This window comes from Pseudorasbora parva, chromosome 19, assembly GCF_024679245.1.
Source record: "Pseudorasbora parva isolate DD20220531a chromosome 19, ASM2467924v1, whole genome shotgun sequence".
NCBI classification, from domain to species: Eukaryota; Metazoa; Chordata; class Actinopteri; order Cypriniformes; family Gobionidae; genus Pseudorasbora; species Pseudorasbora parva.
In genome coordinates this window covers 13331682-13444631 of record NC_090190.1, presented here as the reverse complement: position 1 = coordinate 13444631, position 112950 = coordinate 13331682, and the positions used below count along the sequence as shown (strand labels likewise).

The 112950-nt window shown below is 38.4% G+C and overlaps 2 protein-coding genes and 1 long non-coding RNA gene across 5 annotated transcripts; 1 reads left to right on the top strand and 2 right to left on the bottom strand.

The window, feature by feature from the left end:
• Positions 1-26977: 26977 nt before the first annotated feature.
• On the bottom strand, positions 26978-88214 carry trit1 (tRNA isopentenyltransferase 1). 3 transcript variants are annotated; one of them, XM_067426134.1, is made up of 11 exons: positions 88003-88213; positions 62410-62549; positions 56476-56575; positions 55380-55534; positions 53287-53429; positions 53093-53204; positions 45316-45428; positions 40779-40856; positions 28645-28754; positions 28204-28321; positions 26978-28116 (listed from the first exon to the last, which is right to left on the bottom strand). In XM_067426134.1, the coding sequence occupies exons 1-11, from the start codon at positions 88147-88149 to the stop codon at positions 27989-27991; spliced, it is 1344 nt and encodes a 447-aa protein (XP_067282235.1). In that variant the 5' UTR covers positions 88150-88213; the 3' UTR covers positions 26978-27988. The 3 variants fall into 3 exon arrangements, with proteins under 3 accessions (XP_067282235.1, XP_067282236.1, XP_067282237.1); XM_067426135.1 differs by having other exon boundaries at positions 55380-55531; XM_067426136.1 differs by lacking the exons at positions 53093-53204; positions 53287-53429 and having other exon boundaries at positions 88003-88214.
• Positions 88215-90226: 2012 nt separating this feature from the next.
• On the bottom strand, positions 90227-94921 carry myclb (MYCL proto-oncogene, bHLH transcription factor b). Its single transcript, XM_067426026.1, has 3 exons — positions 94573-94921; positions 93577-94169; positions 90227-92401 (listed from the first exon to the last, which is right to left on the bottom strand). Exons 2-3 carry the CDS (start codon positions 94142-94144, stop codon positions 91761-91763), a joined length of 1209 nt encoding a protein of 402 aa, XP_067282127.1. The 5' UTR covers positions 94145-94169; positions 94573-94921; the 3' UTR covers positions 90227-91760.
• A 15241-nt stretch (positions 94922-110162) lies between these two features.
• On the top strand, positions 110163-112105 carry LOC137048400 (uncharacterized). The gene is made up of 3 exons (XR_010899397.1): positions 110163-110222; positions 110710-110802; positions 111337-112105. It is a non-coding gene; the product is annotated as an uncharacterized lncRNA (long non-coding RNA).
• Positions 112106-112950: the final 845 nt, after the last annotated feature.

Genomic DNA, 112950 nt, shown 5'->3' with positions numbered 1-112950 from the left:
TCAATTTTGATTTCATGAAGGCTTTAAAATAAGATCGAACCACCCCCTCTAAAAATAACTGGTTCACTATAGCCGTGATTGAAGAACCCACCACATTTCAGACCTGAATTAACAGGCGTGGTGGAATAACATCTAGGAAGTAGTAAGCTAATTTCAAGTGCTGAATAATTTTTAGCAGATAAGTGGTGTAACAGGCTCAAACATTCATCGAAACAGGAGAGGCTAAGGGATAGCAATTTAAGCTACAGTAGCTGTCTCTTTGTTTGGAACAAGCGGGCCAGCCTTTGCTCCCCACGTGAATCGATGAGCCTTGGCCACACATGACCCTGTCACCGTTTCACCACTGTTTCTTCCTTGGTCCACTTTTGATAGATACTGACCACTGCAGAACGGAAACACCCCATGAGAGCTGCAGTTTTGGAGATGCTCTGAAGATATGAACTTTTATGAAACTTATGAAGTTAGCGTATACTGAAGTTTCAAAACACATTAAGAATATATTTTCACTCAGAAAATATGAGATTCAAAAAACTAATGAGCCCCTTGGGCGAATGAGCCCTTTGTTTGTCCCGAGCAGTTAAACTGCCCACTGTTGTTCAGTAAAAAACTCCCGGTCCTTTACATTCTTTGGTTTCCAGCATCTTTTGCATATTTTAACCCTTTCACAAAAAAGTGACATGCACCATGTTTCTTTCTTGAGCATCAGTGAATGCTTTCTTCGTTTGTAATAGAACTGAGTCCCTCAGTTGTCCTCAGTGTGTAAAGACAGATGTTAGAATCATACAACCACAGCTAGAAAGGCTTTAAATACACAAAAGATGCTGGAAAACCAAAGAATGTGCATGATCTGCAGGACTTTTATGATAAACAGTGGGCAGTTTAACTTCTCACGCCAAACAAGTGACTAATGAACATCCATCACAAATCATTCAAACTGTCGTTGATCATCTAGGTGACAACACAGGGCCTGTCCAAATACCCACACTTGTGAGCCACTTGAAAAACTTGTGTATTCAACATGGTGAAAGTGCACAAGATTGTCCCAAGCCTTAACCCTCTGGTACTGTTTGTGTACCGGTCAAAAATCGTTTTGTTTTTTTTCTTCTTTTTTTTCTTTATTTCAATTAAATGATTGTATTACATTTTAGTTCTATAATATTTTTTTATTTAATTTTTTTTTTTTTTAGGGAACTTCTTGGTCCTAAATTGCATTTATGCTGTAGTTATGCAATCCATTCATTCACTTTTTAATCAGGCACCTGAAAATGAGTTCTCTTAATTTAAACTGTCATAAATCTTAAAAAGATAAAAAGGTGACCCTGAAAAAGTTATTGAATTTTACATTTGTTATGAAAAATGCACAGAAAGAAGTCATTTTTCACCGTGCACAATATAAGTGAGAATTTCTTTTAGGATCATTCTACCTTTTCACACACCAAGTGCCAAAACTTTGACAAAATGTCCTTCTTTTCCAGTTAAGAAAACCAAAATAAAGAAATAAGTAAGTAAACATATAGCAAAGTGTAAAAAAAATGATTCGGTCAAAGAAGACCAAACAGCACCAGTGTGTTAAAAATGCCAAAGCTCAGTGCACTTAATGCATACGGAACACACACTATCGGCTAAGGGTATCCCATCATGCATCATGTTCAGAAACTGCCACAATATCCCAAGATCTTGAGGCAAACATCTACTGTAAGTTAAATTAAGTATACATTACATATGAATTGGTAGTAAAACAAAGTGTTACACATTTTATTGGTGCAGCAACAATGAGTGCGTATTTTGTACAACATTTTCAACTGCTTTTTAATCACTAAATTAGAAGCACCACAATTACGAAATTGTGTAGCCTGATAAAGTTTATGAAGAGTTTATTTTAAAATGAAAAGTATTGAAAATTAAATTAAAGCTCTGTAAACACATTTTACACACTGTGTCAAGTGTGTTCCATCAGGTAATCAAAAGTTCTACGCACACTTGGGCCAGAGACAGTGAATATGTCATGTAAGCAGACAAGTGGTCAAATGTAAAGTTATAGAATACAACTGCAACATATCCTGGTTTTCAAATATGTAAAATCACTGTTTTCCCCTTGAACTACAATGTTGACGTTATGGTTTATGATATGATTAATGTAAGAGTAACCAGGTTCTTCAATCCTTTGTTTAGGGTGGCATGCTAAAACTCTGCAATACACAATGGATGTTCACAAACTGTATATCTTAGCTTCACATCTAACCACCAGGGGTCAGCTGAGTATTACATTTGAGACTTCATGTCTATTTTCACAGCTCATCAGTATCAGGGGACCCTAATTTTTTTATAGCTTCATATCAGCTCTTATTAAAACATTAACACCCACATATATCATATGTACACATAAATGTTACCACATCTTTACAGAGCACCAGTGAGTTTGATGAGGGGTCTGGTGGATATTAGTGCAGAGAGCTTTAATAATCTGGGGCAGAAGAACACACAGGAGATGAGAGATGGAGAGTGTGTGGTTATTATTGGAACACAGTGAAGAGCTGAGACATAAATTGAACACACGATTCATATACGCAATCCTTTGTGTGGATATAATATAGAGAAAAGGATACAATCCCATGTTCTTAATGCACCATCTTCAAGTAACGTATTCATATTTATGTTGCGGCGACACTGTCAACTAATTATGACACACGTCTAATGATTCAACATTTAAGGTCTGGAATGTACCTTTACTGTAATTACAATTTAACTAACTAAAGCTCACTAGTCATTTGCACTGCATTATTCATAGGTTGATTAAATGTTTATTTCAGCCCTCTGTACATTCAAGACTCCATCCATCTGAAAATAAATATTTCATTAGTGACTGATTACCCTGTCATAAACTGAGCTGACATGTCTAGACACGTCCAGTGCTGACCCAGTACAGATACAGGCAGTCCATCATCCCGGATCCATCCATTGAGACTGTGAGAATGCTATATCACCCTTCCTGCCAAAGACTCATGTTGGACTAGGATCTGCCTTTGGCAATATTTTTCAGAGTTTTCCAGGTAATTTGAGGATGATTTAGTCCGTTGGCAGGTGCACAAACCGGCTCAACGTGCACCCAGCTGTACCACCCCGACATCAACAGGAAAACAGAAGAAAGAGAGGGAAGTAAAGTGTGGATTTTCTATCCGTAGGGCATGAACTGTGACAGTTACGGGGTGTGTTTTATAACAGGCCCTTAAGGGTTAATGAAAGAGTGCATGTAATTTACCTACGTAGATTAGCTTTAGCCCACTTTATCAGTATCCTCCCATAACCCGGAGTGCATTATATTAACAATGCAGTTGTTGTGCATATTCAAAGGAAATCTTGGCACAAGGCTGAGATGAACTGTAGTGATATTCCCCAACTGTCATCACCTCCACCTGCCCCGTTCACACCCACACCAACTGTAAAAAGAGCGGTTACACAATGAATCATACTCAAAACATTACATGGACGCTTACTTGTGTCTAAGGAAACAATACTTGTCAGTAGTACAATACAATTTGCATTTAAAAAATATGTAGTTATTTATATAGTATTTATATAGTAGTAGTTAGTTACTACTGATATGTCTTGTTTCCTTAGATACAATCGTTCATGTTAATGTTCTGAGTATGATTCGATACACACACACACACGCACATTATATATATATATATATATATATATATATATATATATATATATATATATATATATAAATAATGTGTGTGTGTATATATATATGTATTGTGTGTTTATGTATACATATATATGTACACACACACACACAATACATATACATATTATTGTGTTGTGTGTGTGTGTATGTATACATATATACGTACACACGTGTATTTGTGTGTGTATATATGTATGTGTGTATTATGTGTGTGTGTATATATATATATATATATATACACACACACACACACACACACATACATACACCGTATACATATATACATACATACACACATACATACATACACACATACATACAATGTGTAACAAAGACCATACTTTCTTACATATTTACAAGAACATATTTCAAGGCATGGTAAAGTCATTAACTTCTTTGTAACTTATATTACAAGTGCACAAACACACGTATGCAAGCTAGAGTTTCTTTGCATTACATAACATAAAACATAAGGTGAGACGGTGCGCTTATGTAAGTCATCTATATGGCATAAGAGGGTTGTGTAGGCTACAGTGGTTTTCAGCACCGAAACAGTTAACCACTCTGCAACCGTCTGAATGCCCCTCCCACCAGGGCTTATTTGCATACGAGGCATTTGGCGGGAAAGCCTCCTCTCTCTCTGCTGTCTTTGTGCCAAAGCCCCTCCCTGGCGGGATCTGATGGCGGGAAAGCGAGCGCGCTAAACTGCAGCTAGAGTGCAGCAGACCGACTCTGGCCACTCCCATCTCTGTCTCCCGCGGCAACCGTGGCCAATGGCCCCCAACGTACCCAGGCAACCAGTGAAAACATTCAGCCTTGATCTAGAAACACACTGGCACAAACATACACGGCTTGAGGAAAGAGATAGTGTTGAACAAACACACCCATATAAAGACTCGTACAGTAGACTGCAGTGGCACACATATCAGAAACACACACACACCCAGAGCGCTGTAGGGGTTAAAGGGAAATGTTTAACGCCCACATTGTTCTCTCCCTGGTTTTGGCGCGAAATACCCTGAAAAATAAACGGTTATTTTAAATGACAGGAGGAGAAAAAGACAGGGCACAATAGAGACTGCAGAGCTGTTATTTAAGACGATGAGAGACACACACACACACACACACACACACACACACACACTTTTACTGCATATTGACCCATATATTGACAAAACTAAACATAGACATGAGAGGAAAACTGTTCAGGTAAACAAAGACAGAACTAACACTGTGATGTCTTTAATCTCAAGGCTGTGTAAAACTGTTTGTCCCTCAACTATTTCCTCAATTCACTGTGCATCTATCTGGGCAGCTGGGGCTTTTTGGCGGGCTTTTTGCCGGCTTGAGCCTCTGTGTGCGCGCATAGTGTCTTTCATAAACAAGTCGTTCCAGTTATGCAGTACTGTTTGAGCTGTGTAACATATTAAAAATGTGGATGTGTTGTAACTTAACAAAGTGCTTTTATAAAAGGGTACTTTCAGAAATATGATCTGGTCAAGCTCAGATTATCCCATTTATACAAATGGCATGAAAATTAACAGGCTGGAACAGGATGGAAACAGAGTTAAATTTAACTATTATTCAGTGTGGCTTTTATCATTCTGTCAACTTGAAGCTTATTTTGATATTAACATACCCACACTTTATCCACTTTTTCAGCTGCCTTTGTCTCGTATTTGTATGAGGGATAGCTCACCCAAATTTTTAAAATCTGTTATTTCCTTATCTTCAAGTTGTTCCAAACCAGTATGAATTTCCCTCTACTTCTGAACACACAGGAATATATTTCGAAGAATGTTTGTGCACAAACAGTTGATGGGCCTCACGGACTACTTTTTTTTCCATACTATGGAAGTCAATGGTGCCCCACAACTTAAAGGAGTCCTTGATTATGATAGCCTAGAAATCTAGACGCACCCTAGCGGCAGCAAATCTAATCTGCCTTGAGTAGCGTCTAGCAACTCTCAATACCCGTCTGAGCTGTAAAAACCAAACTCTGGTCAGGCCAATCACATCATGTATAGAGTCGGTGGGTGGGGCTTAACCAAGCGGCAACCTCCCGCGATCCCTCTTGAAGCCAATACGGAAGTAATGTAAACTGTAATTCCTGGCCACTAGAGGCAGGCTCCAGAAGGGAGCAGAATCTCATTGAGCCCCATGTTAAAATTCTCAACTTTACAGCAGAAAAAAACATGTTTACAGCCTGGTACAAATTGTGGTTTTGGCCTATAAGGCTAATTTTGATCTTCATGACAACTGTGATGGGGGTAAAAAATTTTATAACTCATTCGTTTACATTATATAAAGCCTTTAAGTTCTGTATAAATTAAGGGCGTGGTAACAAGTGGATAGCCATTTATCTGCCGTCTATAGTCATTGCGTCACCTCAGCTCCGCCCACATCCCGCATTTTTGCCCATTTTCTGTTATCCAGGAGTGACACGGCATGACTCGCTCACAAGATGGCAACGCCCAGCTCGCCCCTACTTTAAGCTTCAGAACGGCTTATCGGAATCCAATGGGTGATGTCACGGACACTACGTCCATATTTTTTTTACAGTATATGGGCTTAAAATAATGACGGCAGAGTTGCGCTTGCGTGCTACTAGTAAACAGAGTCTTTCGAATCAGCTTTGACCGCGACTCTGGAAGACTTGGAGTAAAGCTTTTCTCTGAGAAAACAACAAAGAACAGCACCGAAGTCCTTCTTAAAAAGGGAAGATGTGTTCATGTTCAGTTTTGCCGACTGGACACGCCAAGAGTTTAATCGTCAACCAGCTCTGCTTCACCTTCGTTGCTCTGGTTGGTTGTAGCGCTATCAAATTGAGTGCAGAAGGAGTTTGAAAGACAACCGTTTATCCCGCCCCTCGGATTGAGCCCTGTCAATGGTGAGTTTCCAGACCAAACATCTGGATGTAGGTCTGGCTTGTCAGGCTATGATTATGATTATAATGTTGCTATTTGAGCATACACTCTGCAAATTATGATGCTCAAAGTTCAATGCAAAGAGAGATATTTTATTTTACAGAAATCGCTTTTTAAAGGGGACCTATTACGCAAAATCTCTTTTATAAGGTGTAGGTGTTTGAACCATAGACTGTAAAATAAAAACATTTAAAAACCCTGTTTTGTTAAAGCTGCACTGTCATTTTTTCGTCTTTGCTATTCAAAAAGGCGTAGTTTGATGATGCCAAGTTTGAGCGCAGAATCTTGGGACGTGCGGTCTTCACCTCAAAGCCAGTGGAAAAGAATCTGGACAGGACTCATGTTTATGGATGCGATTATTAACGTCACTGTAGTATGAAGCAGAGCAGGACCGATTGCTTGAGCAGCACGCGGCTCGCGAGCATCGGGACTTTTATTATGAAGGTACACAGTCGCCAGCACTATTTCCGCTTTTGCGGTCATGAGTATGAGGTAACACAGCTCTGTTTATCATATTAGATTAATTTAAGTGTGTTTAAAATGATGTTATAACGTTACTCTGTGCGTTCGATCAAGTCGGCTGCTGTGACACTTGTTGCACACTCCTAAGAGTAAAACGTTTCTGCCAAATAAACCCGGAAACCGAGGGTAACCCAGATATGACGAAATTGACAGGTGACTCCCTCAGACGTCCCCACTCCTTGGTTAAAATAGCAATTTACAAATAGTTGGAAACATTTTAGTGTTTTTTGGATATTTTACTGCAAAAATACTACATAGTGCAACTTTAACAGACAATTTCAAAAAAGGCGACAAGAAAAATCCTCTGTAGGCTAGACCGTCCCATTTAACAACACTTGTTTCGACCTTTGAAGTCTGAGTCCTTCGAATGAAGCAACCTTTGAACTGGGATACAGCTTACATTTAATTATTTAAAGTAAAAGTTGCTAATATTTTTTATACTCAAAACTACATAGTAGCCAAAAATATACCTTCAAATCTTACCTTATTTTTTTATTATTATTTATAATCCATTAGTGTGCAAAACAATCAGTCTAGCAAAAAGACAAACATTTCAAAAAATATTACTGTACTATTAATACCCAAGTCATCCAGTTTCATTTGACAGGAAATACAGTCAATAACTGAGGTGCAAGATGGCATCAGCACCTATTTTTATATCGAGTACGTGACTGTTGCACTCTATACTTGCGCTGCATTTACGCCGTTTTATCAATTCCTAGAGGATGATGTAGCAGGGGAGAGCGGGGCACAACCTAACGCTTTTTGACTTTCTCAGTTTGTGTAAATCCACTTGGGGTTCAGAGTATTTATTTTTTCCCACATTAACTGCACACGTCTAGTACAAATATGTGGTTTTGTTTCATTAATAAAGTGTGTACTTTTTTCTTGATTTTCCCCAAAAGAAGGGAAGTGAAATGTGACAAAATGCCCCATAGGGGTACATTCTAAAATGTGAGGGGCACATTGTAACATGACCAAATGAGAGCTTAATATATATTATATATGAATATATTAAGTTCTGATATAATAAAAAAAAATCCAAGACGAACTAAAATATTTTGCCAATAAAATACAATTATTAACTTTTTAAAATAAAATAATGGCTTTATTTTTATTACACATTTTTTGTAATACAGCTATACAGCATAGTTAAAAACATCATAATTAATCATTTCTGAACATTGACTCTGTCATTATTCACCCTTTTTCGTGGTTTCTTAAAATAATTCATAAAAGTATAGAATCTAATAGCATAATAGGGGCTCATTGTAACACTGGGTGTGTTTACATGCACGTTCTTAAACCGATTATGTCCAATAAGCCGACAACGTGGTCATGTAAACGCGGTAACCTGTTTTCTTTTATCGGAGTAAGGTCATAAACCGGTCGGAACAGGTAGTTTTTTGCGTCTTACCTCGATTTCGGGCTGCATTTAAACACATTAACCTGCTTTCTGTCGGTATATTGAAGTGTGTATGTGTGACAGGTGACAAAAACGCAAACTTAGAGCAGATTTAAACGCATCCAGACAGAGCGAGCTAGCGTTTTGCATAAAATAAGGACATATATCACAAACGCAGACTCGTTTAAGACCCAGAAAATTGTAAAGATGTGTTCTCATCTCAAGCAGCAGAAGTAGAAGAGGTTCAGTCAAAATGCTTCATAACTGCATAAGGGATAATATGAGCCGTAAATCTCCCGCTGACACGGTGCACGCTTTATTTAACATCACAACTGACGTAACATTTGAAAAACTCAGAGTCAGATATACGGACATTATTATTTTTGACGGCACTACAAGGAAATAACCCGGTTTATAAATAGTCATGTAAACACGGTTTACTTGCGTTGTCCGTTTACTGGTTTGCATGTAAACGGGGAAAACTGGTTATTTCAATAAGCTGATTTTTTGGGGTTATCAGCTTACTGGTGTGCATGTAAACGCACCCAATGTTACATTGCACCCCATCTCTCTAACTAGGATTTAAACCACGGCTCGTGTCCTCAGCTGTTAGATCAGCATTAAAGAAAGATCTCAACTGTTAAATAACAGATATAAAATTTCAATAATATCAGATTTGTACCGTTTTAAATAAACAAAAAACAGAGATGAAAAATAAACTTAAGTAGGCTACTTTTGCTATGGTTAAATAAATGTTCAGTAATATCTTCCAAAGATGTTTCAATCTAAACTTTTCTCTAAATAATGCTGATATGGCAACTAGTAAATACACAAAGTTTCGTCATCCTGGCATTTGTGGAAAGTGTTAAACCATGCGTGTTGCAACTAACCCCGTGCTCCCCTGCTTGGCTTTTGTTAACAGGATAGCACAAAAAGACAAACAGAACCACATCGACGGCGATATTGCAGGGGGAAAAAACACCTGGAATATTTATTAAAAGGATAGCTCACAAAAATGTTAATTCTATTATTTACTCTCATTATTACAAACGTACTGTATGACTTCAGTAAAACTTTAGTATGTAAATAAGAAGTGTGAACAATAAAAGTAGATGGTCGCCATCAAAGAAGATTGTCAGGACAAAAAGAGTATAAAAGTCACTCAATAAAACTAACGGTCTCACGGTGACATGACATACTAGTTTGGAACAAGGTGAGGGTGAGCGAGTTAATGTTGAATTTCAGAATTGTAGGCTGCACAGCACCCGTGGGACATGGCAACATCCGTTCAAACTAAAGCACTACAATTAAACCATTGAGTACAGTGAGAAGTGATGAAAGAAACCCAATTTGACTTTCATCCAGTATATTAAGACTGGGATATGCAAATGCACTATAAATAAATAGCAAATAGTAGGAATGACTTAACAGAGGGAGTATGAAGTGAATGTGACGCTGCATTGAGGGCGGCTGCCATTCCTTTAGCTCTCTTTTCCACACTTTCTAGCCGCAGGGCCAGCAGTCACAACCAGAGCAGCATGTCTTACTTCATCCAGCACACACACATAAACATTTTCTAACATTTTAATCCTCTAAAGAACCTTTTTCCTAGCCTAGAAATCTAGACGCACCCTAGTGGCAGCAAATCTGCCGCGAGTATCTTCTAGCAACTCTCAATACACGTCTGAGCTGTAAAAACCAAACTCTGGTCAGGCCAATCACATCGTGTATAGAGATGGTAGGCGGGGCTTAACATAATGACGGCTGAGTTGCGTTTACGTGGTTCTAGTAAACACAGAAACTGGCGAACGACGGTCTTAACCGCGCCTCTGGAAGACTTGCAATTAAGCTTTTCTCTGAGAAAAGAACGGCACTGAAGTCATTCTTAAGAAGGGAGGATGTGTTGGAGTTTAGCCGACCGGATACGGCGAATGTTTAATCTATTAACAAGCTCCTCTTCACCTTCGTTGCTCTGGTTGGTTGTAGCGCTATCCTATCACGTGCAGAGGGAGTTTGAAAGACAACCATTTATCCCGCCCCTCGGATTGAGCCCTGTCTATGGTGAGTTTCCAGACCAAACATCCGGATGTGGGTCTGGCTTGTCAGGCTACCTTTTTCCACTATAAAGAAAATTTTGCACAATGTAAATGTTCCATGGATGTTAAAGCTTCTTAATAGACACCAATACATGATCTATATTCATATATATATATATATCAATAAATGATCTATAATGGTTTTTAAGAAGGATACCATGCATGACTACACATCATGTATTGCACCTATAAAAAAATCTGCATGCTTAAATTAAAAGCCTGGATAGGGCAGCACGGTGTAACCTTAAACACGAGGAATGACAATATTGATGCTCGCCTCAGCAACATTATAAACAAAAAGACAACAGCCCACTACAAAGCACAGGGCATATGCAGGATATATGCTAAGTGTTTAAGATCAAATTATTTTTAATGCACGCAGAAAGGCTGAGTAATACACTGGGGTATTGGGGGAAAACCAGCTCTCTGTGAGTCATGGTGGGAGTGTCTTCCAGCTGAGCGCCTCTCATCCTGTCTCTGGGAAAGGGTTCAGTGGGCCACTGAGAAAACAGGAAGTTCTGGAAGAGAGGAGTTGAGCTGCTCAAGGAAGGGAAAAAAATGCAGGAAAAACCCACTGCCCTCGGATTACATAACACGGCAGGAAATCTGCAGAGCTGCAACAGTCTTTGCTAAAGTCACATGAAACCCAGCATCTGGATGCACGTACATGCGACATTAATATGCAAATTAGCTTGCCACAAAACTGTTTGGGATCATTCTGTTCCCCACTGAGACTTTTTTTTAAGTGTGCAAACACAATTCAATTAAGATCACTCAGAAACGCATACTTTTGGTAAACTTGCTGAACTTTTTGCCCTCAGTTCTCTCCTAATAGCGGCATTCACACAAGGACAGACACGCACACAAAAAGCAGACAGGAGAACCTCAGATGTCTCCCTGCAGGCCTCTCACATCAGATCAGCGGCATGCGTCCTCTCTGACCTAGCTGAGAATGAAGTATTCAACTTCACATTGCCAACACACATCTGCCTTTATCCAATCAGAGAGCGTAATGCTCTGACACCTCCAGAAAACACTTACACATATTCACATATGACGTACTTAAGCCAGTCTCGGCATACCTCAAAGCTACTAAAAGCCATTACACCATCAAGTTATCAAAATTGCAACAACATGCACCAAAGGTTTTAAAAAGAGCTGCATAAATCTCTCTGGAATGCTTGATTCTTATTAGGATTAGGTTGTATATTATCCGCTACAATTATTCCCTGCTTTTCCTATAAATAATTACATAATTATTAAATCATAATATCAAATAATAATAAATAAAATAAAGTGATAGAATGAAGATATTCTTTGAAGTAGCTTGTGTATAACACAAATTATTTAAATACATTTTTATAATTTTAGATATACACTACCATTTAAACATCTGGGGTCCCAACATTTATATGTGTGTGTGTGTGTGTGTGTGTGTATATGTATATGTATGTATATATATATATATATATATGTATATGTATGTGTATATATATATATATATATATATATATATATATATATATATATATATATATATATATATATATATATATATACACACATACACACACAGACACATATATACAGTGCCTTGTGAAAGTATTCGGCCCCCTTGAACAAATCAAACAAATCAAAAACTGACAAATTGGGCGTGCAAAATTATTTGGCCCCCTTAAGTTAATACTTTGTAGCGCCACCTTTTGCTGCGATTACAGCTGTAAGTCGCGTGGGGTATGTCTCAATCAGTTTTGCACATCGAGAGACTGAATTTTTGCCCATTCCTCCTTGCAGAACAGCTCAAGCTCAGTGAGGTTGGATGGAGAGCGTTTGTGAACAGCAGTTTTCAGTTCTTTCCACAGATTCTCGATTGGATTCAGGTCTGGACTTTGACTTGGCCATTCTAACACCTGGATATGTTTATTTTTGAACCATTCCATTGTAGATTTTGCTTTATGTTTAGGATCATTGTCTTGTTGGAAGACAAATCTCCGTCCCAGTCTCAGGTCTTTTGCAGACTCCATTAGGTTTTCTTCCAGAATGGTCCTGTATTTGGCTCCATCCACCTTCCCGTCAATTTTAACCGTCTTCCCTGTCCCCGCTGAAGAAAAGCAGGCCCAAACCCTGATGCTGCCACCACCATGTTTGACAGTGGGGATGGTGTGTTTAGGGTGATGAGCTGTGTTGCTTTTACGCCAAACATAACATTTTGCATTGTTGCCAAAAAGTTCAGTTTTGGTTTTATCTGACCAGAGCACCTTCTTCCACATGTTTGGTGTGTCTCTCAGGTGGCTTGTGGGAAACTTTAAACGACACTTTTTATGGATATCTTTAAGAAATGGCTTTCTTCTTGTCACTCTTCCATAAAGGCCAGATTTGTGCAGTATACGACTGATTGTTGTCCTATGGACAGAGTCTCCCACCTCAGCTGTAGATCTCTGCAGTTCATCCAGAGTGATCATGGGCCTCTTGGCTGCATCTCTGATCAGTCTTCTCCTTGTATGAGCTGAAAGTTTAGAGGGACGGCCAGGTCTTGGTAGATTTGCAGTGGTCTGATACTCCTTCCATTTCAATATTATCGCTTGCACAGTGCTCCTTGGGATGTTTAAAGCTTGGGAAATCTTTTTGTATCCAAATCCGGCTTTAAACTTCTCTACAACAGTATCTCAGACCTGCCTGGTGTGTTCCTTGTTCTTCATGATGCTCTCTGCGCTTTAAACGGACCTCTGAGACTATCACAGTGCAGGTGCATTTATACGGAAACTTGATTACACACAAATGGATTCTATTTATCATCATTAGTCATTTAGGTCAACATTGGATCATTCAGAGATCCTCACTGAACTTCTGGAGAGTTTGCTGCACTGAAAAAAAAGGGGGCCGAATCAATTTGCACGCCCAATTTTTCAGCTTTTGATTTGTTAAAAAAGTTTGAAATATCCAATAAATTTCGTTCCACTTCATGATTGTGTCCCACTTGTTGTTGATTCTTCAAAAAAATTACAGTTTTATATCTTTATGTTTAAAGCCTGAAATGTAGTAAAAGGTTGCAAAGTTCAAGGGGGCCGAATACTTTCGAAAAGGCACTATATATATATATATATTATATATATATGCGTGTATGTATATTATATATGTGTGTGTGTGTGTATATACACATGTATACATATACTTTATATAATTTAAATACTTTCATTTAGCAAGCATGCATTAAACTAAAGCAAAGACATTTATAAATGTTACATAATTTCTATTACAAATAAATGCTACTCTTTTGAATTTACTATTCATCAAATAATCCTGAAAAAAATATCACTATTTCCTGAAAAAACATTAAGCTTTTTAATTATGTTTTCAGTATTACAATATTAGCATATTATAATTATTTCTGAAGGATCATGTGATACTGAAGACTGGCGTAATAACAGGAATAAATTATATTTTTTAAATGCATTCAAAATAGGTGTTTATTTTAAATTGTAATATTTCACAAGATTACAAATATATTTTTTGATCAAATAAATGCAGCCTTGGTGAGCAAAACATGAATCTGAGTGAGGGTCAAACGATGTTAATGCTTACTCTGACAGAATCATCCTTAGACAGTTAAACATCCCTCATGCATAATTAACAGTACAACACAACAGGGAATGTGAAGCATGCTGACGTAAGGCAGTTATGTGAGATGTAACTTGCTCATGGGCTGATAGAAAAATTCTGTGATGGGGGAGTTTTTTTCTATTATTGTGAGAAAGAAAGATGGCAAGTGTGTGAGTGGGAGCTTGGGAAAAACAGAAGTGGAGACGTAGAGTCTTGTAAAGAAAAGAGAGCCAAGATGTTATTGAAACATCCAAGGCCGCTCAGTCTAGCATGGACTAGCTATTGACACCCACCACTGCTGAACGGACTCGTCTTCCAAATCTCTAGAGGCACGAAGGAAACAAGGTTTGGCCTCAGTAAAAGAAAACGCAAGAGAGCGAGATGGGTGGGGGGGAGAGATTATAAAGGACATATCCAAGTGCTGCATTTTCAAATGTGTGAGAGTTGAGAATATCTAATGCCTAGCCAGCTGGCAGCAGGTAGGGACGAGAACATATGCATGTGGTGTATCCTGTCAAACAAAACCAGAGTGAGTCAGCAGCTCGTTTAACAGGTGGCTGCTTCACGTAAGCCTGAGAGGGCTTCTGACAGCAAACACAAGTCCAGAGATATCCTGCATTAGACCAGCAGCCTTCCTCAACAACATGAACTGACCAACGGACACAAACAGTGGCCAGGAATAAGTACAAATAAAAAAGTTACATAAAACAACTTTTATTCTACTCCTGCCAATGACTCTGAATGAAAAATTTTCCACCAAAAATTATAGACAGAAAATAGTATTTTCGGTTTTGGGCCGAAAGAGAAAAACGGCTGAAAATGTATTCCGCCCCGCCTCAGTGTTCAGCACTCTGGTTTCCTTTTTGCACAGCATTTTTTGTAACTTTGCGAATGGCTCCACTTCCGAAGATGCACAACTTCGAAGCGACTGTGGCCGAGTGGGTGAGTCTGTACCGCCACCCAGTTTGCTGGGTCCACTCAGTGTGTGCTCTCTGCTCAGTCGCTCAAGGCCCAAGCGAACGCTTCACTCACCTACCACTCACTCTCACCCAACTGAACACTGAACTTGAGTCCTAACCTCAACAGAAACCTTTGGGATGAATTAGAGAGGAGACTGCGAGCCAGGACTTCTCGTGCAACATCATTGCCTGACCTCACAAATGCACCTCTAGAAGAATGCTCAAAAGTTCCCATAAACACACTCCTAAACCTTGCGGAAAGCCTTCCCAGAAGAGTTTAAGCTGTTATAGCTGCAAGGGTGGGACAACTCCATATGAAACCCTATACACAATGGGATGTCATTAAATTAATGTGATACAATGACATCCTTACTACTGTGTGTGTGTGTTTGGGAGGGGGGGTGCTTTACTGACCTCAAACTTTTGAAAAGCAGTGTATATTCTCAATGGTAATCTGAGTTTTAACCTGTTGTTGGTCACTTTACATGACAATCAGACAGCCTTATCTTGACCAAGTGGTAATTTCTGCCAAAATGTGCTCCAATATGGATCAAACAATGTCAAAAGTCTAGTTGCATGCAAATTTTCCGTTCATACTTCCACTACATCATCATCTCAGGAGATAATCTTGAACGTTTAGAGGGTGTGTTTATTCCTGGGAAGCCAGTTAACCGTTGCTTTATGGTTGGAATCAGCTTCATGCAAATCTGTATCCTCAAGGACCAAAGAAACGCCTAGGGCAGTTTCACCGGGTTCAATGAACCAGACATTGAGACCATAAAAACAAGACTAACGGTTTGTTGAGGAAGCGCTGACAAAGGGAAAAACCACCCCAGACAAACCACTAGGTGTTTAGATGGGAACATTGTGCTCTTACATGATGGCCAATATTGTTCCCAGCAGTATTGCTGGTAAAGGCAATTATTGCGAACTGATGGCCTCTTATCGAATAGACCACGTAAGGCCACACCAGTGACCAATCCAGTGTTATTGAGACATTACCAGGCAAGGTCCTTCCCTCACCACAGGAATGAGCTGCAAGCTACATAAATATGAATCCCCCAGCTTATTCGCATGACATTCACGCTGAGAGATGTGTGGAATTCAAGTTCCGCGTTTCAGTCTAGATAACAATACCCCGAGGCTTTCTGATAAAGATAGTATGGCTTGGAATAACAGGATCCATAGAGCGTTTAGGGAATTAAAGGCAAGAGCGCAAACATATACAGACGTAAATGTATTGTTAAATAGCAGGACACCTATGGACAAGGTCAAATGGGGCACAAAGTAGCAGACAGGCCGGCAGCCAACTCAAACAAGGAAACGAATCGTCCAACCACCCTACCAACATCTGAACACCCACATATGCACACAGAACAACTGAACAATGGTTTCAATACAATTCAGTTAAGTTACACTACTTACTCTAGCTACTTAGATGGGTTTCCCTCAGTCCGCAACTCAATTCTGTCCAGATTTCATCCAAATCTCATTCGTCTACAAAGCAACAACAAGAGACATTCAAACCAGACTAAACAGCTCAGATGTGTCAGGAACCAAGCTGAGAAAAATGTGAAGAAATGCCACAAATTACAACCTTGGGCGCATGAATGTGGAAAGATAGCAGGCTGACCTTCGTTAAATTGTGGCATTAGTCCTGTGTGTTTGGGTTAGGGCTAAAACAGAGATCTCCTGGATCCCTTATGAAGATAACATGATTTCTTGTGGCGGGAAATAATGCATTTTCCAGTTGACAGCACAGTTACAGTGTTAAAAACAAGTGCTAGTGCTAAAGCCATGGACGTCTCCACATTCTGAATGTCAACACAGTCCTGTGATACGGCACTCAGGGAGTTTATGGTGAAAATGCACATTTTAATTACAAATTGCAATGTTTGTGTCAAAACCTTGCATCAACGTTACAGCTACCTTTACTCTAAATTCTGGTAAATATTATTCACACTATTTTTAAAGGTGCCCTAGAATGAAAAATGTTATTAACCTTGCCATAGTGAAATAATAAGAGTTCAGTACATGGACATCACATACTGTGAGTCTCAAACACCATTGCCTCCTACGTCTTCTGCAAACCTTATGCATGAAAAACACCACTGAAAAATAAGAGATTCTCAACATAACGCCACCTGTGACGCAATCGCTGGGATCATTAATATGTACACCCCCAATATTTGCATTTGTCCGAACATGTTCATTGTCAGGCGGAGCTGATGGAGCCAAATCATCGGGACTGCAGGTAAACAAGCGTCACGTGAGGATAGCGAAAACGGCAGCTCTCATGGACACAAATGTCATGTTCCAGGCTGTGCAGGGGACGTGAGGACTTTTCAAACCCTTCAAACCACAGACAAAAAATGTGAAGTGTCTTGGTTGATGTTTATTATAATCGGATACCGCAACAATTTAATTCAAGATCGTTCGTTTGTTCGGCCCATTTCAAGCAAGTTTCGCTCAGCGTCTTAAACTAAAGAAAGGGGCAATTACAACTGTATTCCTGCAAGCAGTAAGTAATGATTTATCCACTTATTGAAAGTTTCTTAGAGAAAGCATTGTCTAGATAATGCAAGATGCTAGTACAGTAACAATAGGAAACTCCAAGTACCATGTATAACCAAAACACCGGATAGTATAAAGGTTTTGGTTTTGTTGGGGGGAAAGAAGAGCGTTCATGCTTGCGGTTGCCAGATTTCAGTCATTTCAATCCCCCAATCAGAGCTTTTCTGTGAAAAGAACACGTATACTATCCAGTGTTTTACCTAAAAAATGCAATCCATGCAATCTGGCAACCATATGCATGCAAGCTCTCTCACGTGCAGATGAAAAACCAATAAACAAGTAAGCTGCATTTTATCAATCTCCATTTGAGGTGTTCTGCTTAAAGTGTCATTCAGTCGTTCTGTGTTCCGTCAGGATGGTAAGGACTCACGAGACGCTTTACTGAACTGCTGTAAGCTGCTGAAATAAGCCAATCAGAGCAGAGCTCAACATTAATATTCATGACGCTTCCAAATAAGGCAAAAACAGAGCATTACATCCTAGGGACAATTTCTAGCATTGTAAATGGACCTGTTAAACTGTATCTGGACAATTTTTGCCCTTAAATAAGCCCCATAAACTCTATGTAGATATCAGAGAACAATTTAACATATTGTTTCAAATCATTCTAGGGCAAATATTTAATTACTACGATCTCTTTCTACCTTGATCCCTTTCTACCTTGGAATGCATCCTCCTAAAGGCAGCATTTATAAGCTTTTGGACGCAGCCCTAGTGAGGGCACTTATTGAAAACAAAGGCGTAGTTTGATGACACCAATTTTGAGCAGCATCTTGGAAAATTGGGTCTTCACCTCACAGCCGAAATCATGTTCATGGAGGCTATTTATAAAACGTTACTGTAGTGTGAAGCAGAACAGGAGCGAGTGTTGTGGAGCTGAGCAAGGCCTTTTGAGCGATTGTTACACAAAGCACACCTCACGAGCAGCGGGACTTTTATTATGGCGGGACGGGCCACAGTTGCCGGGCGCTGGCTCTATTTCCACTTTTTCGGTCCATGAGTATGAGGTAATGCAGCTCTGTTTATCAGATACAAGTGTGTTTAAAAATTATGTAATGACGTTACTCTGTGCGTTCGCTCAGCGGCTGCTGTAAAACTTGTTCACACTGCTAAGAGTAAAGCGTTTCTGCCTAATAAAAACGGAGTGTAACGAAGATATGATGCAATTGACAGGCAACTCCCTAAGACGTCCCAGCTAATTGGTTAAAATAGCAATTTTTTCTCACAATTTACAAATAGTTGGAAACATTTGGGATATTGCAAGTATTCAACTGAACAAAATATATAACACAGGCCTAGTGGTTTTTGCATATTTTACTGCAAAAATAGTACATAGTGCACCTTTAAGGATTATTCAATTATTCAAATAAAATATGTTAAGGATTATTCAAATAAATTTGATTGAATTTCACTATTAATTAAAATATGTCAATCTTAACAAAAAAACAAAAACAATGACTGATCCACTCTTTAGGGTTCATTATGATTGTTTAGTGTTCTTTTATTAATAGAATGTTGCATTTTCAGTTACGTCTAGCTCTGTGGGTAACTAGAATCAACAAACTGAGATAATTTTTCACGTGCTCACGTCTGTCCGTAGTAGTTGTGTTGGCTGCGTGTTAAGTTACTATCAGTGTCTGCGTCTGACAGGCTGTGCAGTGTATATTAGCTGCATTTGTCACGATATCTCCAGATGGCCTGGTGTTTTGTCTAAGTGGATTAGGATTATCTTGTAGACTCACAAGACAAGTTTAAGCGCGTTCATACTGCCTCTGACCAGGCAGACCTAATCCAAACTCCTCAGAAAAAGAGGGAGCTACACTGTGGACTAAACCACAATTCATGCAAATGCTGCTCTTCCTTCTACATTGGCAGTAGCCTTCTAATGCCTAAAAAGTGCTTTGTTTTTATGCGTACATTAGGGAATGTGTACAGTGCATGTCATAAACTTCATCATCAGCATTGTGTGCATTGTATGTGCAGAATTGATTTTATAGAGGCCCGGGTATACTTCAGTTGACTACAAAACAGTGTTAAAGTTTTTTTATTTTTGTCTTAAAAAAAGTTAATGCAAAATATTAATTTTATATTGGTTTCATGTAAATTTTGGTTTAATTATGAGTAACTTTGCTATGTCCTTTCAGGTCTATTAAACAAAATGTTTTTAATCGATTAGGTATTAGGTAATATGAATAACCCTGCTGTAGACTGGGTAAACCCAGCCTGATCTGCCGGCGATTTGATTTCACTGCATCTCAGTCTAGAAACCTGTACATTATCCTGCTTCTGTTACACTTTTGCAGGAACCAATCACAGACTGACTTATCTACCTGGCGCACTATTGGCGTGTCTAACACGATGGCGGATAGAGAAGTGATGGATCTTTGCCCGTTGATCACGCCTCTGGTGGTCTGATTGGTTGAAGGACTATCCAAATGCATACAGTCATTTGAATTATGCTCGTTGATCACACCTCTTGTGCAGTAGAAAATACAGAACAGACTCCCCAGACCAATGTTCATTCTTAAAATATTGAGCTTGGTCTAGTGATTGCCAGACAAACCCTGCTGCACAAGCCATTTAAAACATACTTTACTGACTGAGAATGGAACGCATCTGCCACGTGCGCTACCCTAGGGGACCTTTCTTTTCAAGAGCTCAAATCATTTGCACATGCAGCCAGATTTTTGTGTTCGTGCAGTCAATAGTGCATGCAGACAGTGTGCACATACATCATATTGACAAAGATGACATCACACAGATTTTCTGTGAGCTGGAGCGGAACACAGACAACAGACAAAAGTATACTTTCGGCATAACCGGGTGTAACGTACATTTTGCACTAATTAGTTTGACCACAACCATAGCACTGGTCCATGCAAAAAAGGAACTGACGAGACGAAACGCAACAAACTAGAGAAATGAACAGTTGATGAGTGTACAAACACAATAGTGAAACTGCATGAGTGTACAAACACAATAGTGAAACTGCATGAGTGTACAAACACAGTAGTGAAACTAGTGTACAGTACATGTGTTGACCGTATATGGTTCAACCCCAACACTCCATGAATTTAAATACACAGCACTCATATGGATATAATAGTCCATTTTTAATTATAACTATTTTTCATTGCGTAAAGCAGAATTACAGTCACCATTTTTCTCAACGCTCACCATAGTTAATTCTGGGATTGCCTTCTACAACCCAGGACACACACAATAGATTGCTGCAGGGATCGTGCATTTTTGTAGTCTAAACCCAGAAGTGAGTTAACATTTTAAAATTTTAGTTCCACTGTCCGGAAGTCAATGGGTTTCTTGAAAGTTTTTGGGTAAAATCCCTGAAATAAGGTCTGTTGTACACTTGAGACTAGAACGCCATTGCAGACTTGTTGATTATAACCATGCTCTTGCAAACTATTCTAACTGAAATTTTCATTTTTTCTATTTTTTAAAGACTTAAAGGGTTGTTGGAAGCGTCGTCATGGTGGCATTTAAATCATGTGACTATGTTGTAGTTTATTCATAGCCTATGTTTTTATTTTTTTACTTTTTCAGATTGTATTTAGGCTTCAAAAAATTGTTCAAATGTAAGAATCTAACTTGTTTTTTTGTTATTTTCTGCAATAATTCAAAAGCCAATGGAAAATTTTATTAGGTTATTGACAAGGGAACCTGGGTGATACCAAACGACAAAAATATATGTGACTGCAGTTCTCTATGCTACCAACAAATTGTCCAAAATAAGGTACAGTATGTTAGAAGTGCCTTATCATTAATAGCATTCCTATAATGCCTTAAAGGGGTCATATAATGGTACATGCACTTTTACAAGCTGATTGTACGGAAATGTGTGTTGGCAGTGGCTGTACATAACCATCCTATAATGATAAAAATCCATCCAATGTTTTTTTTTAAATCTCCTTATACGTTTTTCCCGTCTCAAATCAAGCTGTTCGACCGAGTGACGTCACATGATTGGACACCCCTCCCACGACTGCTGATTGACAGCAGCGTTTGAACACAGACCCGCCCTGAGCAAGCTCTGTCTTCATCATAGTCCGCCATTGTTGATGCACTGGAGCAGAATGGCGTCTGAGCGATTGCGGGGTTCTGTTCTTGGGTGTAATAATGAAGACAGCAGTCATTTGGATGTTCCTAAATCCGAACCGCTGAAGATGCAGTGGCTGAGTTGTTATATTAAGGAATATTCCCTTCGATCAACGTCACTGCTTTTATGTTTGCGCCAACTGCAAAGCATTTCTCATCAGACTGCTTTATAACCGAGAATCAGTATAAAGCAGGTTTTGCGAAGAAGCTGCTCCTGAAAAAAGGATCGTGCCAACTATTCGTGGTCCTGCTGCACCTCCAGAAGAAGTGAGTAACATTTTATTAATCTTTGCAAATTGCTTGCACGCTTCACAATGAACGCAGCTAAAGTTTACAGGGTAAGTTACATTATCAGTAACAGAGCTGTTTTTGACCAGGTAAAATGAGTGTTCTCTTACAATACTAATGAGAATTTTTAAAGTATATTACAAAGTTTTCATTTAGACACTAAAAGTAGCATATTAACTTGTACAAAAATGGCATTATATGCCCCCTTTAAAATGCTGCCTAGGTAGGCAGCTCACTAGGGCTGCGTCTAAAAGCTTATAAATGCTGCCTTTAGGAGGATGCATTCCAAGGTAGAAAGGGATCAAGGTAGAAAGGGATTGTAGTAATTAAATATTTGCTTGGTTATCACCAAAGCTCGCTCTATTTTGCTGTATATTATTTTTGTGAGGAACCTTCATGCGCAAACGCTGCCTACCAAGTCACTATCTTATAAGGCAGCAAGTTTTCGGACGCAGTCTATGTTTTGAAAGATCACACCAGAAAGCAGTATGTGTTGACAAAACCGGGGTTGATATAAGGATATTTAAACTATTCAGATGTAATCGAACATACATAAAGAAATAAATTCAATGAAATCTGCACATACCCGCCATTAATAATTAGTTATTTATACTTAGTTATAGTAGAGATTGACATTCTTGACAGTGCCCACGCCTATGAACGCACACAGATATGGTCCACTGTCAGGTCACAGTACAACAGGTTAAAAGGCCTGTAATCAGCATTCCGGTTTATGCAATGCATTATATACCTTAGCTGACACCAATTCTCCAAAGTGAGGGAAGACGGTGAGCTTGAAGCGCAGTCTGCCGCATGGCTATTACTAACTCCAACACAAAGCTGACCTCTGGTAAGGACTGGGTGTACAGACTGTTCCACTGCACTCCAGAACAACATGATTCATTCTCTACGCTGTCATTACTGCAAGAGAGAGAAAATGAGAGAGACAGATAGTGGAGGGAACAATAAAAATCTGAGGGAGAAGAGAATATGAAGACATGACCTCACCATTTAAGCTGATATTCAGGTAATGAAGGGGAAAGGTAAGAGGAGAGGAGAAAGTATCAGAGAAAGTGAAGTAGAGAGTGAGATAAGACGATGAAAGGAAACCGAATCATGCATGTCGGTTGGGTTTCGAAGGTTACCGAACCTTGATGGGGGGCCAGCGGAGGGAATGGACTGTATCTAACCGTGACCCTTATTCCCTTCACACAGATACATGGCCCATACCAACACAGAGCGCTACACATTTAGGCTGAATCCCAATTCTCATACTTCTCACACAAAGTACAAACTACGCTAATATACACACTATTTTTGAAAGAAATTTACACTTATATTCAACAAAAATGCATTAAAGTGATTACATTGAAGACATTAATAATAATTAAAAAAAAACTGTATTTTCTGAAGGATCATGCAACACTGAAGACTGGAGTAATGGCTGCTGAAAATCAGCTTTACCATAACAAGAATAAATTTCATTTTTAAATGTATTAAAATAGAAAACCGTTGTTCTAAGTAGTACTATTTCACATTATTGTTTTACAGAATTTTTGCTCAAATAAATGCAGCCTTTGTGAGCATAAGAGACTTCTTTCAAAGCCATTAAAGAAAACATACTACAATGTCGTAACATTGTGTATCAATATAACACCAGGAAACTAATAATTTTGGGGGTCAAAAATCAAATCCAAAACAAATGGTACACCCTTTACAATGTGTTGATATCTAGGTCAAACTAAACCTAATCTAACAGATATAGGTTGGCTGATCTTTTCATTAGTCTACATAGACACAGATATCTTGAGAACAAATTAGCCAATGTTTATAGTCCTACAATATAATGACAACAAAGACACATTCAACTTTCCACAATATTTACAAGCAATACAAAAAGGGCTAGCTAATAAGTAATATGGATAGTATGTGAATTGGGGTTAAGCCTTAGGATTCAGAGCACCCTTTCACAGTGCTTTGTAATCATGACTTTCGATGTGCAATTTAAATGTGCTAGGGTGGATCTAAACACGCCTGAAAATAACAGGATAATTAAGCAAACAAACTTGACCCAATTCTCCAGTTCTCAGCGTGGCTTAAATTAAACTATTTAAGCATTACATCAGCTGGTTTTCTTTTATTCGAGAATCAGCAGTTGGGAGGGACAATGGGGAAAAACGAGAAATCAAGCCAACAGCAGTATAAACTAGCTAACCATCCAAGTGTGAGGGAAACAAATATTCTTGCATAATGAACAAACTGCATTAAATATAACAAAAGCAAGCGAAGCGTTGAACGGACATTAAAAGCATCGGTGTCATCAAAAAAAGTTCACTTAATTTTCTGATTCTTTTAGATTTAAACCATCATGACTCAGAAGAAATTTTGAAGACTGTGCTTGTCGCTCTTTTCCATGCGACTACATTTGAATGGGGACTGAACCATAAACATGGTCCAGTGATACTGGACACAAAGCACAAGGTTATTACTGAGAATTAGTACCGACATTTTAGTACCGAACTGTTTCGGTACAGGACTTCCAGTACGGTAGGCTAGGAATCTAGACACACCTTAGCGGCAGCACATCTAATTTGCAGCCAGGGTCATCTAGCAACTCTCCATAGACTTTTGAGCTGGAAAAAACAAACCCTGGTCAGTCCAATTACATCGTTTATAGAGTCGGTAGGCGGGCAGAGTTGCGGAGGTTCCGTGAGCTACTTGTAAACGAAGCTGGCGAACAGCAGTCTTTTGAATTGGCTTTGGCCGCGACTCTGGAAGACTTAGAGTTCAGCTCTTTTTGAAACAAGAACAGCACTGAAGTAATTCTTAAGAAGGGAAGATGTGTTCGGAGTTTTGCCGACCGGATATCCCTCAGATCAGTCGGACGTAGTGGTGTACAAGAGGTAAAAACGATATAAATACTGTTCGTTTTCTCACACAAACCGCTCGTTTCGTGTCTTAGGCCATCAGTGTGTACTTACGGGGATTGTTTAATTTGGACTTCTCTGTGTATGCTCTTTGAGGTGGTGACCATAGACCTGCATTATGTGAGACACAGACAAGAACGCTTTGACCTAAAATGTTCAAAATTGAAACTACTGGAAAAAAAAAAATACTCCTACATCTCGGATGCCCATGAGGCAAGCTAAAACATATCAAAATTTAATTGCAAAGTGAACTATCCCTTTAACTGTTCACAATACTTTTTTTTTTTTTTTTTTTTTTTTTTTTTACACAATCGGCCAAAACGTTACTTTATAAAGTTTTAAATATGTATATTTTTTTCAACACAAACGCGTCAAATAACTTCTAAAGGCATTTATTAACCCCCCGGAGCCGTGTAGAGCACATTATTTAACGGAAATATGCGGACTTCAAAAACAGAGCAACAATCCTTGCCATTATTAAGCTTGGATTAGCCAGGACTTTTTAAAAATAAAAACTTTTATTCATCTGAAAGAAGAATGTCATATACACCTAGGATGACTTGAGGGTGAGTAAATTATGGGCTAATTTTCATTTTTGGGTGAACTATCCCTTTAAGGACAGACACAATTTGTTCAGTAAACCACTGTTTAATAAAATATAAACACAAAGCAATTTCATATTTAGTTTTCTCTCCCCTGCTGTACCGTGACTTCAACTAAAGTACGTACAGAACCATCAGTTTTGTGTACCGTTATACCCCTACTGAGAATAATTGAAATGTAGAACAAAAGTCACATCAACCACCTTTATGACACTTTTACCAAGCTTTGATGTGTGTGTGTGTGTGTGCGTTTGTTTGTGCGTGTGTGTGTGTGTGTGTTGCAATAAAACAATTAATTGGTAATTGGTGTGTTGCAATAAAACAACATTTTTCGAGTTGTGTTGTGATAAAAAATAGGTACGGGTAGCGCCAGTTGATTGCCAAGTGCAACCATTCTAAGTCATTGACATTTTGTCCAAATATGTAATGGATTTTTAAAATAACGTAGCTCTTTCATTGGTTTTTACTACATATTTCAGTAAGAGACATAATTTATGTTATATTAAGCCATACAAGTCTTAACACCAGGGGATCCCTTTAAGGATGAGAAAATATTGCAAAATGTCCTTAAAAGCAGTGGTAAGACTACTAAAACTGAGTTAAGTTGTAATGTTTTATGAAGTAAACCGACGGGTCTTCAAAAACACAGTCAGATGGCATGCAAGGTCAACAAACACCAGCTGCCTGCCGTTTGTCTTTGTTCTTTTTCCATTCACTTTCATCCTTTCGAACTCCCTGATCTAAATGCGCTGTTATCCGTCAAGAGGAAGCTCAGCTAACCCACTAAGACTGTCCCGCCAAGCTTTGGACTCTCGCAAAGCTAAAATAAAACTCACATTCACACACACAAGGATGAGAGGCTACCTGTCACCTCCCTTATACCGGAATCACCGGCACCCGCTCAGTCCAAATCAGTGACTCAAATCAGTGCAAATGTGGGACAGCCACTTACAGGCATTATATAAACACTCTCCCTCCCACTATTGTGTGTGTGATGTATATTTAGCCTGAACAGGGAGGCTAATGAGTGTTATGATGTGAACTTGAACTGAAACGCCACACTGGAGCACACTGACATGGAGCAGGGATCAAAAGAGAGGGAGAAAGAAAAATGAGGTAGCTTGTGGCTCTCAGCCAAGGATTACGAAATTGTGCACCGGTATGAGCAGGTATCAGCGGCTCATCGCCCAAGCAACTTCATGCTTAAAGTTTTTCCGACTCATATGATTAGATAAACACAGATCTGTTCAGATGAGTCATTTAAATTATAAAAAAAAAGCACTTTAATTACATTTACATAATTTATGCACTGCAGTGATAGATAGACCATTCTGAGAAATAAAAACATTTAAACCAAGGCAAATGCAGTTTAGTCGTAACACAAAAACCTCATGAAGTTCCAAACTCATTCTTTCTTTCGTAGAACTCAAAATAAGTTCTTTTGAAGAATGTTCATGCTGCTCTTTTCCATACAAGCTCCAGCAGGGAAAAAATAAGAGGTCTTTTGATGCCCTATTACATAATTTATTCACTGTACGGATAAGAGCTGTGTGCACTTGTGTTCTTCCAAATGTCTTTTTTGTGTTCCACGAAAAAATGAATGGGTTTGGAGTTGGAAAGGCATACGAGTGAGTAAAAAAGTGTTTGACTGGACGTTGTCACGGAAAAAAGCAAAGGCACTGGGAATCCTGAGGAAAGTCCACATAAGCTTAAAGTCATAGTTATGTGCTGACCCGAAATGATCAGACGATTATATAAATATAAGACTTCCAAATAAAGTCCCGCATCAGATCTAATAATGTAAAAATAACCTCCATTCTTGATCAGCAGGGAAAAATGTGATCCAGTAATCCAACATCAGCAGTGATGTATTTTGAGTTCTGTCAGAACAGCCAAAGAGGTTAGAACAGCTCACCGCGGTGTGGTTTAAAAGAGCACCAGTCGTGGTTAGATGTGCTTAAAAAGTGCACCATTTAGACAAAACAGCAGCGGGGAAGACATCTGTCCAGCGCAAGAATCCAAATCCAGACATTAGCCGTAACCCCTGGTCTGTGGCATATGGGATAAACCATCAATCCGTTTGTCTAAACATCCCAGACCCTAAAGTGTGTTCTGCTCCTCCACAGGGAAAGTTGAGCGATCGCTGCTGCTCACAGCAAACCAATGAATCTGAAAGCACCTTCTTATATTGATCCGAAAAATACATTACGAGCGCTTCATTTCTTTGGTCCATCTGTGAGCTTGACCCCAATAAACCCCATCAGACCTGGGGAGGTGGGCGTTATAGTACAGGTACCTGCCTGTCAATGACATTTTGATGTTCGGTAGGGTTTGTGTCCTGATCTGTGGCTTGCTCTGCTTTTCTCCTCTTGCGGACTTGATACAGATGATTTTTGGACTTCTGGTGTGCTGGAGATCAGGACAGGTCAAATATCAATGCCTTTATTCTTGTAAGATTTTTGAAAATGCACTGGTTTGACCAGAGCAGAAACGTACCTGTCCATTCCAAGTCACCGATGATCAACTTTTCGCACAGCTCGCACATGTGATGACTCCGTTTGTTGCGAGACTCCACCCCCTCAGCTCTGATTGGCTGTGTGGATGGCTGTTCTCCCTGGAACGAAAAAATTAAAGAAATATCATGATACCAGAATACTAACAAACACAAAATAATTAAGCTGTTCATGCTTATGTGTAAATAAAAAAAAGTTATTAATTAAACAATTAAAAGTTTTAATTGTGATTAAAAACTGTACTTTTTGTTTGTCTCCTCTATTAAAAAAAGAAACAAACAAACCACCAAAAATCACTGACAGGAAACCAGCAGAACAAACATATGTAGAAGCACCACGGCTAAGTTCACAAGACAAATCATGATCGGTGGGGTGTAAAAGGAGACATTATTTGTCAACTTAACAAGAGTCAAACAAGTCAAACCTTTTGGAGGCAGTCCAGGATCTCTAGAGCAGGAGTAAGTACAGTAGTGTCCCAATTGGTCACATCGGTCACATCCAGACTGTAAACAGGAGGCACATTGCTAGCAGATCCTGGAGATTTGGTGACAAAAGTAGAAAAAAAGTTAACAAAAGTTGACACTGACGAAAAAGCATCTTGATTAAACTGGCAGAATAATCCTGGTTCAATGTAATGGTTTAAACAGAAGGAACTCAGTGGATGTCCTCGGGCTAGATATAATGGAGAAAAGTTAATGTTACACCTTAGGAAAATGATTAAATTGATTTCCTTAACTTTCAGCTCGAGTTCATTGAGAAAAATGTCCATGATTTATTACTTGCTAATTGGTTATAGGGTAAGAGGCTTTTTAATTATAGAGAGCACCTGATTGGACAAAACATCTATTCAGTGCAACATGTGACAAAACATCTATTCAGTGACCTTTGCGGCATGACAATATCCTACGCTGTGAAAATCACCACACTGAAGTCGAACATTCGTGGTTAAATCATATACATTATAATTTTTTAATTGAAAACAGCCGTTTCTTTCACTAGATAAAAACCTTTTCCTCAGCTGGGATCGAGCCTCTAAAGCCCTTCGAAATGCATTGAAACTGCATCGATTTAGACCCTCAACCCATTGGCTGCCATTTAAATAATCATAAATCACCATAAATCACATGGAGGAATATCCTGCAATGTTTTACTAAAAAAAAAAAAAAAAAAATATATATATATATATATATATTTTTTTTTATTTTATTTTTTCAATTGAAGAAAAAAAAAAAACATGAACCTCTTGGATGAGATTGGGGGTGAGTAAATTATCAGGACTTATCATTTTCTTTTTAAAGTGAACTAATCCTTTAAGCAATTAAGAAAGAAAATGTCAAAGGCCATAGGGTGGACTGGAAGGGAATATGTCTGGTAATGGTGTGGTGCAGTGAATCAGTATGGAGTGAAGCGGGGAGGGTCTGCAGCAGCCTGAATCTGCTGAATCACTACTGCTCGATAATCTCCAACAGCATTCTGACACTGTCAGCAGAGACAACCTCACTCTGCCTCCATCAACGCTATTGATCCCTGCACAATACAGCCGACATGCACACATAATGAGAGGCCTATACGTTAAACACATGCAGAGTAAAACACACACACGCTTGTTTTTGTGAAATGTGGGGACAATCCATAGGTGAAATGGTTTTTATACCATAAAAAAACATATTTTCTATCCCCTTACACTGCCCCTATCCCTAAACCTACCCATAAAGGAAACATTCTGCATTTTTACTTTCTCAAAAAACAAAACAAAACAAAACAACATGTAAGCCGTTTGAGTGTGGTAATGGGTAATGTCCTCATATTTCACCCTCTCCTGTAATACCCTTGTCATACCCATGTCATTATACACATTTGTGTCTTGATATTTCACTCACACACACACACACACACACACACACACACACACACACACACACACACACAGTAGGAAAGATAAGGATCAATAGGATGTTCTGATTTAAAAAAAAATACACCCAAAGTCTCTACAGGGGATGATATTTTGCTCCCGATATATAAAGTAGTAATAGCACATTTCTTCTCATGATCTGTGGCATCATTCATGTCTATAGAGCGAATGGTGTGGGACAAGTTAGGTCCTGAAGATCAATATTTAGGGTTGTGCCTGTTCAAATAACCCAACCTGATCCTTGGCTTGGTGAGAAACACTTTGTTTTCAGAACTTGATAAAAAAAACAAAAATAAAAAAATAAAAAAAAAACACTGGTTTTCTGAACCTTACTTTACTTGAACAGGCTTTCTGAACTTTACTTCACTTCACGCATGCCTTTGAGACAAAAAAAAAAAAACATGCCTTTGTGATAAAGTCATATATTCCAAGTGGTAAAAATCCCACTTGGCTGCCTGGAACAAAGAGACACTCTAATTTTTAGAAATCTGTCTATCAGCAGTGGAAAAACTTGTCTTAAAATGAGAGGTCATGACCTGCTGTCATGCTTTACTCAAATCCATTTCCCTTATTAGACACAACAGCCACATTATCTACATCAATTATAGGTTAAACTCCTCAAAACAGGAATAGAAATTATATAGGAAAGTATAAAAGAGTTCCATTAGAAAAATCCTCTTTTCTCAGATCTTGGCTATTTGGTGCTGTTCTAAACTGAACCAATCACACAGCATATCACACAACTTTGACCATATAAGATGTTCATGTCAATATTAGAGAATGCCAAATTTCAATCTGCAGTACAGTTGAGGAATCCCACATTTCAAAAGCTTGTCCAAAAACATGGTATTATCATGGCAAAACGGGGATTTTTCTTCAGTAAATTGTTTTCTTTATACTTAAAGGAACTGTATGTAAGAAATGTATTTCAATTAACCATAAAATGGTCCTGATACGTCACTAGACATTAAGAAATAAAGTTACTTTCAAATACTTATATCACTGACAACAGTAGTCCGGCCAGGACATTGTCATTTAAAAGTTGTTGTTGCAGCCCTCAACGGATGTTGATGTTGACATGTTGTGTTTTGGCCTGAAGCTCCGCCCTCCACCTATCGACCAATCATGAAGTCAGTAGTGTTTCAGCATCCGGGTTGCCAGTTCTGCTCTATTTACCACAGCTGCAGCTACAAACGTTCCTGCTGGATCCTGCAGCCTATCTGGCAACCTCGAGTCAGGGGGAGGGGGGAGAGGGGATACACCTGCAGTACCAGTTTTGGCCACAATCTTACACTTCCTTAAATATACTTCTACAGTATTTGTTAATCTTAATGCTTATTTTAACAACTATGAGTATGTTATTAAAACAAGTCATTACTTTTACATTACTCCAGCAAAAAAGTAAACAGTGGTGCACTTATAGTCTTTTAAATTGGAGAAAATTACTTGACAATAATGCAATTTGATTTGATCCAAGGCTCTGTTTACACCTGGTATACAATAAGTACAAAATGTTTTCATCAATCCAATCACAAATGGACAATGCTAAATACATGTGTAAACGGGGTCGTTTTGAGCTTGTCCACTTTCGACCATTTCCAGAGGTAGTTGAAAACACATTGGACCGGATTGTTTTCGAAGTGTAAACGCTCATGTGGTCGAACCCGCCCGAAGAGCCACGGAAGACTAGTCGTACTGAGTCTAGAATATACATCATGGGACGCACGGTAGCCAGATGGGATTTAAACTTTGTCGGCTGAAGATCTAAGTTTGGTTTGAAGACAAAAACATACGAAGCTCAATGTTCTCTCACCATTTATGATTTCTAAGACAGCATTTGGCGTTGTCTTGTGGCTATCAGAGTAGAAATGAAAGCTGTTGTTGCAGTTCTACGTGTTTTTCTGTCATCTCTGGTTACGCTCATAAGTAAATTGTGCAAGCTTGTTTTTGCTCACATATTTAACCATATAATGTCTGTTTTTCTGATAAACATGCGCTGAATATGCAAGAGATATCAAGATGTGTTGCCTGTTTATTAATAAAGATTGTTAAACTGCACAATGGTGTTGAAAAAAAGCCCACAAAATTAGTGCCCGTTAGAATCATTGTTTCACTGAGTTATTTTGTGATGAAACCTGACCAAACCTAAACCTTACAAATTTTGAATTTTTCCTAACACTTCTAGCAAACAGCCTTTCTGACAATGAAAGAAGTAAAAGAATTCAGAGCCACCATTACAAAAGGACACTGCTGATAATATCATCCAGCCCTCACACCTGTTTGCCTGAGGCGAATGTTACGCAATTCTAGAACTGTCACAAAGAGAAACACTTTTTTTATATTAAAAAGCTATTAGCTAAAAAAAAAGACTATGCAAAAAGCCTAATTTGCATAAAATGCAAAGTAGATTGTTTGTAACCGTAGATAAATGTTTATAGCAGAAAACCAAATCTTTTATCAAACACTTACTTCATGTCTGGCAAAAAGGAACCAACAGCTTCTAATTTAACCCTTGGCTGACCACTGGAATGCCTCCAAATGCAGACTAGTTCCTTATCACCCTCTCTTTGTTAACAATTAGAGTAAAATCAGATAACACCAATACGTATTACATAACACAGAAACACAACAACAGCATCCAGAATATTCAAAACAGACACAGTAAAATAACTCTTGATAGGTATTTAAAAACTTGAATGACTATCAAATAGTAAAATGTACCCATTACAAATAAATAAAAAATTTAAAGAAGTATTGAAATTAAATAAATTATTCCTTTTTTTTATAGTTATAAATGTTTAAAAATATATATTTATTTAATTTATAGAATTTAATCAAAGAAAAAAAATAGTTTCAATGCTACCAAAAAACAAATCCAGGTTATAAATAAATAAAATATATTTAATTTAATTATCAAAGCACTTTACGATCTTCTAGTGAGCATTATATTTTATTAAATATATTACAATGATGATTTAAATAAATGATTTAATATTAAATACCTGCTGTAAATTTTAATAAACTATTTATTGAAAATTGCTGAACATGATTATATGCACTTATAGATGCGCCGATAACTCAAATTATTTGCTGATCCAAATCTGATATTGTGTGTATAATATTCTGTGTTATTGTTAAGCCCCAGTGCCTCACAAAAGGCACAAAAACATTATAAAGTATCATCAACTCCATGTGCACTATATAATAAGTGTTCTGAAGCCATTCCATAGTTTAATGTGAGGTACAGCTGAATATTTAAATCATTAAATTCGAGTTCACGTGAATGCTTCCATCTGCTGCGTCTCTCAGCCATTCTCCATTCAGCTTTCAAACTGCGTGTCACGTTCGGTTACGACACTCAACATGATGAAACTCCCTCCAAGATGATTCAACGTTCCTGTTATTATGCTTGATCTAAAGATAACAGTCTATGGTTTTGCATAACATGAATTTATCTTATTGGAGTTTATTGCGGTCTCTAATTCAATTCTGTGCTATACATTTAAAATACATGTATTTTAATTTTTTTTGTATAAAGACCCTATATCTATAAATGTGTATGTACTTGTTCATGAATGTATTTTACAACAATGTGTAACATTTTATCAGATTTAGTGCTACACTTATTAATTTGTATTTGTTCGCCACTAAATGTTTAAAACAGATTTTATATAATTACACCCTAGTTGTTTTTCTTTATAATGAAGCTGTCTGTATTTAATATACATCGTTATTAACGCAGAAAAGAGTAATTATCAGTTCAACACACTGCGGTATAGAAACACTACATTGAAATTTTCAACAAAACTGCGCTGGTATCAGCCGATAATCCCTAATATGCACTATTAAATAGCCATTGTTGCTTTGCCACTAAATATAAAATCCAATTATTTATCAGGCAGTAAAGACTTTCCAGCTACTGAAAGCATTCATTGTTAATGATGTCATATAAAATTAAATTAGATGCATACAGCTTTGCAGGGTTAATTCCTTTTACAGTAGTTTTTTTTTTTTTTGCATTGGCATCAATTGCACAGGTGTTCCTGCACACAAGAGACCCAGCGTCCCACTTAGCTGATGTAAAGCATCACTTTACCTCAAACTAAACCTTGTTGCATCTCGCTTGCCATCGCTCCTAATCAAAGACAGTTCTGCAGTCTTCATGTCCGCTTTTGTGCTTATCAGAAAAGAGCGGCAGCAGGTGGGCCTGCACAGAGACACCTGTCTTACCTGAGCCATGTGGGGAGTGGAGGACTTTTTTGGTACCTTTTTTTTTCCACATCTCTCTAGGGTATAGAAATTAGAGGGAACGGGTCAACGATGACCATCTGGGGGTAAACAGATGCTGAACGGAGGGCTTTCCCCCACCTAAAATTCAAATCTCAGTGAAATCTAAGTCAAGTAATCTTGCCAGACTTGATTGGTGGAAGAAACGAGAGAAAAAGGGTTTTTTAACCACAGAGATCTCAAATATCTCCCTCAATGAGGCGGCGCCCCTGCAGCGCACCCACGGCAGACAGCCGTGCGGCTGCTGCCTTTTGAGATGTGAAAAGACCCCTCGCTCACCAACTGGCCGATCTTTTCCAAAGACATGGGCATCAGGAAACACACTGAGCAGTCACACCTGCTGCTGTTTGTGTGATAAGAGAGCCTAGAGCAAGAAAAGACGAAAGAGTGGATATGGATGTCAGCACAGGACACCTGTCGTAATGTTGGACAGCTGTAGGACTTTGTAAATCATTTTTGGACATGCCAAACTGGAAGTTGAGGGCAGAGAGATGGAGAGATTGATGGACCAAGAGATGCAATCATCAAACATCCAGCTGTAGGGTCGTAGCCAACAGGTCAACACCTCAACACCTCTTTTCACTCCTCTCATACCTTAATATTGTATATATTTGAAGAGCTCTGTTTTCAAAAAGCGATAAACCCCAAATTAAACAAAAACTGAGTTTGTCATGCCATTGTCCCCCCAACAATGCCCCCCATTGTGGGACAATAAAGTTTACATTGACCTTGATTTTGCTTTGTTTTGAACCTATTTCTCTGCTCCATCAATAATTGGTTTCAAATCACTATATTTACTTGTTTAAATGTACTGAAAGACGCAGTTTCTTTCCAAACTGTTATAAGCGCCAAGCCTGTTTTTAGCCTAAATGAGATATACATCCTCTCGTCTCGAGCCCCGGCCCTTTGAAAGCGAAAGTGTCCTTTTCAATCGCACTGCGGTATCCCAGCGAACGTGTTCCCCGGCCGGAACAGAATCCCTTCCAGAACGCGATTCTTACCAGCAATCCACGACACCCCACACTGGGACACGGGTCTTACGGACATTCTACGACCTCTAATTACCGTCTGGAACGCGATTCTAACCGGCATTCTTATTGACCCCTAATGTGATATGCGGCAAAGGATGGATTTGTAGCGTTTTGAAACAAAAAATAATTTGCATTTCTAATCAACAGTATTGTTGTTTCATTTAACAATCATTGTTTAACATGTTCAGACTGAGCCAATAGACCATTTTCACAAGATACATTGAACATTATCAAAATGTATGGGTTTAGGTTAAAAAATATATATATATATATTTTTCACGAAAACTATTCAAATGGATTTATAGCGTTTTGGAAAATAGCTCCTCATTTGCATATACATTATTTAGCCATTTTCAGGTGCAAAGTCTTCCACCATCTCACAAGCTAGCAACACATGTTCATGTATATAAACACCCATGGACAAGGGTCCATCATAGGCAAGCGGCTGGCATCGATATTCTTGCGGGAACATATTTAGGGAGTGTGGGGCGTGTCCCGAGATGTGCGGAGTGTAAGAGGACACTTTTCTATGTCGCACCTGTCTCTCATCCTGCTCAGGTTTCCCCTATCTTTGACAAAAGGCAAGAGACTGTTACTTAGTGCTCACGTTGCCACCCTGAGCCGTTGACTGAACTGCTGTCATGGTTACCCCCCACGCTGCTCAGCCTCGTCTCTCTAGGGAAGCGAAAACAGAGCTCAGGTTCACACTAATCCCAAATTCAGTTGTAACACTGTCAACAGTAGGGTTCAAACCAGCACAGCTCAAAAGTGCGCTGACTATTTAAAAATGTCACGCAGTCGTGTAGGTCCTGTATCCTGTTTTTCTTAAGTGATCTTGAGTGTTGAATAGAATAATATTTGTCACAGATCTACATACATTGGCATTCATAGCTAGAACCAAACCACACATTTTTATATGGGCTTTTAAATATTTTAACTATTTTCCCCACCAGTGTTTTTATATCCAATGAAAGAACAGTGCCTCTAGACATTAAATTTCTATGCTGTTTAATGTTGCTGATTGTTTTATTTCACATATGCATATGATTACATATGATATCAATTATTTCTGCTTCTTTTTCACATGTACTCTTTCAGAAGATGTCATAGCACCTCCTATCTTATAACAGTGAAAACACGGAAAGCCGAAAAAATTCGGTCATTAGCAGGGAAGTGGTGTCTCATAAATTACGAACATTTCCGTCAATGGTGGGGAAAGAGTTAAATTTGCTAATAATTTTCAGCAGCTCAACTGCTGGAACTATCAATGCCATTAAGCCAATAGCCATTTAAGCTGGCTATTGAATTCATAAAAATTAAAATTCTAAAATGCTAAAAATTCATTGATTTTAATAAGGTTGGCGCATCACAAGAACTTCTTACAAACTATTTTTGACTGCTCTGAATGTGATGTTCCCTTCACTGCTGTCAGCTTGGGGCAACAAGATCAATATACCAATCTGGTTTATTTATATCAGCTCGCAGTTTGCTTCAATTCACAAAACAAAGCCACTGATTGAAAAAGGAAAGAGGAGATGTTGATCGCCCCATAGGGGCCAGGAGGACAATGAACCCAAGTTTGCCCTCAATGAACCCGCAGTCCTGATCCCTGAGAGGCCACACCATAAACTCCAACCTACTTGCCACCCATCTGAATTCCTATCAGTACTCTAATGCCTGCAGGATTAGACCGGTCAGCTGAGGGCCCCATGAGGTCCTGGGATGCGTGGGGTGCAGAGGGAGGGATCAGTTAGACCACTGACAGGCAGCCACTGGAGCTTAACCAGACTAAAAGCAGGTCAAAGTCCAGCAAAGGATGGGACAGTGGTGGGTATGGATGGAGTTTAACAATGACAAAACAACCATGAGTTGTGATGACTTGAGACCCACTGACCTGGTGAACCTGAAGGCAGGCAACATAAGGTGACTCAAGAGTTTACATTACAAGAATATGACCAAAAGGCTCCTCCTCCTCGCAGAACTCAAAATATTCTTCAGTAGCTTAAAGCAGGACACAATAAAGGCCATAGAGGAAAGCCACATTCGCAGACGTCTCACCTAATGCCAGCTGCCCTCGTGTCTGGGGTCCGGTCGCATATGGCGGGACACAAAACTACTCTTAAGGAGGGCCAGCCACTGTCTCTGCCTAATCTCATTATGGCTAACAGGATTGCTGGTAGCCTCTGCAGGGATGGGGAGCAAGGGGTAAACCAGGCCAGGATATTCAGAAACAGAGGTCAGAATCCAAAGGGAATGTCTGTATAACATTGGGAAGAATGGTAGAGATGGTGAAGGCCAAGGTCTTCCAAGGTAAAGTGGAAATCAACAGTAAATCCAAGACATTAGGTTGGTCAGTGTTGAGGTTACAGGAAGACATACAGGAAAGAGGAGTGGAAGATATAAAGATCCATGTGACAAGGGGACAAAAAAACAACAACATGAATGTAAACTTAGGAGAAAAGGTTGTATAAATGAACAGTCAACTCATATCATTCCAAAACCTTATGACTTCAGTGGCAATTTTTTTTAGGATTACTATGCTGGTGACTCTTTTCAACAATGAAAGATTTAAAAAAAAATTGAATAGATTTGATAAAGCTTTGCATGAAGAACAGAAGTTACATTTTTAACTTCTTAAGATTTAAGATTTTAATTTTCTGAAAATCTTGACATCCCAACTTAAGTCTACTTGTCTTGATCACAAGAGTACGCTAAAGAATTAGCAACGTCCTATTTGAGAACAAATAATTTAAATTGGCATGAATGATTTGTTCACAAATTGGACCATACAAGTTCTTGGGTTTAAGTCATGTATGTTTGGAAAAACATGTTGGCTGACAACATTATGTTATTAATCATTATTTCTGGATTAATTATTAGTTTAAAGCTTGTACACACAGGATATAATTGCACTTTATCTGTGCCTTTTTGCATTTCGTTTTTTTCGCGTTTGGTCTATGAAAGTACACATTAGACAGACTGCTGTATTATGTCTCACTGATTTTTTTCAGCATCTCACTCTTTAAGCATAAAGTTAAAATTAATCCAACTTAAAAAAAAATAAAAAAACTTTGAGACCCTCTGTGTTCTGTATGCAAGATGCACGTCCTGTGTGAACGTACCCTGTGCCACACACATGCACACATTCCTTTTAACTTTATGGCTTTTATTATGCGACCAACTAACATTATTTAACTTGTACACTATGTTGTTATGAAGTGTCCTTTACCTCCTTTCAATAGATAAACTTCACACCCTGATGTCACCAGCACACACACACACACACAGCTGTTTAGCCACTGAAGTGCTTGCTGATTGTGCTGTTGCCTGTTAGGAAGTAAAAGTACAAACTGTTCAGACTGACCATGTCTTGAAACACCCAAGCTTTACGAGCATTTGATCTTTTATCAACCCAAGGCTAGTAAATACTGAACCCTGAGCCTTGGAATTTTGAAGCTGTCTGTAAGGGAGGGCTAGCCTTCAAACACAACACACACACACAGAAATCTCCATGACTGTTTGTGTGTTTAATGGTCTGTGTGAAGTCCATCTCGTTAAAACCAGCTGTGATTACCTGACCATTGGATCGTACTGAAAGAAAACTAAAGAGAGACACACAGCTACAGTAAGCTCTTGGGGCGACTGAAGCCAAAATACAACAGACAAGCCATGAGTGAAGCCAACATTTAAATGTCCAGCAATACATTCAGAATTGACCGTACCTCGCAAACAATTGATCTATCGGTAAGCCCCTCCCCTCGAACGCAGATGAGCCAATGGCGGCTGAGTATCAGATTAGCCATAGAGAAACATTGGAAAATCTGAAGCTCTCATTGGTTTGATGGTGTTTATGCTACAAAAATGGTAAAATTATGTTCCTGTGGTACTGCAACACTGATTCCAGGTATCCTGAGAGGATTTTTGTGGTTGTCCTCTCAATAAGTTATGATTAAAATTAGTGACGATAGGTACAAACCGAAATAACTAACTGTTCTTGAGTCATAATCTTGTAAGTTAAATGTAAATGAATGTAACCTAACCCTGTGATACATGAACAGTGATGATCCTGGATGCGGTTATCCATGATCGTAATGAGGCTTCTCCTCATATTCTTCTTTTCGCTTAGTTTGTTTTGCAAACATTTTTGATATTTCTGTGAGTCTAAATATGTTTAAGGTCTACATTATCTTTCTTACTAGTAAGGAGAGACTTCTATTTTGATGGGTATTATAGTTTACGGGTAGTGAAAGGGAGAGCTTGCACGCAGTTTATCTGAGTTGTTTGGCAGATACAGATTTACCAGTTATAAACTACACCCACGAACAGGCACATGGTCTGTATAATGTTTGTTTATTGTTAATTGTACGTGTGTTTTTTTGTAATTTGCTGTGTATGTTAATGATGATGCAACAGAGAGAGAGAGAGAGAGAGAGAGAGAGAGAGAGAGAGAGAGAGAGAGAGAGAGAGAGAGAGAGAGAGAGAGAGAGAGAGAGAGAGAGAGAGAGAGAGATTGTGGATGAGACATGGACACCACAGGAAACACGCACGCGCGGCCTCGGATCAGTCGGATGTAGTGGTGTACAAGAGGTAAAAACGATATAAATACTGTTCGTTTTCTCACACAAACCGCTCGTTTCGTGTCTTAGGCCATCAGTGTGTACTTACGATGGGGGATTGTTTAATTTGGACTTCTCTGTGTATGCTCTTTGAGGTGGTGACCATAGACCTGCATTATGTGAGGCACAGACAAGAACGGTTTGACCTAAAATAATCAAAATTGAAACTACTGGGGAAACAAATACTCCTACATCTCTGATGCCCATGAGGTAAGCTAAAACATATCAAAATTTAATTTCAAAGTGAACTATCCCTTTAATGTGCACGCTTTGTTTTTTCTGCTCTTACAGTGATTTGTTTGGAGTGAAAAACAATGTAATAAACTTCATAAACCATCAGTAAAGTTTGGTCATCATTCAGACAGGGTATATGCTACATTTTGTGTCCAAAAACATCTTGGGATAAGGCTTTCACACGTGACAGCTGTCAATGTAAGACATAGCAAATCTGCTTGTTTTGTCCGAGTTCGGAACAGTAACAAAGGGGGGGGCGGGGCTTACCGATTTGTCAATTAAACCCCCAAACAAGTGTGGAAAGGGCAGGAGGACAAACTCACATGGAACGTTCATACAATATTGTTCATTCATTTATTCCAGGGAATATATGGCTAGAATAATCTGCGGTTTGGTGCCTTATGGGCATCAAATAAGCTGCCTTCTGAATTTGACCACTACACAACACCATGGAAAGAGTGTGTTCATTGAGACTTACTCTTGAGGAATCGGTTGAGGACCCATTTGTTCTGTTTTCGGGCATAGCGGCGAGTCACCTGCTTGAGAGACTCGACCCCTGAGAGAGAAGGAAATTGCAAGATAAAATATATGACTGACACACCAATAACTGTATGAGATGTTTGTGGGAGACAAAAAAAAAAAAAAAAAAGCTGTGTTCAGTGGGTTTACAATTTTAAGTGCTTAATAGCAAAACCTAAAGGACAAGGAGAAGAGGAAGAGGCAGTTCCATTAAAAGTCTCAGCCACACTCCCCTCTCCCCTCAATCCGCTTCCTCTTCAGTATATCCTCTTACCACTGGTGCCAAAGCATATTTGGGCTGTCTGTGTACTAAGGCTACATAATTTAGACACATTACTTATTCTTTCGACAAAAATTGGCATTTGAAATGTTATATTTAAAGGGATGGGTCACCCAAAAAATTGAATTCTCTCAAACTACAAGAATTTTGAAATCCTAATCTATTATGAAATGTGGTTTGATCACACACAAAGATAATCTCAAAAAGTTTTTTTCTCTCAAATCACAAACATGCACACATTACAAGATATGAAAAATGTAGGGAATCACACTACAAGATATTAAGATGATCATGCCAGGAGGAGCACCTCACCTCAAGCAGTAGATTTTTTTTTTTTTTTTGCTACTCTGAGCGGTATAGATCTTGACAGTATGACTACTTGAAGGACAATGACATGAAAGCCATATTTTTGTGCAGATTTGACCTTTTTATGGCTAGGGTCTTAAACTTTTGATCAGCTGATGAACGGCCGGTTTCAGTTTAAATGCCGTTTTCAATAAATTGCCTACTCTCTATTTTTTGTCTCTTGCTCCTGTTTCTTCTTTTGGCATTTTGAAGCAGCACTTACAACCCGGTTATGATCCACTAGTGTGAAATGTGTACAACTTGCAATGCATCCCCCGGTCTTAAGATCTTGTTCAGGAGTGTATAAATAAATCCTGGCTCTTCCAAGCTTTATAATGGCAGTGAATGGAGGATGAGAAAAGCCCAAAAAAGTGCATCCATCCATCATAAAAGTACTCCATACAGCTCCCGGAGGTTAATAAAGGTCTTCTGAAGCTAACTGATCCATACGTGTTAGAAAAATATCCCTTTAAGTCGGACATCACGTGTCACCATTTCCAAATCCGAACTACCTATCAGAGCTGTGGTACTACAGGGAAAAAAACTAGCATGATTTTAACCTTTATCACTTAACATGAATCTCAGTTAGACGGTGATTCAGACGGTGAATCTCAGACGGTGATTCATCTTGAATTTGAATCGTTAAAATATTGATGTCTGGGACACAGTATACCTGGAGAATAGAGTATACTGTGACTTTTTTTTTTAAAGTTTAGCTTAAATTTGTGCTATAAATGCATAGTGGTGACATCTTTTGAGATAACATTCTCACTTAGAGTAGAGGCTTGGACCCTGTCTGTATCAATACTTAAGCAGGTAGCTCTTGCTATTACAATTTCATTTTCTATGTTGATTCAGTGTAAATACTAGAAATCAACAGAGCAATGCTAAATCAATAAGAGAGCAGTATTATCACCTTCATGACCTACTGAAAAGTCACTAATGCTCAGCACTAAACACAAGTGAAACACTCATGGGCTCTCTGCAGACATGAGCGGCGTTATGAGTGCTGCAACTTTCATGCTTAGTGCGCTAGTAATTGATTTTGACACCAATCCAACAGACTGTTAGAGAGAGATTGAGAGCGAGCAGGCGAGAGAGAGAGAGAGAGAGAGAGAGAGAGAGAGAGAGAGAGAGAGAGAGAGAGAGAGAGAGGGGATGACAAAAAGCCTAACATCTCCCTCCCTATTGCACGTTGCATTACCATGGAAACGGTGCTTACATTTCTTCTAGCAGGCTCCTCCCCTAGTGGGCGTTGTCATGTTTCATACTACAACATTTATTTTAACTACTTTATAATCAAAATCTTTTCTAATCTTGACAAAACACATTGTCGGAAAGGTCAAGAGTCTCAAGGTTCCATATTTGGTGTTTTGTGATGGAAGTGACAGAAATTTACAGGAAAATGCATTAAAAAAAACAATCAATGGGATGTGGATTTCACCCGGTGGCTATTTTTAGCACTGTGCCTAAACAAAATCTCAAGGGAACTTTAATTTTTGTGATATCAACTTCAAATTTGGTACACAACTTGGTTAGACACATGGCTTTGATTTTATATATTTTAGAGTAAAACAATTTTTGTAAAATATATATTCTATATAAAAGAAAAAATATTTAGTACAGTATTTTTCATTTATATTCAATTTAAACCTCTATAACTTATTTATACTTTCATATTTTGAATTGCTTTCACTTCAACAATCTGCTGAATGTTTTCTTTAAAACGAGACCAAACTGAGGTTTATATTCCAATGCATTCTTGAATTACAGCCATTTAGGTTTGGACAGTACATTTTCATGTCTATTTTCAAAAAGGGGGGTGACAGTTAAAGGGGGGGTGAAACACTCAGTTTCAGTCAATCTCATGTCAATCTTGAGTACCTACAGAGTAGTATTGCATCCTTCATATCTCCGAAAAGTCTTTAGTTTTATTATATTTATAAAAGAAATATAGGCTGTACCAAGTCTTTCCGGAAAAAAACGAGCGCCTGGAGGCGTATCGTGTGGGCGGAGCTAAAGAATGAGGAGTGCGCAGCTACAGCACGAGAGCTTCTGAAAGCTGACATCGTCATGCGTGGAAAAGAAAACGTTACCCTAATAAACCATGGCTATCAATCACATTCAACTAACACAGATATGATCCAGAATCAGAATCAGAGGCTGAAATCAATTGAACAGGAGACGCAACAACAGCAGGACATCCATCTCTCCGTACTGTATTTAGTGGCCTGTCAACATTTGTGTGTGTTTACTCGCAGTTTATGAGGACATGATTCGGTTTATGGACTATTGTATGCGACTAAACCTCAGTAGCAAGCAAAACGGTTTTGCACGACAGATAGTGTATAAAAAAAACAATGGTGTCACGTTAGCGCATTTGAATGAAGAAGCACACTTTGTTAGAACGTCCCCTAGCCTAGCTTTATGTTTGGGTGGTTTTACAATAAACAAACTGACATATTGGTCAGCTAAACAAATGTATTTAAACACACACCATAGGTCGCATGCTCCATTGATAAATTAACTAACGTTACACACGATCGTGTTGTTTACTGATGTTTACTTACACGACGATAGCTAACAACAGAGACATTTGAAGCAGTTGAAGCCGCCTGCTTCCAAAGCAGGACCGAACCTTTATCGCTGGGACCGCTCCGTCAAAAACACACTTCTTTGGTAACTGTTGATTTCGTGAAGTCCTGAGACAGCAGTGACCTTGGAGATCCACTTTTGCGTCACAATTGAAGCGTGATGTCGTGACTCTTCTCGTCATTTCTGCGTTCAAATGGGTTCAAATGCAGCGCTGCCTTCCCGAAATGCTGTGCTGAACCGTTGAAGTCGTCTGACGTCACCCATAGGAATAAAGTGGAGCGCGGTGCGACAGAAGTGTTGCGCGGACGAGTGGATCTGCACCTGAGAGCAGTGTTTATGGCCGTGCATTTGCTCACTCGCTCTAGCCAAGCGTGCGTGCACCCTTCCGGGAGAAGAGCCCGTACGGCCCGTACAAGGACCTTCCGCTCTGTCGACATCAAGCGGACCCATACTCGAAAAAAACTCTCCGAAACTTGTGAGAAACCGGAAGGAGTATTTTTGACACAGAAATACTCCATCAAACGTCCAACTTAGTGTTTGAAACTTTGTCCATGTTTAGGATGGGAATCCAAGTCTTTAACAGTGTAAAAAGCTCAGTATGCATGAACCAGCATGCCCCCCCCCCCCCCAATCGATTACAAGTTTGATGCTTTATCAAATGAAGATAATGTAGACTTTGTGACAGATTCATAAATAATTTAATAGACATTAAATAAAGTGGCTTTTTAAAGTCAATGTGTTGTTGTCCAGTCCACAGTGATACAATTTGTATGAAGTAGACTTCCTGCACTATTTTTTTAATCATTGGTTTGTATACACGTGTCAGACATGTTGGCATAACCATAATTAATCATTACCGTGATAAAAAGTAATTAAATCACAAGCAATTAATCATAAAGGTGCACAATACACTTGTCTGAAGGAGGTAGTGATATCTTTGTATTACAATGAAAATGTATTTTAATCACTGTTGAACAAAGTGTTGTTGCTTCAAATGTGCTGAGCTTGTTCAAGGACTGGTTTGTTTCTGTTATAAAATAACTGCTTGGAAAAGGCATGAGAATGCTTTCAGAATGAGTGTCTGAGGTTGTTTGCGCTCTCTTTTGTGTGAAGTCAGGAACGGTTTCATAACTGTTCTCATGCAGAAAAATTTCAAGAACATCAACAATCTCACTGCGTTCATTCCCAAGGCCTGAACTGACAGCTGTTTAGTTTAAAAACAAAAGAATGAAGAAATTCAAGCTCAAACTAAATGACAAGGTGAATGAATCCTTACCTTTAACTTTCAGCTTTTCACATTCTTCCTTGCTGACGTTCTCACTTGCTGTCAGGTACTCGTGAAACTCTTTAAAGCCAATAGACTGGAATATACCATGCTGATAGTCCTGACTGTAAACACAGAAAATAAAAAAATGATTCCTTATGTAGATCAAATTATTATACATGCACAAAAACCGAAGTGCAATACTACATTTTACGTTAATATTAGTTGTCTTTTCCCATGAAAAACAGCACCATATTTCTATGTTCTGGGTTGTTGCCAGGGTGTTGCTATGGAGCTGCAGAGTTATTTACTGGTCGAAGCCAAAAGTTTTATATTTCAATTTTATTTTCTGTATTTCATTAGAGGCGTTTCTCAATGAAAAAAGGCTTAGATGACTTTTAAAACGATTAGTCTGAAAAAAATTAAATAATTATTGGGCTACTTTTACACTCTTGCCACTTTTTAAGTCTGTGGGTTGAAGCAAGTAAGTTGTGTCAACATTTTTGCAGCAGACACTGTGTGCTTCTCAATTCTTATATGTGCATCCTCGTTTTCTTTCCTAGCTTCCTTTCCTTGCGTCTTAGCTCCACCCCTTCTGGATGCGAGGATGGAGGAACTGAATCAAGTGAGATTATATATCCCTTTAGCGTCACTTTAAAGCGTCGTCAATTAATGACTTTACACTGCTGGATTTAGCTTGCACGTCAGGATTCTTGAACCTTAGAGGCAATTATTTGTATTGTAATGGTTTCACAAAATACCACGTCCTGTTTTTATATTACCAGCTGTTATTACCAGTGATTTATTCCCAGTTATTAAGTGCTTTATTTGTTGTATAGTATTACAGTTAGTTTAATAACTGTTACTTGTGCTGAGATATAATTCTGCAACTGTCCTACTAGTTTAATTTGACATACAAGTGTATTGTACATGTAAACAATAATGATAATAGATTTTGCTACTCCTCAGTTAATAATCTTATAGTAAGATTTATAATGCCATTACAGTTCTGATTCTTTCACTTAGGATTTCAATTCAATTTGATTACATTTACACATTGTACAGCATCATCAAAATGATTGCCCTCTCTTTCTCTGTTAGGCTCTGTGTGCGCGTGTCATTCAGAACAGTCTGATGTTAAACAGCAATGGGCTGTTACGGCAAGCTCTTTTGTGAAATATAAGTGCTCATGTAACATTCCACATATATATAACCCTATTATTTCAATTTTTGCAATGGGTCAAGTAATCTGGGAAAGCACTTGCTCACATTAAACTACATTGACAATGTGTTTTTGCGCAATTATTCAACAACAGCTCACTCTGTGGCCATTTTTTAAATGCATTTCATCATACAAACACACAAAGCAACTGTAAAGTGATGGCACTGTCTAAACGATTTGTTGTCCTTTTAGTTATCAATGTTATTAATTAGCTGTGGCAGAATTGAAAGAACAATATTATAAATATAAGGCCTTTTGGGTGAACTCAAGGGTGAAATCACATCCGATGGTTAATGGGACCCCGTTTTAGATGGAAAAGCGGTCACTGGGTGCATCAGAACCCAGCCCCTGGGGTAAAATGAGTTGTCATACAGCTCAGAAAAAAAAAAGAAAGAGATCAGCCGGTCACAGGGACACAGACAGTGCAGACGGGGCGAGGGGGAGGGGGGTCTATTGACAGGACAGAGCGAGATAGATTGAGAGGGAATGGAAAGGAGAGACCGGCAGAGACTGACCTTGCTGCCTAGTGACTGCTCCCTGTGTAAGGTGAGAGGGCTGGCGGAAGGGTGGCAGATGCAGACAAAAAGAAGAGGAAAAGGGGGAGGAAGAGAGTAGGATGATGCGAGGAAAGGGGAGAAAAGCGCTTGGGTGGCAAGTTTGCCAGCGAAGACGTCTAAGGGGGGAGGTGGGGTGCGGTCGGCTGGACGGAGCGCTGGGCGGTCAGCCATCAATCAGCAGAAGCCACACCCAGGGCGGCCCAACCCTAGACACTGCTGTGTCATCAACATCCACACACACAGACACACCGCAGTGCAGTCCGTCCGCCAATATCCCTGCACAACAAAGCATGTGACAGCACTAACAATCAATAATTAATCACCTTATCAAACAAATACTGTTAGTGCGTCCATAAATACAGGCTAAAGCACCGGACGCTGCATCATTGGCTTCGCTCATGTTCTGATTCCCGCATGATTGGAAGATTGCAGTGTGAGCTGCTATGCCGTGCATCTAAAACCTGATCGCCAAATTCACTGACAGGCACTGCACCACTGCGCCATGCTTGTCTTTGCAAAACTCACCACTACAAAGCCAGGGTGTCAATTTGGTTGCTAGGGTGTTACGAGTTGTTTTCAGGGCATTTCTATAAGATTACTAGTAGGGGTGTAACAATACATTGTTATATTGAGCTATAGTGATATTAAGGAATGATAAGTATCATGGATGCAAACGATATGATTCAGGATATAGTTAGTTTTATCCAAGGCTCAGCTTACTATATTTATAAGGTAATTAAAAAAAATGTATTCACCCAAAATGTTTAATTCTGTCACGTACTCAACCGTCATGTGGTTTCAAACCTATAAGATGATTTTAGATGGTTTATTCTTATAGGGCATTAAAGGGATACTCCACCGCTTTTTCCATATTTTTCTCTGGAGTGACCAATCATCCTTCTCTGTCTGACAATCTAATGGACGAGTCTGAGTTTGGTGGTTGCCAGTAGAACGGTACTTGCCTGGCTGCATTGTGCCAAGTGTAAAGTTCGGAGGAGGAGGGATTATGGTGTGGGGTTGTTTTTCAGGGGTTGGGTGTGGCCCCTTGGTTTCAGTGAAAGGAACTCTTAATGCTTCAGCATACCAAGACATTTTTATAATTTCATGCTCCCAACTTTGTGGGAACAGTTTAAGGATGGCCTTTTCCTGTACCAACATGACTGTGCACCAGTGCGCGAAACAAGGCCCATAAAGATATAGATTATTAATTACATTTATATAGCACTTTACATGGAAGGGGGAAATTCTCCTCAACCAACACCAATGTGCAAGATCCACCTGGATGATGTGACGGCAACCATATTGGACCAGAAAGTCAATATGCACGCTCTGGGTATACAAGCCTTTACGCGCTTCACTTCCGGAAAGGTCAATATACACACTCTGGCTCGTATACCCAGAGTATATTGACCTTACCGGAAGTGAAGCGAGTTCCAGGATGTAGGCTATAGTATTGTATTTGAGGTAAAAATATATATATAAATACGGCTCCATTTCTCACACAAACTGATCGTTTTGTGTCTTAAGATATCAATGTGTCATCATGAGCCACAGGGCTCTTTGTGCATGTTGTCTAAGCATGTTTTTTTGTTTTTGCTCACAGAGTTGTTACCCACTAACATGTTTATATGACTGGCCCACAGCAAGTTAAAAATCTTCATTTGTGTTCTACTGAAGAAACAAAGACACCTACATGTTGGGTGCACTGGGGCCAAGCAGATAAACATCAAATTTAAATTTATCGGTGAACTATCCCTTTAAATGTTTAAGTGCAAAAACAATTCATTAGAGGGTTAAACTACTATTTATAATGTTGAATATAATGTATAATAATGCAATGGGGGATTCTTTTTGGGTCCTAATAATAATAATGAAATAATAATTATATTTTAAGAAGTAAGAATAATAAGAATAATATTTTGACTTAAAGGTAGGGTAGGTAAGAATTATCTAAAACACTTTTGTCCAATTTTTTTTTCTTTCTTTATATTTGAATACATAAATAAAATGTAAGTACTCTGAAAAAGAGAGTATAAAAATCGGGTGACTCTAGACTTTTTAATGTGCAATAAACACTGCTCATTATTTTCGTCCGGGCCGAAACAAGTGATTGGCTTGGGCGACCATCACTCTCTCTCGCTACCATAGCTAACACCCCTTTTGCTACAGGATCTGCGCACACCCGTTTGATTTGAGGAATTCAAGCATAGATATGTATACATACATAGAAAATGTATGTGAAAACAAACATTGACCCTTTAAAAGTCTTTAAATTAAACTAAATGTAAGAGTATTTAAAGAAGAGAAACAGACATATTTCTGCTGTTCTATATAAGCATGCCCTTTTGTCAGAGAGTCTGTTGTCTATTTTTGCTACGCTGCTCGCGCTAAATTAAAGCCACAGTGCAGAGTTCTTGATCAACTTGACCTGATTAACATGAAAGAGAACCGATTTCACCATAAAATCATGCAGTGTTCCGTGTGTTTCACAATCGCCATATAACGCCCAGCGCTGTGAAATAAATAATAAAATAGCCTACACGAAAACACAACACTGCCAGAAGATTTTGCCCAAACTTCCAAGGCCTGTTTAAATGATTAAACTAAGTGCATCTTAACTTTAATGTTACATTTATCAAGTGAACAACGTATACAGCACATTATATACATGTTTGTTGGGAAATGGGGCATTTGCAGCAGATACATGGTGCCCATCATGAATCAAAGCACATCTCAGAGGAGAACACCGGCAAATGTGACAGAATGGACGATATTATAGTCTGTACTTGCAATACACGGTTCAGCTGCGAGTGATCAGCGAGACAAATGCTGCCAGAATGCACAACGGACAGGCGTCGGGCACGCACGGCTCCAGCTCTCCATATGCACTGCTTCTGCCCTGTCAATTTTTATACTTTCTTTTTCAGAGTACTTACATTTTAATTATGTATTGATATATAAAGAAAGTTTAAACTAATTTGGAAAAGGATTTTTTTTCTTACCTACCCTACTTTTAAATGTTTGCTCTTTCACTATAAGGAGTGCCGTTTTAAATGATGTTTGCACTTTGACTTTGAGGAGTGTCATGATGACAGTTTACATTTTTTAGTGAATTACCTTATACATACAGCAAGTTGAGACTTGGATAAAACAACTATTTCGCAAATCATATTTACATCAACGATAAAGTTAAATTTTTATGGCGCAATATATCAATTAAAGATCATTGATTGTAACATCGTTACACCACTAGTTATTTGTACTGTTTTATTTTATTTTAGTTATAAAAAAAAGAACAAAGCAAAATTACAAACAATAGGACAAATACAATATAACAAAAATATGAATTAAATTTATTTTTTCACATAAAACAGGTTTATTTAACATGTAGTTAGAAATAGTACAGACATTGAATAATCAAATGTAAAAATTAAACTAATGCATAGTCTTTACTGTATGAATTAAATATACATGTATTCTTGATAAAGCTACACCAGCTATTCAATCAAGAACAGCAAGTCATTTTCTCTTTTGTTTGATTAACAATAATGACCACAGAGAGCAGCAGGTTTATTAGGCTGCTTTCACTTTAAGAGCGATTTACACCCATACGAGTAATTTAAAAATTTTTTATGTATATTTATAATTACAATATAGATTTTTAATGTTATCTTTGTTTTTAAAAATAAGCAAAACTTTTAAATTACAAACAATATGACAAAAACAGTGCTTCATTTTCAGCTATCGGTCTATTTAACACTAACAAGAAAAGAAAGAAAGGAAATAACCAAATAAATGTATAGTCCTCACTCTATAAATTAACTATACACTGATTCTTAATAAATATAAATATATATAAATAAATATATTTAAGTTATTTAGCCAAGCATGGGGTGGTTTTCTATTTTTCACTGTTGTTTGATTAAAGCTGCACTATGTAACTTCTTCGTCCACTAGAGGGCGCCTATTGAAAACAAAGGCATAGTTTGATGATGCCAAGTTTGAGCGCAGAATCTTGGGACATGTGGTCTTCACCTCACAGACAGTGGGAAAGAATCGGGATAAAACTGGAAACCGAGGGTAATGCAGATATGCCGCAATGGACTGGCAACTCCGACACATCCCGGTTCTTTGCTTAAAATAGCAATTTTTTTCACAATTTACAAATAGTTGAAAACTATTTACAGCTGACACTGTAAATTCTGTAAGTTGTAAAAACTCAACTGAACAAAATATAAAACACTGTCTTAGTGGTTTTTGGCTATTTTACTGACTTTTTTTTTTACATAGTGAACCTTTAACATTAATCAAGATCAAGTTTACAACCTGCACAGATCCAGTTACCTCAACTCTATATGCTCACTGAAGACATCCCTGACATTTTTACCTGAATACTTACCAGGACGTGCATTTTTACATATTTTTGACTATTCAAACCCAAACCGAATAATCCGCGAAAGAACTGAATCGCGACGCCATGTTGTCTGCAAGGCATGTGAGCGTTTCAGGTCAGAGTCCGGCACCATGAGCATGTCCCCGCGCTACACTTTATTCTCTCAAGTGCGCATGTTTCTGTTTCTTTCGTTGTCATGCGTATATATTTAACTCTTCTGCTTCCAATGTTTAGTTGAAGCAGACCGCTGCACTATCTGCGTTATCTGGTAATGTTCTTGGGAAAAGTACGCTTGAATTTGAAATATTCACAATATTTAAAAATTTCACATCGGCGTCAAAATTATTGCAATATTATCGTTAATATTTTTTATATAATCGCCGAGCGTTACAACTAACAGTTCACTTACACTTGAGGCATAACCGACTGTTTACATGAAAACTCGTCAATTAAATTGTGTGTTTTTGACCATTCAAGTGCAAGAAGAGACTGGAACGCAATCGCATGCTGAGCGACACAGCTTTCTGTGCATGCACTTCAGCCCTGTGTCAGTCAGTCAGTTCTTTCACGACTTAATGCACTTAAAAGTTTACCATTAAGCACATCCCACTCTGTCTCATTCATGCGTTACGTCACTCTAAAGTGGCAATATTGCTGTGCTATGCTTTCTCGAGGTTAAAAGTAATGACATGTTTTACATTTTAATGTCATTAAATGTCAGAATATTAATAATTTCAACATGCATTTGTATTTAATTGTCTTCATAATAATAGGACACACAATGGAAAAACTAAAATTAATTTAGCAGATAACACTTATGGCTTAAGTCACAGTCACATCAAATGTTATGCAGCAGTACGGATCAATTAATCTCCTGCGAATACAAAATGCATACAAGTGTAAACTCAACCTCTTGCAACTCTACATAACTCTGATGTTCCTTAGAACACACCTGAACCATTCGACCGGCTCAGTCACTTTGCTAAAATTAACTGGCATCTACATTAGTTATTGGAAAGGCTTCACTTGTCTAAACCCTGAATTCCCACCATTACTTAAGACACAAACCCACTGCAGACAGGAACAGCAGGTGATAAACCTGCTACAACTTGTTAACTTAAAAAGGTCTGATGTGCAGAACAGGTTCAGCCTGTGAAACGTAGCTTTCTTGTATTTTTCTGACAGTTGAAGAAAAAAAGACAGCTGTGTAGCTATTGTGTCAGGCAACGTGAATGAGATGAATTACATATGGTTCATTCAGAGGTAATACAAGTATTATGAATACAAAACAAATATGACCTAGTTCCACATACCAAACAGAGGATCTCAAAAAAAAATCGAGAGGCACACAATAGTTTGGTGGCTGATATTATTCAGTAACTAGGAAAATAAAATTCTTATAGATACTGAAATATCTATACAGCTGACAAATGACCACAAACCCTTTTAATTCGTTATGGTATATTTTTACTTTTAAGCCTTAACCAGACAACGTGATATTCAAATTACCTAATGCCTGTGTGTTGTCTGCAAATTAGAAGTGTTCAGTTACATACATTATTATGAATCATCTTATGAATTTATTTAAAAATGTTCTCACACAACATTGAGATCTACCTGCTCTCTTTGATCATCTTCTCATTGAAGCGCAGGTGAAAATCTCTGAGCTCATCAATCAGCCCAAGCGACAACATCTGGTCCACACGTTTGTCCAACCTTTCATCTAGAGCTACAGGAGAGGATAAATGAGGAAACGAAATAAAGATACTAAAGATATGTTACAGTGACAATCAACAATGACTGGTGGCTACCATTCATTTTGCAGTGCAGCCAGAAGATGCAAGGGTCCTGGAACCGTAAAGGCCCCCCAAGACAATCTCCTCCATCCTGTCCCCGCTGCTCCTCCAAAAGCCGACTGTGCGGAACTCCAGTGTCCCTATACACCTGTAGACTCCTGTCAAGCAACCAATCAATTGACCATATAGTTAGTCAAAATACCATGACTTCAGATAAACTAACAATGCATTTCTCAAATACATTTGAAAGATTTCTGCATGCCAAATAATCTCTCAGCTGAACATATTTTGGAAAGAAAACGCCACATACCAAACAAGAACATGGCGAACAACACGCAAACATACAACAAAAGATGAATAATTTAACAGGAGACATTAGCACTCTAAACTGAGAGAAAAGCTATTCTACCACAGAAATACTGTAGATGCAGTGCTGGCATCAATTAAACAGAAGAGGTGCTAATCGGACCCTTGATACCAATCAAACACATTGAAGCATGTGAAAACGTGTGCAACATGCTTGGAAACCACAGCCATCAGTTCTCCCACACAGGTGGAAAAATAGATGCAGCCCCAAAAACGCCAAAATTCGCCATAAAGACAGTATGATAAGGTTTCTACCCAAATGCAGACTTAACCCAAAGAGCCAGACCTGCTAGTCCAAGAATCAAGTTGTCCATTTTAAAGAACTTGTTATATACTTTATATTTATTGCAGCGTGACTTTAAAACACTGGGCTACTTTGTACAGTGTGTAAGAAGCCATTCAGAGACATATCATTCTTGCAAGTACTTTCTGATTATACCATGTCGAACTCTGGATGAGGTATACAATTCTTTACTAAATGGAAATACACTGAAGGCTTTCCTGCGAATGGGTGCAGGAAAATGAAGGTCACTGGATCTCATTCACTAAGCATGCATACGCACAAATTTGTGCGTGAAACGTAGTTTATTCAAAATGTTCCGAAAAATACAGGAACAACCGAAACCATACGTACGCAAAAAGCACTCAAACAGTCCGACTCAAAACTCCACTATGGCCAAGAGCAAAGAGCTGTCAAAGGGTACACCAGAAACAAAATTGTAGACCTGCATCAGGCTGAGAAGACTGAATTTGCAATAGGTAAACAGCTTGGTGCGAAGAAATCAACTGTGGGAGCAATAATTAGAAAATGGAAGACAAACAAGACCACTTATAATCTCCCTCGATCTGGGGCTCCACGCAAGATCTTACCCCGTGGGGTCAAAATTATCACAAGGACGGTGAGCAAAAATACCAGAACCACACGGGAGGACTCAGTGAATGACCTGCAGAGCTGGGACCAAAGTAACAAAGGCTATCATCAGTAACACACTACGCTGCCAGGGACTCAATTCTTGCAGTGCCAGACTGCAATCCAAGCTTAAAGGGTAACTATTTTCCACCATAATTTGCAAATAAAATCTTTAAAAATCTGAATGTGTTTTTCTGGAATTTTTTTTCTCATTCTGTCTCTCATAGTTGAAGTGTACCAATGATGAAAATTACAGGCCTCTCTCAAGTGGGAGAACTTGCACAATTGGTGGCTGACTAAATATTTTGCCCCACTGTATACAGTACACTTTAATTTGATCTTAAATACACTCCATCATAAATAGTAAAAGAGTAAGAAAAGATGCGCTTTAGCTTCAGCTGTGAATAACGCAGATATGCATATATGCGTCCAGTTGGCTAATGAGGCGTCTAATCTGGGTCTGTATAAAAGGTGTTTATTGTGAGAACTGTTGAGTACAGCACACTTGGCATTGCTCGAAGGTTGTGCGAGAGCATGTCCTGCAAACAACAAGTTTGATGAGAGTGACGAAAGGCTGTAAGGAAAAAGTGCAGAAAGCCCTTGTGTGAAGATGGTTTGGGCATTTTATGCAAATGACTAACCTAGTAAACACACCGGCTGCTCATTTAGAACACACCAAATCTGTTCGATGGTAAGAAAATCATGTGCGTACAAACGTTTTGTGAATGAGGCGGAGATTTTACGTGAGAAGTTATGCGTACAAATATGAAATAATCCATGCAGTTATTAGTGAATGAGACCCGATGTTTTGTGCCATCACTAAAGTAATTACCTTGCGATCTTGCGTGCATCATGAGGATGCAATATGGCAGCCATGTCAGGATCCACCTCCTTCAACCGTCTGTGAAGTTCAGGACCACCCAGTTTCTCAAGCTCCGCCTTTGATTCAGAAGACCCACCCTTTTCTGATTCGGTGTCACTCCCCTGCTGTAGGTCAGACAGAGGAGGACTCGTTTAGATCATCTCTGCCAATAGATCCACAGAAAGCATTTTAATATTACTAAGATTTGATAGCTCTGTTTCAAATTTAGTGAACTGCCAAGTTGCCTAATGCAGTCTAACACAAGAGTGGTGTGACACGACGCATTATAAATCAGTAATTTCTACACTAGATGCACACAACTTGATGACAAATCCCTGACTTGATTTTTGGTTGTTTTAAATGGACCCTTTTCACATTTCCAGGATTCCCATAAGCAGAAGTCAATTGTTAAATTGAAACTAAAATATAATTTGTGTTCCCATCTGCTCCAATAGCAAAAGAGAAAAAATCCACATTTGTATGAGAGATTAATTATGGTGGTCAGAAGGAAAAAATATTTACCGTCACTCCTTCAGCCTTTGTATAAGAAACACTCACAGAGAGCTATGTGAAATTTAAAGCCAAGGTAATATTTCACCAAGTATAGTATTATAACTGCACATTAAACACTTTATTATGGCATTAATAACTGTGGAAATGCATCATCACAGATTGTGAAAAGAGTCCATAGTTTGATGTTAGCATGTTGCTAACAGTATGATACTCCAATAAACAGCACTCTAAAATAATCAATTTTTATTATGCTTAACTTTTTAATCAATACCATAATGCATTCTAATTGTCTTCTCTCTTTGCAAAAAACGAGGTATCTTTGACAGCAGCATAATGTAGATGTCATCCAATTAACAACTGGTGGATAGAACCACATCCCCCATCCCTTTTTCGATAATTTCTCTAATTAGAATGTACATCACAATACTGAAGAAAAGATCTGTCTCTACTTTTGTTACATTGCAACTTTAAAATGCTGCCCGCGTAGGCAGATCACTAGGTTTTGGAACAGAGCAATTTTTTATAATCAGAAAGCATCAAAATTCACATTTACCCCAGCATCGATGAGCACATTCCATAAAATGGATTCTATGTAGTAGTTTGTGCCTCCAACAATTATGGGCAGCTTTTTCCGGCGATGCATATCCTCTATGTATCATATTAAGGAAGTCAAACTGCCAGACAAGGAATTAATTTTTCAAATAAACATCCTTTGATGCTACAGTTGCAAGCAATACATAAATTATGCACAATGATCATACATGTTCAACCGCATTGGGTTAGATTGCAGAGCACACAACTGCTATAGTGCTCTGTTGAAAAGCAATATCATATTCTCAGATCTATAGCTGCTCTAACAATAATTCATGTAACGTCCAGGACTGGTGCTGTGAGGGCAGTCGGTTCAACATGACTGCTGGAATTCTGCTAAAGATTGTAATAAATGGCATCAGGAGCTCCATGGAGCAATTCGATAACTGAAACGAGAAGACGCATCAGCACTCTCCCTCACACCAAATGGACAGAGACAGACTTCCAGGTCACATGCATTAAAATCAAAGCAGTCTGGCCGCACGATGTCAACCCCATCTGCATCACTCTGTGATCCCTGCGTGTGTTAGTGTGTGGGGGGAGATAATAGTTAAGCATCTCTGGATGGTTATGGCAGAAGATTATGACAAAATCAACTGCATATTTTAGATATTTAGTTTTTCTTGTGATATAAAAAAAAATGCATGACTTTTCACCAGATAACTTAAAAAGCTATATTTTGAAAGAATCAAGAGTGAGTGGGGTGATTTTGTTGGAGAGTGCATGAAATATTCCTAAAATATTCCTTTCCTATGAAAACTGTTAAATGGCTAAATCCTTTTAGGGCTTAATTATTTTGAATTACTCTAAAACAAGCAATATCAACTAGCAAAATCTTGAAAATCATTTCAAAGTAAATGCTACACCAATTTTTTTTTTTTTTTTTTTTTTTACTGTTAATAAACAGTAAAACAAATAGTTTTTAAAGACCACATTCCTACTACTTTGACCAATTCATTTTGACTATAAAAAAAATAATTGATTTAATTGTGATTATTAAAAATATATATATAAATATTATATATATCTCTTGACGTCATCGTGTGGCGAAACACCGCCTCTACAGACTAATAAGCACGTGTAATTCAGTAGCCCCGCCCACCGACTCGTGGAGCTGTTCGGATCGCACTAGCCAGCAGCAATAAACATGCCGAAAAAGATAGCAAGATACTACGCTATTCCTGGTTGTGGAAGAACACAGTCGCTGCATAAGCTTCCTTCGGATCCTAATATTAGGAATTTGAGATACTTTATTTTTTTTTTATGAAGTTCCAGCTCATGCGGGGAAGACATTGTATGCGTGTTCGCAATCGCTCAGATCTCAGGTGCTGGATTTGCAGACACAATGCTGTGCCTTCTATGTTGGATTCAACAGGAATGGTGCAACAAACCTATGTGAGTATAACGTCTTTTTTATATGTAATAGTATTCTCCAGGCTATGCATTTTCCAAACGGGCTACCAAAGTGTAAGCCTGTCGGCAGGCCGGTGAATCTGAAATAGTGAAATATTCCTGTCTTGATCTGGGCACGCATGCGCACGTGTGTGTGTGTGTGTGTAGTTCACGCTTATATCCACCGATCGAGCGGGCCAAGTAATACAAAAATAGTATTCCAATCAATCACGGGTGGATGAGAAATAAATAATTGCGTTTGTTTGATAAAAACGAACCTTCTGTCTAACATGTATGAAATACACAGAAATTACACTGCATGCATTATAAATTCATTTATAATTTATTATAACAGATTTGACACGTGTACTACCAGCGTGTCTATCTGTGCGTGGTGTGCGTGTCAGGACATTCACAGACAGCGCACTCTTTTGTCTCATCACGCTTGAATAGTTATAAAGCTTGTGCATGAAAAAGAGCGTGATCATATGCATATCGCTAGCCAAAGGATGGCATATTGATGAAATATTTTTAACACGTTGAACTGGACGGGAAAAAAAACGCGTTAATGTTGACAGCACTAGTATAAGGTAATAACAGTTAGTGTACAATTACAAAACGAATATTTACTTCTTAATTTATTAATTTCATACAGTAACCCATCAAGCTTTTATTTTGACCGGTTGGCAGAAAAAGATTTAATAAAAACAATGCAGTGCTGATTTCAGCATCATACAGCTCATGATATCGGGTGTGTAAATGCTTCGCTTCACTGACAATAGCACATATTTCATTAAATCACATCCTCAGCGATTTAACAATCACACTATGCCATATTTTATTTTGATATATCGTGCAGCATTAATCCTAATCATGATTACTTTTTGATTAGATCTGCATCCCTATTTCAGCGTGTTATATAGTAGTTATTGCTCTTCAGCAAGGCGATACTGAGAAGCTCTTCACCTGCCACTCCTCATTTCTTGCGCGTGAGCGTCTGAGGTGTCTGCGACAGCGTTCCTCCAGACACTGTAAGAGCCGAGCCGCCCCACCTCCTCACAGCATCTCCCTCAGCTATTAATATCCTCCTCATCTCTCAGCAAACATCTGCAGCAGGCGGGCGGGGAAAACGAGGACAGCGACGCGTCTCTCGCACACGCGTTTCCAGTTATGCACTTGCATTTACTGAAAGACCATGCCGAGGGAGTACAACCCAGCGCCCACTCATAAAATGCCAGAGCCGTTCGTGTGGCACGCTGGGAAATGCCACATTCCACAAAAGATGAGAAATTAAAAGATGGAGATTTGCATTTAAACAAGGAGCAGTCTCACAAAAGCCGTGTCACTGATGTCAGGGAGGCGATGACATTTTAAAAGAACAATTACTCAGAATGATCATTAAGAAGTTTGCAGATGATATCTTAAAAGACTGAGTAATGGCCCATTAATTTAATCTGCAGACTAAATAAAAAGCATTTATTTTTAGAAGGGCCTGTCAACTAAACTTGTCAACCAAATGAATCTCTGCAACCATTCATTATAGGGTGGATGTATAGGACCAAATAGCCAACTAGTCACCCGTTTACCATGAAGAAATTGGCTCCTCAAATTACAGGATAATCGAAAAATTATTCAGCGTTCAGTAAGGGAGTTGATTGTAAACTCAGTAACTGCTCTGTATGCTTCACTGTATGATTCAAATCGCAAAAGACCCGTTCACACGTATAGAATGCTATACTATAATGATTAGGGTTGGGTACCAAACTCTGTACTTGAGGGCACCGACCATTCACGTTAAAGTCCTCATGAAATCAAAACCGATCTTAATTACTTTGTTAGCACATATTACAGGTCTTAGGGTGAACAATTCATCCGTGCAAGTAAAAGGGATAGTTAACTTTGAAATAAAATTGATATGTTTTAGCTTACCTCATGGGCATCCAAGATGTAGGAGTATTTGTTTCCCCAGTAGTTTTGCTTAAAGATTACTACGGCAAACTATTTTTTTCTGTGTATTAAAGGGATAGTTCACTTTGAAATTAAATTTTGATATGTTTTAGCTTGCCTCATGGGCATCCGAGGTGTAGGAGTATTTGTTTCCCCAGTAGTTTCAATTTTGATCATTTTAGGTCAAAGCGTTCTTGTCTGTGCCTCACATAATGCAGGTCTATGGTCACCACCTCAAAGAGCATACACAGAGAAGTCCAAATTAAACAATCCCCCATCGTAAGTACACACTGATGGCCTAAGACACGAAACGAGCGGTTTGTGTGAGAAAATGAACAGTATTTATATCGTTTTACCTCTTGTACACCACTACATCCGACTGATCCGAAGGCGGGCGTGCGTGTTTCCTTTTGTGACATTCGCGCGTTCTTGTTTTAGACTGCGAAAGCGCCGGAAGTGGATCTCACGCGCGTGTACCCGTCTCATTTTTTAAATTTGGGAAGCGTTACCTTTCACTGAAGATCTAAACATATTTACACGTACAGGACATCGCAATAGAAGAAGATTTCGATATATTAACAGACAACGTTGAATTTTTTTCCACAACCATATTTATTTGAACCAGAATACACTGATCAAGAATGTGATACCACTTCCGGCGCTTTCCGCGCTTGCGCAGACTAAAGCCAGAACGCGCGAATGTCACAACAGGAAACACGCACGTGCGCCCTCGGATCAGTCGAATGTAGTGGTGTACAAGAGGTAAAAACGATATAAATACTGTTCGTTTTCTCACACAAACCGCTCGTTTCGTGTCTTAGGCCATCAGTGTGTACTTACGATGGGGGATTGTTTAATTTGGACTTCTCTGTGTATGCTCTTTGAGGTGGTGACCATAGACCTGCATTATGTGTGGCACAGACAAGAACGCTTTGACCTAAAATAATCAAAATTGAAACTACTGGGGAAACAAATACTCCTACATCTCGGATGCCCATGAGGTAAGCTAAAACATATCAAAATTTAATTTCAAAGTGAACTATCCCTTTAAAACACAGAACAAAATCTGAAAAGTTACTTCTGGTCTGGAAATGGCGTTCCTTCTCAGATGATGCCAGTTTGACGGCTTGCGGTTTAAAATGCATTCATCTGCTATGAACGCGAGATGGAGAGGAGGAGCGCTGAGGTAAAAACTCTGCCCCCTGTTCAATATTCCTTTTCACTTTAAATACGTCACAGCACTGAAGAAAACTCATTCACTATTTCCAGTTCAGTGGGAGTTTAAATAAATCGGTACCAAATTTCAGTACCTGAGAACGTATCTGGTGATTATAGGCTAGTGTCTATGAATATTAAAACAGCAAAAAGACTATTTAAATACGAATCCTGCGTGTCTGTGTGAATGAATGGTGCTGACCTACAGTTTATTTACCTCACACACACACACACTGAAATGCGTGTGACGGTCATGTGTTTCCATCTTATCTCACGAGCCACTCCTGGAGTCCCTTTATCAGCATTTTACCGTTTCATTTGAGAAAAACTACCGACGGCAACCAGTCAAAATTAAAGTTCGATTTAACTTAAATACATTACATCTGTTGTACAGTAGAATTTACACACATCTCAGTGTAATAATAATAATAATACTAAAGTAATAATAATACATTATCAAAACTTTATTAAGTAATATATCAACATTTTTCTTCCACGTTTTAATTTTAACCATATAATGTATGGAAGCCTGTTTCCGCCACTAAATAAAAAAATAAAAAAATAAAGAGAGTAATTGCGACTATCCCAGAATTCTGACCCAGAATCCTCACAACTGCGAGTTATAAAGTCCGAATTATGAGATATAAATTCGCAAATGCGAGTGTGTGTGGCGCTGTAATTCTGCCACAGAAATACACTAAAAACGGAGAAGAAGAGTTGTGGCTAGAAGGGGTATAGCAATGGTAGGAGGTGAGGCAAAATCTCACATTAAAATAACAATAAATACATTTGCTACTTAACAGATGTGTTTTATTAATGCCTACACCTACCCCAACCCAAAACATACCCTTACAATAATGCAGATATGTTAATTAAATGGCGCGATATTGATGTGCGCATGCCCAGTGCCCGTAGTTGTATCTCTCAACTCTTTCACCGTGCTGGACGTAGTGTGATGACATCACTGTTTCAGAAAATATACGGATTCGCTGTACACACGAAAACGGAAGATTTGACGTTTTCAGATTTATCCACTTTGGGACCCGGTTTCAAAAACTATCGGATTCATGCTTCTAAAACGCCGGATCTGTGTGGACGAAACGCTGATACGGTACAAAAAGTATACGTATACAGCTTAACGCGTCTCCGTGTGGACAGGGCCTTAGTTATCATTCTTGGTGTGAACAGGCCTTCACAAACAAGTTAGGGGAGCGTTTTGTCTAGTGAATGACTCATTCAGTTCATAAGAGTCACATGAGCATTTAACAAGGCCTTTATTTCATTCAATCTGGAGGAGTCTGGAATTTCATTATGATAGTTTGGGCATATCAGAAAGGATATGAGAGACAGAGCCTTGTTCCTGAAGTCCACCACTGTGTATCCACTAACCAATGGATCCACAAAGCTGATCATATGATGGCGACACTGGGCTTGCTCCTCCGCGGTGACCTTATTGGTTATGATGTCCAGCCCTTTGTAAACCTGCAGTGAGAAACCAACCAGATCAATGAAGAAGCAAGGTTAATTCAGGTCATATAAGATAGAAATCTTAAAGAAGAGTAGCAAATGTTGCACGCTTCATAGACCAAGTTACTGTTTTCGCTTGGTTTATCATGACATGATCATTACACTAATCCTTAAAGAGGCCCTTTTTTAAAAATGGGTCCAGGGTGACCGGTAAAACAGGTCAAGGGCACTTCCTTACTCTGTCCTAAATATCTAATCATGATTCTTTATGACAAAAAGGACTGCAGATGTGATGGGATTGATTTAACAATTTTGGTTCTCAACCCAGTGCCTTAATAATTTAGTATTTTTGAGGATGTTGTTTATTTAACCATCATGCAGAAGCAGCAAGACTTTTGTGCGCAGGGCGTCCTTAGGGCACTGCAACAGGTCCCCCATGGCGAACAGACCCCCGCAAAACGCAATCGCGAATGGACGTGAAGGGGGGCTCTACATTCGCTACCCCGCACTGGGCCCGCCTCATGCTTGGGATGGCTTTGTTTGCGTGCAAATCCATCGAGAGGTTTTTGTCTATTTATTGTCCTTGACAAAACATTGAAAACATTTGGTTCCAGTATCTGAATGAATAAGAGCCAGTTCTCAATTCCCAACCCTAGTTATGTGCCATCAGTCCATAAGCGGTCACCATAAAGTGTTGCTGTGTGGTCATTCAAGAAACCTGTCAGGAGCGTCAGCAAGATTTTAACACCGAGGCATGTGTGCACAACCGTGGCTAAATTCAGTCCAGATTACCGTAACTCCTCTGCCCTTGCGTGCCTATTTCGGCAAGTTAGAAAGAAATGCTACTGAATTATTGAGTTTGTTTCCCCTGTGTTCTCCACAGGACATCCCTGCCAGCGAAATCTTGGTGAGGTGAAGGAGGACAACAGCACGAGGAGAGACAGGAATTCAGCACATTCTCTCCAAAGGAGGAATAGTAAACACTAATAAAGGACTGTGATTAAAACTCGCTGAAGGCCTTAACAATCGCCGCAGAACTTGGCTTGGTACTTCCATTCTGTTTTTTACTGCGCAAGTAAAAACGCCTGCTTTTCAGAGCCAGCCCTCTTGAACGCAATACTTCGACTTTACAGGCCTCTAACTCTAAGAAAACTTGGAATCAATAACAGCTGCTGTTCTATCTTGAAATAAAAACAAAATGCTGAGTTGGGTCACAAAGCTTGTTACGATATACTAACAAAGCAGGGAGTTTACCAAAAGGCACAAACTTGCATGTGGATTTTGAGTGCAGAACACAACACTGGTCACTTTAGCTCTGTTGCCAAAAACAATGTGGTAAATTCATTAAGTCAAGACAGGTTGCTAAATGCATGTTGATGTGTAATTCCTGGGGTCAGTAACGTGCCTTGTTCCATAAACAGCATGGATGGACAGTCGTGCTCTGTTCCGAGTTACTAAACTTTGTAAACTAAACTAAGTAAACTTTGGGAGTTACTACGAAAGCAGTATTTTAGGACCACTAGAAACACTACAGCAGTAACAAAGAAGATTTGAGACTGTGGATCCATATCTCCATGTACTCAAATAACTGTCAAATTATGAGGGATCAATTTATGAAAGCAGCTCACTAGCGAGGGCATATCAGGTCAGCTGACACAGACTAACACAGGGTAAATGCAGGAATCCTGAAGTTAATTTCAATACCTTTTTAAGACTTTTTGAAGACCTTCTCAAAATATTTTAAGTAGGGGTGTCCATGGTTAACCGATTGACCGATTAACCGTTAAAAATTGCCTAACCGAGTGAAACATTTTGCTCGGTTAAGTGGCGTCAATGACGTGCTTTGAATTTAGTTGTAATATATTTTTGCACCCCTAGAGACCGCCAGAGCGCTCCCAGACATTTGTAATATCCACAAGAAGAAGTCATGACCCGCTCTCTAAGCGGGCAAAGACAGCGTGGGAGCACTTTAAAAAAGAGTGACGGGGCAAAATGCAAGTATTGCAATGCAGTGCTTACCGAATTTTTCAGGCTATTAGTCGCTCCGGTGTATAGGTCGCATCAGTCAAAAAATGCGTCATGAAGAGGAAAATAACATAAGTCGCACTGGACTATAAGTCGCATTAGGGCAGAAGCAGAGTGGGAGCCGCGCGCGCTGTGCATAACGGATCAGAAGAAAGAAAGTTTGAAGTGAGAAACTTGTGAATGACTAGACAAAAGCAGAGGTTACTTTAACTGTAATGAAGAAAACAAAAAAGCTAATCGCGGACTGAAAGCAAGATGGCCAGAGCTGAAGCGACGAGTCTACAGATGCTTGAACTCTCTGCCGGGAGAGGCTCGGCCGCGCGAGTCAAACGCTGTGTGAATCCATCTCGGCTGCATATTTTACTGCATGCCCTAATCATGCAGGCGCCCTCGCGGCCACTTGCATTGCTCGTGAACTGGATCGCATCTCATCCTAATTTAACGAAACTCAGCGTACGCCTCACAGACATGAAGTATATCTTAAGAAAGCTTGAAATGTCTTTTAACAATTTAAAACGAAAAGAAATAGGCTACTCTCTGTTTATGTAATCCATGATGTGCATTTCTCTCTATAGGCACGTTCACTACGGAGATGGTGGTCGTCAAATTAATAAACTAAAAATAACCCTGACGCACACTATGGTTAACCGAGTATTAACCGCTAAGGGCCTCGGTTAACGGTTAATGAAAAACTTGAAAACGTGCAGCCCTAATTTTAAGACCTCATCGCACTTCAAGATCTAATCAGCAACAAACCTTAAACTTAATAAACAGTTGAAGTAGAATGTAAAATTAAAATCTCTATCGAAGGCCAATTTTGTATCGATTATATTGCATATCTGTTTTGCGACGCATGGAGGGCGACATCACTTAACCGCGCATTTTGCAAAAACACGTGATGTCACCCATAGACAGCATGTGGCTGTGCACCCGAGCCGATCTCAGACTGAGCACCCGTTGTTTTTTAATACTTATGGGGATGAAAATAAATATATTCATGAATACTTTTTGGAGTAAAAACTCTTTTGACAAAACTTGAACAAAATTGAATACCTCATAAAATCGTGATTAAGACTTTTTAATACCTTTTAAGGGTCTTAATGTTCCCAAAATAGATTTATCAACTTTAAATACTTTTTAAGACCCTGCGGACACCCTGTTACAAATGGGTGGTGGCACAAGTTCTACACCCGATTGTGTTGAACTGTGCTACAAACATTACCCAAGTAACAACACAAAGCACAACCCTGCTTTGAAGCAAATTGTTTATTACAAATTGACAGCAAGTTTCTCTCTCAATTTTATTTTTATTTTTATATGCAACACATGTTTTTTTAGAACAAAAAAAAAACATTGAAATTGACCACTAAAATGTCTCATAACCAAATCCAAAAAAAAGCAATCTTGCAGCTACCATAGAAAAAAATCTGTGTATATTTCCGTCCTTTATTCCAAAAGGTTGTATAGGGCCCCATGCATGCATGAGCTGCCCTCCAGGATAAGATTAAAATGACATGGGGAAGTGTATGTGTGTGGCAAAGGAGGATAGCAGGCACTGTGAATGCAGAGCCTAGTCATGTGGCTCTCATTTGGTGGCCGCGTTTCTTAAGTGCTACCGGCATTAGCAGGTTTTGATCCCTGCGCCCGATTGTCACACCCTTTCGTTAGGCTCTGTACCAGCCTCTCACAGATAGAGCCCACCCTGTGCTCCAACATTCTAATGACCAGTGAGCCCAGTGAGATTTTATTTTGTAGTTAAAATAGACAGCTTATTTTTTAATGAAAAATGTATTTCTGGCAAACATTAAATAAACTTGCTAGCATTAACTTGCTTCACAGCAAATTGTTGCTAAGGGTTCACAAGTTTCTAGCAAAAAACATGAAAAAGGATGATGGGTGAGGTTGTCCATTATAAAAGTTTAGGAAAGACGTTTCACACAACAGTACAAAAACTATTTTATTCCCCTCAGCCTTATTTTTGTTTGCAGTCTGTTCAATGTGTTGTGCTGTTGTGTACCTTTTTGTCAATTATTGTACAGATTTTGTCCACAGAAAACTTGCGGACAGATATTTTAAATGGTCTGTTCAACATATTAAAGACCGTTATATGCTAAATGTATTTGACGGAATGAGTTTCTACAAACGGAGATGAGAGATGTTTTGTATTATCTGTGCTAAGTAGGGATTCACTCTGGAGCTGGTTGAAAATTTATTTAAAAAAAAGTGACATTCAAGTTGGTAGAGATTAGTGGTGTAACGAAAAAATATATTGCAATATAAAAATGTGACTATATGTATCATTGATGGAAACTATATGATTCGTGATATAGAATTGTTTTATCCGAGGCTCAACTTGCTGTAGTAAGCCAATTCATGATGTATAATTCACCCAACACAAATTTACAAATGTACTTTGTCGTTTTTCGTGAAACCTGACAGATTTCTGTCCCTCAATTTAAAGCCCATTATTCCTCTCAAACTTAAAGCAGCACTAGGTAACTTTTCAACCTTCATAATATATTTTCAAGACTCTTGTGATGATACATCAACTTACAATAGGTTGAATGACACGTCTGCCATAGCCTGATGGGGTCTGTATCGTTTTTAATCGTACTTTTAAACTTCGGGTTTCGGATAGTAACCCGAGAACAAAAAGAACTACAAAATTCGACTGCACTACGGCATATACGTCACTTCCACCAACACCCACACTTCCTTAAATTCGGACGTGCAAGCCCAACTTTGTTCGTCGGATAATATAGTCATGTCTGAAGCAGCACAGACAAATAAGAAAGAAAAGGTTTTGTTGGAGGAAAGCAATAAGAGGAAACGAAAAAGTGATCGGATTAAAGCCAGGACGAGGATCAACATGTGACCAGCGTTTGCGCGAATATTTGTGGGTCCTAATATTAATAAAATTAATAATACACAAATAATAATATTTTAATAATACTAAAAAAGTTAAATAAAAAAAAACTCTTCATGTTGGCTTAAAATATTGTGATACACATCGTATCATGATATATATCGAATCGTGACATGAGTGTCGAGATGTGAAATTGCGATACACGTTTTAAACAGCAGGGACGTTTTGACCTCGTTTTACAGGCACAATAGCATTATGGATGGTGCGTGCACAGTGTCACGAAGCAGAGAGAGCGTTTCCAGTTCATTCATATGGAAGTCGATCTTGTGAGTGTCAAGCTCAACTTCCATAGGAATAAACTGAAGATGCTTCCTCTGTGCATCACAATGTTCATCTGTGTTTTCATGGCAAAAGTTCTCTCTCATAATAAACATACTCCAGGGTCTTCCTCATCAAGACAAAGACCAGCCCGAGGACGAATTCCACACACTGAAGGAGAAAGCTGTGCTGCTGCAGAACCAGGTGTTGTATTTATTTTACGATCTCTTTCTCTAAATGTGCACATCATTTGTTGATTATGGCATATTTTTCAAAAAACTGTCACACTAGGTAGTTTGCGGAGACATGTTTGATATCATTGATGATTCTTATTTACAATCCTGTTGCAATCGATTTGCCAGGTGGACATCATGGAGGTGAAGTCCTGATACTGGGTCGCATGCCCTACTATGACTTGAATGGCAGGCATCTTATCCCATGCAGCTGCCCGTGTGTGTGTGCGTTTGTGTTTGGACATGTTATAGAGCCAGAGTGTCTAATTGAAACTCATTATTAATGAGGACAACTGGTCCATGGAGGGGGTGCAAACAGGAATGGAACAAATGTGGACTACATAATTTCACATCCACATTTTCCCATTGTAAGAAAAGAAAATAACAGCATTTATGTGGTAGTAACAGTTGAAACATAGTGTGAGAATGCAAGCACTCATTACACACAACTAGGCAAGAGACGGCCAATACAGTGGTCACAATTTTGTGTGTATGCCGACCACTGCCGGGATAGGGACAATTTTTCTTTGTGTGAGAATGAGAGAGTGTATATATGGGAGTAAAGAAAGCAGAAAGCAAGAAAGCAAAGGAAAAGGGGGTGAATGAGAAAAAAGGGTGTAGTGAATCCAGTGACCCACACCGCAAACACTCAGACAAGTCCCCAGACAATGGCTTTAGTGTTGAGCTATTACAGCCGGCTGTGGCTGAACCAAACAGCACCTCAGGCCACGCACGAGACAGCTGCTCCACACTATTCATACAGGGGGAAGGGCCATTGAGTAGGAGAACTGGAGAGGAGTGACCATATAGCCAAAAGCAAGACTGACACAGGTCTAAAATGTATTCGAAATTGTGTACTCTTTGAGTGGGTACTTGTCATGTTAACATTGTGATGTGCCCCACAGAAAGATACAGTAGAACTTTTCGGAATGTATCACGTCTTGCATAATCACTCAATCAGTGCTTCAACCACTTAAAGACGTCAATAAAACTTGGGAAAAATGTCATGTAACATTACATTCACCCTAGATAAGCCATTAAATGGCCACAGCTCGAGAGATGCACAGTGTCCGAATTGTAATAGTCCTTTTATGACTGTTGTTTGTCCAATCATTTCTGCTGTAAGCCATGTCACAATGTGGGATCTCAGTTGTGATTATATCAGACTGGCAGTCAAGAAATATGCAAGAAGACTCGTCCGGTGTTTTACATCAATCCGTGACGCGTTCAGTGACTGTGAGCTGATAAAAATGGTGTCTAGCGAACAATGACAATCTGTAGCGCTAATGTTGATCATGGCTTTTCTTGAACCACAAAGACACGTGTGCTTGAGCGAGCGTGTCTGGGGCAAGTGATGGTTTATCGTTGTCTCACTAAATGTGTCATCAGGTTCTACACTCCTATTGGTTTTTGATTAAATGGTTGTCATAGGACAGGTCGCACTCAAGCAGTAACCTCCCTCAGTTTCTGTTAAAGCCAATACGGAAGTGAATTAAACTGCAATTCCTCGACTGTCCGCTAGGGACAGGCTCCAGATAGGGAGCAGAATCTCATTGAACCATGTATTGAAATTCCCAACTTTACAGCAGAAAAAAAACTTTACAGCCTGGTACAAAATGTGGTTTTGGTCTATATGGCTAATTTTGCCCTTCATGAAAACTGTAAGGCGGGTGAATTTTTTTATAATTCATTCTTTTCCATTATATAAAGCCTTAAAGTTCTGCATAATAGGGCATGGCCACTTTGATTGACAGGTGGATAGCCATTTATCCGCTGTCTGTTAGTCATCGCGTCACCTCAGCTCCGCCCACGTCCCGCCTCTTTGCCCATTTTCTGTTATCCACGATGGCAACGGCCGGCTCGTCTCAACTTTATGCTTCAAAACTGCTCTGTAGAATCCTATGGGTCACGTCACAGACACTACATTTTATTTTTTTACAGTCTATAGTTCTGGAAAAAAATTCAGTTATATTATGGGCAGTTGGCATAAACTGTTCTCGTGATGGCACGGAAGTGAACTTTAAAAAAATCCGCTCCTCACACGCACTCATGCTCAATTTTCTATATACCCTAATCATTAAGAACATTTATTTTTAATTCACTTAGCCCATTGTTTGTGCCTTAATTTAATTTTAACATTGATTAATAATACAATGTTAGCTAACTGTGCGCTTTGTATATGAACATTTCTGAAACATATAACTTGGACACAGTCTCCTCTGATAATAAATCTTTTTACACTGTAATGTAGACACATGCATTTTCTGTGAAGCTGCTTTGAAACGATATGCATTGTGAAAAGCACTATACAAATAAATGTGAATTGAATATCGCGCAGCCCTACGAAGTGAAAATAGTTCATTTGATTGCTTAGGAAAGTAATAGCACACCACTCCTCAACAAGATTCTTTTATTTTGTACAAATGCATTACATACTTATGGCAATGAGGATTTAAAAAAAAAAAGAATGGTGCTTCTGTATCAGGGGTGAAAACTTACAAAATGAGTTTCTCCAACACCATACCGCAACAGAGCTTGAATGCCCTAACCGTCATTCAGGATGCCCCACTCTCTAGCATCTTTCCATCCGTTCCTCCTCTCCTCCAGGAATGGCTCAGTGAAGCTAGGCTAATAAATCATTCACAATGTCGCTCTTTCCCCTTGCTTTAGCGCCATCACGCAGTCATTATTTGTGGAGGCTTTCACAATCGCACCACACCCACAACTAACCCATTTCCGCACCCTGTTTTAGGCTTTTACAGGAGGAAAGAACAGGGAGCCAGAGGAGATGAGCAACGGAGAATAAATGAGAGACATATCACTTATTTCTCGCTTCAGTAGGCTGAGAGAGACTAGAGCGAGAGTTTAACTGGATATCAGGCAGATCTCGAGCACTGCCGAGGTTTCTCAGACGCCAGGATGAATGCAGACATCACAGCGGGCATGTGTTGTGCCGCCAGTCCTAAGCGGCCAGAAAGACTGACACAATTGGATTTCATTCATTCAGCTCAAATTGAATTTAGCTGCTGGTGTGTTTGGCAAAAGGGGGAAATGGTTCCTTCCCAAAGCATTTAGCGCCCGAATAAACGCAGACAAACTGACGCGACTCTTCAAATGCATAAAAAGGTCACATTAATCCTTCTCTTTTCATCTGCATCCTTAAGTTATAAATCATTTGACAGAAATGATAATTGTCATAAAATTCGTAGGACTTTTTTCAAACTTGAATGCAGTTGTTTTTGGCTTTAAATCATTACATTAGGGGTGTGCAATATACATCTTCTGCGATTAGGGATTTTTATACACGAGAAGTGCTTTCATACAAGTTGTCATGGTACCGAACAACAATACCTTAACGTAGATTCCAATTCCTGGTTCCGGAATCGATATGCTGCGTCCCAATTCGCCTACTGATACTATGTCCTAAAAGTATGTATTCTTTTTGTGAATAAAAAGTACATACTTTTGAGTGTGTAGCAGAAAAGTTTGCAAGCTTCGGGACATACTACTCTGTCATCTTTAACGGACTCTGTCGCTTAGTTACGTGCATCCCAACACCGCCCTGTCAATCATCGTCAGATTAGTCACAGTTAAAATCTTCCACATTCAGTTTAATCTCCTACCATATCGGAGAGAAATGAAGACGCTCGTTGATCTGCCATTTCTGGGTCTTGAATGCAGAGACTCTCCTTATGTCATGTGTTAGCAGTTTAAATATGCATTTTAAAGTTAAAGGGTTAGTTCACCCAAAAATGATAATTATTTCAGTAATTACTCACCCTCATGTTGTGTGACACCTGTAAGTCCTTCGTTCATCTTCGGAACACAAATGAGGATATTTTTGTTGAAAGCTGAGGGCTGAGAAAGGCTTCAGATAGGCCTCCATTGGCATTCAGTACATTCCCACTCACAAGACCCATAAAGGCACTAAACACATCGATACAAAGTCCATCTCACTACAGTGGCTGTACAATTATTTTCCGAAGCGACGAGAAATGTTTTTGTGCGCAAAAAAAAAAGCAAAATGTCCACCAAGTTATTGCCTTCCGTGTAGGACGTAAACTCACACGATAGCGGTGCTCTTCCGGGTCATGTATGGCGAACGGCGGAGCTGCGTCATATTCTCGCGCATGCGCCGAGTTCACGTCAATAACTTTGTGGAAAAAGTCGTTATTTTGATTTATGTGCACACAATATTTTCGTCGCATTGTAAAATTATTGTACAGCCACTGTAGTGAGATGGACTTTGTATCGATGTGTTTAGTGCCTTTATGGATCTTGTGAGTGGGAATGTACTGAATAACAATGGAGGCCTTTCTGAAGTCTTTCTCAGCCATCAGCTTTCAACAAAAATATCTTCATTTGTGTTCTGAAGACGAACGAAGGTGTTACGGGTGTCCAACGACATGAGGGTGAGTAATTAATGAAATAATTTTCATTTCTGGGTGAACTAACCCTTTAATGGCCAAACGTGTCATTACAAAAGTGGATAGCACTGAAAATATAAATATATTTTTGTCAGGTTAAATACTGATAATTGATCACTCAAACCGTTATCTAAACCTCTCTACTTAACCGTCTGACTCGCACATTCATCATGTTTGTAGTTTTTTTAACACTTTTTGTCTTTAGAACTCTTTTCAGCATACTACAATTTGGGAAATACTAATTCTATGTTCGAATACTATTTAGTATGGATAGTAGTTGATTCCAAGAATCGATTCTGCACTTGTTTTTGATTCTTGTTTTTTTAACAAAATTAATGAAGGAACCTAGTCCCAGAGTGACTGCAGGATACAAGGATATAGAAAGTATCCTTCTCTGAAACTTTACTTGTAAAATGAAGATACATTTCAAAAGCTCGGATTAATTTTAAATTTTAATTATGGATGCTCCTGAAATGGCCCATATTAGACCAACAGTAAATGCGATTTAATAAATAAAAAGGATAGCACATTAAGGATGTCCCTTTATGGCATGGTTAAAACTACATGACATGTCTAAAATGCATGTTGGTAATGTGCACAGTTAAATTAAATGACTATGTTTACTCAAGTGCTTATGCACAGAATTTACGAGGCAAAATAACCACAATATTAACAAAAACGATAATAAGAGTGTACAGTTTATTTGTCAATCAGATGTGCGAGGGAATTGCGTTCTTTACTATTGCAACAGTAGACTCTCGGTCATTAATCTGTACTCTAGGTGCATTTTCTTTCAGAATTATAATTGGATTATAGAAAATAAAAGGAAATACAAAATGAAAAGACCCTCACATCAGCATCTGTTATCATAAACTAAGCAACGCTCAAAAACTACTGTTGTGGACAACATGACCTTTTTACAATTTAAACAAAAATTATGGAGTTTGGGTGCAAAATGTAGTAAACTTGTCCACAATGCAGGATCACAGAAGGAAAGAATGACAATAAACACCATTAGCCTAAGTAAATGAAAGGCAGGATAATAATCAGCGATATGCATTCACACATGGCTTTATTTAAACATTTCAGCATGGCATACCGTAAAAATAAGTTGTTCGAATTATGTTCTAGTGATGTCCTTACGAAAAACACAAAATAACTACTGAATTGTTTTATTTTAAACTGGTTATTGGAAACTGCTGGAGACGTTGGAATTGACTCTTGATTCCCATCCCAACACCTTGGAATTGATTCCCAGCCCTACCATAACATGCTGACTTATGTGAACTAACTTTTATTTGATGAAATCTGTTTATAATAGGCCATTATGTTTGACTCATTGGTCCTGCACTGCATATTGACTACACATATAACCTAAGTGTGTTTATTTTTTTTACTGAGAGGAAAATGTGCTATATTCTATTGAAACCCTTCTCAGCAACGCGGATGACGCAAAAAATACGTCGACGCAAAATATGCGCGTCGATTCGTCAGACTCAAAATAAAGATGGCGGCGCCGGAGAGTAGTAGCAACCATAGATATACATAATAAAGTATATTATGTAATTAAGTATATTATCTATTATGTATATCTATGGTAGCAACACGTGTGGCTCCTAAGACTTTCAGAAGTGCAAGGCTTGCGGGTTGGCCACAGTCTATGGGGTTGGCGCGCGGAGCATCACAGGCATGCGCGCACGCGTTTTGTTGTCACGGCTACATAAACAAATTTCTGCACACAGGAAGACAGATGTTTTGGTAATATTTGATGTATTTTAATCACAAAAACAAACGTTTGCATCAAGTGAAAGCATCGGACACATTGGCTACGTTACCTACATAATAAGCTGTTTTAAATTTAAAATGTTCAATGTCTAATCGCCCTGATGTGACCGAGGGTGTCCATCCTCTAAGTGAGCAGTTTCATCCCAGGACTATTCCGGTTTTAAACGGAATATTGGCGCCCGTAATGCACTCTACATGTAACTTTTTTCAGGGTCATGCCGCGGATGCGCGTGGCGTTGCTGTTGGGGGTCAGCCACGGGGCTGCGTGGCGTTTTCTCTGCCTTTGCACACTAGAAGCGTGTCTGACGCGGCGCTGCTGCTGCTATTGATGCGGAGGGAAGCCCTATTCCTAATGTTAAACATAAATAGCCTACTGATACAGCAAAGACAACGTCGGGAGTAGCCACATATCTATGGTATTGACGGCAAAATAGGCTACAGAATATTTCGTTCTGTATTGACAGTTGCAACATTTCAAAATCGATAATTGACGTTTTTTATTATTACAATTAGGCCTATATCTGCATTTATGTAAACCTACAGACTTTCAAACATGAAAATGTAATTTAATAATATGTATTCGTGTCAAAATGATATATAAACATCGTTTCCTATTCTATTTTGCCTGGAGACGCTCCCAACACGCGTGAAAAATAGGCGCTCTTCTATTTCTAGCATGCACGCGTTTTCCGCGCGTCACAGTCAGTGTGCAGAACCTGTTAACATGGGAGCCGAAACAAAAACGGACACGCCACGCAGCCGAGACGCTCACGCTTGCAGTGTGTCCCCGGATTTGATTAACCAACTTGTTGATATTTAATCGATGGGCATAGCCTGTAGGCTGAGTTGCATACATAGAAAAATCGTATAATATGTTTCTTTGTTGTAGGTTAATACTTATTTATTTGTGTGTGTGTGTGTGTGTGTGTGTGTGTGTGTGTGTGTGTGTGTGTGTGTGTGTGTGTGTGTGTGTGTAGCCTACTTTATGTTTTCAAGGTTTTATTGAATGCATTGCTCTTGTATAGTCTTACTATGGAATTTTAAGAGCAATAAACATATATTGCAATGTTAAGGAATTCGTTTTTTCATTCAGATAATTAAATCAACATGCATAAATTGCTATTAGGCAATTAATGGGGAGATAATCGATAATCGAATCGAATCGTAACCCAATCGGACAGGAAAAATGAATCGTTAGATTAATCGATGCATCGAAAAAATAATCGCTAGATTAATCGTTTAAAAAATAATCGTTTATCCCAGCCCTAGTCAGGATGTTAAGTGAGCTCTCCGAATCAATGTTACCCGAGTACTGGATTTTAACCTAACCTATTTTGCAAACATATTGACTTGTCGATTTCCTTAGTGGCTTCTTTGTAGCTGAAGCCAAAATGAGTCCACACTTCAGGTATGTTAACCGCAGGAGCGGAATAATTATATCGTCTTGTGAGGTTTACTAATGCACACACACACATTCACCTTGCGCTTCTTTGGCTCTGCATCAATTACGTTCTGAGATAACACTGCCATCTAGCGGTTGGGTTGTATACAGTCTGTGGTTTAATTCGAATACAAAGCCACGAATCTTGGATGTAAATAAATATATAAATATATATATACAGTGTTTTTCAAGAATCGATACAGTATCGCAAAACAAAATATCGCGATACTCACATGTATCTATATTTTCTTACACCCCTAAAGGCAAGCATTCGCATGTGCATGATCCATTTTAGCGGCATTCAGTATGGGATTTAACTATTTCATAGTGTTCAAATGTTAAGCGTTCAAAAATGTTTCATGATTTTTAGACAACACAATATGATGTAAAGTGTGAAAGAGAGATATTCATCTTAGATATTCTAAAGATTACAAAGATTAATTAAATAAATATTAGATGAAAATAAGATAAATTACACTAACAAAACTGAAATAAAATTTAGCTAAATAGTTTTTTTAACTAATAAAAAAGTGGCAAAAAGACAAAATTATTTAAACAAAAAAATACTATATTTAAATGAGGATTATAATGCCTGGGTGAAATATTGCATTAAAAGCAAATGTAATATTTATGTTAAATATTAAATCTAATATCAGGCACATGGTGTCGACTGTACATGACTAAACCACTGGGAATGCATTCATTTGTAAAGCAGATTGAGCGCAATAAATGTTGGGTACATTTACATGGCAAGGCCCCGTGGTTTTCCAAACTCTGTCCCCATGCAGTTTTCAGACAGCAGGTTCTGTCTGCTTTGAGGTCTGATTCATTAATCCACTGCACAGGGTGATGTTAGTGCGAGCGCTCAAACAGGTGCAACACTTTATCAAAGAGCTCTGAGAAAATGAGCAGAAATCAGACAAATGCTTTAAAGGCCTGCGTCCAGTGGAGTATTCAAATCAGGTTGATAAATGATTCTCTTTGAATTATGGTTATCCCGTGAAACAGGAGAGCACAGATACTTCAAGGCCTGACGTTTTTCACATGGGGAATGTCAAAGGAAGAGAGGCAGCAAATCCTTTGTGTCCAAATCTGTCTTTGAAAGCGTCTTCACATCATGTCATAAGGTTAAATAAAGTTCAGGTAACGGTTATTGAGTATGTGAATGGACATTCAAGACTCTTAAAGTACAGATGAGTCTCTTGAAACTAGTAATCGCAGGAGAATAGAGATCAAGTGAAAGTAAATGCTTCAGAGTCAAGCTGCTTTGACTACACAAGTCACAGCAAGTGTTTGCTGGGATCTAGACTGACACTGAAAAGGTTGCAGAAGAGAAAGATGGTTTTACTAATTAAACATCAATTAAAAGTCAGCATGAGGTTCAAAAACACTTCCAGTGGAAATCAACATCAAGTGTTACAAGGTTGTTTACTCACACATACGGAACACTTACACTGGGGTCAAAGACCGAGTTTTTAAATGGCATTATGCTAAGAAATGAAGTCCAACTACAAGCAGAAGTTTTTGAGAAAACAGCCACCGAGTGAAACGTCTCTCTGAATGATCACATCTCTCTGTATTTCTCAGTGGCTCCCTGACATTTAAGCAGATGTTTAAAGACTGTATACGGTCAACGAATATTCTAAATTCAAATATATATTCGAATAGTTTAAAAAAACGAATTTCGAAGGTGAAAATGAATATTCAAATTAAAAAAAATTAAAAAAACACCCGCGGTAGTAGAAGCGTGGCTGCCTGCTTTTGCTCCTCAGGGTGAGGAGTCGCACTGTCGAGAGATGGCATAAAGTGCAGAGCCCAACTCAACCGCAGCAGAGAAAGAGATTTTATCCCTCCAAGATCTAAAAAGCCATGTCTGGAAGTACTTTGGATTTTGGTCGGTAGGAGGTAAAATTGTTGAGCCATGAGATAAAGTTGAATGCAAGCTATGCAAGATACAGTTAGCTACTATGCCTCATTTTATTTAACGTTAAACAGAAACATTACTAAAGTGTAGGCTACAGTACTGACTGAAGAGATATTGTATGAATAAAGGATAAATGCACTGATTCCACTGGTTTGATTATTCACCGTTTCGGAGCGTTCACTATGCTGTAAAACTTAAATTAATATTAATATTTGTTTCAATCACTGAATGAAGCCTGCTATATATGGGACAAGAGGCGACTTTAAATTGCTTGCAGAAAACTCTTGATCAGCTCTCAAAGTTTGTTCCTTTAAACCGTTATCCGCAGAGAGCGTGAGGGTGAGTGAGGTCTGCGGTCTTGGCCATTATGATGCGAGCTCCAGACCGTCAGCAGCGTTCATCACTCATGTACAGTATTGTTCAAAATAATAGCAGTACAATGTGACTAACCAGAATAATCAAGGTTTTTAGTATATTTTTTATTGCTACGTGGCAAACAAGTTACCAGTAGGTTCAGTAGATTCTCAGAAAAAAAATGAGACCCAGCATTCATGATATGCACGCTCTTAAGGCTGTGCAATTGGGCAATTAGTTGAAAGGGGTGTGTTCAAAAAAATAGCAGTGTCTACCTTTGACTGTACAAACTCAAAACTATTTTGTACAAACATTTTTTTTTCCTGGGATTTAGCAATCCTGTGAATCACTAAACTAATATTTAGTTGTATGACCACAGTTTTTTAAAACTGCTTGACATCTGTGTGGCATGGAGTCAACCAACTTGTGGCACCTCTCAGCTGTTATTCCACTCCATGATTCTTTAACAACATTCCACAATTCATTCACATTTCTTGGTTTTGCTTCAGAAACAGCATTTTTGATATCACCCCACAAGTTCTCAATTGGATTAAGGTCTGGAGATTGGGCTGGCCACTCCATAACATTAATTTTGTTGGTTTGGAACCAAGACTTTGCCCGTTTACTAGTGTGTTTTGGGTCATTGTCTTGTTGAAACAACCGTTTCAAGGGCATGTCCTCTTCAGCATAGGGCAACATGACCTCTTCAAGTATTTTAACATATGCAAACTGATCCATGATCCCTGGTATGCGATAAATAGGCCCAACACCATAGTAGGAGAAACATGCCCATATCATGATGCTTGCACCTCCATGCTTCACTGTCTTCACTGTGTACTGTGGCTTGAATTCAGAGTTTGGGGGTCGTCTCACAAACTGCCTGTGGCCCTTGGACCCAAAAAGAACAATTTTACTCTCATCAGTCCACAAAATGTTCCTCCATTTCTCTTTAGGCCAGTTGATGTGTTCTTTGGCAAATTGTAACCTCTTCTGCACATGCCTTTTTTTTAACAGAGGGACTTTGCGGGGGATTCTTGAAAATAGATTAGCTTCACACAGACGTCTTCTAACTGTCACAGTACTTACAGGTAACTCCAGACTGTCTTTGATCATCCTGGAGGTGATCATTGGCTGAGCCTTTGCCATTCTGGTTATTCTTCTATCCATTTTGATGGTTGTCTTCCGTTTTCTTCCACGTCTCTCTGGTTTTGCTCTCCATTTTAAGGCATTGGAGATCATTTTAGCTGAACAGCCTATCATTTTTTGCACCTCTTTATAGGTTTTCCCCTCTCTAATCAACTTTTTAATCAAAGTACGCTGTTCTTCTGAACAATGTCTTGAACGACCCATTTTCCTCAGCTTTCAAATGCATGTTCAACAAGTGTTGGCTTCATCCTTAAATAGGGGCCACCTGATTCACACCTGTTTCTTCACAAAATTGATGACCTCAGTGATTGAATGCCACACTGCTATTTTTTTGAACACACCCCTTTCAACTAATTCAACTAATTGCCCAATTGCACAGCCTTAAGAGCGTGCATATCATGAATGCTGGGTCTCATTTGTTTTCTGAGAATCTATTGAACCTACTGGTAACTTGTTTGCCACGTAGCAATAAAAAAAATATACGAAAAACCTTGATTATTCTGGTTAGTCACATTGTACTGCTATTATTTTGAACAATACTGTACCTGCAGAGAACAGCTTCATCTAGTTGATTTACTTGTTTTTGTTTAAGTAATCATATGTTTTCAAATATGTTTAAACTTAAATAGGCTACCTATACAAGTAGTTATGTCTCTTAGTATTAATTTGTCCTGTTATTGACTTTGCACGTCATTGACAAAATGCGTAACCAGATGTTCGAATAGTTTGAATATTCATGTATTTTTTGAGGGAATATTCTAATGTCATTTTTGAGCAATTTTGACAGCCCTACTGTTTACATTTATTTAAAACAGAGATGCCCAAAACATGGCCTGTGGTGACCTTTATTTGGTTCGCCATGCTATAAATAAAAAAAAAGACAAGGGATTACATCATATCTTCATTTAAAAAAACATTTAATGCAAATTTAACATAGTATAAAGTAGTATACTTAAAATAAAATGAGAATAACACTTTTTTTTTTTTCAAACAAGAGTTCACAATTTTCCTGCGATTTTGAACAGGCAAATGGTAATTGCTGCAGTTTATTAAAAAAGTATTTAATTTAAATTAAGATTTTTTTAAATGATTGCTACAGAAAGTATTTATATCTAAACTATAAACTTTTAGTATCCCAGTACTTGTGTAATAACGAAAAAAGTTGCTTACACTGTATTATAATGTCTAAACTGGACATTAGAAAGTATTACCCTATAATCTTCAAATTATGTCCAATAACATCACTGCTTTAGAGATCCCTAACGACTACCCGTGTTATTAGTTAATGTTCAGTATAGATGGACTACAGTCATTTAGCAAGTCATAGTAGCTCAAACACAACAGCGTGAGTGTTTGTACGGGTTTTTCCAGGGTGTCTTGTTTCTGTGTAATCCATGTCACCATGATACCCTTAAACCTTTTGGATTGCTTTTATACTGATCAAAAGCTGACACCAGCAAAGGGTAGTACAATTGATTCCACATCAGTGAGCCCAACACCCACCAAAGTCCATTAATAACCCTTTGCGGTAAAGTCTCCTGGTCCTTCACTCTTTTGAATGGCCTATTAAAAGACTATTGGGATCTTGAAGACCTTGCATGAAAAGCAGGATGCCCTAAGCATCCAAAATCCCTTCTTACTTTTCTCCGGTTACAGCCTTAGTGACCTCAGCCGGGGTTCCCATGAGCAGTTCGTCGACCCGAAATCCATTGAACCCTGCCCTTCCTGACCTTTTATGTCACTCCAACAGCAAGAATTTGGGTACCAGACTTCAACAAACCATTATTCAAATATTTAATCCAAACCTGACCACATGAACAATCGGTCGCTCTCATGGCTTAGTCCCATTCTACCCCTCTGTACAGTAGTGCCATTCAAAATGTAAATAGTGCCCTGTGTAAGGCCACTGAATGTGCAATGAAAGCTACTGCGCATAATAGGCGTGTAGACACCAATTCAGCACGTCAATAGCGGCTTCCCGGCAGCCAGCCTGCAATAGTGTTCAAAACTCAACAAAAAAAAACAACTCGCCCTTGCACAAACATGCATAAAGACAAATGCGATACTTATCAACATACTCTACAAATAAATAAAGCATACATTTACTACAGCTAGCTGAATCCAAAGCTCTCATTGACTCTTTGTGTCTCTCGTGGAGCTTAACACCAGCGAGGGGTCTTGAAGGAGCCAGCTTGCTGCTCAGTGTGCGCAGCGGACGGGACTGCACTGCAGCACAAGGGGAGGAATTTTATTAGCGTAACCCAATTAACTGCACCAGGTGACAGCCATGCCACTCTCAATAGAGCAATACATCCTCAAGGAGGCCATATGAGAAGGACAACTAGTTTTACATTTTCTATGGAAAATGACATTTGCCTTGGCAAAAGTTGCTATATAGTTGCTATGGTGCTGTGAGTGGAAACCCATGCAGTTGCTAAAGTATTAAGCGTGGATGCTAAGTCAAAGGAGGCCACGGCAAACACAGGGCTGCATGGTTTATCAAAATTAAACTGAAATCGCAATATGGTTTAATGCGATTAATGGGGTTTTACGATAGCCTCATGTCACGATTCGATACATATTCATAATACTGAACTCACTATACATTATTATTATTGTGATACTACAAGATATATGGTAAAAGGTTAATAAAAAAATTTGGCATTACATTGGGGGTGGAAATGAGTAGGCTTGGTAACCTAGGGCACTATGATTTTGTCACATTTTTGATGAATTAATAAAAATCAGGTCAGTACAATTTAATGGAATCACGATAAAGACTAGTGACTGTGAATATTAAACCGCAAGTGACGCTTGTGGTGTTTTCAGTCTCTGCTATCTCACTATATAAGGACATGAATGTATGAATCTCCAAGAGTTGCTCGTATGAATTCAGTCATTTCATGAGCATTTTACCATTTCATTTAAGAAAGACTATTTATCAGAAATGCAAAACGCCTTCAGTCTTCATGGCAACCTATCAAAATAAAAGCTTGGCTTAACTTGAGACAAATGCATTACTGTTTTTTCTACAGTCAAATTTAGCTATGTCTCAATGTAATAATAGTAATTATTATTATTATTATTATAATTATTAGTATTATTAGTAGTAGTAGTATTATTATCCTTATCATTATTATTATAACAGTAATAATAAATTAATACATTATACTAAAATATAAACACTTTAGGAATAACGACGACTTTTCTTCCGTGTTTTAATTTTAACAGTAAAGCAGCACTTTCTTTGACATTTCATATGATTAAAAGTTAAATTACTGCTTTATGCCTTGATTGGAATACCAGAATTTTGAAAAAACACATCAGGATTTATAAAAATAAATAAATAAATAAATAAATAAATAAATAAATAAATAAATAATACTTAAAATCGTTTTAGACAGGCTTTTTGATTATTAAAAATCTATTAAACCATTAGTAAGGAATCCAGAAAACAGAATTTGGTCAAAATAAAAATGGAATTTGAGGTGTGTGTGTGTGGGGGGGGGGGGTGTCTTTCAGGCCCCATGTAAACATTTTTATGAAACTTTTCATAAATTGATATGGTAAACTGTACGTTTCATGATTTAAATTAATTAGTAGGACACCATGATTTCCACAATGTAGAAAACACAGACAGAATTGCATTTGCGATTTTGATTTTGCCCTGAAACTTGAATATTCATTTATTTTGCTTCTGGTAAACTTTTGCGGGAACCAATCACAGACTGGCTTATCCACCTGCCGCACTATTGGCGGGTTTCACAAAATGACGGATAGAGAAGTGATGGGTCATTGCCAGTTTATCACACCTCTTGTTGTCTGATTGGTTGAAGGACTATCCAATTGCGTACCTGTAGAGTCAAGCCTAAATAAAATTTGTTCACCATATAAAACGATAGTCACTTTAGAAAATTTGGACTAAACTACCCAATTCATATAGTTTAGCTGTGAACTAACCCTTTAAAATCCTATGACCTGACACGCTTTCAACCCATAAAATACACAAACTACACCCAGTTCAACTTTGGGACCGGGCCAAATTTCCACATCCTGAATGAGGCTTTAATGTATGATTAAACTGACCCAAATTCAAAAGCAGAAAAGTCCCTTTCTACTGAGAATAATAGACAGGCCTATATGCAAATGCAGTACCAAAACTTTACTAAGCCCACCCCCTGAGTTCCCAAGCCTTGTTTCCAGGGGCTCTTGAAGCACAAAAGGAGTCCATACAGACAAAGCCTTTTCATCTATTCCTGACACAGACTTGGAGGAGGATGCAGCATCTCAACTATTTCACCTGATCATAGCTGCAAAGAGCAGGATGAGCTGGTAGACAAACTAAAGTTCTTGAATTACATAAAAGTTGACAATGACACTTCTAATTCTTACACTAAGAAGATTCTAATTCTTCAATACTTGCAAGAACATAGGCACAGATGTGTCAGATTAAACTAAAATGCATAAGGCCAAAGTGAGTAAGTATTGGCATGCAAGTCACTTTATTTAAATGGGAGGTGCAAACGCCAGAGTAGTAGTCAAAAAGTAATGAATAAGCATCTGGATTCATCCTTGTACTGAGTTAATAGTCTGGCAGTGACCAATAAGCTTCAACTCACACTGCAGAACTAAGCTATTGGGCTTGTTCGATTTCATGCAGTGTTGTGCAGACCGATCGGCGGATGACTTGAAGCAGTGCACACCGTTTAGAGATTTTGTCCGACTTGTCTTGAGGCAGCACCGACGCCACATGACCGTGACGCATGTCAACAAAGTGCTGAGAGAGCGATTCCAGAGCAGCCAGCTGGAGCATTTTGTGCAGCTTCTCCAGAGAGGCTGCACGAGCTCTGATATCGAAAGCACTGTTCCACGATTGGCCGGATTCACCGCATGACTGCGAGCATGTCTGTTTCGTGTTTATTCTAAAAACTTCTGTTCCACTAATGCTAACAAATCAGTTCTTTAATAACGGTAAAACCCCTTTTCATGTAGTTGCGATGTTAAATTGTCATGTTTATCAAACTACAACTGATCTAAAAAAAAAAAAATAGGCCCCACTTCATTGATAGTATAAGTTGTTATATGTTGAACTTTGTTCTTGCTCAAACAGATATTGTATTAAGCAGTAGCCTACATAAAGCAGAGAATGAAATGTCCCCTGAAACATCGGTGTATGACAAATATTGCATTTATTTCACTTCATCTGTAATATGCAAACAGCACGAGTGTCACTACAGGAAACAGAAAAGGTCCGAACTCATGTATCCAATTGCAGCTCCTACCCGCCTGTACACGGTTACTCTCGCCGACCAGTTACATGCACCCGATGTCGGACACAGCTAAAGTCATATTCAGACTTGACTGATAAAGTAACGAGTCCAAGAAAAAGGCTCCTGTTTTTTTGTTTTGCAACTCCACGATTGTGAATGAAATCAAAATGTCATTTTGCGATCCTGCAAAGTTTACCATTTCAAAATGCAAAATGATAAAAAAAGTGCAGACTTCATAAAGTTAGCCATATAAATACCAAGAATGATATAAAGATACCTGAAACTATATTATTACTTATTTTTTTTATAACAAAACAAAAAACTAATTTTAAAAGTTGCATGACAGATTTTGGACAAGACTAAAGCTTTCTGCACTTATCTGTTGTATAGTGTCATCTATAATATGGTACATCTAATGCCATATATAATGTGATAAACCTTAGCCTGGATGCCAGCTGAACTCAGCCCGCCCACAACATTTGAGCTTGGGCAGTTCGGTCTGGACATGATCCCTAGAGGAAACTGTTCAGACCAATGAAATTGTCAGGGCGGGCTTTAGACGATGACGGACAGATGATAAACAGTAACGTAATCATGCACGTCATCAAAGGCGCTTGGTTGAATTTGTTCAAATCCTAAACGGAGAGCTTGTTATGCATTGATCTTGACTATTTCTCTCTGAAATGATGATCATGTTGGTAAGTATTCTGCATATCCTTACAACTCTGGCAAAGATCATTTCATTCCAGCACGCGTGCAGACAGGGTTCCCAAGTTTTTACAACAAAACCCACCAACTAATAGCCCAAAACAATAGCTTCTCAGGGGGGTTTTCCAGGGGCCTATTGCACAAAACTAGGATAAGGGATTAAGCCGGGATATCTTGGTAATCCTGGCTCAATTTATCCGCTAATATACAGTTATCTTTCTTTATTGTTATCATTCTTGGTTTGAGTGTGCCTTCAGGGTGCGTTTACACAACAATGGTGTACTAAATTTTCTATACAGATGACAAGATCACCAAGATATCCCGGCTTAATCCCTTATCCTAGTTTTGTGCAACAGGCCCCAGGGGAAAAAAATGGCATTTTGGCATTTGGGTAAAATGAGTTATTTTGGCAAGGTTGCCTGCTAAAATTCACATTCCTGGGTCTATATATATCACATAACTGAGGTCACTTCAACCCGCAGACATGGAAAATAACCCGAGGAAAAAACGCAGATTTGGCAACACAGTGCAGTTGAGTTCTGCTGACACTTGACAACTAAGGTTATGCATCGCTTTGTTGCTTTGATTGGTTGTAGTTCTATCCAGTTTATGTCTTTCCTGGTTCTGTTGAAACACACCCCATAATTACAGCCGCGGGCTGTTTTTCATGTCCGCGGGTTGAAGTGACCCCAATTATGTTATATTTAGTGCTGGAAATGCTCATTTTAGCAGGGAACCCTGGCAAAAAAAACAACACATTTTACCCCCCGGAATGCATTTTTTGGGGGAAACCCAAAATTGCAAAAGTTGCAATTGGGTGGGTTTTGTTGTGAAAACATGGCAACCCTGATCAGGCTAGATAAATGTGGTTATCCTAGTTATAAAATATATACCCATACACCTCTGTACAAAAGCATTAGGCACGTTAGTATTTTTACCCAAAATAAGGGTTAAGCTAGTTATTCATATCTCTTGCTGTAGTGTGTCAGCAGGAAATATAAGTTAAAAAAATCCTTATGTTTTGAAATTCATTAAAGGTCCCGTTCTTCGCAATTCCATCTTTCAAACTTTAGTTAGTGTGAAATGTTGCTGTTGGAGCATAAATAATACCTGTAAAATTATAAAGCTCAAAGTTCAATGCCAAGCGAGATATTTTATATAACAGAAGTTCCCTTTCAAAGCCTACAGCGAACGGCTGGTTTGGACTACACCTCTGCACTTCCTTGCTTGAATGACGCCACTAGAACCGTTTGTTGACTAACCCTCCGCCCACAAGAACACGCAAAATAGGGGGCGTGGTCTTGTTGCTCTCCCACGTGGAGAAGAGCACGCATTCAGCGCTTGCATCTCCCCGTTATGGTAAGAGGAGGGACCTTTCCAGGCAAAGAGCGCTAAGATGCTGTCCAATCACAACACGGGAAGCGCTGGCCCAATCAGAACTCGTTACGTGTTTCTGAAGGAGGGACTTCATAGAACAAGGAAATCATCAGGCCGTTTTTAGGACAGAGAAAATAGCACTGTAAAGATAAGTCAATTGTGTGAAAAATACTCTGTTTTTTTACACACGATACATGAACTCATGTTATATTGCACACTGTAAACATAATCAAAGCTTCGAAAACACGCGAAGAACGGGACCTTTAAAAGGGTTAGTTCACCCATAAATGAAAATGATCCCATAATTTACTAACCCTCAAGCAATCCTAGATGTATATGACGTTCTTCTTTCAGCCAAACACAATCAGTTTTATTAAAAAATATCCATGATGGCTCTTCCAAGCTTTATACTGGGAGTAACAGATTTTGAAGCCCAAAATGCATCCATCCACCATAAAGTAATCCATACCTCTCCAGGTGGGGTTAATAAAGGCCTTCTAAAGTAAACCGATGCATTTCTTTAAGAAAAATATCCATATTTATAACTTTATAAACTAGAATAACTGGCTAGTACCAGATAATAACTATTAGTACCATTGAATTCTATTATGTAGAGTACTTAAAATAAAAGACATTTTTCCCTATCTGTTTATCCCTTTTAGGTCCCATTTCAGGTGACTGGCTCAACCTATCAGAACTGATGGAAAAGATGGCAGACTTCAAACTGTGCACTTCTCTGGGTATCTGCTCCAGCGGACTGAATGCCATTGGGATTCATGGGAATGCTAATGAACAGCTTTCTTCTTGATGTACTTTGGCTTGGATATAAAGTTTGGTACCAAATGGCGGAGAGGACTTTTTTTTAAGACATTGGTCATAGGGTTATGTAACATGCCCTATTGTGCTCAAGCTAAAGATATCTTTTGCTTTGGACAAAAATATTCATACAAATGCTTCAAAATTAATGTTGCTAGTGGACCAGTGCAGATGGCACTTCCTATCTGTTTAATGAAACCCATCAAAACAGATAAGAAAACTGAGCAATCACCAAATTAAGATTCTCCATGCATGATGCAAATTACCAAATCACCCGAAATAAGAAACCAGTTATTATATGTTGCTTGCCATAAGTATGTTGGTGGTGGATCAGTAAACACAATTTATTCATGGATTTAAGACAAATTAATGAATTATGAGCGCGTGGAGCATTGTCAAAAATGGCGACCAGTGATCAGCACGAGGAAATAAAATAACTTTAATCCTCAATTGTATACGATGCGCTATAAAAAAACATTTACACAACGTTTGCTGCAACCCATTATCGGAGGAAAAGGTCAATATTAGCCTGTAGAAATATTTCAAATGTGAGTTCAAAGACTTCAAATGCTCTTGTCCTACTGATGTTCAGGCTAAACGCATTATAAAACTAGTATGCGTTTAAAGCTTCTGAAAAAATGGTGCATTTCAATTATAAAGCATTAACGGTTTACTTTGTCAACTGTGCTGTTTCAAAATGACCTGTCATTTATTAATCGCAATGCCCTTTCACGTGCTTCCCTGTTTGACAGATGATGCAGCAGAACGCTCAATTTACCTGCATGGAATCGGCGCTTATAATTTCCCCATTCAGCCTTTTCCCGATCTCGATAGCCAGTTTGGATTTGCCAGTTCCAGTGGCTCCTAAAATCACCACTAAAGACGGACTGATGCCTTTCTTGAGTACACGCGTGGCGGCCGCCATGACAGCAACCCCTCAGGAGGGCTGAAGAATGATCTGAGCATGTGCGTTGACTTCCCACCGGAGGAGGGAACTGTATCCAAGCAACTAAAACTGTTTCCATAGGAACGAGATTGAAGGGTTCGATTATAGCAGGTAGGGGAAGGCAATGGTTTTTCATTCAGAGATAGGACAAAAGTTCTTACAATATAACAAAAAGTACTTGGAAAACAGGAGTTATTTATGGACAATAAAATGCAATGTGTGTTCCAAACTATTCAGAAAATGTTAAGATTTCTAACCCATTGAGAACCTTCACAGCCTCTGCTGTTAGCTAATAGCAAAGTGCTAGTGGTAATATGGTGAAACGGTCATAGGTATCCTCTGGCTTCGTTGCAATAATTTCAGCTTTGAGTTTTCACATATAACAGATGAGTTGGCCCAGTTTTAATCTTGTAATTTGCAGCTTTGACACCATTGTTGACATTAGCAGGTCGACTCGTGCAACTTCCGGAAGAACATGGGTATGAATAGCTCTCTTCCGTCTCCATAGCAACTGAGCGTTCTGCACCAAGGAAGAGAGAGATGGTCGTTACCACTACGACGTGTCAACTAAAAACGGCACTCGCTAATGAAACGATCAAATCGACTTCACACACACTCGTACAGGTGTTGATGGAGTAAAATAGCTCTTATGCCATATATAATCAAATTTTGCTCTATTTTCTGTCATAGCTGAGCCAATACTGTTTAAACAGAAGAAACAGAAGTTATGGGGCATTTTAACTGCTCCTCTGTGTAGATATCAATAACTGTCAGAAAACTGTCTTGAGATTAATTGCATGTGAAAATAAATATAATAAAATTTAAAAATAGTTCAAACAAACGTTATCGTTTACTCACCCTAATGATGTTCAAAGCCTGTGTGACTTTAGTCTCAGTCACTCACTATCCATCTTTATATTGCATCTTTTTACACAATTAAAGGAATAGTTCTCCCAGAAATGAGCCACCCTAGCGTATATGACTTTCTTTTTTCAGCTGAACACAGTCTGAGTTATCTTGGTCCTTCCTAGCTTTGTAATAGGAATAGAAACAAAAAGTGCATCCATCCCTCATAAAAGTAATCCATACGACTCCAGTGGGTTAATAAATGCATTCTGAAGCTAAGTGATTGTTTTTTGTAAGAAATATATAAATAATATAAAAATATTGAATACTTTATAAACTATAATCACTGGCTTCCAGTAACAGCTGTGCGCAGCTGCGCACGTTCACAAGTGTTGAGTTCTGAAGGGTGACCTCTGACCCGACGTATAATGTCAGCTGTAGCTTCTTTTCTCTCGAAATCCTACTACATTTTTCTTTAAAATTTCTTGTTTATAATTCATGACCTGCATTTGTTTTCCCCTAGCCTCTGCACTTCCATGTCCTACGGTTCTCACCTAAGTTTACACTACGCATACGTCTGGATGGATGGATGGTAAAATTGCATAGGTGGATGGATGGATGGATACTATTCAATTCCATTACAAAGCTGGGAAGAGCCAGTATATTATTTAATATAACTCAGACTGAGTTCAGATAAAAAAAGAAAGTCATATCCAGTACTTGAGGGTGAGAAAACTATGGGATAATTTTCCTTTTTGGGTGAACTATTCCTTTAAGGTGAATAGTGACTGCCGTTTCAAGTTGTGTTCCACGGAAGTAAGTAATACACACTTGGAACAACATCTGGGGCCGGTCTTACAAGTTAGTCATCTCTTTTTTTTCCTTCAAGATCAGTCATAACTTTTTTTTAACCAGTTACATTAAAAAGATTGGTCTAATTTGAATCTGAAAACTAAGACTGTTTTCCCCCTAATTAATTGCTAGTTGACCAGACTAGCTCTTAAGACAGTCTTAACTTACCAGCTATGTTTATGCAACTGGCCCCAGGAAGAGTAAATGATAGCACTTTAAATAAGCCTTATTTGGAACATTTCATTGAAAAACATTTCATTTATTTTTTAGCTTCTGAATCATTGTGTATGCAAATAAACGTTAAAGCAGTTAATTAGAGATTAATTCTATTTAAAAAAGAAAGAAAAACATGCTGGCGTGATCGGAACTGAATTTATTTATTGTTTACCCAATTTTGAGTTGATGTATATAGGCTTATGAGGTACAGAACACAAAGTGCTTAGACAATGCTGATGCCATTCTTCTCCCAGTATGACACCTGATGACAAGGGACAAAAGTGAAAAACAAAAATGAAAAAACAATCGTTACTGGTGGCATATGCACTCTAGTGTCACGCACAGTCAATTTCTGATGGCATTTTATCCTTTTTGCCATACAATTTCAAAGCTGAATGTACAAACAGAAGCCATCACCTCAGTCAATCAGTAGTGACTTTCTTCAGCATGATAGTAGTGTGCATAAAGTTCTGGTCATAGTGGGAGATAAGTATGCGTATGCCACCAGTACAACTTTATATTTAAATACAAATCAAACAATGATACAATCAATTCTGTAAGAAAATATAATTAGTACAAAAATCTTTCAGCATTTTCTTTCTGCCACAAGAGCGATATTAAGCCAAAGAAATTTCAGAACACAATGGAATAGGCAGTAAAACCAGCATAAAGTGGCTAGTGATGAAAATGAAATGTATAGTGTTTTATTTAACTTTTTGAATTTTTTAAAACTTTTCTTAACAAAAATAGAAACTTTGAGATACTCTAGGGAAGGCAGGTGGGTCAAACAAGGTTTAGGACAAATGACAGAAAAATAGAAAATAAAGTCTATTAACAGTGCTGATTTTCATATTCAAAACACAAAGGATGTATTTTTACACAATGTCCTGTACATCACTACTATTATATACATATGTCCAAAGAATATGCCACAGTTTATATACACTGCAAGGCTGTGCTGGACACTGTCCTGAATGTTCAAGATAAGAATAATATACAATAACTGAGGAAAAGACAACAACAATAAAAAAACATGGAACACAATATAACAAAGTAACAGTGATGCAACTTCCTGTCTGTTAAACTTACACTGGCATCATGTGGCAATGGTGGCACACGGCTCTCCTTAAATTTAGTTAACAAAAGCACTATTAAACGGAGGAGAAGTTACACTGATCAAAGACACGTAAATATCTTTAACCAGAGGAATTCTAGATTCTGCCACCAGAAACAACCTTGACGGTTTAGATCAATTATACGTGCATATAAATTGCTACATTTCAAATAACGCCTGATTTGGCATGCTAATTCAATTAAATAATACTTCCCGCCAAAATACTTAAGCTTCTGCGAGAGAATTTAAGAGAACACACATTCAAGGTCTAAATCGCTCAATTACGATTGAAAGAGTCAGAAATAACGACCCTCTTTGGAAAACTGTTTGAAACTTATTCGGGTCAAGAAGGGTCCACTTGAGAACACCAGTACCGCAGCTTCCACGAGTACGTCCCCTTACCCACCCTCCCCCCAGTTGCGAAGGCAAATGTGCAAAGAACGAAAACTAAAGAACTAATCTCGAAATAGTGTCCATTCCATTAAATACCCCCATGTGGAACTTTTGGGGAAAACACAGCTCTACAGAGTTCCTATTGAAAATATGGCTGGACTACGAAGGTTTATGCACGTTTCAATTCAGCGAGTCTCCGTAGTAACTGCTGTTGCCTGCTTTTCAGCTGCTTCTTCTCCTGGGCCTTCTGTTTGTCGCGTACATGTAGTGTGCGCAGGTATTCTGTGGCCTTGGTCAAGATCACAACTTTGGGCGTCTTTGGACAGTCAACCAGGCCTGGGATTTCATCCCGTAGGGCCAGAAAGCGCGAGCGTAGGTCATTGCGTCTCTTCCGCTCCAAGAAGTTGTGCGTCTTCCGCTTGTCCGTGTCCTCACAGTCCGAACTCTGAGGGCTGGACGGTTGGGATTTGAGGTGGTAGGATGTGTGTGTTGGAGAAGCGGCGACAGTCTGAGATTGGGCGAGGACTGGGGAGGAAGAAGGCAAGGGAGGTTTTCTTTCAGGGGTCTGGGGTGTGGAAACCTGGAAGGTCTCCTGCCTGATCTTCTTGCGAGGCGGCTCCTCTTCGGGATAACTGTCGGGAGAGCGGGCAGCGTAGTTGTGCTGCTGCTGGTGAATGGAGATGTGGAAACGCTTCATGCATGGGTCATAGGGGTCTGCACGAACCGTAATGGTCACTGGTTTGCGGGCGTTCACCAAGCGCGACTTGTTCTGCTTATGCTCCACCGTCACTACATCAATCTCTTCATCATCTGAAAGATTAACAGAAAGAATACAAGGCACTTCAGTTTACACATGTCTGGTTCTGCATCCACTTTAGACAGATCATGTGGAATGCTGCTTCATCTTTTGCAGCCTTTTACCAAATTCCAACACCTTTCCATCCACCCAATCTAGCACAAACATTCAGAATGCAAGATCTAGTTAGATGGGCCCCAAAACTACTAAATGAATATTGTTTCTATCAGTTCCCTAGTCTCAACAAGAGGAAAGTAAATGAGGCTTTGATCTCCAATAATGAACTCGAGTCATCCCTGATGTGTATTTTGATAAGAGAAGCATCTGTTCTCTCTAGAGTTCACTCTACTCCGATTTCACAACGCAACTATTTCCATCATTGAGCACAAAGCCAAATGTTTTTGTTGCAAAATCAGAAATTCACTATTAAAAGGAATAGTTCATCTAAAATTAAAAGCCCCATGCATGAGAAAAAACAACTGTGTTTTGGTCCATACAATGAAAGTCAAAGGGGTCTAATGTTGTTTTGGACACCACTGACTTTCACTGTATGGACAAAAAAAGCTGAAGCATTCTTCGAAATATCTCCCGTGTTCTGCAGAAGAAAGGTTCAGAACGATACGAGTAAATGACGCAATTTTTATTCTGGGTGAAATGTAAGCCTTTAGATTGCATGTGTGCTTAAAATTAAAGTATAGAAGAATCAAATTGGTTATATATCTACTGTGGGAGCTTTATGGTGACTGTTCATTTATGGACAATTGAGTGACCCTGACCACTTTAAGATTCAAGTACCCTTATTATTGCTGTCTGCTGCAGAGCATGCACTAGTAGGCACCAGCCACAAGTCAAACAATTTCTTCTTTTGTTTCACTTGGGGAATGTGGAAGCTCAGCACACTTTTACATTCCACCTATATTAAGCAGAATTCAAAGTGAAACCTAAATCCCATGGCATCAGTGCAACTTTTCTATTCAGGTAGGCATTGTCAGATTTTGGTGTAGTTTAGTGCATACATTAATGGCAGCTACTGCACAGGATAATGATCACAGATGTGGAGATCAGTCAGGTGTCAAAATGAGGTGCAACAGCTGCACACTTACCCTACACATACGCTTCAAGGTTAAGGTCTACACGGTTAAGCAAATAAGTGTGTTTTGGTCTTCAAAGTCAACGGTCTGGTGCTTACCCGAGGAGTCGGTGCGAGATTCTGACCCGGACGACACCTGTTTTTTGCAGCTGCTGCTCAGGGGGAAAGTAAGGACAGCTGCTGGATCCACACAATCTGTCGCGAAGCTGTTGAGAGCAGGCGCGTCCACAGGGACGCACTGCGCTTTGCTGGAGAGTTTCGACTGAGCCGAGCAGGACAAACGCTCGTTGACAACTTTCTCCAGCTGCTGAGTGGCGGAGAAACTGCTCCACATACAGTCCTGAATAATGATGGAGCTCAAGTTCTCCAGGGTCTCCTCCGCATTGAGTTTGCACTGTCCCTCCTGCTCGTCGTCCTGCCCCAAGAACTGGGACACCCACTCTAATCTGTCCCCTGGAGATGGACCGGTACCTTCCAGTATTCTGACAGGCGACATGGGCGGGGTTGGCACGAGCTCGAATTTTTTCCAAATGTCCTCGCTTGGTGCGGTTGATTTGAAAAAGTCCTCGTCCAAGTTGTGATCGTCGTAGAAATAGTGCTGATATTGGTCGTATTCCTCCATCTCCCACTTTTTATTTCGCGATGCGTTTGCACTGATTCCTGGCATTGGTGTCCTCCTTAGAGATCAAGATCTGAAACCCACAAATGATCCGATTTTAAAAACAATCCGATCTTATGAGAGATAATTAACTTAGAGCTCTTCATCTTAAATTTTCAATGAGCTTCTGATAGCCAACATATAATTAGTTTCCTGTTGTTTTCTTAATATATACATGCTTGTATATATTTAAAATAATTTGTCTTTAAAATAATTGCATGCAGTTCCACTTTACAAAACTTAAAGTTTCGCAATATAGCCTACTTCTATTACATAACACAACGATAATGCTTCATGTAAGTGCATATTATACTACTAAGAGTGTGTCTACTGTCATCAACAGTTGCTCTATTCGTCTGCAAAATGCCTTACTTTTTCTCAAAAACGATTAAGCGAAGCCCAATAAATAAAGCGTCCCTTGCTTAACAACCACTTACCGTAATACAGAGCCAAGAGTCGGTAGGCTATTGCATGTCATTTGAGACACAAAAATGAGGTTCACCGGTGAGCTCCGGGCAAATGTTTTGCAGAAAAGGCTTTCATGTCAACAAGTTAGGAAAGCGTCGAAAGCTGTGTTCTGAATAATCCTGTCTTGCTGTGTTCGTTTTCCAGGCGTGGTTTTGTATTATCCAGCTGTTGTTTATAAGTTAAGTTGCGAGGATGTGCACTCATTTGCAGTCTGCCTCTTCGTGAGAACTTCGCTTCTCTCTGCGCCCTTTATAGCGAATGTGCGATTCCTTCTCAAGCCGCGGCTCGCGCTCACTAGTATGGACACCTGAAACGAGTACCGCACTATATTACCCAGCCAAGTAGTGGCTGGATTTGCATATAGGGCGGGTGGTAGCGTGGTAACCACGCCCATCGCTTAAAGCGACAGAATCTGCTGTAGAGGTTCATTTGAGTTTTGGTCGTCTGGGGAAAAAGGCATGTTGATTGAGAAAAACGCCATATAGTCAGACTGGGTGGGAGAGACTTTTAAGATGATATACTTTAATTCAGCTCAGCTACGATTTTGTATGCAAGAATAAAATATAAAAATTAATTTTACACTATAGCCTACCAGAGTGAGAAATTAAGCAGGGCTCATAATAACATGCCACATAATTTGACCAAAATGCTTTAAAAATGATTTTATTTGTTTTAAATTTAAGAATGTTAATTTAAAAAAAATGTAGATTATTGTTTTATAATTTATTGTTTATTTTTCTGTTTCTGCTGAGGTGGATTTGTTTTTACACTTTGCAAAAACTATATCTTTATCTTGTCACGGGGGCAGTACCTTTAAAAGGACATCTTTTTACCCCTTGAAGATTCATAGTAGTAGCTTAAGGTACATATTGCTACTCTAATTAAATGTGAAAAAGGTACAAAGATGTCCTTTTAAAAGGAATAGTTCACCCAAAAATGAAAATTCGCCTATGATTTACTCACAATCAAGTCCTCCTTGGTGTATATGAAATTCTTTTTTCAGACGAATAAAAGCAGAGTTATATTTTAAAAAGTCCTGGCTAATCCAAGCTTTATAATGACGGTAATATTTGCTCTGTTTTTGAAGTCCATAAAAATGCATCTGTCCGTCAAATAGCGTGCTCCACACAGCTCTGGGGGATTAATAAAGGCCTTCTGAAGTAAACTGATGCATTTGTGTAAGAAAAATATCTACATTTAAAAGTTTTTATTTAAAGTTCTGTCCGATCGCCTTCCATTGAAAATTCTTGAAAGTGCCTTATTGGAGTTCAGGTTGCGTATGCGACGTCTGACGAGTGTAACTGGTTGCATAAGCCTTGTGAACTGCAGAGGCACTTTCAACACTTTTTCCATAAATAGAATACGGAAGGCGATCGGCCAAAACTTTACTTTATAAAGTTTTAAATAAAGAGATTTTTCTTACACAAATGCATCAATTCATTTCTAAAGGCATTTATTAAACCTCCAGGAGCTGTGTGAAGCACGTTATTCGACAGACAGATACATTTTATGGACTTCAAAAACAGTAACAATCACTGCTATTATAAAGCTTGGATTAGCCAGGATTTTTGTAATATAACTCCAATTTTATTTGTCTGAAAGAAGAATGTCAAATACACCTAGGATGACTTGAGGGTGAGTAAATCATGGGCTAATTTTCTAGCCTGACGGGGTCATACTCAATTCTAGTCAGAATATGAGTCTTTCAACCGAACCAGGAAAGACCTCAATTGGATAGACCTACAACCAATCAGAGCAACGAAGCAACGCATTGTCAAATGTCAACAGAGCTCAACTGCACTGAGTTGCCAAGTCCGCGTTTTTTCCCCACGGGTTGTTTTCTACGTCCGCGGGTTGAAGCGACTATTATGTGATATATAGACCCATGAGTGCAAATTTTAGCAGGCAACCTTGCCAAAATAACACATTTTACCCCCCAAAATGCCATTCCCCGAGAAGCTATTGTTTAGGGCTAGTAGTTGGCGGGTTTTGTTGTGAAAACTTGGCAACCCTGTCTGCACACGCGCTGAAATCTGGTTGGAATAAACGATCTTTGCCGGTGTTGTAAAAAAATAACATAATTTAATGATATAGAGAGTACTTACCCAACATGATCATCATTTCTGAGAGAAATTGTGAAGGTGAATGCATACACAAACAAGCTCTCCGTTTAGGATTCAAACAAATATAATCCAAGCCTCATTGATGACGTGCATGATTACGTTCCTGTTTATCATCTGTCCATCATCGTCTAAAGCCCGCCCTGATGATTTCATTGGTCCAAACAGTTTCTGTTCGGGGATAATTACTCCTCTATGAAGCAAGGCCAGACCGAACTGCCCGACCAAAAATGTTGTGGGCGGGGGTAAGTTCGGCTGGCATCCAGGCTACTAATTTTCATTTTTGGCTAAAGTATCCCTTTAGGATACTGCAGTGACAAGCTGTTGTACCCCTAAACATACAGTTTTTGCACACACAAAAAAAGAAATTCGGATAATGTAAAAGTCTTAATTGTTCAGATTAAGAGATTTGATTCAGATTTCTGTTGATTAATTTAACTGTATTAGTGTTCATAAGTGTTTAGTATGTATCAGTGATAACCATAGATAATGGATTTTATTTTTATATTTGACTTGTTTTCAAGTGGGCTATAAATACATCAATAAAACAAGATATATTTACTTGAGAAGTAAAACGGCAGCATAATTTAAGACTTACATATCTGGATTTTACATATCTAAATCCCATTAGCACCGTTTTTTTTCAGTGTACTAAGCACAAATATAATGCAAATAAAAAATATAAAATATGTTTAAATGAAGAAAAATGTTTACATACACAAAATTATGTTTGCAAAATAGCAAGAAAAAAAATCCTAGGCACCCCATAATATTTTTTTATATTTCTGACAGTGCAATATACCAGCCAAGATCTTGCTTTGTTTGTGTCTCGCACACAACCTATAATTTCCGATTTGCATATGCTGCATTCACATTGCATTGTTTTATCATTATTGTGAGTGAAAGTCATATCCAGCCTATATGTTTTGTCTGGGCTAATTTATCTCAAGATGATAATTATTGCTAGACAGCTTAATTAATTGCTGGCAGTGCACAAGCTGTACTTGTGACAATACTGTTTCTTATGGCTATACCACGTGTCCTCTTTTCCAACAATGCCCCATATGGCAAATCTGTGCATTAGGAAGTAAGTAAGTAATCGCCGACTAGTGTCTCAATTCAGTGTCTATCCTCTTCTTTCTTTACATCCTAATTTAAGACCTTGACCTTACGCAGAACAAAGGCTCGTCCCGCAGTGATTGACGAATCTCCCTGGAGAGATGTATCTTTCTTTCTCTGGGTTTATGGTCTTTTTATAAATTTGCTTAGCTTTTTCGACCCACCCTTTGTAGCCAATTGTCCCATACAAATGTTCAAGAGTTTATAGGAGGCTGGTCAATGACACCAGCCTCAGTGAGTTCAGTTGGTTTGCTTTGAAAAAATTATTGCATTGAGAATTTCCTCTCAACTCGGGTGCATCTTAATATATATATATATATATATATATATATATATATATATATATATATATATATATATATATATATATATATATATATATATATATATACATTTAATCAGACACGTTTAAAATTTTCTCACATTCTCACAGTTTATTTGCTATAGTTTACACTGTGTCAGAACAATTTCATCTTGATATTGTCAGATAACTTTGATAGGAAGGATGGATTACAATCAACCAATCAGCTGTCAGCATTAAGTTCCCAATTAGATCATACCAATTCAACCAATTAAGCAATGCTGTATTTTGTTCAGTCTGTGTTGTAAAAGGTTGCATTAGCAGTTATAAAAAACACTTAAGAAGAACATCAGGTCAAAGTGTCTGAATAATTTTGGTCTGAATTTTTTTATCTTTTTTTACTAGTCTGATGGGAATGATGAGAAAACTGTGCATATGGCCTTAAAATGAAATTTTAAAAGGCAGAATAGGGAATGAATATTTTTAGGGCTCAGTGATGAACTATCACAGGTAAAAAGCTGTGAACTGGTCACAAGGCCCTATTTGTCTTTTGCTTTAAAAAAGGATAACTGCAGGTGATGGAGTTGGTGCTTAAATTGCACTGGGGACAAAGCCTTGAAGAAGTGTGTGTGTGTGTGTGTGTGTGTGTGTGTGTGTGTGTGTGTGTGTGTGTGTGTGTGTGTGTGTGTGTGTGTGTGTGTGTGTGCGTGCGTGCGTGCGTGCGTGCGTGCGTGCGTGTGTGTGTGTGTACACTGGCAGAGGTTCTTGAAACATGCTGTTATCATAAACTAGAGGTGCTAATTAAGAAGTCTGCCCTCAAAGCTGTGCATTGGTTACCATTGGAGAAATTAGACATACAATAGAAAGGCTATAGCTTCACTATTTAGATTATGGCCTGTTTTATGCATGGTTAGGCCACTGATTTAATTATTTTTAACACTTTTTCCTGGCAGGCATAACATTTGCACAAAACAACATACACTGGGGAAGAGGCCCGTGCATTTCTAGCCCTTTTGACCTTTAACTGCCCAGAATACTCATACGAAAAGCGCATCAAATATGCCTTAGCAACTCTATAACAATGCCATGGCACCCGCTCACAACAACCTGGTGGTCAGTTTTACATGCAGGATGCACTCCGAATGTGTTTGATGTGTGAATGTGTTTCTAAAGCTAATTATCAGATGCAGGAAAGTTTCTCTGACCATTTGTTAATTGAAAAAGTGTCGTTGTTATCTAAATTAACAGTTTTTATTCAAGTAAAAAAATGAATCAGTACTTCATTACAGCAAAGCAAATTTGTATGGGTTAAATCAGGTAGAAATCGCTCTTTAAGGTAACAATTGCAGCTTATCCCCTTTTACGGAGCCAACCAAGGAAAAATCTCTTTTTTTTTCTTATTAAATTAGTGTTAAATATGTGATGTTTATCAGAAGATATGGGTTTAATATGTTATACATCTGTGGTGATACAAACACAAAAAAATGCATTCCTGTTTTCCAGCATTCTCTGTATATCTAAACTATCTCTGCTGCTCTAATGCTTACTGAAGTGCACCTATCAAAGCCTGGCATCTTGAATTCCCCGTAGCCTGACCCTTGAGGGAATAGGTTGACTGAGCAGGTTGAATACCACCTGATGCCTTTTTAATCACATGAGGAAGAGAGCATATACGTCTAATGAAAGGTCAAGGTTCCATGAACTTCTTGACCACTATGCACAAAACAGGGTGGATACCTGTCCCTTTGATCTATTAGCATTTTGCACACTTTGCAACACCCACCCTCTAATCAAATCTGGACCACTGACAGCAAAAGACGACAAGTCAGCAAAAAAAGAAAAAAGAAAAAAAAGAACATCTATTATACTTGACAATAAAAATAAAATATGACTGTGTACATTTCGAATGTTTTTTAAAAATGTAAGATATAAAAGACTGGAGATGTACAGAACTGTGAGGAGTCATCCAGGGACTTGCTAGAGATGCATCTATCAGCGGAGGGCGTTTACACAACCCCGTTTTTAACTGCTATATAGCGGGACACTTGGCACACATTATTTATCATTTTGAAATTGGACATTGCAAACAGTAGCAGCTCTTTAAGTCCTTTTAGTGGAATCAGTTTTTTGTGATATATCAGCTTTAAATTTGGAACATTAGAAAAATGGCTTTGATGATTTAGTTCAGTACATTTGCTTATAGTAAATCTAAACTTCTGTAACTTTCACGTTTTCATTTTTGAAGTGCTTTCTGATCTGCTGAGCATCTTCTTTAAAAATAGACCAACCTTTAATCTGTATTCCAAAAGCATTTATAAATTACAACCATTTAACCAATTACTTTTTATTAAAAATATTATTCTAACAATATTTTAAACTATTTTAAATATGTTAAATATGAATATTTAAAATAATGAATAGCCTACAAATATTGTTACATTATTATATTAATTAAAAAGCAGCCTTTTTTTTTTTTTTTTTAATGTGTTTATTCATTTTCAAACATTACAAACATAACCTAAAATTGAACAAACCAAAAGAAAAAAGAAAAAAAAGAAGGATAATTATTATTGTGACTCACCACTCCAATAAATCAGTCTGGAATGCAATACGAATGAATGACAAATAATATATATATATATATATATATATATATATATATATATATATATATATATATATATATATATATATATATATATATAAATTTACAAATAATATTTCTTCCATATTTATACTCAAATATACCTCCCATATTTAAACCTCCTTAAACAAACAGAGCAGCCTTTTAAAATGTTATATAATATTTATCATTGTATATGATAATAAAAAGTGTACCAATACCAAATAATTAGACACAAAAAACTCAATATAGAGAAATATAAGGGGTAATGCAGTGGCTTCCTGGAGGTCTTTTTTTTAAACATGACATGATAATAAATGTATGATAATAAATCTGGACCACTGACAGCAAAAGACGACAAGTCAGCAAGAAAAAAAATTATAATTGCAAATTATATGTAAAATACATTTTAAATATTTATACAAAATAAAAAGTAGTCTTTTTAAAGTATTTTTTTTTCCTTACTAAGGTAACTATAAGGCATAGTTTGTTTTCTAAAACACTGGCTTTTGGGAATGCATCTTTTTACATAAATTGTTTAGGCATGCTTTCTGCTTAAAATATGATTTTACAGTTTTTCTCAATTGTTCACACACAAATTCTGGTACTTGAGACACAATGACCACAACATGTAACTCATTCACCAAACCCCCTGAACCGATTCTGCTAAACTACAAGCACAGTTCCTGCTTTACACTCTAATTGCAGTACTAAAACACACTTTTTTCAAAACACTACACACAAATTTTCTGCTTTTGGCACAATTTTCATGCAGAAAATATCTTGTTTTCGAAAGGAACACACTGCCATTCAAATATGCATACTGACTAATCACAAGGGCAAACACCGGACACACAGTTTTACAATCAGCAATCAAAACTTTAGCATAAAAGGGCAACAGAAGAGAGGATGCAGCATAGGAATTTATTTTTATTTTTATTGATTTTTTACTGTAACTCTATACAGTAAATTCTTCTGTTGTTTTGTATGTAGTGTATGTGCAACTTTGTGTTGGTTGGGAATGGGATGTACACTGTGTACATTGTTTACAAAACTGTAAAACTATTTCAAAATATGAATATATTTAAAAGAACTACTAAAAACATTTAAAGTACTGTAAACATATTGTACAATTCTATAAGAAAGAAGTCCTTTTAAATGTAATAGTTAAGATATGTTTGACTTTTACATTATTTTCCCATTAACATAATATTTTTTATTTATTTATTTACAGTGCTGATTGAAAGAAACTCGTGCAACTGCATGAGGAGATGTCATTAAATACACCTAAATCCCTCCTCCAGCAGGGTCCCACGAGGGAGTGTGTGAATTAGAATTTGGGGTCAAATAGCTCTCCTGGTGACTCTTTGTTGATTCCCATTGGTTGGATTTTAAAAGATGCACAAGCCAATCCCACCCCATCCATCGCCTGCTGTGTTGTCACATGCAAATGAGGGTTGCTCGGGTGGGTTGACATCACTTTGAAATGTATGTGAGATCGATGTCAGAGGATAAGTGAGAGCCAACATTTCTCCACTTGAAAGAAGATTCTGGTATAGGTATGTTTATAAAAAATGTTCTTTAGTGGTACAATATGTAAATTACATTTTTAATTAAAAGATTGTATCACACATTTCAACATTCCTCTGGAATTTTAAGTAACCTATAATAAAGTTATAAATAAATGAAATTTTGCCTACCCCTGCATTTGTGATGAATAGCTCTTATAATTTAATGGGTGCAGATAACATTTGCATGATTCAGATGGTGATGCGTAAGATGAATGTGTGAGATGCATATGGAAATGGTTGCTAGATTTGCGTAGGTTTTTACATCTCTTAGTGCTTAACAGCAAATACACAGATGTTTATATAGCCATGTGCTAGCATGAATAAAAAGTATCCAGGATCTGCTGACGCCTGACCGGCACTTGAGAACAAAACGACCACTGATAATGCAACATCTATTTCATCCATGTAGCATCTGTATGCAAATCACAAACGTGCCACAATTCCTTTGAAAATCTTTCTTTTGAGTTTGTGGCTTTGGATATGTGAATTTTTCCACTAAATTCAAAGAATGAATTTCAGAAACAATTCCATGCTTCTCATGAATATATAAGCAGCCCAACGAGAGGTCCAGCCATGGAGGTTTTGTCCAGCAGCAACTATTGACCAGCAGGGGTGAATGTGAGTGGGAGGATCACGTGGCCCCTTTGATTGATAGATGCTCATTAATTGGAAAGGGTGTAGGATTTTTTACTGCATTCTTCCGAGACTCAGCCCTGGGAGAAAGCCGGCTGTCAGCTCAGTTCTGGGTACGGCGTGTACTTGTTGCAAACTGCACCTTGGCAGCAGAATTTGGGTGAGAGAGACTGAAAAAGAGTGTGTGTCTGTGTGTGTGTGTGTGTGAGAGAGAGAGAGAGAGAGAGAGAGAGAGAGAGAGAGAGAGAGAGAGAGAGAGAGAGAGAGAGAGAGAGAGAGAGAGAGAGAGAGAGAGAGAGAGAGAGAGAGAGACGGGGGTGGGGGCGGTAGATGGTGATGGAGAGAGAGGGGGGGGGGGGGGGGATGTGGTGCATTTCACAACAGCCATGAGTGAAAAGATTTCATAACCACTATCTGGCTGTGACAGAAATGCTTCTAAATAAACAAAGTGAGCAGCAGTTATTTATCCATTTATTGTTGTTTCAGATATTATTCCACTGAAGTGAGTATTTGCATATGAGCAGGCAAATGCAGAGATACTTAAAAGTATCTCTACTTGCAATTTTAGAAACATAATTCATATTTGCATGATACCTGAGACCATTGTACTAACATACTCTTCAGGTTCTGCTTATTGTTCAGGTACAAAGCATTCACTTTAGGATATTATTGGATACTTCAGTTGAGACAAGATTTGCATGTCATGTCTGTTACACCCTATGGACACTTCTCCTTTCCACCATATAAAAAAAGCACAGAGGAAGCACATTATCAAATTCATAACTTCATTTTATTGTGCGTGTTTGGGGGCTCAGGTTTTGCATACATTGTGGAGACAAGCCTATGGTCCCAATGAGGAAAACATCATAAACTGCCCTATTTAAAAGGTTCCTCATTTTGTTTTGTGTTTCCTACTAAAGGTTTGCATGTATCCATGTTCAAAAACACATTTTGTTTTCTTGCAGTACACATCATCTCATTTTTCAAAGAGTCTGAAAATGGTTCATTCAAAGATTCAGTTCCTCTAAACCCCTCCTTTCTGTGGGCTTACTGACTTGATTGGTCAGACAGTCTGTTGTAATTGTCATCGGTTTTACCGTATCAATTCCAGCTCGAATCCTTGTCCCTTTGAAGTGCATCTAAAGTGGATTCGCAGCACTGAAAATAGCGTCTTTGACATGTTGACAACACAAACCAAACTCTTCAAGGCCTCATAACACTAACCTACAGCATTTAGCAAGTAGACCCTGTTCACAGGCCGCTAGTCTCAGCCTCAGACGTATAACCTACATATGGGGCACTTTTCTGGAAACACGTTAGGAGTTTCGAAATTGTTATCTGATTGCCTGAATTCCGCAGGATGTCTGCAAGATGGGTGTGTTGCGTCCTTTAAAGGGTTACTTCAGCGATTAGCATATGGCTTTGTATCAGTAGAAACCCTGGAGTATATTCAAATGATATTCGGAGGAATTGTTGGCCAGAGGCTACAGACTACAGCCAGCAGAGGGAGCCATTTCGGCATGTTTTCAACTCGCACATGGGGGATGGGAGATCACACTCACAGCACTCAGCTCGCAGCTGCAGCCTCAGGCATTCAGGTTTAAAAGGTGCAGCCAGCAGAGCAAAGTAAGTCTTTCAACTTCTCAAACTAATTCCTATAAAAGTTAAGCTTTCAAAGGCATGAGCTGAAAACGCGCCAGACTGAACATGTGCTGTGAATCTATGCCGCGGACGCGTTTACCTCAGCTCTCATCACAAGCTCATCCATGACTGTCAATGTGACTCCTGCAGCGTTTTGGGCTGTGAGACTCCCTCAGCGGCTAAATCACAAATTGAACAGACACGTTCAGTTTACAACGCTGGATTTTCATAAGTATGTGAAGTTCATGGCTCCATTGTTACAGTAAACTTGCACATCATTCTTGAATTAATAAGTTATAGATGCACGCCGGTCTGTTATTGCAGGGACATCTACTTTATATTTTCACATACCTAAACATGACTTAGACGTGATTGGTTGCGCTACATGTCAGTCAAATGTCCTCTTGGGGGTTCCTTAACAAGTGAAATCTGCGAATGAGTCCAGACCTTCTGCCATCAGTCTGAAGGTCTGGCTACACACGACTAGCAGGCAGCCAGTGAAGACCAAATTTGCTAGATTTATGCAAATGTATTACATTGTTATGTAGGCTTTGTAACAGGAGGTGAGAATGGAGTTGCTGACGACTCCTTCTTGTAGTTCAGGATCTATTCTTATAGGAGACAATAATTATTTGTTGCGGATGTTGATCTTTAAAACTTGGCAGATCTTTTCCATTCACAAACAGCTATACTACACACTACATGGAAGGCAATATTAAAACAAGCATATTAGGGTCAATAGAAAGTAGAAAAAAACTGTGTATGTGACTTTTTGTGAAAATGAATGAATGAATATAAACAACTTAAATAAAAACATAAATATGTGTTGACAGAAATAACCTACTCATAATGGAAGTCCATGCTGCAAATGTTCAATGAGTGGCTGATAGACTTCCATTGTAGATGCATTTCTGTCAACACATACTGTGTAGTCAGTCAAAAGAAGTGAATTGTTAACATTTTCAGTGCATTTTTGTTTCATTTGTAAAATACATATTTAATTTAAAGCCTTTATATATACAGCCTTTCCTCATCCAGTCTTCTTTTGAATTTGTTTGGCATACATATTTTTTTTCCTTTTGTATTTCAAATCACTAACCAACAACACCCGCCATTTGCATTTCAATACAGCCCTCTTGCACTGCTGAACACTTGAGATGGGTAGACTTTGCTCAAACTACGAGTTTCTAGGGTTGTTGTACACATTCATGCATGTTAGAAATGGTTTAAGCTTTTGTTTCTATGTAGAACTGACTGTGTATTGTATGTATTTAATGGTAAAGAAGGGAGTGATTACAAAGCCATCTCCTCCGTATCCTGGTTCAGGCTGGCCCTTGCTTATCCCCACCCACTCATCTCTGAGATCTTCTGCTGGCTCTGCAATCTTGGTCTTTGCAGTCTGCCAGACAGTTACCGACCCACCTGCTTACACATACGGATTTACATGTACAAATTAAGCACTTGAACATACTCACAGCGTATTAAAGGCATACCATATCATTTGACTGTGAAATCACTGTTTTGATTTTTGAAAGGGATAGTTCAGCCAAAAATGAATGTTTTGTCATTATTTACTCGCCCTTATGTCATTCCAAATGTGTGTTATTTTATATGTAGAAAACAGAGGTAAAAAATGTGGATCCAAAACATAAAATAAAAAAGTAGTCCTATACAGTTGTAGTTGCGTGATCAAACAAATACCTCATCAATAATCATGAGGCAAATTTCCATATGTTTGTTTAATGTAAACTGTTGCTATTGAAATGATCACAATTACTGATGTAATGTTATTTCCCTTAAAATCAAACTTGAATTTGCAATAATGATTTGTGTTGCACTAACTGAAACTAAGAGGAGCTTGTTAGTTTTCAGCATGCTTTGCATATAGCTAAATCAAAAGAGAGTAAATGTTGTTATATTTGTAAAAGTGTTATTTTATGTTTATTTGGAGAAAAACAAATCAGTGTAGCTATACAACACTAACATAATGTTATTTTTCCAGAGTTAAATGTAAAAATTACATTGATAGAATGATTTCTTAAAACATGTACATATTGTCATTTCTCTTTTGTCTGTATTACACTAATACACTTGTTATCTCAACGCCCACTTACCTGTTCAACTGCTCATTAATGAAAATATCTAACCAGCCGATCACATGGCTACAACTCAATGCATATAGGCATGTACAGTCAAGGTTCGAGCTGACAGAAAGGCACATGTAACTCCAAAAAAAAAAAAAGCACCTTGAAGCAGATGGTACAAGCAGCAGAAGATCACACCGGGTGACACGTCTGTCAGCTAAGAACAGAAAACTGAGGCTACAATTCACACAGACTCACAAAAATTTGAAGACTGGAAAAAAGTTGCCTGGTCTGATGGGTCTCGATATCTGCTGCGACATTCAGATGGTAGGGTCAGAATTTGACGAAAACAAAATGAAAGCATGCTCCATCCTAACCTGTACAGTTAAAACTGCGGGTGATGGTGTAATGATGTGTGAGATATTTTCTTGGCATACTTTGGGCCCCTATAAGTACCAACTGAGCATCATTTAAACGCCACAGCCAACCTTAGTATTGTTGCTGAAAATGTCCCTTCCTTTATGAACTTTATAATTTCTGGAGGAGTGATCTAATCTTTCAATTAACTGCCAGAACATATAACCAGCCATCACCTTTTTCTGGCATCAGCTGTTTTGGCATCCCTCCACCTCCCCAACTCCACCAACATAAATGTAGGCATCTCGCTTACCATACTCCTCTTCCTAGCACTAGTACTAGTCCCTGTGGGGTAAATCTAAGCTCGAGTTGAAGCTGCTTCCTCGAGTTCCTCCACAGTGGACAAGCAAAATACGCATAACCTTATAAGCTTTAAGAGTTTATGGTTAAATTTGTGAAATGATCACAGTTTCTTGTTTCTTATAATGAGTTCATTATACCCAATTAGCCTCCAAAGTCACCAGATCTGAAAGCAGATCTTTGGGATGTGGTGGAACTGGAGATGGATGTGCAGTCGACAAATCTGAACTGCGTGATGCTTTCATGTCAATATGAACCAGAATTTCTGAGGAATGTTTCCAGTACCTTGTTGATCAGGCCCGTCATGACAAGACAAGCAAACCAAGCAATTGCTTGGGACCCCAACCTGGCCTGGGGGCCCAAGACAATGACAAGTTAAGAATATAAGGCAACGACAAACTATGTGAGCACCCCTTAGACCCTTTTACAGCCCACGTGATCAAAGAGTTGCGCACGCATTTTGGCAACGGAAGTGGTGTTGTTCCCTAGTGGTTATAACGTGTGAGCAACTCCGAAAGTTTATCAAAACGGTTTCCCAGCATCAAAATGTCTGGCTGTTGCATTTTTGGTTGCACTAATCGCTATTCCACCAATGGGCTTAAGTTTTGTAGGATTCCGACAGGATCACGGCCGTTTCAGAAGAACCAGCGGTACCTGTGGCTGCAGGCGATTAAATGCATTGATTGGAACGAGGACATAAAAATGCTTGCATAAAAAAAAATTCATTTGTAAAACATTTACTGCACTTGAAACTTAATTATTTATAATTAACCTCCCAACATTGGCTGCCACTGGTGTGTATAATGTACCCCCCATCCCCAGATTATCCTATCAATAATCACAGTACTTATCAATTTCATTTGTAATGATTTTATTAATAGTTTAATTGCAAAATAACCATCTGAGAAATGTATGCAAGCAACATAGTTGCTATTAAAGTGCTATAGCATTACAAAATTAAACTTTAAACAGAAGTGTGTCGACACGAATCAATAACAACATAAAATGTAAGGAAAAGGATCAATGTATGTCTGTGTGAAGAATAAGAATAAATGTAGAAAATTGTATTGGACATTCTGTACATGCCCACAGACAACGTATTTATAAGCATCCAGTGATTTGTATGCTTGTCTCGGGTGTATACACGCTCGGTTTCTCAACTAAATATGTATATATCCGACCACTAAGTTATATCTGGCCGTCTGCTAACGTCTTTTATCCACTCCACTATAGTACACGGATCTGGTAGCCGAATACCATTTGATAAAGTCAACTTTTTAAAATAACTTTCTCGGTTTGTGTTGCTTAATCCGCTCACGTAGCTTGACATGCTGCTGATTCTCGCCACATTTTATTGCCAAAATGCGCGCGCATACGTTGCTACGTCATCATTGTATACAAACAGTAAAAGGGTCTCTTTGATAGTCAATGCAGTAAAGTGCAATGACACTGTTATCGGGATCCCCCTCAAGGGGGGCCCTCTCAGTAGTCCCTGACAGCGGCCAGTCAACCCCGTGATCTCTGCTGCCGGCAAAATACAAAACCTCCTCGACGTTCATCATGAAGTGGAATAATTATGCTTTAGGAAGCCAGAAAAGAAAAAAGAAAAAGTAAGAGGAGGATAAGAAAAAACTATATGGTGTAATTTTGCAGCAGGTAGGCTAGCAAAAAAAAATGTTTATGTTAGCTACCTGCCTGACGGCAATAACAAACAGTTAGTGCAACATTTTTTTGCGTACTTTAAATGACCCAGCAGCCACTTTTGCATTTAAAAGACCTCTAATAGCCACCCAAACACAGCCCTGATGTCTAGGCTAAAACAAGGCAACATTTCGGCTGTCAGTGAAAATGTATTAGGTGTCTAACCATAGCCCAAGAATAGACTATTGTCATCTAGAACATGAACATGTCAAAGAAATGAAACCAATCACTAAGGGCTTTGCTTACATAATAGAATATCATGCATTTTGCAAGTTAATTTGACAAAAAGGACATGTATTCAAGGTTATTTTGCCTAGAAGTGGGTTACAGTACACATAACCAGACTATATCTATTTAACCGTGACAGTAAAATGATGGCTATTGCTTTTATCAAAGTTAAGCAATTTTGAACTCGTTTTTTTCAACACAGTCTCACCCCTACTCGTCAAATGTTGCCGAACGGTCAAGGGACCCTGACGTCAGCTGTTGACGCACAGGGTACCCCTAAATCGCCATTTTTCGACGTACTGGGTAATCCACTGATTTCAATGAGAAACCTAGGACGTCATAAACAGACGTGTTGGGCATGTGCATGTTATCGTCATGATGGAATTTATTGGGTTATAATTTTTCCATTATGACATGTTGGAGTGTGATTCTCAATTTAATCAGCCAGCACAATTGTATTTACATTTATTTACGCTATGATACACGTTTGAAACAGTAGTCAAACCCCACCCCGCCCTAAACCTACCCATTTGCGTATTATATGATATAAAACACAGGCTGTAACAGACAACAGGCACACTTTATTGAAAAAGTCCAACTATTCCGAGGCCAAACGATTGAATTGTGCGAAGAAAAGATCCCAAAAGCAATCACCGTCTCTATCCGCGGCGCGCGGCCCGCGCCCGTGCGTCACACTGAAGACGCCACAGGTAGACCCCTCGGCGTCACGCGATGGACGAACTGGGAACCCAATTGCTTTCAGTGGGAAACCTTTGGCGTCAACATTAGACGGCAATTCTATCGGTATGGAATCGCGCTGAAGAAGTCTCATTCAGAACACATCGCGATGTTTGGCATCAGATCACGTGTGCCACATGTTGGTGAGTAGTCATACATATTATGTCCTAATATTTGATATAAAGTATTTTCTGCTTGTCGTTATCGATCATGTTCAGTCACTGCATTGTATCTGTCATCATCTCCACTGAGGCTTTGCATTTCTTTCCTTTCTAAATAAACACACCTTGATAATAGGGTAATTTAACACTGTCACGTGACGTGCTATAGCCCTTTAAACAGTTGTTAATATTTAATAATAATTACTATTGTAGTTCCAACGTGGCATTTGTAGTAGAAGCACAATAAAATAAAATAAAACAACACTTGCCATGCGTTTACCACAGTATTGGTAGTTTTAATGTGATATTTGTTGTAAATAAACAGTAGCCACAACAATTACCATGCTTTAAATGCATTTTAATGTAAAATCCAAATATTGTTATTTAAATAGTATACTTTATAATGCTATATATTATATATTATGACTTTTTTCTCTCTTTCTATTTTTTTTTTTTTTTACCTGAAAAGACCAAAAGAGCCTCTCGGACTCAGTCAACCCATTCTTGTTTGTGGAGAAGTAACGGAGAAAACCGAAAGCTGCAACAGCAAATATTTGTAATGGTATGTATGTGTTGGTTTGAACCCTTTATCAAACATTTTATTTAGCATTTGTTGTTACTTATTCTTACAAATCCTATAGCTCAATCAGTAAGAACATATTCCCAAAGTCTTAATAATTCACAAGATTTAACAAGTTGTCAAATTCGTATGATTCTCGTACATATAGCTCTGAAAAAAATTAAGAGACCACTTAACATGGATTTCTAAATGTTAAGTGGTCTCTTATTTTTTTTTTTCAGAGCTGTATTTGTATATGATGAGTTCAGATGCAAAAGCCTCAAAAAGCCACTTCGGTCACATGACATCAGATATTCGATTATTTTTTCTTAATCAGATCAGTTGCAATGTTTATAACGTCCCGTTTGCATGTAAATAATTTATGTGATCACAAAATCAAGTGAGTTATCTACATTTTCAAACAAATTCATATGATATAGCTTGCTATTATATACTTTTAATAATGGGAATGCACACATATCTGTGAACTTACTAAATAAATGTATTTAACATTTAATTATGCAACGTTTTTTACAGAAATAAATCCTACAGTTATGTATAAACTGACAACATCATCATCATGTCCTGTCCTGGGCACATTGGGCAACATGTGTCCTCCAACATATTCGATCTGTGGCCACGTTTTCACATCTTCTCATGGAACACCGGCATTGAGGTCTTCGTGAAACATCTGTCTCATATCTTCCTTGGTTTTCCCTGTCTCGTGCGTCCTCCTGGTGGTGTCCACTTCATAAGTGTTTTTGGGTGTTGTTGTTTGGGCATACATGGGACATGTCCAGTGAAGTGCACCCTTTGCTCTGTCACAGTGTCTCAAAGTCTTCACGTGGAGTCTGTAGAGTCTTATGATCTCTTTGATATATGCAGAACCAATATTCATAAACTGTTCTTGATGTCTGCCTATGCCTTTATCATCAGGAGTTTTAGTGAAGGACATATCTATTGCCATCCACTAGTTCTAGTCATGCATTGACTTCATGATGCCATAGTCCAATGTATATTTCTGCATTTGTTGTTTGTTTGAACAAATGAAGATAGTGAGAGTTAATACCTTTTGAAATCAATAATTATTCATTAAAACTTTTATTACAATGGTCACTAAAGTACATGTCCACCATAACTACCTCTATCATTATTTCACTATCATTATATCACTACCTTGTTAATGTAACTGTAACATGAATGTACTTTATAGAAGTATTTTCTTACTGAAAATGGTTAACATTTACAATAATCATCAACTATTTTAATTGGCATTTAATTTAGTTACAATAAAAGTGAACAATAATCGCAAATATATAGTATTAAAGTTTAGAATGTAAAATGTTCTTTTTTTGCCTATATATATATATATATGGGCACTACATTTGTATTTAAACTGTTTGACATTAAATATTGGAATATGCTTACAAAATTGTGTGCATTCATTGTGCTTTTGTTATATTTGTTTTAATTCCAAGAGTTCAGATTGTAAAGGATGGCTTAAAGAAGTTTATGCTTGTAGACCATTGCATAGAAAAAGGTTTCTCTTTCAAATATATTTATTATGCATCAGTTTAACCACACAAAGAAGACTTTCGTTTTAAAATGTGAGTTTTATTATTTAATTAGAATAAATAAATATTTAGCAGCCTAAATATTAAATATTTAAGGAATCTACCCCTTCAGTTGAACCGGATGAGATGTGATATAATTTACCATAAATGGACAAGGAAGTGTGACGCCTCTGTTCAGATGGGTTGTCATTGGCTGTGACTTTATCGCAGAACGCGCTGTGATTGGACTATCTGTTTTAACCATATAAAACGGCGTTTCATTTTACAAAGTATGTTTTGGTGTTATTATTACGTCAGTTATACGTTAAGCTAACTACAAAGTGTCGCTATGTTGTGAGAAATGACTCCTTTACTGAGAACCCAACCCTAACCCTAAGCATTTCAGCACACTTCTATGAACTACAGCGCCATGTTTCCCATTGCATTGATACAATGACAGATATATGGGTAATGTAGTTTAAAAGGTTTCATAATGAAACAATAAATGTTAAGTAAATTACATATTTAATGGACAACTGGATATTAAAATATGTTCATTGTGTAAACCTTTATGACATATATGAGGGCCAAGCTGAAA

Bases quoted from the DNA above. Each gene is read 5' to 3' on its own strand.
- trit1 (XM_067426134.1), bottom strand. From the start codon at position 88,149: ATGGCGGCCGCCACGCGTGTACTCAAGAAAGGCATCAGTCCGTCTTTA. The intron at 55,535-56,475 runs GTAAATGTGAAT...TCTGACCTACAG, and splicing joins ATGTGCTCATCGATGCTGGG to CAGGGGAGTGACACCGAATC. The intron at 28,117-28,203 runs GTACGTTTCTGC...CCTGATCTCCAG, and splicing joins CGGTGACTTGGAATGGACAG to CACACCAGAAGTCCAAAAAT.
- myclb (XM_067426026.1), bottom strand. From the start codon at position 94,144: ATGCCAGGAATCAGTGCAAACGCATCGCGAAATAAAAAGTGGGAGATG. The intron at 92,402-93,576 runs GTAAGCACCAGA...TTAATCTTTCAG, and splicing joins ATCTCGCACCGACTCCTCGG to ATGATGAAGAGATTGATGTA.